The sequence below is a fragment of the Pagrus major genome, chromosome 16 (genome assembly GCF_040436345.1).
Source record: "Pagrus major chromosome 16, Pma_NU_1.0".
NCBI classification, from domain to species: Eukaryota; Metazoa; Chordata; class Actinopteri; order Spariformes; family Sparidae; genus Pagrus; species Pagrus major.
The window spans coordinates 26053982-26192317 of NC_133230.1; the positions used below are offsets into that span (position 1 = coordinate 26053982).

At 41.6% G+C, this 138336-nt stretch overlaps 2 protein-coding genes across 4 annotated transcripts; one reads left to right on the forward strand and one right to left on the reverse strand.

Annotated features, from left to right (window-relative positions):
• Positions 1–20324: 20324 nt before the first annotated feature.
• ralgapa2 (Ral GTPase activating protein catalytic subunit alpha 2) lies at positions 20325–114885 on the forward strand. Of its 3 annotated transcripts, XM_073482746.1 has the most exons (41): positions 20325–20585; positions 35250–35360; positions 35699–35748; positions 45192–45249; positions 46918–46961; positions 47069–47249; positions 47459–47574; positions 48124–48262; positions 49195–49403; positions 49996–50235; positions 50479–50658; positions 50874–51008; positions 51161–51309; positions 51457–51568; positions 52080–52317; positions 53991–54170; positions 59709–59831; positions 60482–60567; positions 60667–60757; positions 61017–61190; positions 62091–62270; positions 63009–63202; positions 63294–63392; positions 64366–64521; positions 68389–68517; positions 69901–70029; positions 70324–70382; positions 70672–70780; positions 72408–72518; positions 72773–72841; positions 73138–73275; positions 75747–75924; positions 77305–78139; positions 78814–78885; positions 79682–79805; positions 79908–80063; positions 82930–83088; positions 85268–85395; positions 105977–106098; positions 110011–110053; positions 112095–112176. In XM_073482746.1, the coding sequence occupies exons 1-40, from the start codon at positions 20480–20482 to the stop codon at positions 110013–110015; spliced, it is 5874 nt and encodes a 1957-aa protein (XP_073338847.1). In that variant the 5' UTR covers positions 20325–20479; the 3' UTR covers positions 110016–110053; positions 112095–112176. The 3 variants fall into 3 exon arrangements, with proteins under 3 accessions (XP_073338847.1, XP_073338846.1, XP_073338848.1); XM_073482745.1 differs by lacking the exon at positions 110011–110053 and having other exon boundaries at positions 112095–114885; XM_073482747.1 differs by lacking the exons at positions 62091–62270; positions 110011–110053 and having other exon boundaries at positions 112095–114885.
• Positions 114886–117712: 2827 nt separating this feature from the next.
• Positions 117713–119200, reverse strand: insm1b (insulinoma-associated 1b). Its single transcript, XM_073484404.1, has one exon. It carries the CDS (start codon positions 119198–119200, stop codon positions 117713–117715), a length of 1488 nt encoding a protein of 495 aa, XP_073340505.1.
• Between the last annotated feature and the right edge of the window lie 19136 nt (positions 119201–138336).

A 138336-nucleotide genomic window follows, 5' to 3' on the forward strand; every position in this document is an offset into this window, starting at 1 on the left:
GATGACCGCCCCTTCAAAAGATGGCCTGACCCTTCCAAAATCAAGCCTGATTACCCATCTCTAGGACACTAAGAAGCGCCCAACTTCAAAAGGAGCAGAGACAATCACGGGTGGGGTGGTATAGTAGTGTGTGTGTGGGGTGGGGTGTTCAGAAACCTCAGCCCTATGCTGTGGCGGTTTGGGCCAGACTGAACAGTCTCAGCCAGGGGGCCGGGGCTATTAAAAGATAAATGTATTTCTCTCTTCCATTATTCATGATGTGAGGAGGTGGGGAGGGAGCAGGGAGCCTGAGGCTTAGCACAGCAGTGGATCCCTTCTCGGCCTCGTCAGGGCCAAGGCCCCAACTGCACCCGCTGCACCCACACCCTGATGCAAGAGAGGGCGAGCAGGGCGGGGGAGTGCGGGAGACAGCTGTGAGGTGGGAGAGGGAGATAGGGAGATAATGCAACAGTATGTATTCCCCCACACACGTATTAAATGTCATAATTTTGCGATACATTATGGCTTGATCTAAAATTAATATCTTTATTAATATCTAAATTCGGATTAATTTGTGTGTTGTTTCATCAATTTCTGCTGTCGAATGGCTCATAAAAATGTTAACTTTCTTTCACATTCATCTCATGCATACACAGACACACACACACACAAACATATGTCATAAACCTCGAAGGAGCATCAGACTGTGCTGGTGAATAACCTCTCAGCCACTGATTAAGAAAAGGGTTTGGGTAAATACTTTGCAGACATCTTGGACCTCTACAGCAGAGTGAATGGGAAAGTGAGCTTTTGTCCAGCTCATCTCTGATCTGCAAGAAAAGCAGATTAGGATGACCCCAGTGTCACTCATTTGGAGATGAGTCACCAAACCCACTGGAGTGAATGTCAAACAGCAGAAGCAGCTAAGCTTCCTCTATTGCTGCTTTTTTTTTGCCTTGAAATAATTCATTTTTTTCCTCTTACATAACCAAAACTCTACTTTCTATTCTTATTGTGGATAATTTAGATTGCTCTCACTGAGGCAAGACAATATATAGGAAAGCAGTTGCTCATTCGTCTGTATTACTTAAAGGTGCACTATGTAGTTTTGGGGAAGATATTTTAATCAGAAGAGAAAGATCTTCATTGACTGATTTTTTTTTTAATGCATAAACAAACTCAATATGCAAACTCTCATTGTTTTCATGACTGAATAAACTGAGTAAACAAACTGACCTAAAGGACAACACAGTTTCATAATGTTTTCCTTTGTTTATATTTGTCGGAACTTGCTACCTTTCTAGCTTCAATCAGTGTTCTGGGCTCCTTCTTTTCCTCTGAGAACAGCTTATTTATTCAGTTTTGGAAAAAATAAATACTGAATTTGTATTATTACCTCATTTAAATTGTAAATATCAATATTCTGTGTTTGAATTTCTTCTCTAAAACTACATAGTGCCCCTTTAATATTGAATATATTTCAACATGATGTTATTTTTCCAATACGATATTGTCACCAACTATATTTTTAGGAGTGCAGGGATAAAAACAATGATTACATTGTGTTCAACAAAAACATTTATCTCACATACCTCATGATGGGAGAAACTACCTGTTCATGTTTTAATCAAATGCTTTCCAAATTGTTTCATAATTACCTATAATTGAAGGCACATCGCGCAGTTTCATGCCAGTGTCTGTTTTCTGCAGTTGCTAAAATCATGCTGGCATTGTGTTTGTCTCAACAATCACTCTTATCCCTGGTGGTATTCATTTTCGAACACACTTCCGCAAATTATTTTCTGGACAAGAAAACATTTTAAATGTATTTACAGAAATGTATTTCAAAAATGCGAACTGTCACTGACCACAAACTAGTTAATTAAAATTCCATTGGTTCAACTGAAGCATTCTAACAATATAGATCAATGTAGTTCTCGTGTCCATTAAAAAGTGCTTTCCCCAGGACACAATCGGCCCATTGCTTGTATTTACAAATTTGAGATGCATTATACCGGCATAAAATGCACACAGATGCCTGGGAGAAAAGACGAGCTCTGTGACAGAGAGGAGGGTGGTCTGAACACATCAGTACTCATGACTCCACGCTGGGATCATTTGTTTCCAGACAAGAGGGCACAAGGGTGGGAAAAAAAGAATATGTGGGGGGGGGATGGGGGGGTGGTATGAAATGTTTGTGTATGTGTGCACTTGGACACATGAGTGTGTTTTATCTGTCTCTGTGTACTGTGTTAATGTGGATCACTATTCTTGCTTTGCCACTTTTACGCATTCTGGCTTGAATTAGACACAAGAGACAAAAGGCTTCATATTTGTGCTTGCGTGTCAAGGATTACTTGTTCCATTGAATGTGTCCCCCTATTATCTGCTTATCACTCTCTGTGCTCTTTAATCTCTTTCTTGTCTCTGCTCAATGGCTTCCTCTCACTGTCTCCCCATCACAAATGTAGCCTTTCTCCTGTTCTATTTTTTAACACTTACAAAACTGAAAAGGCCTGGCCTGGTCTGGGCCACCTGGAAGCGCCACTGAAGCTTTCTCCCAGGCCTGGCTCCCTGCCACTAGCCAGCTGTAGCATTGTGAGTGGCCCATCTCAATTAATTCCATGCATTGCAATTGTTGCTGGGCACTGTTTACAGCCACCTCCTACTCCGCCTGGGTAGCCTCTCCGATTGTCCCGGGGCCTCCCTTGTTTAATACTGTTTTGCAAGTTATTAAGCCCTGGAAGTCCATTAATCACAGTTCACGGGCTGTGTAAGCCCACACAAGGCAGGCAGAGGTGGGGGATGGGGAGGCACACTCGCTGTCCTCAATGGGCTTAGACGGTGGTCCATTCAGATCCCTAACGAGATCATTACCACTAACTAAATACAAACCTGACCCCACGACCCGCTGGGAAATTACGTAGGAGCTCCCTGGTGCAAGACATTAATATACACCCCCCCCCCCCCCCCCTCCCCATTTCCACCCCTCCCGTTTTCCTGCAACAGTGCGTAAATGCCCACCCCCAAAGTCTCGCAATGCAACCCAAACCCGCTCCCCTACCCCTCCCTCTTGTCCATTCTCACTTTCTTGCCAATGGACAGAAAACTAAACCTGTCATCAAAAGGGGCCTAATCACTGCTGTGGTTGTGGTAAACCAAGCCTGACAGACATTTCACTGAGGCCCCAATGGCCACATCAGTGCCACCTCCCTAGCCAGCCAACCCCCCCCTTCTTTTTCTCGCTTTCTCTCAGTCCCTCGCTCTCTCTTTTTACCAGGCCTCTGGCCAATGAGCAACAAACACCCTGGGGCTTTTCAGATTACTTGACACACTGTGTCCACTTTTGGGAGGGAGACCACCTGGTAAGCTCATTTTAATACAAAACCAGTTCAGTCTCCTCTCCCTTTTTCCCTACTCCGCTAATTCCGCCTCTCAAGCCAAGCTACCACCATGAATTCTGTCTAATCCAGTGACCCCCACAGAACATTCCTGGTTTTACACTCCTCGGAAGAGGCTGGATTTGGGCGGATTACATGCTTCCAGTTCTGTTTGGAGGCACCTGTGACTGGAAGTGGAAGGGAGGACCAACGATCACAGTGAAATGTAGAAAGCAAGGAGACGGAAAGAGAGATCCCTCCTTTCTACTTAACTTTTTCACCTTTTATTTTCAGTTTTTGAATCTCATCCCTGCTCTCCACCGGCAACTTATGCACATGGAAGGCAAGTTGGATGTCCAAGCAGCCTCAGAGTGGGGTTGGGAGGGGTTGGTGTATGAAGGATGACAGAGTAGGGGTGAAAGATGTGGGTGTAAAAGAGAGGTTGGTTGGGGGTTCGCACTGACTTTCACTTTAGCCCCTCAGCTTATGTTAAGATGTTGTCACTTTCACCATCTCAAGTGTTGCCACTTCAGATGCCGGAGCTTAGCGTTTGCAATGGGCTCCAGGGGGGTGGAGGGAGGGAGCGAGGGCAAGAGGGAGGAAGTCTGGGAAGATTTCCATTTTAAACAAGCACAACTTTGTCACACTGTCACCTGACTACCAAGGCAGCCCCTTTGCATGTTTCCCAACTTCCTGTGTCCTCTTTGCTCCTTTTCGTTTCCCCTTCTCTTCAGCTGCCTCCCTTCATCTTTCTCAAGAACTCTTTAAGGCAGCATTTCCGCCCTGAATTGCTCTGCCAATTTGATGAATTGTATCTCACAGCCTTTTGAGTTTTGTGCATAAGGTGCTTAATTGTTTCGCTTTTTTTTTTTTTCTCTCCACAGTATCATGGCGGATGATGCTTAAGCTGTGCGTGCAGTTGTAGATGTGCATATTTTAAATTAGGTGTAATATCCCCCACTTTAATCCATGATAAGATCTCAATTGTTCCATGATGTGAAATGGAGATGCAGCGACAACCAGGGCTGAATTAAATCGAAATCTTAATTTACTTGGATATTATCCTCCAGTGAAATATAATCACTGACTGAATAACTGGGCACACCAGCAAATTCTTAATTGGTTCTTAATGAGTGTCATGGAACATGTGCTTCAGTGTAGATGCAGAGATTAAGAAAAGGCAGTTCAGTAGGCATTATAGAAAGAAAAAAAAATATGAGCCAAAACATGAGCATAGCCACATACAAACATACACACATAAATGCACTTGTGTTTTGAAATTATCCACTCTGGAAAACACAACTATAAATACAAAATTACACCCAGAATCTCACAGCATAGACTGGTTGTAGAGTGCCTACCTGGCGCTGCGTTGATTGTTCCTCAACACTGACCAATTGTAAGCTCATAATGATGATCTCTGGCATGACAAGTGATTTTAACCTGCCTGTGGGCCGCCCCCGCACCCAGTCACAGATCAGCTGCCCCACGTAAACAAAAACATTAGGAGAGCGTTCCACATTTAAGAGCATGCTAATTACAGTCATTCCCATCTGAAGTACTTTCTGCTGCAATTTGCTCAGATCACCAAACCTCCCAATCCCTCTCATGTAAACAAATAAACTCTCACGCAACAAAGAGATAAAGCAAATAATAAAATAGACACTGGCGCTATCGTAACTCACTGGGGGCACTGTGTTTGAAGTAGGCTTCAAATAGTATCATACTACTCTACAGCTTCGAGTCCTAGTGTTGTGCACATCCCCAGTGAGGAATAATTACAAGGGTTGTTGTTGATGCGCTCAGGAAAACAAATCATTTACTTTGTAATGGCAGAATGGAGGTGAATGCAATCCAAATGCAGGGAAGTAAAGAAGTGATTTTTTTTTTTTTTGAGAATAAATTTCAAAAACAAAATTAGATTCATATTTATGATTCTGTCTTGTGTTGAAATAAAAAGAAAAAGCATTTCAGATAATTGATCTAAACCCAACAGGTGTCAAACAATTCAGCTCTTACAAACGATGACTTCATTTCCAGCTCCTCTGCAGCATCCCTGCATTCCTATTTGGTCTCAACTTCTCACCTTGGCCCATAGGCACCAGGGCTGATCCACAGCAACAGATAGGGGGGGTGAATGTCACCGCAGCCCTCTCAAGCTCTCCAGGTGAGTGTGTTTCACCAACGGCGGGGGAAATGAAGCAAAAATGATGGAGTGTTTGTTTTCTGACATTTTGTCTCTCCGCGGCCTCATCAGGGCTGAGCCTCGCAGACGTCAAGTGTTAATTTAGGGTTCCTGCCGAGCGTGAGCCTGTCAGCGGCGAGGCTTGGAGGAGGGAGGTGAGCTCTTGCAGAAAATGACCCTTCTGGTCTGATTGTCTTCTGGCCCGCAGACTGGCACTGAGAGGAAAAACAAAGACACAGGGAGAGAGAGAGGGAGAGAGAGGGAGAGAGGTGGCTGAGTGCTAATGCACCTCGCAGCAATTAGAGAAGCTTACCTGACTGCGAGCACAGCACGCAAACACGCACACACACACAGAACAGGTACACTCGATAAAGTGCACCCCCCTCCTCAAAAAAGCACGTACTGCACAGTCAGGTAAATATATACACGCCAGCTGAGGTCAGCACACACACCAACAAAATGAAACACTGACTCCTTTCGAAAGAACTTATTCGCTCAACCACACACATACACAAACAGACACTCACTTTCACCATGGGCCATTCCCAGTGGATGGCTTCCCGCCACCTTTTAGTGCAGTGATTAATTGGCCTGGGCGTACGATAGTCCAAGCCTTTATTCTGTGAAACTTAAACAAAAAAGACAAGCCTCTCTAAAGATTACAGCAGCACATTAACCACAGAGTGAACCATGAAATTGCTTTTTCCCCTCCTGCAGTGTTGTGACTCTATAGTGGTCACTGCCAGTCACAGGGAAGTTGCACGGCATTAGTGTTACATCACTGATGGACAACAAAACACAACATCCCGGTGGAGCTTAGCCAGCCGATGCGGATCAGCTGACCAACTCGGACCAATGGTGGAACAGACACAGGTGTGGCGGCGATAATAGGTAATACTGTTTTTTTTTTTTTTTGACAAAAGAGTCAAGTTTTTTCCGAAAGAGTCCAATACATCAAATTCAGTGTGATAAAGAGGGTTTAGAGGGCTGTCACATTGGAAGGAAAGGTTAATTCCGTAATTATTCCAGTGTGAAAAATAAATAATGTACCCTTTGCTGTCTCCGACTTTCCCTAATTCGCTTGGAAATTCATTTTCTTTTCTGTTTTTTCAATCCACCCAGCCCAATTCAATCACTCGAGTTCATCTGTCTGTGTTATGCAAATCTGAGCGGCTGAGATTGAACCCATTTGAATACCTGGTTCAACTCATGAGCGGAGGGGGCTGATAGAAAAAGATGAATTCTTCCGTTTCAGTGTGCCTCCCTTTTTGCACCCAGTCGCGCGGTATCAAGGCTACCTTTTTACATGGTGCTCTCATTTATTTTAGCCCATTGCACAATGCTGCTCGGGCAGTCAAATGTATGAATAAGGAGAAGGAGTCACTCTCTTTATCTTTATCTGGCTGTCTCTCTCAGAGATGCAAGCTCTGTATCTAAGATCATGGACACTAGCAGAGGAGACCAGAGATTATTTTTGGGGATGTAAGAGCTAAGAATGCCAAAATACCCTCCAACTTGCAATTTTTCTTCTTTAAAACAATCTATTTTTAACTGGTCTAAATAGTGTTATAAGTGGTTTGCTGGACTTCCCACCCTGTCTAACTGGTCAGGTCTGGTTTTGATTGACAGACAAGGCTAAGGCCAGTGTCTTGGAGGCATGCAGACATAACACTATTATTCCAACTTATCCCTAGGAATACATCCAGGCAGCCAGGGGCACAGCAGGAGGCTAATAGACTAGCACAGAGGAGCCCCCCTGACGCTTGATGCATTGTGTCAGGGCCTTGTCTACTTCACGCACATTAAGGATCACATGCCACAATTTCACAGTACAGCAGGGGCACTGGCCCCCATCCCAGCTCCTGTTTGGCCAGTGATGGATGGTGTTGACAGTTACAAGCCGAGTACCAAGTGGAGCAACACAAAGGTCAAGGTTGAAGCTGCCAGTGTGGTCTGGTTAACAATGGAAGGTCTCCATAGTAGGAAAATGCTGTTTATACTAAACACTAACTATGCAGTGAGTTATATGGACACAAAGGGCTTTAGTCATTTGAAGCCGTGGCTTTTGTTAAACAGCCAGCCTGGCTTAGCCCCGTATTTAGCATTCAGGTACTGGGCTGCTTAAAATGCCCATGTAAAAAACACAATGATCATTAAAGCAAACCAAACTGCCCCGGAATGGACATTTGCATGGAAACCACCTCTGACAGATAGCAGTTGCCGCTCTGTGCCACATCACTCTGAGAAAAGGGGAATAAAACAGTCGTTCCCACCGCAGTGTCCTGCAGGAGTGAATTTTTTCAATATAGCACTTCAGGTTGAAGACATTTCTCCGGTCATTTTCCTCCACTACTTCAGTGTAATTCTTTTTTTCTCTCCCCTCCATTTTTTCCCCGGCGACTGCAGTATGTGGCAGTCTGAATTGTGTGTTATTACCCAGCAGGAGACAATATCATTACCACATATTTGCTGTCAAGGGTCTGCAAAGAATGGTGCTGTCTTGGGCCTCAGTGATCTAACAACCTCACACAGGGCTCCAGAATTACCCACTCCTGGCTGGGGGAAGTCAAACACTACCAGTTAGAGAGGGGAGTGAACAAAGGAGAGGTACTCTCTCTCTCTCTCTCTCTCTCTCTCTCTCTCTCTCTCTCTCTCTCTCTTCCCCCCCTCTTTCTCTCTCCCTCTCTCGTGAAGATAGAAGGGGACACACCTCCTCTGCGCCAAACGGAGGATGCTATTCTCCCGCGCCTTGGTGGAAATATATGTTTGGTTCAAGTGCTAGATGATATAAGACTGCAAGGAAGATGTGGACGAGCTGCATGCATGACAGTCTGTCATTTCAGATAAAGAGAGAAATTGTAATCTCTGAGATGTACTATTAGTATTGGACGAGTGTCTCATAATTACCACCAAGTTTTTGCCAGAAATAAGTTTTGTCAGAAATAACGCAGGTGTATGTCTCCAAAATATGTCAAGTTCCTTCCCTGCTTTCCTCTTAACATATCACATTGTGACAGGGGTTTCAGCATTTTAAAGGGTTCATGGGGATATGTCATATAATGTCTGACGAAAATAACTTCAGAATGGACAAACAATCCCTTTCATGAAAACCGCTATTCAGACTTTGTAACAATGTCTTTCTCATAAGACAAATAGAATTGCTATCATTTCCGTTGACAGCGTACAACAAACAGACCAACAGTTTATGCATACTGAGTGACAAAGCCATCTATTTTCTTTCCGGAAAAACAGGCAATACACACTCTGGCAATTGAACCACAAATGAGGAGTGAAAAATTCAAACTTCCTCTCCCATCCACCGTCATTTATACAAGACATAGAAATATTTGATTGCTCTTGCATATCTCCTCACGCTTAAGGAGACAGCCAACCAATGCGCAGCCCGCGTAAACAAAGTCTGGGACTCTGTATGAGCCTATCATTTAAGAATCCAAGCGAATCAAGCTGGCAGACAATCAGGGGGGAGAGGAAAAGAAACTCGGAGAGAGCTTCTTTTTCCACTGCTTTGAAGGTGTAAACAGAGACCCTTATTTAAGGTAAGATGCGGCTGTGCATCCTTGATACACCTCTGTGCTGAAATAAGGCAAGAGTCCTTGATTTCTTCCACAACAATAGGGGCCAGCTCTTGAGGAAGACATTCATATTCATGAATTCAGGATCTATAGTGGTAAATTATGAGCATGCAGATCCAGCGCTCTTCACGAGGGGTGAAACATTTGAAACTCGCAAAACATTTTAATAACCTAATCATTCAGAGCATTCATGTTAGTTACTAGAAAGAATATATATTATATTGTGCCTTTCTAGAGTGTACACTTTGAGTTGGAATTTCTTATTAAGTACATTTTATATAACGTAGCCCTCATAGAAAGATGTAAAATAGAGAGATGTGAATATTAAGAAGAAAAGAAAAAAAAAAAACACAGGGCATATAAGGTCAGGCTCAGAGCTGAATGCTAAACACATGTAACAATATGGAAGCAAGGATTGTTGTTGTCAGTACAGAAACATTCGCTTTATTCAAAGGTCATTCAAACCGCATAGCAAACTTATTACAATTGAGACTTTAATTAAAGTGGTCTTCCTGCATTCACCATTCTGCAAGTGATATCGAAGATCATGCATCAGTCAGATACGGTATCTGACATGATATTAAATTTGAACGTTTACACCTCACAAACAGAGAGCACTCAAAGACATCAGCTGATAGGATGACATGATAACGTTTTGAAATTGGTGCCACTAAATTAACCTGATTCTAATAGGATTTGAGGTAGATAACATGGAAAATTACTGTTTTCTTTTCAAGGCAATACACAAAATGGAAGCGCTACAAATTGATTTCTATTTCCTCCCTAGATGCCCTCCCCCCCACCCATCCACACATTTTCATAATTTGAGATGAGGCGATATGCCATTAATATTCCCTATCTTATCTTGTCACATCCTGAAATTGTTGGAGAGGATATGATTAGCTGAACAATAGCATGAGAAATGCACTTTATGAAGGCTATCCAGGTTTTTTATGACAAAGCGAGTGGAGAGGTGGGGAACTGGCCAGGAAGCAGACACGGTGGCAGTCAAATGCCCTCGTTTTCTGGATCTTGATTTGTCACAGCAGGCATTCAGAAGAGCCTAGGGCTCGACGATACATGCATGCCCACCGGTGTTGGCCATTCACACATGATTAGCATTTTATTATTGTTTATAGGCCATTTAGGAAGCAGGAAGACAGGCCCGAGCCAATGGTGCAAGGAGCGCTCCAAAACACAGTGTTTTGGACTGGTTAAATGCACCATTAAGCCTTTTAAAATGAGCTCCACCCGTCAGAGACTAAAAACAAACGTGGCTTTCTGGCTATCAATGGGCACCACTTAGAGGAAACAATGCCCTGTTGAGGCCCACCAGTTTCCTCATCAATGAACATCAAAGATGAATGAGCCCTGGCTGACAGCTTTGTTTTGACTCTGATACCCACAAAGCCCTGCTCAATATCATCCTGGTCTTGCTCCTCTGGGCTGCCCTAACAGGTGCGACCCCTCTTCTCAATGCACCATTTGACAAGACCGCGGACGGGCTAGGGGTGGTGGGGGGCTTTGGTCCACATCCGCCTTAATCCATCCTACCATAAAAACACTTTGAAAAACAAACGTTTGTTTGGCCAAAGTCAAAGCCCTGGAGCCTGGGGCTCATCCGTCTGTCTGCCCAGGCTTTCTCCCCTTTATTCCTGCCCGTTTTTTTTTTTTTCTGTCAGGGCCTCAACTCTTCCCCGCTCATTTGGACAGGACATTAAACAAGACCCAAGAGGATCTGATTCCCAGCCATTTCCCACAAGAGGAATACATACAGTTACAACAGCCAATTGTTTGGATTATGATAACAGTGCCTGAAGAAGAAGAAAGAGTGGAAAAGGGGTGGGAGGAGAAGGGGAGAAAAGTCAGAAATCTCACGGAGCAACAACATTCTGTAAAAGGAAAAACAACCAGCGGCATCAAAAGACGCAGACCGAGGATCAAACCCGATTATCATTCAAGTTACTCTTTAGATGGGAAGCGTTTTTAAGCCGGTTAATTTCTGAGCTCCCCCTTATTCTGCAGTGAGAACTGTGCGTTTTTCTGCCAGTGATAGGCTCCCACTACTTCATGGGGAGATTAGAGCTCCTCCACTCAGGGATATAGAAAGGCCTTCAGCCTGGCAGAGAGTAGGAGAGAGAGAGACGGGGGGTAGGCAATGTTGAGCATTTTAATCTAGAGTCACAAAGATAAGATGCAATAGCAGATCAATATGTGCTCTATGGTGGCAGCTCCCTGAGAACTTGTCTCTCTGGCTGTGCAGTGAGAAGCCTTTTACCCTGTGTGTCCCATGGCTTCATTTCTCCACAGACCAGCTATCTTGTAGTAACTGTCTTTCTGTGACATCCCACACCGGGGCATGTTTAAGCCCAGGCGCCACGCAAAACAGACAGTAGTGAATATCTAAATGGGATCGCCTGTGAAATTTGCCATGATAAATCTCTCCAGGAATCACCCAGTTTGAATATTTGATATCGCATCTGTCCTTGGCTACCTCAGGGGGCGAGGCAGGTACGATAAGGGATATTCAAAGGTGTGATTAGATAAAAAGAAAGCTAAATTCTTTTTTTGATTGCAGAAGATGCATAGCAATGGTATTTGCACTCTGCCATGTCTGCGTGACTGAAGTAAAGTGTGTAGGCAGCATTCAGGATGTCAGCTTTACTTAATTTGCTCTCCTTTGCATCAGTGCGGCATTCCATCATTCCAGCATCATCAGATGCACCGTCAGTGTTGAGAATTCATGATAGAAAAAGATGAAAAATGAAAATTCTTCTGTGCTTTTGAGAATCTTCACGCTGAGTGAGACACCTTGAACTCCTTTAATTTTCAGCCAGATAAACTGCTCCCACGGCATGTCATTATGTTTTAAGTAGACACAAAACTCATTCGCACACACTCGTACAGACATCGTTAGCACACACAAGTGGGCTTCGACTCCTCTCTTTCATGTCGGCTTCCAGCAGCCCACATAGTTTCCTTGTTTACTCCCATCCTTCACATTTCAGCATCCAGCCTCCGATGATGCTTTTGACATTACTGTGTCCTAAACAGAAACAGATCATTAAAGGGAAAAAAAATGCAAAGTATTGACATGTTTGTTTGTTTTCATCCTGGGCAACAGTTCAGATACAGCAAGGGCTCAGAGCCAAACTCGGCTTTGACAAAACAGCATAAAAAATAAATTTAAAAAAAAGGAAAGTGCTGAACCAAATCTGCATTTGTGAGCACAATACATGTACTGTAAAAGACAACTGCAGTGCTTTGGGTAAAGGGTGGATGCTGCAAGTTGTTTTTGCGTGCACGCAGATGCACGCGCATGTGTGAGTGTTTGTATGTTGTGTGACAGCAGACCTCGCTGAGGAGGACTAGCAATCACTCCATTCAGCATCTGCTGCCACACAGCTCATATTGTCATTCCCCAGTTTAAAGGAACCTTGAGCGGCTTCAAAGATCTTTTCAAAGCCTTAATCCTAATAGGTCGCGGTTTGTTCTGTCACATCAAAAGGGGGAGAGAGGAGGTAGGGGGAATAATGCATCGGGGCTGGCAGAGATTCTTAAGGGCGGAAGATTGGCAGAGGATTTGCAGTGCGGGGAGGACTGAAATCTGAAATATCGGACACAGAATGCCTGCTGTAATAGATATGAAATAGGTCTTCTCAAAAGCATGAAAGGCTGACATTTCCAGAAAGTTTGTCATGAGAAGGCCCTTTTATTCGTCTTCGTCTATCTGCGTTTGTACTGCCACCTTGTCCATAGTGGAAATTCGCAAGTGTCACTCTAACAGGTTATAGAATAAGATTGGACATTTTAGATTTTTTTTTTTTTACCCTCCTCTTCCCTTTTTTATTGAATGTTTAGAATTTGCTGTGAGAGACCAATTGAGTTCTGCCGTCTGCATGGCACTCAACTTAAAATTCTATATTCAGCACTTGTTTCCTGACTGTATGTTAAAGCCAACTGACTGAAAGCTCAGCCCTAGACCCCTGTCATATACAGTGTATATATATGTTTATAAATATATATATTACAAACATTTATCAAGATAAGAAAGCTTCCTTGATAAGAATATATTGCCCTCAGTTCAAATGAAGTCTGCTAAAGCATATAGTGGGTGTGAGACATGCTACACCGTAAGTGTCACTTACGTGTTTACTCCTCACCTCTCTGACACTTTATCAGCTCTGAAGGTGTCTTTCATGCATTTTTACCTGATCAACTTGGCAGACAAAGAGATCCAGCCCGTGTCTCAACAGTGCACAAGTGTCCAGCTAATTAGGTGCTCATGGGAAACCGAGCATTGATTTCCTGTCAGCACGTCCGCCCCCCCAAAAGAAACTGAGCTGTTTGTCTTTTTCTAATGATGCACCGTGTGCCATTGATAACAGCGATAAAACAGACCAGAGGTGTAGCATAAGCAAACCTGGACACACTATACCCGTGGGAACCCATATATAATGTTGCCCCTTTAATTGCACGGTGTTTTAGGAAATAGGTAGGCAGTGACTAGTGGGAAGTAAACAAAGTTTGTCTGGGATGGAAATGGACTGAGTTGTCTGACAAAAACATACCTTTTCAGCTCTGTAAAGGCGTGAAATCCCTCTTGTGCTTGTTATTTCACACTCCTGTGGCTCCAGCTTGGGCCAGCAGTGGCATGGTAAACAAACAAACACATATGAATTCACACACACACACACACACACACACACACACACACACACACACACACACACACACAAACACAGTGTATTAAAGAGAGGGGATTTTGGCAGAGAAGTTACTAATGACCTATCATTTTCTGGATCCTCACTCATGCAAAATATGAATCCCAGAATCACAGAAAATTATTCCAATACATATTTGGCATAAATAGAGGCATGATCTATTTTTCTAGAATTATGAAACAACCAAGGATGTGGTTTACACTCCATGCATTCTCCCTGAGGTTGGAAACATGGCTTTGCTGAGCACACAGAGATGTTATGTATAAATAATGGTTTCAGTATCACACTGGACAGTGTGCCAGCCACCTGCTGATCCAACCACACACAGGTAGAGCCAGCTGGGGTGACACAGGGCTGTAGACATGGGCATTCAATCTGCCAGCAAACTAATCAGTGAAAAGGATGAACTCCAAGCTTATCAGAGGGGGTCATGGATGTAGGTGGAGGAGGCAGGGATGTTTTGCGCAGCCACAGCAGGGTGACACCGGGGCCCCAGAATGGGAAAATTCACAAATCTCAATGTAGGAGGTTGGGAGAGCGCAACCCTCAAGGAGGTGAAGGAAGCTTTGCTGCCTTCCACCCACACATTACCTGATCATGTCAGAGTCTGATGCTAACACCTTCAGCTTAACTATGATATCATGAATGCCTGGTTGACTTGGCTTGCAATGGATATCTGTCACCCATGGTATTATTGGTAATGGGCATTTGTGCGTCTTAATACAGTATCATGATAAAGAGCAAGTTTGATAAAGAAAGAATAGTTAGAAAATGGCTTGAATCGCATGTCTGGTGTAACAGGAGCATTCTGAAGTATTGCATTGTCTCTCAAGAACTCCCCTGTTAAAAACAACAATTCATTTCACAAGATAAATGTCTGTCTTTGAAATGCAAGGCCCCAGGTTGAACAGTTTGTCTTTAAATTCAAGAATGTTCCTTTGCCTCGGCACAGTGATGTGCCGCTGAATGGAGGCATTATTTCAGCTCCTTAACTGATCACCGCTGGAAACCATTCTGTATCAGCATTTAAAGGTACAAGACTGTAATTCAGGAGGTAATTTCACATCTTAACAGAATCCAATTAAAAGCATGGACATTTCAATTAAACGTCCCCTGGCTTGTCGCTATGGTGTCACACCATAAGTGAAATTGGAATCAGATTACGGTGAGAAGCTGAAGAAGTATTTTTTCAGTGCAATAAGGATCCCGCGTTTCAGATAGAGACCCCTGTCATGCACACTGCAGAAAAAAAAATAGCCTTTCTTTGCCAACATTAGTCATTTAATTCTCCCTCCTTATTAATTTCACAGCAGATTACCTGAGAAGATACAAAATGCTGTCAGCAAAGAGTTTTAATTAAGTATGGGGTATGTTGCTCTGAGTACCTTATGTGAAACTGCTGCCTTATAATGCTCTTGTTTTAATTACTTCAGAGTGCCCCCTCATTAACCTCCATGGAGATGTGCTCCAAACTACAGTGTGCATTACAAACACTAGAATCGGGAATTGCTTATATCCATATACAGAGCTTCATGTTTGTAGTGTGTAAAAATTAAAGACATGAAGAATTCTTTCCTCATTTTGTGGTCAAGAGAAAGGTCCATGTTTTTTTAGGATTAGAATTTTTTTTATAATTATAATTATTGTGCTTTGAAGTTGTCAATTGTGAGATAACCTTGTGTTTAAGGGCACCATGACGACCCCTGGTGGGAGCTGTAATCTCAAATTACAAACTTGTGTTTGTGCCTTATTTGTAGAACCTGCTGTTAAAGAGGATTAAGATTTTCAATGCAATACTTTTATACTATAATGTTTTATAACAGTGAGCCCAAAATGTATTTATTTGGTGTAGTTGAAAGCATTTTACCAATCAAATTTTCATGATTACTCTTCACAAAGAATCATAATCTGCTTTATAAAAATAAAAACGGTGTACAAAAAACTAAAATCCGAAAGGTTTTAACATGCGTCTGTGAGCCTGGTTGAGTCAAACACAGATTGGTTTTGTTTCATCATTTCGTTTCTCCACAGCTCATCTGTGTCAAGCAGCTGTGGGTGGTCTCACAGCCAGAAAATCAGCAGCCCTGTAGATGTTTCCCTTTTGATCCTTTTCATCCCCAAGTTTCTGAATGGTGTAATATAGATTTCAAAAAAATGCTCCCAAAGTGGGCTCCTATTCACAATATGTGGCTGGATAACTGTGCCACTGTCCACCCCAACACCTTAATGTGGTTTAACAGGATACATTAGCTTTTAATGGCACTTAATTGTACAAAAAGGAAATCCATAACCACATAAGGAGAAAAGTCAAGTATTTCCAAGCTCTTTATAAGAACAATTTAGAGCAGACAAGTGCTTTTCAAACCTTGGATTGGAATCAGTCCGACAGCCTGGCCATGAGAAGGCGCCTCCTCATTTGTGGGGCTACAGTGCCACCATTTGGTCACGATGAGGTCTTCATTTCCCTGCCAGGCCCTGGCAATTGTCAATTCTAGGCCTGTGTGAAAAAGAATAAATTATGATGGTTGTACTCTGGAAATCCCATTTTGAAATAAATGATCTCATTCAAAAATAATGTCACAGTTGGCATGGTAATTGTCTAATTCTGCGCTGAACTATCTTTGAGAAAGTGGTGTGGGGCTCTACAGGAGACTATAAAGTTGAATTGTTCTACCTTACGGTATATCATTTGAGAAATGAGCTGGACCCAAAATACTTCCAGGTGCAGGATTAGAGAGGGAAGAAAACATCCAGTCCTGTTATTGTTGATAGATTATTGTAGGTCCATGCCATCTTAGATAATGAGCAATAACCTGCACTTCAAGAACAGAGGAGGTTTGCCAAGAAGGAATGGTGATTACAATCAATTAAGATTGGTGACAAAGCACCAACAATAACCCTTTTGTATGTGTGTGTGTGTGTGTGTGTGTGTGTAAGCTTGTGTTTTATTCACGCCTCTTCCCAAACTACCCTGTTTTGTGTAATCAACATCTGTTGTGACAGGCAACCTCCTCCTTTCTCAGAATGGCCCACTTCAGATAATGAGTGTCATACCAAACTGCAGGGCAGAGGCTGATTTTACTCTTCTTTTTTTACTCCTCCTCTATGGCCTCCGCTCTTGCTTCCCTCTGTTCCGTCTCCTATTATTCAAGACATCCACCTTTAAAAAAAGAGACAAATACTCTCACAACATGCCATGCTCAATTGGTGGGGGGGCAGTAGATGAAAAAATACTATCTTGTCTTGTTTATACAGAGTGCAGAATCCTTTAGACAGTGACATTGTTGTAAGTATTTCTTATTTTACTTTAAGAATTGAGTAATTCGATCATAACTTACTCCTTTTTGAGACTTTTGTTACATTAACGTTGGCTATGGTTTGTCCACATGAATGCCATATGAATTGATTTTCTCACTTTCAATAATACCACTGTTTTTGCAGGCCCTTATTTTTAATCATGAAAATGAAACTCAGTTATATGTGTTGCTTGTATTGGTATGTTTTATATGCCTCAGATCAACAATGGTTTAGGCGCCATCTCCTGGTGAGATCCCAGCACCTTACAGTGAGTCTACTTGGAGTTTTTGCAAGTACAATAGATAGAAAGTATATCTATTCTTTTATATAAGTTGACTTTTTCTTAAATACCAGTTCCTTAAGTGTCAAGGGGACTGGGGGCAGCTGTGACAAGGGGTACTTGTAACAGCTCAAATTGCACCAATCAGGAACAGAACCAGTCTGACATGGCACCTCTCTGCCTGCCAATGGACAAACTGATCTCATACCTTTTTAGTTTTTACATTTGCATAATAATGTAATAACTTATACTGTTTTAATTAGTTTTGTATGGAGGCATTAGGCTACATGTACTTTTTATCACAATGTCCCCCAATATGTTGTTACAATTGCCCCTGCACATGGGGACAAATGTAACATTTGACTTCTAGACTTGTAATCAATATTCTGTGTCTAGAATTGCTTGTAAAATCATTTGATGATTGCTAAAAAGTAACACACAGAGACAAGTTACCTAAATAAAAACTGTAGCCACATAGTTTAAGAGGATTTTGATTAATGATATAAAACCAAAAGATGTTACAATTGCTCCCAATCTCCCCTAGAAAGGGGAGACATTGAAACAGTTATGAATATGTCTATTATTTTATATTAGTAGACTTTATTTTATAATACTTAGTTTTAAAAAACACATATCGTACATTGTGATATGTAATAGGGGCAACAGTGGTAGAGTTAAAGATGTATGTCTGTTCTTTTATATTAATAGACTTTATTTTATAATTCGAAGTCTTTAAAAATTGTATTGTATAATGCGATATGTAATAGGGGCAACAGCGGCACAGTTATAAATATATGTCTCTTTTTCTTCATATTAGTAGACTTTATCTAATACTAAGTCGGAAAAGAAGTCTCAGCCACAAACTTGAACTCCATCTTGACTCTGCAGGCTAAGCTCCGTCTTCAATGAGATGTGTCTAAAATGTGTAAATAAAATCATTTTCCCAGCTTAGCCTCAAAATTAATTGCCTCCAAAATAAGACAGATAGGTTCAGACAAGCGAAAGTGTGAGATTGCACCGAGTGTCAGTTTATTGGGGCTGATTAACGGACACATCCAATTTCATCAAACTTAAGATTCATCTCAGAACGTAAACACTTGTTTTTTTTGTTTTGTTTATTTCATTTCCAAGATGGAATTTGTTGTGTGCACAACCATGTAGAACAAATTATTTTGAAAATCCATTAAAGCCATAAGCACACTGAACTCTGTGCAATTTAGCGTAACCCTAAGTTTACTTTTGACTGCAGGAGAGCTCTTCTATTTAAAGATGTCCTTGTATTCTTATTCTCATTTATCAAAATCTCCAGTTTTAAGTGTCAAGTGGTAGCAGCTTGTGCGCAGTGAAGTTGTTATTCCCTTTTTTCTCCTCATGACTGTCAGCATATCAGAGTGTGAACATCAAAAGATACAGGTCTCTTTCATCTGGACGTTAGGTTCCCTGGTTCAGTCATATCTGGATTGTAACAATTGCTGCATTTAGCTAGGAAGATTAATAGGGAGACATGTTTTTTTCTGAGGTTTCTGAGCTGGGCATTGGTACGCAATTATATAGTATACTATATACAATTATAATATAGGTAATTACACAAGTTTATTACAAAAATTAATAGACCTTTTTTACAGCAGACCCATGCACTCTGTTCAAAACGTCTCATGGTAGGTAAAGGCACATATAAAATCAATAATATCAACAATAACTCGTTTCCATTGTAGCCAATACCCAATAAGCAATGTCAGTGAGCCACATGCACTATACCAGAGCCATGGAGCTGAACAACGAAATGGTATGCAGTCATCGTTAATATTATTCAAAACTGTCTAGCTAGGTTCTTGTAATGACGACAGTTAATCAAAGGAGCACACATTTTGTCACAATAATATACTAATGAATTAATGACAAACATTGAAACCTCTACAATGTGGTTATCCAATTCATTTTAATATCAGGCCTGCATGCCAAATCCATCCAAATTGCACTGCATGCACTGAAATATACAGAACATTCTTCTACAGTCCAAGTGTGTTAAACTATGCTTTATAATTTGATTATAGGATGCTACAGTGTGTCCTTATTTGCATCATTTGATTATTTGCTAAAATTAACCCTTACACTTCTTGGTGTGATTGGCTTTGCATTTATCAAAACTGTTGGAGTCACTTTTAGGCAAAAATGCCAACAAACATCCTATCTCCTCAAATATGAGAATCAGAATCACTTTATTGATTCCGGGGGGAAATTGGTACATTACAGTTGGTCCTTGTAGAAAAGAATGATCACACTATCGAGAGATTTGTGCAGATTAATCAAACTGCAGATTAATCAGTAATGAAAATGATCTTTGGTTGCAGCTACAATCATACAAATGTATTTCCATTCAAGACAGTCATCCTGGGAAGCCTCACACTCTTGTTCCTCCCAGTGCACTGCTGATCAAATGAAGCATGATAAAGATGGATTCTCATCTCCTCTGCTGTAGTGTTGAACTAGTTCAACCACCAGAGGGCGCTTGGGAGCTATGAGAGCAACCATACCCCATCCTCATCTTATCAAACCTCTATTGTATGAAAGAAAGTAATATCGATCAGTCCCTTTCTTGGGGGATAAGAAAGCAGCATAAGTTTACTGCAGGATGCATTCAAGCTTGTCTGGAGTTTTTTTTAAAAAGAGGTTGGAAGTTGAACGAGAGGAAACACTTCGCTGCACAATGTAATACCTCGGCCCTAAACAAAAAAAACAAATCCAAGTGTCTTGAAAGGTGAAATAATTCATTTAAATGGACAAAAAAACAAACACTTGAAGTGCAAGGTGGATCGGTTATAAACAAGGAGGCGTACACAAGTAATATGACCACTCCTCCCTGTCAGGCTGCTTCCGTGTTTACACACCCACAAAAAAAAAACAGGACACCAGCGGCCATCGGACGAATGTTTACCGAGCAGGCATAGCGTGGTGGTGAGGAAAGTGACAGTCACACTGGAGGCTTGGTGTATGGTGAAACACAGGTGATTTCAGCTTCCACGGTTGCATTTTACAGCGGAATGTTCACTCGAAGGGGGCATGGAGACGTCAAGAAATCTACACAGAAAGTTCTGGACCCAAAGAAGGATGTACTGACCCGGCTGAAACACCTTCGGTCACTGTTAGGTGAGTGAAATGTCACCGGGCTTTTGATGCTGCATCGCCGAGGCTTAGCTAGTCGAGCTAGCTAGCTAGCTAGCTGGCAACAGCTAACGTCAAACAAGGCGTCAGGTTAGCTGGCTGGCTGGCTGGCTGGCTGTCACTGCGGTGACTAATGCAAGCAAGCTGACAGGTAGCATAAACTCGCACAATGCCAAAAAACTAAATTTGCAATTTAAAGTGTATGCCAATCACCATATGTTTCCATTTAATTTTTTTACGTGCTCATAAAAGACAAGTCACTGTGATAAGGCATGGATGCTAGCTAATGTGAGCTAGCTCCCCTTGTGGCTAACTAGCCAGCCAATGCTAGCCGAAGCTACCTTGTCAGGGCATCAGTCGTGGAGAAGCAGATGCCCACAACAATCTCTGTTGTCATTTAGTCCTGTGTCATCCTGTCTGTATTAAAAACGTAGTAAATGCAAGTCTCTAGCTCAACACTGAATGGGACAAACATAGGTCTCCAGTGATATACTTTAAAGAGAATAGAGCTTTCCAATAGCTGGTGGCCAGGTTGAGCTGCTATCAAGTTACTCTACCCCAGAGATATTTGATTGGAAAATAATGAAAAATGTAAATGTGTCGTGCTGAAGGAGTGCTTTGTTTCTCTCACTGGACAAGGAAGTGCAGGATTTACGATAGTCATAAAACTGTTGTGTAGCTGATTTTTCAACCCTGTCTTGCTTCACTGTGAAAGCTGAAAGAGACATGCATTTGCTCTGTTGTAGCCTGACTTGTGCTGCACATCAGAGTTTTGTATTACACATAATGGAGCCTATTTCCAATCCACTTTCAGTTAGCATTATTTACTAAAGCGTTTCTAGAAGGTCTAGATGCCAAATCCACTTTACAAAAACATGCAAATAGGAGGCAGATGACATGCAGGTTACATAGTTTCTCTCAGAGTCTAGGTCTGCACAATATGGAAAAAAATATTGTAATTATTTTGATCAATAATGCTATTACTATGTGAGTCACGGTTACAAGAATGATATTATTTGCATTGCAATTTTAATTTTCACAGAAAAAACAATTGCAAAATCATGATGATGGGACATTTGTTTTAATACAGCTGGAGAACAGAGGTTGTAAGCCAGGGCATCTCTGCAGTACTTCATTATAAAGCTGTTTTTTTGCACATTTTACCTTAAACACCTGGAAGCTGCTGCGATGAGAGTAGTGCACTTACCACTATAGCAATTTTGCAAATATTTCCATCGATGATGCAGCCCTGACTGACTTATTCTTATAAAACCAAGATGCTTTTCATAGTATTGGGTACTGTAGCACGTGTACGTATACAGTACTATTATATTTCTCATCGCATCACAGCCAAACAGGGGCAGTGGGCACTTTGGGAAAGTGTGGAGTGGAGGAAAGTTGTCAAGTGGGAATTGCGAGATATGTAGGAAAACTGCAACGGATTCATCACAAGTGCAATGTGCTGTATGATGTGCTTTCCCTCTAGGATTTCAGTGGAAGTAGGCCACTTATGCTCAGGTAGCCACATAATTTGTCTCTCATAAGAAAGTATAGGTAATGCAATTTAAAGGTAGTAATCAACTCTTATTTGTACTTACATAATAATGCAATGGGGGCTGCACAATATGCTTAAAAAATCAGACTTGGATTATTTTGCCTGATTGAAATATGATTCACAATTAGTGGAAATGATTCTTTGCTGCACAATTTTCATTTTGTCCTTTGTTGGGGTCTATAGCAAACATGCGCTTTTACATGTGGAGAACGAGATTTGTAGGCCGGAGCATCTCGGCAGAACTACAGTACTTAATTTTAACTCGTTTTGTCCCACAGTTTTACCTTTTTTGCAATCTTGCAAGCATCTGTTGATATGTTTTGATATTTTCCACAATTTAACACAACACTGACAGATATATAAAGATATATCGGGTGTAGCAGTCGAAGTCATGGGAAAGGAAGTGCCGCTCTGGGGACAAAGTTCTTTTGAGATTTTTATGGTTTGGATCATGTGTTTAAATACTTGCCTGTAATCTTTTCATAGTCATGTGTTTGCTGTGTTATTGATCAACAGCACAGGTGCACCGCACAGCTTACTGGTTTTCAGAGGCTTGAGCAAAACTGTTAAACTGTTAGCTGGGAGTTAAAATGGTTAGTTGTTTTTGCTATCATAGCACACCTTCAATGTCAAGACTAGTACAACCAAAGTGGAGGTCAACACAGAGCTCTGCATGTTCTCTGTGTTTCTCTTTCCCTCATGTGCAGTTCAAGATAAGGCTGGTCTGTTTGTCCAGCAGCTGATGGTAGGGCCTACATGTTGATGCCCCCCCAACCTCTCTGATTTCACTGTGCTTTCAGCTAAGGAAGGATTTCTTCCTGGTGCTGCTGGTTTCCTGTGTGGACAGGAAGCAGTGGTGAGAGATGGGGTGCTGTGTAGGACAGGACAGGGACTTGAGGGAATATAACAAGCCTTGTTTCCCTTCTGACAGCGTTTTGTATTTTTGTAAATCATACTGTTCATTATATTTGCAAGTATAGCACTCAATGAATAGAGCGTCTGTCTAGCTTAACTCCCTCATGTGATGATTGTAAAAAACAGTTACAGTGTATTTCAATAACAGTAAAGCATTTTTTAGAACTGCATCGTAAAAGTTAATTTAACCTTGTTAATCTTGTCCAAACTCATTGTCCACTAACCTATATGAAAAAGTAGTGTCCCATCATCTCTGTGCCTTTTGTAGTACCAGGACTAGAAATCTGTTAGACTAATTTGTTGAATCAAGTTGTAGTTATCAGTTGTTTTGGAGTTGAAAGGACGATTTGTGGTCTGGGCTATTTTCAGAGTGGCCCTGTATTGGTTTTCTGCTCACTGAGCAGATCTGTGGGATAGAGTGTGAAAGCTGCTGCATGTTAATTTGCTGGTCATGCCTGGCTGGATTTGGCTGAGGTTGTTAATTACAGGAGCCCAGCTAAACCACCTGATCGCTCACTGCTTCTCTCAGTGGAGGCACAAATGCTGTTCCCCTTAGTCTTTACTGCTCAGAGTCATTGTCAAGCTCAGTCTCAACTCATTCTGTGTTTGCTGTTGCCTACCACTGACCTATTTCCTCTGAAATGATCACAAAATGCTCACAATAGTGTAGGAAATGTATCACTGATTTGAGTGTAGGCTACTCAGGAGTGTTTGTCTGGAGTTAGCATCGATTCCTGAAGAAGATATTTCATTTTTCACTCCCTCCACGCTGAAGTCAGAGTGTCAGGTCAGCTGTAGACCAGTGCTGCTGGAGCTAGTAGTGATTCAGTGTCAAGAAGGGATGCTCCTAATGGCGAATTTCTTTGAATTATAAATGGAAGTATAAACTTAGACTAGAAAGCATAGTCAAAATTAAGCACACTTTAATCTATAAGGTGAAAAATTGCCCCCCAAAAATATTAAACATATGACATCTCAGATGCCACAGTTATCCGCTGTTGCTAACATTAGTAACGGTTGCTCGTTTATTTATAAAGCAACATTTGACTTGGAAGTATTGACATTTCAGCACAAATTATGTCAATATGTAATTTAAATGTGTAAAATAATAGTAATACATTTAGCTGACTAGTATTTCTGGTGTCATCTAGTGAGGGTAGCAACATTTAACTGACTAATTATTGAGTTATTTTCATTATTGATTAATCTGCTGTTTATTTTCACCACTAATCAATTTAATTGTGTAGTCTATAAAGTGTCAACATTATTTGGAAAATGCTCATTACAGTTACCAACAGTACAACATTTTCAGACTCTTCACTCTCATAAATGACAAAAAAAAGCAGCAAATCCTGACATTGAATCAGCAGGTGTTTGACATTTTCGCTTGAAAAATAACTGAATTGATTAAGCAATTAACAAAATAGTCTGCAGTTAATTTTCTTTCAATCAAGTAATCATTGCAGCTCTTGTGTCTAGTTCAGATTTGCCTTAACATCATGAGGGCTGTAGCATGGGTCCTCTGTTTTAAGGACATCACCCAGTCAGCTGAGTAGAACAAGCTAAAGATTATCTAAAGTGGATAATATTTGTTTCCTTTTGTTCTCTTTAGCTGATGTAAACAAGCTAATTTCAAACCTGTCACTGAACTGCATGGGAACAACAGTGAATGTTTGCAAGTGTTTTTAGTGATAACAGTCAGGTGTGCTTGTTTGTGGGTTTAGGTGTGTGAGTTTGCAGCCACAGGTAATGCTTTTTTTATTTTTAAGGAAGCTCTGCAGTGCTCTTTAGAAGAAATGAACACCTTACTTTCCTCCATGTGCATGCTCTAAGTGTTGCTGGAGTCAGGGTCAACTGAAAGCGCTGCTGTTATAAGAGGAAATCACAAGGTGAAGCACCCGAGGAAACAATGAGAGCAACACTGGAAGGGCTCTCAAAAAGGTCTTCTGTGTGGCTCAAGTAAAGGCTGAGATCACTCGACTTCTGATTTATCCCCTTTTGTAAAACACTCGGCTTAGACTTGTAAATAACTTCAACCTCTTATCATCTTTTATCCCACACTATGTGGGCATGATATCGACTCTTGAGGGGTTTTCTCCAACTGTAGTTCAGTATAACCACCAGAGTAAGCAATCATAAAAGGTTTTATTAACTTTTTAGGGTCCTGGGGAGCTTGTTGACATCTTATTTTCCTTACAAGCTAGCACACTGAAGTTGAGTCTGTATACTGTTGTGAGAAAGGATACAAATCCACATGTCTCTGTGCTTCAACAGATGTGCATTATCATCATCATTACAGTTTTTAGTTTTTGCAGTGTTCTGTTTTTTTCACAATGAAAATGCAGGGCCTGTAAATCATAGTGGATTAATGAAGTTTTTGACACTGATTGCTACAAATGGACTCTTCATGTCAAATTGAAAATACATTTGTACAAATTGATTTAAACTACACCACTGCCAAAATATAAGACAGCCCTGATGATTAAATGACAGCATTTGACGCATTAAGCGACTTTCTTTCATAAGTAGAAGGCAAAAAAAAATTTTTTGTGCATTTGTTAGTGACACTGTTGACAGCTACTTGAGAAAGATTGTCTGCTGCTGAGGTAAGGTGACACTAGGCGGCCATTAGCAGGTCTTTGTCTGGCGCTATTATGATAACAGCTTCTGTCATTATGGTCCTGGCATCTAGCATGAGATCTGCAGTGATGCTTGAGAGGGAGATTTAAACGAAGAAAGGAGGAATGAGCCACAGAATCATCCGCTGTTCTAAATATTTAAATCATGAAGTAATGTGAGGTAGAGAAATTTTAGCTTGGATTGTAAATGGCTAGCTAATCGCTACCCCAAAAAGAGTCCGATTGATTTTAGTAATTGTTACAGTGAAATTACATTTTTCTGACCAAATTCACCAACCAGTCTCAAGCCATTTATGCCGAAAATGGTGTCTGTTATAAGCCGGTAATACTGGACTGCCCATGTCAGTCAACTCTAGTTGAGATAAGGAATGTAAGTTGGCCTGCATCTAAAATGTTAATCTGTTGGAAGGAAAAATGACCAAATGCATTACAAGTAGAGAGCCGAAGTGCTGCCCCCCGTCCTGGAGAGAAAAATATGAAATGAACGAACCCTTTATGAGAAAAGTTACAATGATACATATAGTGGAACAAAGGCTAGCTAGAAAAAGGAGCCAGACCTCTGGAAATGGGTGCAAGTGTCATGAATAAATGGAATTTACCTCTGTTATTTATAAATCTATTTCCTTGCCACTCTTATTCCTGCTATTAGGGTGGCATGTGTGTGGCTTACCTCTAAACTGGCGGCAGTGTCAAGATAAGCATTTGGCAGTATAAAGAAGTCCTGTGCTACAGTCATTAGAATTGCAAACTATGTAATGATAAAAAAGTCTAGTTTTAGACTTCTGCCACTAAATGCCACTAAACTATTACTGCTATTACTATTCTTTCTAACTAACTAGTATCTGGTTAGAGATTAGTTTTTATGAAGCTACATATATATATACATGAACTTTTTTGACGCTTTATACTTCTTAACTTCACAGACAACTTTGGCGCTGTTCTTTGCCTTGTTTTTCTCTTTTCAGTCTGTGGCATAACTGTCATGTGTTTCAGCACATCCTGAAAACCCAAAATTCAAATATGATATAAATCACATGGTGTTGAATGAAAGGCTTTTTTCTTTTAGCTGCTAGCCTGCCAGAGAGTTAGAGATAGGAAATAACCAGTGCTCTGTGCTCTGTCTCTGCCGTGGATGATATCTGTGTGACTTTACCCAGCACATGAAAAACCAGTTTGTCTAGTTGCAACGTTTACCTATCCTGCTTTTATAATGGGCAAACCTAGCCCAGGACCTGCAGTTGACTGTGACACCACTTGTTATCAAGATTTGAACTCAAAGTAGAGTGGATCTGCATTGTACGTTGCCTTTCTGAGTGGCCAAGCTCCTGCTAATCTGCTGTGGATTTCCAGGTTTAAAATCAAAGGAAAATAAACACTTGGCTTTGGCTTACAATGCCAGCAGATTGCTACTCAGAGCTGATAAAGAGCAAATTTCAGGAGAAATAATGTGTGATGAAAAGAGGAAAAACAGATATTTAGAAACAGTAATAAATATCTATTTGTTTTATGAAGTGAGGGATCAGCTGGAGTTGAAGTTGAATCTCAAACAACACAACTAAGTGTTGCTATAACTTTTTGTTTAATTTAAATGTATAACAAGGTGTTTTTAACTGCTTATGAAACAGTCTCAATTTCATACTGATGCTTCTATGTCACCTATTTAAGCAAACAAGACCATCAGCGAGAAGATAAGCTATTTCTATATAGATAGTCTAGCTATTCTTAAAGGTGCAAGGTGTAAGACATTTTGGAAAACATTCAAAATGTCACAATGTGCAGAATGTATAGTTTTGATGTTATGACATCTATGTACTCTATTGCAGAAATATCCACCAAAGTAATCATGCTCGAAGCCTTAGAAAAGAAGCTGCCCTGTAGTCTGGTGGTATGCTACAGAACTAAAACAAAAGTTTACTTTGTTTCATCATCATCATATTACAGTTATTTATCTTACAAAGCCACAAATAGAGTTGTCATTGCCATGTATCATGCATCTGGATGAAACATTAACGACTGAAAAAGTTAATAGAAGTCAGTGGAACTACTTTGTTATTTATTTTGGTTTCCCGAGAAACAACCTTTGTTTTCCTTATTACATTAATTAGGACTGATGTAGTAAAAATGAAATGCTTCAGGCCTGCTCTTCTGCTGCTTTGACAACCTGTTTGCTTTAAGCCAAAAATAGACGAGCAGATTTTTTTGGAATTAAAGATAAAAATAATAATAGGTAGAGTTCCTCCTTTGCCAGTGTGCGCATGACTTTTCATTGTGTGCCTGCGTATAAATTACCTTTGCTATAAGGGAAGAAAAATTAAGGAACAAGAAGGATATTTCAAAACACATTGGTTGGTGTACAGTCTTTAATCTGGCATGTATTTGCCCTCCATTTGTGAAAGGCAGTGTCCAGAAGGAATAATTATACAGGGAAACAATTGTAGCCCCTGTGTTGATTAAGGTAAGGATTTTTCAAGCTACTTGAAGAGGAAGAGTGAAAGTTCCCAGTTTAGCGGCTCTTCAGTGCTAAGCTGCCGAGATAAGCCACTCTCTAATGTGCGAGCTCAGACTGGGATAAGGTCAGGCTTTGCCAGTTCTACCATGACTCTTTCACACTGTGCTCTGCGTAGACTCATAGGCCCCAATCTGTTGCACAGCTAGACACTGACTGCGAGTCAAGAGGCATTCACGCTGTGTTTGGCACAGTGGCATCGTAATGAAATTATATGCACCAGAAGTGTTGTGATGTAGGAAAGACCCTTTTCATAATGATTACATTTGTTTCTAATGCAGCTGCAGTTTGTGATGCACACTGAATAATAAGCCATATGACACTCTGCTGTAACATTTATCCTGTGCCTCTCAACACTTCTGAGCCAGTAGAAGCCTGTTGACATTTCAAAGGTTTAGTTTTTACAGACTGGCATACCTTACATGAATTGTAGCTCCTGCTGTGCATCTGTCAGTGTAAATAGAGCTGCATGTTTTGCTCCATTGCTTAAGCCTGGCAGTATGTTAATCATTATCTGACTATATTGCACACAGAGGATTATACATTGCATGGGCAGGCCAGTTATTAATGTGTCCTTCTGACTAGCTATAGACACTCAAAATTGGCCAGCCCACTGTAGGCTTTCATGGCTGTTACAGTCCACAATAGTGCCATGCTGCAACGGAAAGTGCTATAAGCTAAACCCATCCATACGCGAGTGTTCTGTCAATACTTATAGAGAAAACTAGGTGAATTGGCTCCAATCGACCCCCTGATAAGGAACATCAATTTGACCCAGTGAGCACTGAATTATGATTGACATCTCCAGACTGGCGCAGCTTGTAGCACATTCAACACTATTAGAAGCAGATGTTTGTTATCAAGACCTCAAATGAGGTTCATACAACCTGTTAGCTATTGTAACTCTGTAAAATCACATGAGAGACCTCAGCTGGTTTCATCAGATTTATGATTAAACTCCTTTTACGACGGTCAAATGTCAACCTCCTCGGCCAGCCATGGGTGACACAGCATTGTCTGCAGCTCATCTCTTCTTTCTTTCTTTGGCCACAAAGAAGACAGAGAAAGATTGACACCAGACAGAGTACAACATAGCATTTAAATCTGTCATACATGGAAAAAAGAATTTGATCTTTGTGTTTCTTACTGTTTTAAGTAATGTGTAAAAATGTTTTTTTTTTCGCATAAGCAAAGCTTCTAAAATGTCTTTTGTAGCTCTCTTTCTCCCAAAAAGTTGAGATTATTTATTTTATTTTTTTATATTATTTCAGCAGCACCTGACTTCTAACTTGAGGCGTTCTGTATTAATATTGAAAACTGTAGTTGATGAAAGGCATCATTTTGGAACTGATTAAAGTACTGTGTCTGTGGGTTTTGGGTTTTCTTATGCCAAAAATCACAAATGAAAACACCTCTCTAATCTTTCAAATGGCTATCTTATCAGTCTCTTTATTTTTTCTCATGCCTCTTTGTTTGTAGAAAACCATGTAGGAAGGGAAGCGCCATTTATGGTGCATCCATCGTGCATCCACATTAGCTACCACCCCCGTGTCTCTCCTACTTTGTGTTGGCGCCCTCAAGGCATCCCTCTGCTGGGGACCTTAAAGAGTCCTCTGTGTCTGATCTAAGCACACTGCCAAAGAAACATATCAGTCTTTTCTCCTTCCTTGTCTCCTTTCTGGCAAGAATCTAGTGCACCTGCAGTGTTAGCCAGCCCAGATCTAATGCAAATGAGTGTATGTCTGATCAAAGGCCTGATTAGACTGCTTTTTGAGTATGACATGGCATATTAATGATTCTGCTTCAGGTGGTATAAACAGCATACATTGTAAGTTGTCCAGAGGGTTAAGAAAATTAAATGTGAGGACTTATTATGCATGTGTTGTGTGCTGATTAAGTTTGAACAGGGAGCTGTAGCCACAGTAGTCAGGCGTTTGGTTTTGACTGTGTAAATATACAATAGGCTTCAACTGACTAGATGACCTTCACCCGTTTGGCTAACAAGCCCTATGTGCACAGTGCTGTGTGCACTCTCTTTAGTGCTTGCTGGGCAAACCCAGTTTAACACCAGTTCATTAGAATAGCAAGCAACAGAAAGGGACACTAATTATTCAGCTGGAGCCTAAAATTATGCTGCATTGCCCCCCAGATGGATTGTGTCCTTTTTTCCATGATTACCTTATGAAGTTGTTATGCACCAAAGGCATGCCATAGGGATATATAATACTGTGTGGGACTCAATAGTTCAATCACCCTTGGCCCTAGAAGTCAGGGTAATAAACAGGGAGACCTTTAATGACGTGATGACATCTGAAATATCTGTTTATCCAGCCAAAGGTCAGAAAATAACCACATCAACTTTGCTTTGACATTTGTGTGGGAAGAGTTTTTATGGAAATGACAGTGAGTTTATGATATCTGCTTCCATAGAAGTTTGAGATGATGCTGTGTTTTTCTGCCCTCCAAAATATTAGATTTTGGCCCTCACCTCTGGCTGCACGTTACTATTTTCCAGCTGGTCCTCTCACACAGGGTTGGAACATCTGCTCTTCCCTGACAGTTAACAGGAAACATATCACAATAGAGAATAGTGTCATCCAACCCAAACCTGCCATGGCTTGTCTGTTTGGCATGTTTTTATTAATTGTAGAGAAGATTACAGGTCTCTGCGTCATTAAGTTGTCACTGTCCACAGTATCTACCTCTTTGTTCATACAGTTTTTATTCAGTTAACACTATGGCTGACTTAATGATCCCCTTGCAGAATAGTCAGTTAATTGTGATTTAGGCAGCTGATAGGCAATAGCTGAGTATTTAGCTTCAGTCAATAGGATGCAGAATTACTAGGTTAGTATTTAGAGGAACAATTGACCCCCTGGTTTGTTTTGCTACTGAACTTGGCTTGGTTTTCTTAGCAGCCCTCAATCCCTTCTCTTTTCCCCTTTATTAGTTTGTCAGCACTCTCCCTTCTACAAGAAGAGGTATTATGTGTGAATCACATCACCGACGGTTGGCATTAAATCTGCTTCCTCAAACAGAGGCGTTCTGAAAACAAGAGAGCCAAGCTATCAGCTCATTCAGCTGCAGTTGCCAGTGTTAAGACACAGAATTTCCTCTCACCATAACAGCCCTGTTTGACCACAGCTCTCTACAGCTGCTGTTCATCCAGCACTGTTTTCCTGTCTGTGACATGAGAGCCTTGCAGACTGAGGGGTGTCAATTGAAGGACACAGTTATCTTGTTGGACTCAGAGGATACAATGTCATCCCCTGCATTCCCAGGGCCAGAGAACAAGTTCTGTCTCTTTCTGTCCGCTCATTGTTACCCGAGAAGTCCGTGAAGCCCATTGAGTGAAGAGTCTCGCTGGATATTGCAGTTCACAATGCTGATAACCGTTGTACAACTTCATCCTTTCAGCCAAGCAGTAAGACCTAAACCAGAGAACAGGAAAACAAAGAGGAGAACAATCAGCCTGTAGATCATTACTCAAACAACATGTCGTTACTAACAGAAAGTTTATCTAGAAGTCTGCCTTTAATTGTCACTGGTTTTAATTTATAAACTTTGTTGTGGTTGTCACTTCACATAACATTTTACTAGTACACTTTCCTCATGTTAATCAGAAGTACTGACTAAAGAGACAAACTTATTCAGCTTGACAGTGTTGGTCTAATTGAGCAAAAGGATGGGTTTTGTCACTTTTATGTAATATCTGGCATTCACAAATCAAATAAGAATTCAGAAATATACTTACTGCCTTTTGGCTAATAATACAAACCTGTTTCTTAATGTTGTTCTTTTTGGTACATGTTGTATGTATAAACATACAGTTAAGCCATCTGGCCAAAAAATATCACAATCTACTGTATTTAATCACAAACATGATCCATGATCTAAATTTTTCTCAAGTTGATATGCCCTGTTTGAATTGATTTGCACTAGTAGTTTAGAAATAGAAGTAAGAGGGCATTAAATACTCTCTGAATCTCTATGATTAACCTGAAAAATAGATAAATCACAATCTTAAATTGTCAAATCGTCCACCTATAATGCAAACATTTAGTAAACAGATGTCTTTGCTCATGCAATGCAGAGTCTGACTGTCTTTGTTTGAATTTACCTACTGAGGGGAGGCTTATCAGTGTCTTCTCAGCCTTTTCCAAGATGGTTGGCGTCCGCCTGACATTCTTGCTCGCTGTCAGAAGGCTTGTGATCTTCTTTTTATACATTTTTCTTTTCTCCCCTTACGGCCTCTCCCTCCATCTGTCATGCTCCACTGGCCATGGGGCTATTTGAGCAGATGGGGAGCAGTGAGACTGAAGGCTGGAGAGCACAAGATGATAGCCCTTTGACATGCTGCTTGACATATGAAATTGACCCAACCCCCATCAACTCCTCATGCACCCAACAATATTCAAATTCGAGTTGAAAAAAAATTATACAGACTTCCTCTGTGGTCTTTCTTTATTTTGGTAGTGTACACAGCTACACCATCTGCAATGATCATACCTGTTTGATATTCATTTTTTGATTGTTTATCAGACATTTTAATGATCTTTATTGATATTAGGTGTGACAAGAGATGGTCCTTAATACTGGTGTAATTACAGAACACAGGCTTAAGCTGGTCTTTGTTGTCTGAGGGATTTTGGTGAACCAGCATTTAGGAAACCCTCCCAACAGAATGAACTGTGTTAAAGACTTGAAGCAAAGTCTATCTTAAATGTGACATTTAGCCAATCTTCTTGTGTTTTTTTCTTCTTTGAGAGGTGAATGTCTGGGCAAAAGCTCCAGTCCATTGTCCACAGTTCACTGCACATTTCCCGTATAATGGCCTGTGGGATTTTCAGGCAGGAGTGTTTTTGTTTTGTTACAGCAGAGCAGTTTATCAGTCCAGCTACCTATACTGAAGACAAGACCGCTAACCTGATCCTGTCAGCTCAGAGAGGAACCCAAAGAAACCAATGCCAATAACAATAACTAAACACCATATAAAGGGTTGATGCATTGCATATTTGTCTGGTGAAGTAGAATTATATGCCACAACAGTGGTGTTACTTCACCACTGACTTATGACTTTGCCTACATCCACAGCCTCTGGTGGTGGCTGTTGCAGCTCGTACACTTTTTGCAGGCTATAAGACTCACTGCATGGACAATCATTACTCCTACCATTAAAGTTTTCCTTAAGGTCCACTGTGAGGGTGTGCACTCTCACATGTCATTGTGCTGTAATGTGAATTGAGCAGATGTGATTAGCTTAATGCCAGGAGCAAGGGGCATTTAATGAAGTGCTGCCTTCTGTGAGAGACCGAGTACGAGCATTGGATGTGTTCTTTTGTGTCAGGCAACTGAAAAATGTATAGTTCTGATTCTTACAGTTTTCAGTGTAGAATTGGTGTCTGGCTACCTGCTAGTGTGACAGTATATCTTCAGATTTTGTTTACGGCTTTTATGGCACATCTGGATCCAGCTTCTAGTTTCATTATGGTCCTCCTGTCTTTCAAAGTGGCACTGGACTACCCTAGATACTCAGATGATATCTAACTGGTTTTTACTACGTTAAGGCTGAAAACTAAAGGCAGTGGTGGATTTTATTTGATCTTCCCATCAATTGTCTTCACTATCTTTGCTTTAATCTCAGGGCAAAGATAAGTCATCTGAGTATACTACATAATTCCAGCACTCCCATGAACTGGACTGCTTCTGGGAGTTGTCCAATTTGCCATGTGGTAGAGGCAGAATTGCAACAGAAGGTGAACCTTAATTGCTGTTATTGTGCCAGGACTCCTCCTGGCCTACATTTGATTATTCAGACCAGGCCTATGTCATTACCACAGTTGTATAAGTATGGCAAATGATAGGGGTTCATTACAGGAAGAATTTTGAATTTTGTCAGCGCCAGTCTGTTTGTGACTGTACACATGTACCACCTATTTCCCTCATTAACTGTTGCAGCCTGAGCTCATGTGGCCATGAACGCACCACAGCCTGGCCTTGATCCAGACCACAGATAATCCCCAAACTCATCCAAGCTGAGATGAGAAACTATTTATTCTAAATGGTGACTGAACACCTTTTTGAGGAAACTGCAAATTGTCCTGCAGGCTGGAACACCAGCATGTATAAATACATGCTGGTATTCCAGCCTGCAGGACAAAAGTCGAAGAATGACTAAAAATGCATGTCAGTAAATTTACTGACATGCATTTTGTCAGTAAATTTACTGACATGCATTTTTAGTCATTCTTCGACTTTTGCTGAAAGTGTGTAGAAAATGTTGGCAGTGTATCACACCCCTCTTTTCAACGGCAATCAACATATTGTGGAGCTGTGTACAGATAAGCAGCACAGAGCTGAATAATCTCAATGCGAGATTGGAACATAGGTGCAGTAGCACATTAATATGAGTTCCCATTCAAAGACACATCTTTGTACATGATGTCTTAAATTAAGCCTCTTTCTAGCTCAAACGGTATACATTAAAGAGGAATCGTTTGTACTGTGTCACATCATCAACAAGGAAGGGATGTTTTAGAAATATCTGTACTTACTCAGGGATTGTGAAATGATCAGATTTGGAGGCAAAGTTGTTTCTCAACCCCTCCAAAAAGCCTGTCATCATTCCACTAATGATTGCAGGTGACGGGTGAGTGAAGTCACACAGGGTAAGGAAGTGAAGCAATTTGCATTAATGTTAAACTGATCTGCAACATGGGAAACAAGTTGAAATTCATCTGTGCAACAGTGAAGTTAAACACTTGCACTTTTGATTAAATAAACAGCAAGTCAGGTAGCATCTTAAATAGACAAAAAAAAAGACACACAGGTCTGCTCAGAAGCATTCAGGTATCTCAAAATAGGTTGGTGGAAGATTTTTAGTGGCTGTTCTGTCCAACTTTCTGCATAATATAAAATCTGTTCTCATTTCACGATACATACAAGTTATTTCCCAGATCTAGATTTAAGGAGAATCTTAACAACAAAGATTAATGACCTATCTTCACTGACAGCATTTCCCTTTTTTTCCACAGATTTCATCGACAAGAGTGAATTGAAGGCGTTCTTTGAGAGCAACTGTTCTCAGATTTATTTTATCTTCTATGAAAATTTCATTACACTGGAAAGCAACTTAAAACAAAAAGGTAAGTTTTTTCCATGAACTGCACACTCACTAGTTAACCACCACCCTCGTTGGTGGTTCAATAATAAACCCTCTACCTGCTCATTATGCTATGCCCCACATTAACAGAGCAATGCGCATACACTCGTAGAGAAGTACTTTGTGGATATGTCCACTATAATTCTGTGTAGAGCCCGACATTAATTCCCATCGGGAGTATGCTCTCATTCAAGGAACACAAGTTCCTTTGAATAAGTGTTCACGAAATGTTCTTTATTATTGTTACATTATTGATGAGGCTAATGCAGTACAGCTCCCGGTTATGTGTTTAAAAACCAAAGTACTTTCCTTGTGTTTCAGGGAACAAATCTCAAAGGGAGGAGCTGGACTCTATCCTCTTTATTTTTGAAGTAAGTCATCCCTCTTTTTCTCTGTTGCTGTCTCCATTTCCACTGATAGCTGCTACAGCCACAACCTGTTTACTGCTGAACTCTTGGGTGGGACCATAGTTTCCATGGTATCATTCTGCAACTCTGGCTACTTCCTGAGATTGCCTCAAATAGCCAAGAAATTAATTGGAGAATGTGCAGAAAAAACAAATTTTCTCAATCATTTTCCAGCCTTCAACAGGCTTTAGGAGAGCTTTCAGTTCATTTCCTTTTTTAAAGCCTAGGTGTGCATGCAAATCAGAGGAGGGAAGTCTCTCTGTGTCTATGTGTGTAATGCATCGTTGCCTCTTTGGCACCTCCCTCTGTTTTTCTGAATGCTCTAATGTTGCACATGCAGGCTAAAGTCCCTTACCTTGTTTTCCCACCTGACTGCAAAGGCAGCTCCAGTTTCCAATACAAACAGTCAGCTCTCCAGTTACATTTGCTCAGGGCAGGGCTGTGAGGATGGCAGCAGATCAAAAAAATGGGGGGCAGTCTGTCTTTCCCTCTTTGTACAGTATGTCTTGTCCTAGTTTTTCTTCTCACCTGGGAGCCTTGTGTGGGAGTGTGTCTTGCTTTATGTCTAACATAGAGTAAGTCATTATTAGCAGGATAATGTTTAACTTTATATTCAGGCCCACTGACCAATTAATTTGTTTATCACAGTAGCATCAGGCCAGACACTGCTGTTGTCTGTCTTTAGCTATGGATTCCTAATCTTAATATGGATTCCTGCTAATGAGGCGTATCTTGTACAACTTGAACTCTATTTTCATGTTATCACGTTACACCTTTTTGTCGTTCTGTCTGAGTGATGCATTATGTACTTAGTAATACATTTTAGTGCTTGCATTATTTTTATTTTTTTATTGTCTGCTGATGTTCATTCAGTTTTTTTCCTATCAGATTGGAGCTGCAGTGATTAGTCGATGAATCAATCGAAAGAAAATTAGTCGATAAGCCCACTATTTTGATAATTAATTAATCGTTTCAAGCAAAAATGTTGAACATTTGCTGGTTCCAGCTTCTTAAATGTAAGGATTCACTTCTTTTCTTTGTCATTTGTGATAGTAAATGAAGAGTTTTAGGTTTTTTGACTGTTGGTTGGACAAAAGATACAATTTGAAGTTACTTTGGGCAAAAATTGAGATGACGATTTTTCACAGTTTTCGTTTACATTTTATTGACTAAACAAATGATTGATAATGAAAATAATCGTTAGTTGCAGTTGACTATTCAGTTTAATCGCACCTTAATTACTAGACCAACAGTAGATAGGTTGACTAAACCATTAATCAATTAGTCGTGCTTTCCATCTGTTTCAGAAAACTCACTAGATTTCCCTCAATTTTTTCCACTCCATCCCCGCCTGTCCGCGCACATCCAGCCACCTAACCTGTAAATAAAGCCTGGATTCATGCCTCCTACATATTTATGGAGTCATCTTTTGAAAAAGAACTAACATTGAAAGCAGCTTAACCCTCATTTGTCCCCTTTTAGCCCCTGCCTGTGACGACGTGTGCTTTTACCCGTGCACTGAGAAGATAAGCTCACTTTGAGTGGTGTGTACAGGACAGATACAGGGTCGCTTTGATCCCGAGCTCTCCTACACTCTGCGGACTTTCTCTTTACGCCATATTAGATTAGGCATGTTGGACCATATGTGGCTGTGAATATATCAATGGATACGCTTCTTGCTCACAAACACGCACTACTAATATTCATCATTTTATCCCAGAGGTCATATTATGTAACACAGGGACATAGCAAATGCGGTAAAAGATTAATACGATACTTTGAGGTTTGTGGATTATGCATTCTAATCATTTTCTTTTCTGAAACAAGCACAGTCATGCATAGCTTATGTCATTTTTAGCCAAAACCTAATTGCTTAGGGCAGGATGTTACCTTTTTTTAAAATGTGTATCATTTGTCTTAGTCACAGAAATCAACCAACCAAAACATAAGCCCCAGTAGCCTTTGTCCAGAAAGCCTCAGAGGGGTGTGGAGAGTAGACTATGAATGTGTGGGACAAAAGCCATTTTGTGCTTTACAACACACTTAAATGCAAAATGACAGGTGAAGAAGAACACATGGCGAAACATCCCATTGCCAGTTACTGTATGTCCTCATCTCTCCAGGCACATGGGAAATAAAGTCCCTCTTACTTTCCATCACCTGAGTCCCTCTTTGCATTCAAATCTGACTGACCTATACAGTACACATCTCCAGTGTGTGTTTGCTTTGAGCTGGCTATGTGGGGATTACTTTGCTGTCATGATGAGGTATGTGACCCCTTTTTTCCTGGGTTGCTGTGGGGGAGTATGATGCCCAATGCTTAGCCTGTTTGAGTAATGGATATCTGGAGGGGGTAATCTTTTGTCCCTCCCCCCTAAACTCTGCTGGAACACCCCACCCCCACCGCCACCAGCAGCCAGGGCCATTCCCTTCCAGGATCTCTTTGTGTCTGCTGCCACGAAGGCATCCACCATGGCAGCTTGTGATGCTGCCCCAGAACTGACAGAGGAGAGATTTGATCTCTGTGAGAATGCATCAGTACTGAAGATGCTGGAGAGAAAATTTCATTGTAATCGTCTACATCACCTTTTGTGTTTATATTGTTTTCTGTATACTTAGTTTTTTTAACACATAAAAAATCTATTGGTATCATCACACCAAAAGGTCCATGTTCATTTTTTAAATGAGAAGATTTGTCTTATTGACCCAATGTAGAAATACTGCTTTACTTTATTATCTCCCCTCTGCTATGACACACCTAAATCATCTCTGGTGCTTCCTAATTGTTTTTAGAAGTTGCATAACGAGTTCAGTGAAGACCTGTGTGTGTGTGTGTGTGTGTGTGTGTGTGTGTGTGTGTGTCCGAGGTGTGACATGTGATTGCACGTTAAATACACTTGTTTAAGGAACTGCTTATTAGTCAATCCCCTGGCACTAGCTAGCTCATACAGACAAATGAACATTCAAACAAATTCTGCAACAAGGCCAGTATAAAGAATATGAAAACGTTTTCAAGGTGCTGCATATTCCTCACACTATGATAGAAAATACTTATAGAAAATGGAAATATTATACAACAGTAAATGTGCTGAGAACAAGCCATCCTTGGAAACTCAGTGTCAATGTGAGATAATCAGAAGTAAGAGGAGGTGAACTCGAGGTCTATGGTGGTTCTGAGGGAGCTACAGGGGTCTATGACTGATGTGGGAGATGCTGTGCATGCAACAGCAATTTCCTGGCCAAGAGGAAGCCATGGATAAGGAAATGTCAGACTAGAGACATGTAGACTAGAGTTTGCTAGAATGCACTTTGGTGACTCAAAGTGAATAAAGGTTCTTTGGTCTTATGAGACCAACACTGAGTCTTTTTAACTATCATCCTAAGTGCTCTGTTTATTAGAAGCCAAGCGTGACACATGACAGAAACACACCATCCGCACCGCAACACAGCATGATGGCGACAGCATCATGCTGTGGGGATGCTTCACTGCATCAGGGTCCGGGAAGGTTTGTGAAGGTAGTGAGTTAAATGACACAGAACTCCTGGTGGGACATGCATGCAAATTAAAAAGACCCCAAATGTAAAGCCAAAGCTTTCTATCAAACCTCAACCCTTGAAAATGAAGAATACTCATGCAGTCAACTTATTTTGATGCCATATTTTGACTTAATTTAGGTATTTTTTTGGGGATACACGATATTCAATTTTTGCCATTATTCCAATATTTAAATTTTTTCCATCTCATTTTGGCCAATTGCCAATGCTGATTTAAGCCCGAGAAATGCTGATAGAGATGCAAGAGAGTAAAAGATTCCAATATCAATATATCAGCTGATATTCTTAAAAATATAAAAGTATACCGTATATCCTTTTAAAGGTGATCTCTTAAATAAAACACTTATGTCAAAGATATGCAATGGAGGCAGGATATTTTACAGTTTAACAATAAACTGTATTGTTGAAAATAACATCAGTGCACTGACATTATACACTTCACTATGGATTTAATAAATAAGAAATACACCAAGCCTTTTTTTCTGCATAATGTTTAGTAAAAAATAATCACTTTCACAACATATACACCAGTACCATTATATCTGTGATAGGCCAATGTCAGACGAAAAATTGGCCAACCAAAACATCAATCGGGCTCAAATGCCAATACATTCACTTACATTTTTTCACCTAATGGCAGAGAACATCAAGCCTCTCCTTGAATGAAATTATCATATTAGTATGCCCACTATTATTGTGGTGGCGCACTGGCAGAGGCAGACGCATAATGGTCTTCAAATTGTACACATTCTCTGGGCAAAATAAGAAAACTACTTAAACTACTACTACTACTCGGGTTGCACATAATTTAGTGTCATCTTATCAGCCTGTCATATTGTCAGAACTGTTCATTTCAAGCTGATTTCATTTTAAAGATGGTCGATGCTGAGGACATGCTGATATTATTGTGCATAGTATATTTGTAGATATTTGTTTTCACAATGATTTATTGAGTCTTTCTGTTAATCAGTATCAAGAGACCTCAATTAAAACACTGTGATTAAATTATAGAATATGAGAAAGTTGAAGGGGGAATGCATATAATTTTATCTGCGCCATACCAGTGCAAGTAGTTTATGGCAAATGTAAGTATGTAGTGAAAAAGGTACTGAAAAGCTGTTGTTGATGAATGTGTAGGTGTAATTCTAGCAATGAAACCAGATGAGAGTACTGTATCTGTAAAAGAAAACTGTTCTCTGCTGTCGCAAGACCAGATTGAGCTTCTCAGGCCTTACGGGACTCCGGTTTGTTTACGCTCCCGTATGACCGTACGTGACCTCTTACTGTCTGAAAGCAGTTCGATCCTGGTGCCACTGAGGTTGTGGGACAGGTTAAGGGACAGCTCTGGGAGCAACAGAACTCAGAGGAAAATCTGGACATATCCACTTTCTCTCCAGGATGTGACCTCACCATGACCTGTAGTCTGTCATCCGGACCTGACTCAGCACTATGAATTTCCCTTGTAATTCTCTCTGTAAAAGACCCTCATCTAGATCTGACTTTACTGAGTAGTCTTGTTGGGGTAATTTTGTTTATGACATCTAATTCATCTTAGTTTAATGGATAATGCTAAATTGTACGTGGTTCAGGGCTTTTTACTAGATTACATTTATTTAACCAGGAATGGTTTTGCATTTGAGAACATAATCTTAGGGCTATCCAGGTCAAAATGATAGTACAACTATCCTCAGAAAACCAAAACACAACATACACACACCGCACACAAATACAAAAAAGGGAAAAAAGAAGGCCTTTCAAAAGTGCATTTGCCCAGTTAAGCCAGAAACGTAACATTCACAAACTAATTAAGGGAGGAATGAGGTACATTATTATCCACCTGCTGTAGCTCACAACAAACAGATGATTGATTATGACTCGTTCACCCTAAATTCCACGCAAGTATGTAATTAATAACACAGTGTCACTCTGCATTATGAACACCCATCAACAGTCTTATCTGTCCGGTGTAATGGCATCGAATTCGTCTTTTTTGAATCACTCAAACTCTCCTCTACATGTTGACCAATGTGTTGCTGATAAATGAACCCAGGGCCATTTAGCTAAGTTTTTTTTTTTTCCCTCCCTCTTTCCTCTTTATTCAGTCCAAGTTATGACTGACGGTCTGCCAGCAGAGGGTTATTAGTTAATGCATAAGTGCCAAAATGTACTTCAAACCTGAACAGCTTTAGAGTTCTATAGTTATAGATAACTATTTATGTCACTGGCAAGAGTGCTTATTTGTCATTGAACATTTTCTGGATGCTTTTTTTCAATGTATAGCATTGTTGACATGCAATTTAGCTTTCTACCTTTGTCCAAAACAATATTCATGCCTAATCCTGAAAATAATTTCAAAATGGTCCTAGCAGCTTGAAAGCAGCTTGGCTTTCACACAGCAGAGGAAAACCTGACAGCTGAGCTGCCAGTTGGACACCTGAGAAGGAGTTTGATTGCACTCTACTGCTGCCACCCACTGGCCACATAGGGGAATGAAAACATCTTAGTATTTTTGTTCATAGGTGAAGATTGGTAATTCATTGTAAATTAAAACTAGAAAGAGAGCTTTAGCCTTTGAACTTTATAATATTTTAGGCTCATATAAGATATGCAATGTCATCTTAAATTTACATTTACCAACAAATAATAAGGGTGAGCTAAGAAATTTGGTTAGCATGTAAATGAGCAGTCTTGTTTCACCTGCTCTTACAAAGCATTTTAAACAAAACAGGTGTGTAACTGACGTTATCTCTCACACTGTACGTGAGGCATACAAGTCTTCTTTCCTTTGTAGGCCAGAATTTTTTTTTTATTCCCTAATAGAAAGATAATACTTACAATACACTATTTATTGTATTTTAAGATGTACGTATTGCCTAAGTGTTATGTGATTGACACACTGGTTGTATTCTGATTACTACATGTAGCGTTAGTAGGTTAGTGCTTTGTGTCTCCAGTGTCTTTGTTTCTCTCTGGAGATTTCTTTGTCCTTAGATGGTATAATAATCTCTGAACAATAGGTGAGTGACGACATTTCTCCTGAGAGTGCTGCATGTCTGTTGCTGTCGCCCTTGCAGACCACCTCTTGGAGATGTGTATTCTGTGTCATGTTCAGGCCCTGCGACTGGAAACCTAAGTGCGGATCATGTAAATGTGTTAAGGCTGTAGTTGTACAACAGTAATGCCCCCATCTTTATGCTGGAGTATGGCTGCAGATTAGAGTAACTCCACCAACCCTCCGTCCGGCAGAGTCTGCATTCGCCTCATATCAGCCAGTAAATTCCTCATTGTTGCAGCCGCCATTCCAGCTCCGCAGGGAGTCTTTCTGAGCTAGCTTCTCCATCTCATTCCCACTCTGCCATCCTGGTGCTCTGTAAGGAGAGAGAATGACATTGTTATTGTGTCTGCTCACACTCACGCACACATACACACAGGGAAAGGCTTAAGCAGGCTACCCTGCTGTGTTACCGCCTAGCATAATGTGTCTGCTGCCCCAAGGAGACCGAGTGAAGGAGGCCAGTATAGAGCCTGCACAGAGATGTAATAATCCCATGTGGGATCAATAGCAAGGTGCAGCCACACGCCTGTACATGCCAACCATCACGTCTGTGGATCAGAGAGTATTTGAACAGCACAGATAGTCATCCAACACCCCCTTTAAGTGATGTATGTCTTTCAATAACTCGCCTGTCACTGATAATGACAGGGATTTAGTCTCAGAGGACAAGAAGGGAAAGTTAAAGATGGAGGATGACAAGGGAAGGAGGAAGTTGTTGACAAACTGAGACACTCAAACATGAGATGACTTCTGGACCACCACAGCACTTAGAATAACATGGCATAGCACAGGGTGAAATATTATGATATTCCATCTTTCAGAGCAATTCTGTTGTGGTAATATGGAGATTTTACAACACAATGTGATCATTTGGTTGTCTGAAACATTTACATTTTAAATATTTAAATGTAAAAATTACATAGTAACAAGTTTCTTTTTAGAAGTTACCTTTACAGTTATATTCGCTCACAGTATGAATGTCAGTTTCTGATTTAACTGGCAATAGACACTTTTTGCTAAGTATCATTATAAGGTAAATGTTGATTGCATAATGTAATGACGATAGAATAATTACCCCATCAGTGTAAAATTGGTTCCCTATAACCTTTGCTTTTACAATGCAATTTTATCTTCCACTGGGCACGAAAATCACCCGGGACTTGCGATCCAGTCACGCTGGCAGCATTTCTATCTTCTTTCACGTCTCCATTATAGACTAAATGACTGAATATACTCACTTTTTCTCCTGTGTTGTTGGTAGTTGCTGCACTCAGGAAAAGGGAAAGCAATCCCGTTGTCTTTGCAACATCTGCGTCAACAATAATATCACTTGGAAATGGTAGGGGGGGGGGAGTTGTCTGCTTCCACTTTAAAAAATTATATCTACATAAGCCTCATTGTTTTACCAACAAAGAAAAAAATCCCTGAGATTATAAAAGCTGTCACTTGGCAGTGTCATTTTTCTCCCATACCATAAAATGATAAATAATGCGCTATAGACCTTGAAGCTTTCTCTCCTGTTCTTCTAGACTTTTTTTGTTTTTTTTACTTTGCATCTGTGGCTGTAGAGGACTTAATCTTTTTAGTTAGGGTTATGCACATTTTTTGTCATGCTCTGTATCCTCCTCTTCCTCTGCAGGGCAGATGAGCTTTTTATCATGCCGGCCAGGGTTGGTGTCTGGTTGAATAGGTCAGAGCTGCATACGTAAAGCAGTAAAGGACGGACTTGACCTCTACATTGCAATCATGAAGTCTTATTGGGTCAGTGATTAGGATTTGATGAGAAGTGAGCCATTGGGGCATCAGTTCCTCACAGTGCGCTGACTATTAACTAGCCATGCGTGCACACGCTCACACATCTGCCATCCCCCAAACCTTTTTTTCATCTCTCCAGAGGGACCCAGTTAACCTGTCGCTGCATTCAAGAATAATGATAGGCTGCTGAAAGGTTAGAGCGCTCTAATTGAGTTGTAAAGCGGTTGTTGGGGAGGTGATGACATTTCTCAGTGCTGTCCTGTGTCACTGGGATCTGCAGACATGCTAGACCAAGTGGAGGGAAAGGGCACGCACGCTGCATTCCTTAAGTGTATAATGCTTTTTCATAATAGTGCCTCTTACCAAAACAAAGTCGGCTGGTGTTTCCTCTTTCCCCTTTTTTTTAGTAACAAATACAGAACATATGGCTGCAATTATCAATTGTTTCCATTACTGTTTAACTTACTGATTATTTTCTTGATTAATCAATTCATTGGTCGGTCTTTCACATATCAGCCAATTGTGAAAAAATGTCCTAAGTTCCCAGAACCCAAGGTGATGTCCTCAAATGTCCAGTTTTGTCTCACCAACAGTCCAAAACTCTTAAGATTTTCAATTTACTATCATATAAGACAAAGAAAAACAGTGTTTCAGATGTAAGCGAAAATGTATCCTTCAAAGTACAGCCTGGAGCTGCTCAGTACTTTGGTGAAGGAAATAGGCCCCACTGTGGAACCTAACGCAACTATTGTGTTATTGTTACTGCTGAAATGTGTCTGACTCTAAATTATATTTCTTATGGGCTCTGTTGTTTGTTGTTTAATGTTAAGAGTTATTTCACTTGTTGTCTTATCTTCTTGTTTAATTTATATTCAATTTTTTTCTAATAATACTATGTCATTTTAATTTGTATTTCTTTGCTTTGTTTTGTTTACAAAGACCCCAGGAACATTAGCAACTACTTTGTGGAAGCTAATAGGGTTCTTAATAAAGAACTTCTCTCTTACTGAACCTAATCCAAACGTTTTTCTTTTTTCATCAGAAAATTCTACAACATCTCCCTGAGAAAATCTACAACCGATGGCAGTTTCACAGTATAGGTATGTATTGCAAATCTATTCAACTTATGAAATACTTTTTGAATGTTGTCTCTTCATTACACCTGATAGGTAGTTATATACTGTGTCTTCCTTATGTGTCTGAAACCTGTAAGATAGAAAAATTCACCACAGCCATGCCTAAGCCTTCCATAATGAAGAGAAAATAATTAGTCTTAGAAGGGGATGTAAATGGAAAAATGCAAATGAGCACTTCATCTGAAATGCAAATAAGTAATTGAATTATGCTGGCATGATTTCAGTCCCACACACACAAAAAAGGAAATCCTTGCAAGAAGCGATAACCCCAATTATAACTGTTGTTTGTCAGCCGTTGGCAGCAACAGTCGAGGTTTAGATCACTGTTGTAGATTGGTCTTCCCCTCAGGCTTGTAATTCCAAATATCGAGACTCATCTGGGGTTGGGTGCTCCACACAAATTCACCTGTTTTCCTCAAAGGTTTAAGTCTGTATCTTGGCCTTTTCCTGAGCTCGCATGGAATTTTCTTCAGCGCTCATCAGTTCTTGTGTCACTGGTCAAGATGGTGTGCTGTGACCATGTGCTTCTGCTTTGAAGAACATGTGGTGTTGGCTCTATAGCTCCTTGCCATACCTGAGTTTTAATTGAATTCTTAAGATAACTTTTTCTTTGACATTTTTTTTATTTAATTCTATCTCCAGTTTCATTGGTAAGATTGTTTTGATTCTCTGGGGGAAAAAAATCCTTGTGGTGGGTAGGTAGGGTGCATCAGGAGTGACATTAATAATTTGTAGTGGTTTTTATCCTTGTAGCTTCAAGCTCAGCAATTTGTCACAGATCATTAAAATCTGAAGAAAATCTTTCTATCATTCTCTGTCTGCTTACCTCTTATTCTTCCTGTCCTCAGCCCAAAAACTGAAAGAATTTCTTGAGACCTTTATGTGTTAAACATAGAAATATTATTGATCTAACCTGATGAGAGGGGAATAACAAAAGAACCAGTGGAGGATACTTAAAAGAACTCACTGGGTGATACTGGGTTGTATCGCTCAGTTAATGATCTTCTTGATCAGAAATTTCGGTTGTTTTCACACATGTGCTCCTTGGTGGTCTTGGTCAAACAAAGGGGGAAATGCACCAAGTTTACAATCTCATCAACTGATTCGGACTGGAGCGAACAAGCTATATGTGTGAAAACGGCCTTAAACACACCTCTGAAGTAACTTTTGCTCCCACAAAATCCCAACTTTAATCCTTATCCTTAACTTAAAATCGAAAGAACTAGCCAAAATTTCTTCACAGCCCACATGAAAGCAGTGCTGTCTGCAGGCTGCCAAGAGTATGTCCTAACACACACACACAACACGCACACAGACCTCTCCCGCCCAAGGTATTTAGCAATCAGAGCAATGTCTCATTTGATTACAGCGGAACCAGATTGCCTTCATGAATGCATGTCGCTGCCAACTGATGTTAATTTTCATCAGGAAAATGTGAAGCCTCGCCACTCTCCCCACTAGTTTGTCACAACCGCCCATCAAGGTCAATTTGCCTCAGTGGAGATGACAAGCAGGTCCCTCCCTGTCAGCTTTGTGCCGTCTGTTGTGTCTGTGCTCGTGTTGTAAAGACCTCTTTTGAATATTTGGACTGCAAAAGTCTTTGACAATTTGGTTTTTTCGCCTTTCTTCCAGGTTCTATTCTGAAAAAGCTTCTACACACTGGAAATTCTTTCAAGGTAATGTATGAATATAAAAAATCTTCAAAATGTGGCTACGCATGTCTGTATTCTTGATTATTTAAGTTTGTGTATCCATTAATATGTCCCCTCTTCCTCCTGTGTAGATCCGCTGTGAGGGGATCCGTCTCTTCCTGCTGTGGCTGCAGGCCCTGAGGGACAACTGTGCTGAGGAGCAGTTCCTTATCTTTGCCTGTCTGGTGCCAGGATTCCCTGCTGTGCCCTCCACCAGAGGGCCCTGCACCCTCGACACCATCATTTACAACCCCTTCTCCAACCCCCCTGATGGTGAATATGAATGCTTCTACACATGTGAATTGATAAATACAAATCTTACAAAGCCTGTGAAGTAATCAGGACGGTTATTGAGGTCATCTGAAACATATTACACTGATGTTGGATTGTGTAGGTTTTCTTTTTTTTTTTTTTTTTTTTTTGCGAGAACTCTTGTCTCCTGCACTTAACTTAAAGATCTCTATATCTATCAATCTGTGCAGCCAAGGTGGTGCCTGAGGAGATTACCCCACTGGTCCCAGCTGTGGTAGGAGAAAAGGTAGCAGATGACCAGACATGCTACATCCTCGAAACCCTGCTCAAGTACATGGTCATCCAGGTAATACTGAAATATGCTAGGAAAAGACTATTTGCCAGATTTTGCAGTGGCTGCAATGAGATTATCATAACTTAATATCAAGTTTGAACTCCCTTGTTCCCTTGTAGGTACTGGGTGACTGCAGTAATACAGGTTATATTGCAATACAGGGTTGCTTGTAAGATGGAGGGACAACATTTTGTGGGTCAATGGTTATGTTAGGTATAGTCTTGATGCATATTCTGCCATTTTTTTTGTGTTTAAACTGCCTTTAGAGACTTTATTCTCCTTTTATGTATATTTTGTTTACAGTGTATGTTATGTAATCCTTGTCTTGTACCACAGTAGGATATAAAACGAAATACAATATCAGTTGTTAAATGTGTAAAGTTGGAGTCTGTTAATCTTCAGTGCATCTAACCCAAACCATTTTCCCACTATAGATGTCTTGTTAGAACAACCTTCAAACTATTGTGTTGCAAACAATATACTCTCACTGTCTGAGTGATGCTGGAACCGTCTCTGCTGCCTGTCACCTGACCTTGTATGCCTTTGTGCTCCATCTGCCAGGCATCCAGTTTAGAATGGAAGAACAAAGAGAACCAGGATACAGGCTTCAGGTTTCTCTTCAGTCTTTTCAAGAAGTACTACCTTCCACATCTATTCCCCTCCTTCACCAAGCTTACAAATCTCTACAAGCCTTTATTAGGTAAGCTGACTTACAGTGTATATATAGTATTTGCCTTTGTCCTACATAGTGAGTATTCTGTTACTGCAAAGGCACACACACTGTACACACACTGTACAGTAGATGCCAGAGCTGCTATTTGGGTGATAAAATCACCTATATATACCTATACATACAGTACTGTATGTGTTACTGTTCATCGTTAGAATTGTACCATTTACCATTTTGATATTAGAATATTGCATGCAGAAATACAGCTTAAACAATATTTTATTCACAATATTTTACAATATTCACTCTAAAACACACACAACCTACACAGACAGGGCTGTGTGCTAAATAAATGAGTGAGTTGTCTTTGCAAAAGGGGAGACAGAAAAGTTAGTAAGCTTTATATTCTACAACTAGGAGCTTGAGAAGTAAGATGACTTTGATATTTGAAACCCATAGTTAAACCTTGAGTTCCTTTGCAAACCCTATAATGTCATTTCAGGGTATATCCCTCAGCTAAATAAATCGAGTGCTGACGCATTAACCATTTAAGGTAAACTACACAAACAAATGTTTTCGTTTACAAGAGAGAATGATATGTGATATGGGACTCTAAAACAACAGAAGAAACACATTTGTAACAACCCAACAATGTAACAATTTAATGGATAAATAATAAATAATTACATTATATTATATTATATTATATTATATTATATTATATTATATTATATTATAATATAATAAATAATAATAAATAATATGCTGTTTGTTCTGTTCCTGAGGTTTTATGGTTGAGTGATCAACTTTTGATTCAGCATGAAAACGCTGAACAAGTTTACAGCAAGACACCAGAAACTGACATTTAATCTCTTTGTCTTTCTCTCTTGCTCTTTTCCTTTTCTCCTTTTTTCCCCTTCCTCTTTCACCATCCTTAACTGTTGATCCCACTGGTCAATTAGACCTACCCCACCACAGACCAAAACCCCTGTATGTGCCAGTGACGCGGAACAATGAGAGCACCTTCTGCACCAGGGACCAGTACCTGGCACCCCGTGTGGCCTTCATCACCTGGCTAGTCACCTTCTTCCTGGAGAAGAAGTATGTCAGCAGTGCTGCCGTGGCGCAGAGCGCCAAGAACGGCACTGAGGTCATTCCCAAACTCATCCAGGTGAGCATGACAGTACCATTCTGTTGTATTCTCACACTATTGTGAAGGTATTTTTGCAGCAAAACCCATGAGCGCATGAATCTGTGGAAAGACACAAAAGAGAAAATATTCACACCGATTTATTAATAATTAATCCTTTAAAATACTACAGTATACATGACAATTGGCAGTGGAATGTGGCGCAAAACTTGGAAATCAAATTACTACATTTAAACATCACTGGCTAAAAACCCCTGAAGTCCTGAAAAATCGGGGGCAAACAAGACTCCCTCAGCATTAGAAATGTATCATTTATCATTATATATAGGTGTTTAAGATAATATAGAGAGATTTATATGCATTGCAGTAGATTTCTGGTTTGAACAAAGTTACAGTAATCAGGGGGAGAAAATAGTATTGTGATTACATGGAGGTGAGATTCATTTTCAGTAATAACCAATACAGTATCTCATTCCCCATAACAATGACTATGAAAGACGCTAATCAACTAAGTAATTTCTAATCACAGAAACTGTAGTAACCAATTATTTAACTGTGCAGAGGCAGCCCTATAGCATACTAAGGGACTCTCATTTGTCTCTGTGGTACCCAGACTGTCACTGCAGGCAGTAGCAGCCAGGAGAAGGATAAGACATCAGATGGTGATACGAACGGGCCAGGAGGGGAGCCTGAGAAGAGCCACTCCAACAGCAGCACGCTGTCAGATCGACGGCCCAGCGATTCCAGTTTGTGTAGCATTGAGGAGGAGCATCGCTATGTTTATGACATGGTGCACGCCATCCTGCTGTCCACCAGGGACAATGTGAATTTTGTCAACGAGGTCTTCCACCAGGTACAGTCGGGTCACCAAGAATAATTTCTTAATTTGACATTGTTCAGTTAAAATAGTTCAGTTTTCAATTTTGGTCATGTGTAGAAAACAGGCTGGTGACCTCTTATAACATGTACTATGCTGCCCTCTCCTGGCCATTTTTCAACATAACATGAAGGTCTTTCCTACTACCAGACTACCTTCTTAAAACCATTCATAATACTGTAACAGTTCAAATTAAAAGTCCATGTTCTACCTCCTCAGGCCTTCCTGCTACCGTCCTGCGAGGCATCGGCAACCAGGAAGGTGATCAAAGTGTACAGGAAGTGGATCCTGCAGGAGAAGCCTGGCTTCATGACAGAGCCGGACACAACTACCCAGGGAGATGAAGTGGATGACTCTGAACAGACACTCAGCACAGAGACTAACAGCATGCACGCACAGGTGAAACCTCTGACCTACACAGCAAATTAAAATAGATTTTTCTAGCATAGACATGACATTCACCTATAAATCACGTCATAAGCTAAAACGCATACACTATGCTTACACTTAAAACAGCATAGATAAGCAGGCATGTATACTATATATAGTATGAGTATAATATTTGTCATATTGGTATACTGACCAATCGACTGCCCTGCCTTGTCTTCTACCAGACGTTACAGAGTCATGGCCACAGACGGTCGTCCAGCTGGGGGAGGACATACTCATTCAGTAGCGCCATCAATCGGGGCTTTCTCACTGAAGAGCAGAACAGGGACGTTAAGGCTGGTATCCAGTCCACACTACAGGTCTGTGTCTAGGATTTATCCTGATATCACAGCATTTTGTGCTTAGATTCAGCAGTACTTATGGTTTGAACTTTGTCTGTCATTATTGTTTTCTTATTTCGTCTTTTTGTTTTGCTGTTTTTTTCATCTTGACTCCGTTTTCATGTGTGTAGGTGTTCCTGACCAACTCATCCAATGTGTTCCTGTTGGAGCCATGCCAGGATGTACCTAAACTCCTAGATAACCAGGTTGAGGTGTGCAAGGGTGTTCTCAGCATTTACAGGCACATGATCATGGAGCACACGATGAATACGCAGACATGGTCAGTGAGATAGTCAGATAACACATGCAAGATTTTTCCAGTCATTCCTTCATGGCTCTAACATGTCATCTGATTTTATGATGATTATTTATCCCTTTACCCTTTGTTTTTGGTTGACACTTCTTATTTGCTGTCTGTGTTATGCAGGGAGCAGATGCTACAGGTACTGCTGAGGATCACAGAGGCAGTGATGAAGAGGCCACAGGAAAACCAAAGAAAAGACAGCTTTGCTGAAAGTTTAGCATCTATACTCTTTAGGGTAGGTCTCCAGGTGCTTAGTTTCACATTAACTGATATACAAGGTATTTAATTTATGAGGAAAAACGATGAGGGAGTGAGTGTGAATATGCCATCATACTTACTCTCAGTTCTCTTCAGCTATAGTACACTATAATTACAGAACATTTAATGTGAATAATTATATGTCCTTCATGAGTAACAACCACAGTTTGTTGCTCAGGAACCTATATGTACTGTGTGTGTGTGTGTGTGTTTGTGTGTGTGTGTGTGTGTGTGTGTGTGTGTGTGTGTGTGTGTGTGTGTGTGTGTGTGTGTGTGTGTGTGTGTGTGTGTGTGTGTGTGTGTGTGTGTGTGTGTCTTGAATGTATTGAATGTATTGGTTGTTGACAAAAAGTCAAAGAGCCACTATACCAAATTCTATGTATCCGTGTGAGAACTCTGCTGTCACATCTGATCAGGGGCTGGAATTCCTAGCCACAACTGTGTCTGTCAATGCTATTTCATCCTTGCCCGTCTCATCTTGCATTCAGACCATCATCGTGGCATGGGTGCGAGCCAACCTGTGCGTATTTATCTCCCGGGAGCTATGGGACGAGCTGCTGGCAGTGCTGTCCTCTCTTACCTGCTGGGAGGAGCTGGTGACAGAGTGGGCCAGCATCATGGACTCGCTAACGGCTGTGCTGGCACGCTCTGTCTATGGCCTGGACATGTCCAACCTGCCTCTGGACAAACTCAGCGAACAGAAGGAGAAGAAGCAGAGAGGACGTGGTGAGAGTGAAAAACAAGGGGCGGGGGGGTAAATTTAGATTTGGAGTAAAAAAAAATAATAAAAGGTTTGAGATGGATTTAATTCTGGATTTGGTAACTGTTCAGGTCAGTGTACTGTACAAACGTGCTGGAGATAGCAAGGAAATTTCTTCAAATTTAGCACAAATATCCACTTGGACTCAAGGATGAACTGATTAGATTTTGGTGGTCAGAGGTCAAGGGTCAAGGTCAGTCTGACCACATGGTATCCCATTTTTGTGGACACAATATCTCACGAACCCTTTGAGGGAATTTCTTAAAATTTGGTACAAACATCCACTTGGACCACTTGGATCCACTAGACGGTTTAGATTTTGGTTGTCAGGGGTCAAGGTCACTGTGACCTCACACGACACTTTTTTGGCTATTGCTCAACAATTCATATGATAATTATGTATACAACATTTTACACAAACAGAAGAGCACGATGGATATGCAATTTTCAGGGTCGACACCGATATGAGGAAGGAAAAAATTCCAATATTAATTTATTGGTTATAAAAACACATTTTTCACCGTGATCCCTCAAACACTTGTGACAAAGATATGTAATGCAGGCAGGATAATTTGCAGATTAACAAAACTTTATTTTTCTTAAAAGACACCAGTGCACTGAAACAGTAAACAGGAAATTTGAATATAATAAATTGTCTCAAGCATCTTTTTCTGCATTGTGTTTTTTCAACCCAAAAGTTTTCTGTCATATGCCAATATCGGACTATTGCTTGAAAGTGTCCCTGCCATTATTCGCAACACCATAGCTCAGGAATAGCAACTTGACTGGTGCGCAGAGGCATATAACCGCAATACAGTAATTCTAGTATACCTTATTTGACTCAAGTTCTAGGCACTATTTATTATATATATTCAAATGTCTGACTTGATAGATTCTGCTCCAGTTTGTGGACATAGATCTACATATGTGTAACAGATTTTCTGAATGGATGTCAAGTAATTTCTACATCATGACCTCTTGCTCAAATGGATGTAGACTCTTAAACACATGTTTAGTACTGCAATTAGTCAATTGATTGATTAGTCTACCACCAGAAAATTTATCAACAACAATTTAATAATCAGTTACTTGATTCAGTCTGTGAGTCTGTTGGGGAAAAAAGCAGTGCATTCTCTTTTTCCAGCTTTTAAAATGTGAATTTTTGTCTTCAATGTTTCATTGTAAATTGAATACCTTTTGGATAATTTACTGCTGGCTAAATATTACAGCAGTGACAAATATATACTGGCCAACATCCATCCATCAGTGTGTCCTGCTGCCTACCTGCGAAAGACAAAAATGTTCACATTTTACATATCTGAGCTTTAAGTGTGCACTTGACCACAAGCTCACGCTAGTTCAGATATTACCCATGCTGCACATGCATGTTAAGAGAAATGGGCAATCAGACAGTGATGTTAAAAGCCACTTAAAGCAGTATGTGGAGTGTTATATTCAAATGACCTTTTTAAAACTAAAACATCATAACCTTAATAATCCTTTAAGGCACTCTGCATTGCTTAAAGTCACAGTGAAGTATCTTGTTTGTCAGGTGAGATCCAAATATATAGCTGATTGATAATAATAACTTGTACACTGACACCTAAATAATCATCAAGTGTTGTTCTCTGCATGTCAGGAGTGATCCAGGACTCCCAGAAGGCGGCAGCAGTGGCACGTTCCTTCTCACTGAGCTGGAGGAACCAAGGGGAGCAGGGTGGGCCAGGAGTTCAGGAGCCCATGAGGATACGCTCTGCCACTACATCAGGAGCTCCTGGTGTAGAGAAAGCCCGTAACAACGTCCGACAGAAGGCCTCCGGTAAGTACCTTTAATATCAGTGATAACAGTCACTATACCATCAAAGACCATAAATAAAATACAAAGGGACAGCTTTTATAAGAGCCTCTGCCTGTATGTACTAGTCTGTATCCATGCTGTGTTAATCTTCTTGCTTTGTGTGAGCCAACAACACAGCACTGATAAGCTTGTGGCTCACAGCTTCAGCTCACATGGTTTATCGGACTTATTGACTGCCTGTGTAAGCCTTCAGACAGGTCCATGTGTACGCCAGTCCAGGTGTCGTTGAAAGGCCTAACGCAAAAGACAAAGAGGCCAGCAGATGGCCCCCATTGTTCCCCTCATATGTCACTGGCCAATGTCAACATGTTACTATGTCAGTTCGATTGCAGGCATATACAGCGCAATCCCCCCCGACGGCATGTCAAAGGCCAGCTTTGGACACTCGTCATTGGCTCGATTCAGTCGCCGCAAACAGCCCTTATCGGATGGGAATGTGGCAGGCTAATTATAAGTTGAGCTGGAAGGCAGTAGAGTTAGTAACTAGCTGCAGTGCCTGTCTTGCTCGACTTAATTTAGTCTAGACAGAATCTTAATGTAGAGGATAAAAGACAGAGACGATCCCTTTTTCTTCCCTGGCCTTCCACCCCTCTAATTACCACCAACGGACTAAAATGATGAGCTTGTTGAGCTAGGAGCAGATGTATTTGTGCCTGAAGGATGAAGTCTTAGAAGAGGTGTGTGATTGTGTGTGTGTCTTGTGTGCATGTTAATGCACCTATTCTGTTAGTCTGTTTGTTTGTATCTGCATGCAAGCAAAGATGGACATTAAACACTACCGCTTCAAATTCCCTTCCCTTTCTTTGGCCTAATTGGATTTCTCCCACATTGATCTTCAAAGGGCTGACAGCCCTCCTCCCTACTCCTCAAGAGAAGACCCACACACATCAATTGCACGGCAGTTTTTGATAGTTTCATTAAGAGTGTAATTAATGCTCATTAATATGCATAAATGTGAAGCAGTGGTGGGCTGTAGAGAGACGATGTATCTCTCTCTCACTGAAAGGCATAATTAAAGTGTGCTGAAAGCAGAGAATAGAACTGTCCTCTTTCATTGCTCTCTTTGAGATTAAGCCTGAAGTGCCATCCACACACAATGGCAATGCCTCATTTTGACAACTGTCAAAACTTGGCTGCACTTGCACATGCAAATACAAACTAATATTGTTGTGAGATCTTGTCTTGATAATGGAGAAAAAACTGGATATTTCATTATGGTACTCATTAAGCTTCTCCAACTACAGAGACCCATTTGAACCAGCTCTCACTCTGTCATTGCTAGGATGGTTATCAGTTATACCTTTACTAATTGGTGTCTGAATAATAATACCATGAGATTATATCATTTAGACAGAAATCAGATGCAATGTTGTAGGTTTGGCCTGTACACAGTTAATTCTTTTAATGTGTTTAGTTGCACCATTTAGATAAAGCATCCTAAAGAACAGGTCACCCCATTCTCCTTTGTCCTGAATAAATAACAATTAAATACACAACTTTAAGAAACATAAGTAATACACAGCATATAGCTTAGCATAAGGCACAGAGTTTATGGTTAATTCATTTAAAAAGAATTGTAAATTTAACACCAGAGCAGCCTGCTAAGTCACAAAAATGTGTTTAGTTTAAGCGCTATATCATATATGTAATTTTTTATTTTTATCACTATCGTGTCAACCAACATGGTCATAGAAAGCAGTACCAGTCTAAACTTTAGCCTGACCAATAAATCAAATGACAAAATGTACAAAACAGTATCATATGTTGCCATATATGTTGTGCGATAAGCAGCAAGGATGTGCACTAGGCGTGTCACGATCTTGATTGTAAGTCGGATATCGATCAAAATGACATCACGATCTAGACCTTCAAAATCAAAGGTGGAATCGAGGATTTAGCCACGCCCCCAGCCCACATCCGGGAGGCGTGCCAAGAGGAAAAAAATCACACACAGCATGTCGTAGCACGGTGAATGGATTTATACTGGATCAGGCGTTGCGCGAAAACGCATGTTTTCCCATTCATTTTGATGAGGGTAGTCCGTGTTGGCTGCGGCGGTGCGTGCCGAAAAAGTTGAGACTGAGACTCTGCTTATGATCTTAAGCAGAGTAGAACGGGTCAGTAGCAGGGCATGCTATTTAGCATGAATATACACTGATCAGCCACAACATTGAAACCACTGACAGGTGACGTGAATAACATTGATCATCTCATCACAATGCGATGTTCTGCTGGGAAACCTTGGGTGCTGGCATTCATGTGAATGCCACTTAACACGCACCACCCATCCAAACACTGTTGTGGACCAAGTACACCCCCTCATCACAACAACACTACCCGATGGCAGTGGCCCACCAGCAGGACAATGTGCCCTGACACACTGCAAATACTGCTCAGGAACAGCTCGATCCCAATCTGATCGAGCATCTGTAAGACGTGCTGGAGCAGGTCTGATCCATGGAGGCCCCACCCCCCAACATACAGGACCCAGAGGATCCACTATAAGACGCCGTGGTGCCAGACACCACAGGACACCCTCAGAGGTCTTAAGTCCATGTCTTTACAGGTCAGAGCTGTTTTGGCTGCACAAGGGGAACCTTCACAATGTTAGGCAGGTGGTCATAGTGTTATGCCTGATTGGTGTATACTACAGAGGGAACACAACAGACATTTCTCAGTGTAGCCTAAAGTTTCACTTTCACTTTGGTTTGGTTTTGTGCCTTAGTTTAAAATACACCGTAATGACTTCACTGTTATGTTTAATCCGTCAATGAGGACAAACAATCACTAGTAGGTCAGCATGCTAGTAGCACAACAACATAGCAACTTCGCCTTTCGGCAAACTAATCAGCGTGGGGTTCCCAACACGTCACACACATGGACCATGGAGTGACACTCCAACACCGCCACACAGCCTGCGCGTTTCATCACACCACCATCTGCTTGCTATGCACGTGTAGCATGCGCGTCCACAGGCAACACAACAAATATGGTAGGACATCTCCCAGGCATCATGAATAAGTAGACTTAACTGAGAAAAAAACACCACATATTATATATATATATATATGTCACCACATATTGGATGTTTTGATGTAAACTTGAGTGACCTCTGCTGTGAAGAGTGTACACTGCAGTTACAAAAAAGGGTCACTGGATGGCAGGTACCCTCTATGACTTCTCTTCTGTTGTTTACAGTTAGTTTCCAATTGATCAGTGAAACAAGTTATTGTTACATTTATATTGTTAATAAATTATTAAAATTTGACAATAAGGCCTTAGTGCGGTACATTGCAAACGAATAATGGAGATTATATCACTCATGACACCATGTAGACCATCCTTTGAAATAAGAATTAAGAAATTAAAGACATCCTAAAAGACAGAGAATCGAATCGAATTGTGACCTTAAAATCAAAAATCAAATCGAATTGAGGATTTGGAGAATTGTGACACCGCTGCAGAAATGCCACAGATACCGTGTGTTTGAGGTTGTTTAGTAACAGTGTCTCTATTATAAAGCGTGTCCACCAGAGACCTCTGAATATTCTATTTTCACCTGTAAAACAATTAAAAATGTTGTCTTAGTTCAAATTTCCAACTTTTTTCTTTTCACTAATTAATGTTAACCTGTTTTTTTTCCTGTTTTTAAACTTATTTTTCACCTAAATGTGGTGCTGATTTGTATTAATTCTAGGATTACTATGTAAAGCACTTGAAAACGTTGTTTCAGAAGGTGCTGTATAAATAAAGTTATTAAAATATTATTTTCAACCTTTCAAATATCAATATTAGCATTCAGTATCAGTCAGGCTCTAGTCTGAGAAAAAGTCAGTAAGATGCTGCATCTTACACAAATATTCAGTATTAAGGGTCTAATAATTCTGAAGTTCGAAGCTGCAATACAAACATCCACAGTCCCAACCCATCCATCCATCCACCCACCAACCCGCTGCCACCACTGCATAACCGTCAGTCCAGTCCCCAGAAGGACAAAACCTGCGTAAAAATGCATTATATCCTCGACCCGTACCGTTTCAAATTTCTTTTGTCTTTTGTCTGACTGTGAGCCCGCAGTAAACTGCTGCCTGCTTCTGTTGACTGACCGCGCTCTACATGGTGCATTTAGTGGCTGCTTGCGAATTATAGACATTGTGACACATCCACCGTTCATGTGTAGACTTGTCTCACTGTTTTCTATTTATTTATTTTGTTTACTTCGCTAATTTATGGAATTAATTTATAAAGTTAATCTACCTTCATAGTGTTCTTTAGTGTTCATTCAGAATTGTAGCCTAGCTGATGTAATGTAATGATAATCGTTACACCCCTATCCAGTGCATGCATCCATCAATGCATGCAACAAATTTGTTTCAGTGACTTAAATCTGAGTTTGGTTGAAGGCTGGAAAATATATAGATATTATATTGTTATCATAATTTGAGACTATATATTTTAGGTTTTCAACATTGCTATATGGTGATATGGCATAAGTGTTGTTTTTTTTTCCTGGTTTTAAAGGCTGCATTACAGTAAACTTGCCAGACTGTTGTTTTAATACTTACCTTCACCCAATGAGTCATTATATTCACATTACTGATGATTATTTATCAAAAATGTCAATATAGCCTAAAAAAAAAAGCAGCATTATTTTTGGGCCATATTGCCCAGTCCTCATTTTGTTTTAATAATGTTTTTTCTTCTGGTAAGAATCTTATTTACAATTCTTTAATCAGAGCTTCAGCTGTCTTTTTTCTGAAATTATTTTCTCATATTCAGGTCAAACTCTGGTCTGCTCTGCTTTATTGTACCTGCTGTTAATACTGTCTTCTTCCCTCTACCTCTATTCTGTTTCTACCCTCTTTCTTCTTCCTCCTCTTCTTTTTCCCTGATGGAAGCTAAGCGAAGCCAGTCCATCAGCAACTGTGTTCATCTATACGAGGCTTTGCCCACTACTAAAAGCGTTCCTATGCTGCTCCACACTGTGAGCTCTTTCTTGCCTGGTATCTCTTCTGGTAACTCTGCTTGCTCTCACAGACTCTCAGGTAAAGTGTGTTCTGAGAGCTGCATGTGTTTGTGTGTTTGTGACCTCTGCCCTGCCTTTCCATTCATCAATCACTATCTGTCATACACCACCGGTTTCTGTGTCTGTTGTGACAGTATTTGGATCAGAGAGGTTTATGAATTAACAGGAACTTAAGACTGTCTTGGGCTTACTTATTAAAAAAAACTCTTATGGCAGCCTGGCAATGTGTAGAAATAGATTGTACAGCAAGAGTATGACTGCGTCACCACTGCATGTGTGCATGTTCTAATTTCTCACCGATGATGTAATTAATACGTTAAAACTTCATCTTTATTGTGTCTTCAAATCCCTAAAAATAACAAATGACTATCTTGGTGTGTTGACATTTAAAGGTTCGTGTAACAGTTTTCGTTTGGTGTTGTACTGTAGCTCTGTCTAACTATGTTATTTCTTTTCTTTTTCTTGTCTGTCAGATGTGGAGGAGTGTCAGCTGTCAGAATGTGGGGGGGAGGAGGAGCTGGGCGGAGGGGAGAGCCCTCTGCCACGTAGCAGCAGCGCCTCAGACATCACCCAACAACTGTCTGAAGCTTTACCAGGTACAGTGTATACAAATGCAAACTTGATTTTAATTCCCTACATTTCTCTAGGGAAATAACATCCCTCACAATGAGTTGTATTAAGAAAAGGTACATGTAAGCCATCGGGTGATGGGTGACATTCGGTGAAAACGGAAAAACTAATTTGCCAGTTGCCTTTGTTGACACTGAGTTGGATGTTATAGGTGTCTAGGCCATAGTTAGAATAGTATTGGGCCATGGTCTACAATTTGAGGCAATCCTTTTATGGATACCTACCAATACTGTGAATTTTGAAAGCAGACTCGGTTTTATACATAAAGTTAAAGTTTGGAGATTGTTTTTATTCAGGGATTAAGTTCACCACATATAAAGAGCATATGGGAATACCAGGCAACCAGGGTGTATTCTTATATGTGACATATTATTATTTTATTTATCTGTTGTATTACAAACCCAACATAAATAAAACAGAATGTGATAATTTGCTAATCCTTTTTGGCATATACCCTTTTGAAAACATTACTATAGAAGACTATATTTAATACTACTAATCAATTCTCACTAGCACAATATTAGAAATGTTTGCCAGTCCAATATAATTCAAGGACATAAAGGTAGTAGTAGAAAGATCCCTCTGCCTTTTTCTAATATCCCCTATTGCTCTTCAGCCCAGAAGAGAGAGTACTCCCCTACTTCCTGTGGCTCTGACAGCAGGACATCTGAGGGGAGGAGAGAGAGCAGCGAGCCACCAGTGGTAAGAAGACCTTGTACTATAATATTATGTCAAAGTAAGAAAATAAGATTTGCCCTTTTTCAAATGTCTCTCATTTAATGGTTCTTTCTGTATTCCTAGATACTTATCCGGCGGAGCAGCAGTCCAGCTGAGACAGAGTGCAACACTGAGGGACAGACGAACTACACAAGACCCAAGCTCAGAGAGAAAAGTTAGAGATAGCATCACCAATTTTTTTTTTTTTAAATGATAATCAATGGACTTTCCATGTAGCTGTGTTTTTATTTTCTTACACATGAAGAATCTCTGTTTTTAATTTTAAAAATTCATCAGATAAATCAAACACTAAAGTATCAAGTGTACTCTTTGCATGGTTTAATAGTTAATAGTTGTGTATCCTTCCACAGCCTCTTTTACTCTTCTCACACTATTTATGTCCTTCACCTACCTCATTTATCCGCCCTCCCTAGGTGAGAGTATAAGCAGTGAGACGTCCAATGGCTGCCTCAATGAAGGCGAGGTTACCTGGCAGGCCTTTGACGAGGAGGCTGATACTCAGTCCACACAGTCAGCCCACATGGACGTGACAGCTGACCCCCAGAGCCAGGGGAGTCTGCTGCTCAGCCACAATGAAGCTCTAGCAGGTACTGGAACTGATAAAAACTCACCCTGAGCACCAGAAACAGATTTCTACTTTATTGTATTATTCAAGATGTATTTCCATCCATAAATGAATTATAACAGAATAACACTAGATAAGACCTTAGCCTCGCACAGTTGATGAGCAGACCGAGAGGATATAATGAAGAAGCTACTGAGGGTCAGTTAGAGAGAAATGCACAATGTGGTAAATTTAGGTAATGTCTTTTCTATGGCTTTTTAACTTTTTGGTTCAGTGTAACTTAAATAATTCTATTCAGCAAAGACAGCAGATATTGTCTTATTTATGTGAAAAACAATTTTACCTAGCAGTCCTTTGTAAACATTCAGCACAGAGTCAAAATGAGTTGAAAGGATTCAATAGTTTTTGGTGTCTCCTGTAACCTTGATGGATTAGTACTTGCCAGGTAGTGTGTCCCATTAAGGAAACTTAACCAGCATGTCGGTATCTGCTACAGTACCTCTCTGGTTAAACCATTTAATCTTTTAATCCAGCTGACAGCTTGTGTGTTGGTGCATTTTGAATTTTGTTAAGGGAAAATGACCTGTGGTGTACAATTTGATTTAGTCAGAACTGTGGTATCTGTTGGTCACAGATATATTTATTTTGATAGGAAAATAATTATCTGCTTTATACCCTTCAGGTTTTAAAAGTTATCTTTATTTAAGGAGCACTTTCAAAGGTTTACCCGCTCCTCTCCTCCTTCCTCCATCATAATTATAGATGGAGAGATTGTCGTTGCCACTCTGCCCCCCCCCCCCCCCGTATGTGAATTTGTCTGTTTTGCCCCACATCGTGATCATCATGAAGTTATCACTCTTCCTTTATCCCCTTGCTCCCTTCCTCAAACCCGGTTTTATCCCTTTCCCATTGTTGTTTATAGGTCCTGAGTGTGCCCACCCTCCCCACTCTGCACCCCCGTCCCACCACCACCACAACCACTACCACTACCCCCAGAACCCGCCCGCCTCACCAGCCCTGCTGGTGCACACAGAGTGCCCACGGGACTGCCCCCTGGACGACACCATGCATCAGTCTGTCTTACACATGCCTCACCACTTGGGTACTGCTCCCCAGCTGCTACTCATCATAGACCATAGAGTCCTCATTTACCATTGACTATCCATGCTCTATATTTTCCTCCTTGACTTCCTTTACTAACATTACACTTCCCTCCATCCATGTTTCTTTACATTCTCCCAGATGGCAGATCCTGTTCAATTACTCAGTTTGAACCAAACATACTGTACTTACTCTATATCTAATTTTATTTGTATACAACAATCAAAGAGCAGAAAAATCCTTCCTATAATAATCACCTCACATCTGCTACACTATCCACAGTTTCCACATCTGTGTCTTTTCCGGGCCTGAACTACTCCCCATTATTCTTGTTTTGCCCACTAGGTGGCACTGTCCACTTACAGTTCAGTTGATTTGGCTGTTGCATGTGACTTGTGCTTGTTTCCCCAAAAATGTTTCAGCGCTTTGAACTGTTTCACTAGACAAAGATCGTAGTGATTTAATGCATTTGGGAAAATGCACAGGGAGGCTTGGGATTTGGTCAACAACTGCTCTAACAGTAACAGGATGGCTTTGAGGGTTTTTCAAACTTAAATGTATTACAGAGAAGTCATTGAAATGCTTTTAGAAAAGATATGCATTTGTTGACTGAATCCAATGTCCTCTATGAACTTAAAAGTGGTTCACTTTGTATAAGGTATCGGCAACTACAAATAAATGTACTAAATGACTTATTCTCTAACCCAAACCACCCCAAACTCTCTCTCTGACCATGCAGACAGTAGTGAGTGTCTAGCTGATGATGTCAGCATCATTGCGGGTGGGACCCTGACTGGTTGGCATGCTGATTCAGCCTTCGTCCTGTGGAGGAGGATTTTAGGTATCCTGGGAGATGTCAACAACATCCGTTGCCCCAAAATCCACGCCAAGGTCTTTTCCTATCTTTATGAGCTCTGGCACAAGCTCTGCAAGGTGAGGTGGAGGGGCAAAAACAACCACCACATGAAGCTTTTGTTTCCCTTGATGTTGTTTTTATTTATAGAAAGTGAACATATGCTTTCAGATCCGGGACAATCTAGGGATCAGTGTTGACAACCAGTCCTCTCCTCCCCAGCCAGCCTTCATCCCTCCAATTCGAATGCTGGCCTCCTGGCTCTTTCGGGTATCAACAACACAACAGACAACATTTAAAAAACAACACTCACAATGATTGAATACTTTTAACTTGAAAAATGTGCAAAATGCTACCAAGGAACTAAGGTTGGATGTGAAGTGTTTAGTAGGTATACAGCATGCAGAATGACTAATCATTTCTGTCAAATTCTACAGCATGGTGTATGTAGCATTAGAGCTGCAACAATTTATCGACTAGTTGTCAACTAATAAATTAATTGCCAACTATTTTATAATTGATTAAGTTGTTTGAGTAGTTTTTTTAAGAATAAACTGTAAAACATTCTCTGATTCCAGCTTAATTGTGAATATTTTCTTGTTTCTTTGCTCCTCTGTGACAGCAAACTAAATGACTTTGGTTTGTGGACTAAACAAAACATTTGAGGACGTCATCTTCAGGCTTTAGGGAACACCATTCGAGATTTTTCACCATTTTCTAACAGTTTATAGACCAAACATGTAATCGATTAATCGAGAAAATAATTGACAAATTGATTTACAATGAAAATAATCATTAGCTGCAGATCACTAAAATGTTTAGCTGTTGTAAACATGTGTTAGGTGTTTCCCAGAGAGAATCCTCTATTGCTCAAGAAGCAATTTGATTACATCCCAGCAGCATCAACAAGTAATAAACCAGACTGGATGGTTAGCTTTTGCGGTGCTAGTGCTGTGACTAAGCACACACTTAAATTAGCAGTATCTAATCGTTTTGTTTCAGCAGATTTATAAAACCAAAAATGTTGCACATTTAAGTCAAACTCAAAATTTGTAATTTGCCTCTCTGATTGAGAGAAGCAACTGTGGTCACATTTAACACACATTGACTGAAAGTGAATCCAAGGGTTTTCACCGAAACATTTGATAACTTACTTGCACTACCCCTGTAACAAAATAGATGCTTAACAAGTCTACAGTTCCCCATAACAATACTGACCTCAGCCCATCACTCTCTTCCACAGGCCACCATGCTATCCGCTGAGTACAAGGCTGGCAAGCTGCAGGCCTACAAGCTGATCTGTGAGATGATGACCAGGCACCAGGATGTGCTTCCCAACCGTGAATTCATGGTGCACCTCTACCACATCATGCATAAGGGCATTACCAGTAACGACCAGGTACAGCCAGCAGGTGGCACCTACAGTAAGGCTGCCAGTTGTTTTATTTTTCACCAACAGATGGCGCACCAGTCAAACTCATGCGATGTACATGTATACTGTTTAAAAACTGGAAAAAGATGGTTTGTAGTTGCCAAATTGCCATCTACTTTTTCCTGTGTGATGTGAGTCAGTGATTCTTATTCACCTGTTAGTTCTTGATGTAATTCAGGTAAACCTTAAGTTTATTATCTACACCAAGTTCCAGTTCTTATTCCAGGTATTTTAAATGAGACAGGTCATACAGGTGCTCTGCCAATCTAAGATTGTTGAGACTTCATTTCAGCTGGTAATGTTGAAAACTGCATGCCAACCAGTGGTGATGAAGAATGTTTTGGTGTTTTGGCATCTTCCTCATCATTTAGCCACACCCTACCTCATTTTTAAATCTGGCCTCGCTCCATTCCATCCAGACGAAGCTGAGTGGAGATGAATGGAGTCCCCCAAAACAAAGGACAGGGATAAAAGTGCGAGGGGGGTGTTTTGGATGCACGCGGGTGTGTGTGTGTGTGTATATGTATGCCCTCCTGGCTGGGTTTCTATTGCGCCTTGGCAGTGCGACAAGCTTATTAGAATGTTTTCCATGTCGTTAAATAATGTTTTGAGCACCCGCCGCGTATACGTGATTAATTAAGGATTGACGTCTGTCGCGCTCCGTTAGACTGACACGTCGGCCAGGGGCCCAGAGTAGGCTGGCCTGCTTGCCTGCCTGCCTGCCTGCCTGCCTGCCTGTGTGTATGCAAGTGTGTGAAGGAGCGGGAGGGGAGTCTGGGGAACGTAGTGTAGAGTAGAGCAATGAGGGGGGCACAGAGAGGGACTGAGGCAACATTCTCCAGCTTTTGTTGTGGCTCTGTATAATGCGTCGGGGGGCCAGAGCCAGGCTGGCCACTGAAGCATGCTCAAATTGGCCAGAGAAAAGAGTCCTCACGCCACACAATAGAGGACAGCCGCACGCCTGCTTAACATAAGAAAGTGGCTCTTACTCTCCCCCTCCTTCTTCCTCTCTGCCTTCACCCACAACCCCCACCCCACCCCAAAAAGGAAAAGACATATACTTTTCCAAATAAGCCATACATTAATGTATTTTTTTTATGTCCGTCTTTTATTTCATACACATTTTTTTCAATTAGCTTACATGATCAAAGTAGTCATCAGTAGAGGCTGGTCTGCAAATCATAAAATCTGATTGTGAATGTGCAGTTAGTTAGTTAAACATATGGTTTGTGTTTTTGGTTTTTACACATAGTTTGAATTGTACATTTAAAATACTCTAGATTACAGGTTAAGCATTTTGTTTAGACTGCCTGTTTATCAATAAAATAAAACAAAATCTGACCAGCCATGTTTAATAGACAACAAGGGAATCCCAGTGTTAATCCTCGGCATTAATTCAACGATTAGTCCAAAAATCAATTAATCAATCAATAGATAGATGGATGATCAATCACAAACTATTTTGATAATTTTTTTAAATCCCTTCTCAAGCAAAAATATCAAACATTCTTAAATGTCAGGATTTGCTGCTTTTCTTTGTCACTTATGACAGTAAATTAGGAGTCTTTGCATTTTGGACTGTTAGTTGGACAAAAGAAGCATTTTGAAGATGTTACTTTGTGAAAAAAAGCTTATCAAAATGTCGCATGACCCAATTTGACATTATATAGACAATCAATTCATTGTGAAAATGATCATGAGATTATTTGGTTTTGAAAATAATCATTAGTTGTGGCCCTAAAGCTTCGAGGAAAATGACAGTTCCCTTGGAGGAAATCTCCTTCCAACTGACAGAGTGCCATGGTCAGGGCTATTGTCCATCCCCTGGTCACTGGTCTGACAAAGGCATGACCAGAGCACAATAGCAGTAATGTATCTAATAGGTCTATGTCTGGACTGTGCACACAAATACATTTTTTAATTTGCACCTAGTCATTGTGCATAGGTGAAAGAAAACATCTATCAGCTATGCATATACACTTAAACACCAGAATTTCAGAGCAAAACTAGTTCAATTTTAACCTCTTTAATCTTAAAGAGAGGTCTTGTATGATTTATATCTTGCCAGATTAAAATGTGACAGTTGACCCCCTAAGCCACAACTGTTGATTAAACCTCATAGTCATGCAGATGGGTAATATCCCTTCTTAACAGCTTGTGAAGGGAAAACCCCAGATATTCACAGTGATGATAGTGGTGTTGACAGGTAATCTGCCTGTAATAAACTTGAAATGTCCATGTTTAGTAAATGAGACAAACATTTTCAGATGTTGTGTGTAGTGATGTAATACCAGCCTGAACCCTGTCACCCCAGAGGGCCAGCAGGTGGACAGTGTGTGCTTTCCTGGAGATGAGGCCAAATAAAAAAGGCCTGAGGTGGCTCTATTCAAAGTTACATTAATGCACCTTTTGTTGACGCAGGGGCCAGTCCGACTGCCAGCACAGAGCCACATGCGGGACTCATTTCCCATTTCTATACACACACCTCAAATCAGGTTCCCTCTACTTACACATACAATAAAAAACACTTTGCATTCTGCATTTGTGCCCTCCTCTAAAATGCTCATTTCAGGCAATCAAGCAACAGTTTGTTGCATGCTAATTACCTCTGACTGCACCACACATTATGCTTCAGAGGTCAATTACGAACAAAATGAGGGTAAAATGGGCCCTCAATCCTAAAGCTCTTCCCACCAATTTTCCACATGCGGTGCATCATGTTGCTTTTGACTTACTACTTACTGCCTCTGCGTGTTTATTCTATTCTCCTTTTGTTCACCTGCATTCCCTGTTTACCAAAGCTTCAGGTGATTAATGTCATTGCGAGAGACAGAGAGAGCGAAATTGTGTGCATGTGTGTTTGCTAAGGTGCCCCTCGGCTCAGCTCGAAAACAGGCTGATGTTTGAACTGTCTGATTTACACAAGTTTATGGCCAAGAAGGCAGGTGTTTCTAGCCTGGACCTTGACTTTGTACACAAATGCACACGCGAATGTCTCAGATAAGAGAGAACAATCACTCTGCCTCAGTGGGATGCTACATTCTCATACAAATATATATATATATTTTTCTAAAATAAGAATATTGCTGCTGTCAACAAAGAACAAATAAATCAACCTCTTTTCTGCTGCTTCACCTTCTAAATATAGCATGGAAAACCTGTCAGCTGCTTTTCATGCTCTTTTCTTGCATGGTATGACACTGTACATACTTGAGCAGTTTGTGCAGAACCCTCTGCAGTACAGCATATGTCAATGTTGAAAGAGCACCCATCTGCCGCTGAGCCGCCTGTACCTCAGCAAAACAATACCTTGTCTCCGGCTTTAATTACAGGTTCGCTTGTGTGTGTGGATACACATAACTCACGAAAGTTGAGGTCTTTTGTTCTCGCTCTTATCCTCTGTGAACAATCCATCTGCTGCCTCTCTCTCTCTTTCTCTCTTTCTCTCCTCTTCCTTTCCCACTCTATTTTTTTATTCTGTCCTTTAGTGACATGTACAGTTGAGTGCCTGCTCAACATACTTAAAATGCTTAGCCTACCTGTTGGAGGAAAAAGCTTTCTCCATGCCATGGCTCTCACATGGTGGCCCATTTACAAAGTGTTACTGCTCCACTCCACCTACACTAATAAGACCCTGTGCTCATACCAACTACTAAAATCCCATCTAACTGTGTACATATTGTAGAAGATACTCAGTTGTGGTTCTGATGGATGATAGCTTTTTATTCCTGTATCATGTCAAGTCAGTTGTTGATGACTAATGACATAATTATCAATGTGAAAATCATGGTTTGAATCCTGTTAACATTTTTGTGTGTTTGTGTGTGATATTAGGATGTTTTGAACACCATCATCCGTTCCTGCTCCCCACGTTTCTTCTTCCTCGGCCTGCCGGGCTTCACCATGCTCATTGGAGATTTCATCACTGCTGCTGCCTGCGTTCTCAGCTCGGTCTCCTCAGAGGTACACACAAACATTTTTAACATTGATTCTTTAAGTGTGTCAAGCTGGAATCACAAAAGTTATTAAATATTACATATTTATGTTCTGGATTGAAGTGTTCTAGAATGTCACTGAAAGTGTTTCATTACTTGTTGTGGAACAAAGACTTAAGGAAACTTCAACCGAATGTAATCATAATTCCTCCTCATACATGCTGATCTTCACTGTTCATCATTCATTCACCTTCTCATGACTGATGGTTCTGTCAATTACAGATTTGTCCCCGTAATAAGTGTCTTAAATTTCGCAGCTCTCTGACATTGAATATCAAATTGTTTTGTGAATTCCAGTAGTTATGACATAAAATCTGAGGGACAAAATAACTCACATGTTTGAAACTTATTTTATTTGTTTGGTTCACAAGAAAATAAAGAATGCAGTCTTCAAGTGTGGAAAATGTAATGCACTTTGATATAGGACTGTATAACTGTGGCAGAAATTAGAACCACAAAGTATTTTTAGGGATTCACAATTTTTTAGGATTTTTTTTTTCAGTCAATACCAATGACCAATGATGTCCTGCTTCTCATGGCCAATACTGATGAATGATAATTTTGCATTTTGTATTTTCATAAGAAGTTCCCAACATGTAGTTTATGCACACCTGTGGGAAAGAAAGGCTAAGATGTAATGAGTAAAGTTGGATTATTTAATATTCCATAGCCCTAATAAGATTTTTTGTGTTTAAACTTTAGACTTTTTCCAGCCTCTCTTGTGGAACATGTACTGCCAATATGCACAGCAACACATTTCATTAAATACATAAAAGAATCACATTCAAAGTGTCAAACACTGAGCCATAAAACATGTTGAAGAAGGTGATTGTTGCAAGTCCTCTGCACAATCTTTTGGAATTGTGTGCTGATTTACATGAACACCGGCTTGTAGTGCAAACATTTCACATGACTGTGGCTAGATTGGGACCAATTCATAACCACTTTGTTTACAGACCATTAAGAAGACCACTCCCTATTAACACGACCATGTGTCCTTTCCTACAGTTTTGATTGTCAGATAATTTCTCCCAGCATGAATGTATTATCTGTTTTGAGGGTAATAGCAGCTCAACAGGTGCAACAGGATGTACAGTCTGCTTTAGACCTGCATCCCTTGTGCATTTAATCAGTCATTTTGTTGCCCAGCGCCTACCATGTGTCAAGAGATTCTGTTGAACATAAGCAGAATCATGAATAAAGAGCCACTTAATTCTGTTGGATCCCTCCAATCCTTTTCCTCCAGATAGCAACCTTCCTGTTTCCTGGAACTGGGTTGTTTTCATGTAGCATTAGGAAATTAATGATAGCATGATTTTTTATTTATTTTTTATTTTTTTATCTCTGCCAGGCTCCAAGGATGGAGGCTCAGACAATGCTGGGCTCCCTTGTGTGTTTGCCCAACCTTTACGTCCAGATTCCCGTACTGCAGCGAGTCTCTGGCTCTGATGACATCATTGTAAGCAATGAGGATATCAAAGTAAGTGGTCAACATGTGCCATACTGAATATTTTCAGTAAAGACATTTAGAAACAAAAACTGCTCACTGTATTGTGGATTAATCACATGTAGTATGATGAAAGGTACTTTATTATGAGCATTTTGCATATTTTTTCCCAAAATGTGAACATGAGGATCTTAAGAATAATTCAGTCTGACTCCAAAGTCTAATGTTACAACAAAAGGTATCAGATTTTTTCAAATATTATGTAAAGTGAGTTGCCTTGTAATTTGAGATCACAAAGTAAACCTAGCAAACCTCTTTGCTGTTCAGGATTATCTGGTCAACATCCTGCTAGAAACGGCAACAAAGGAACACTGTGAAGGGGCCAGGTATGATTGGCAATATTGGTGTTGCTTATTTTTATTATGTTACATTGTCTATGTTTTGTATTAGTTTGAAGTAAATGTGTTTGACATATGCTTGCATGATAAAAATGTAAACCCTACTAGATTCAGAGTATTTACTAACCATCATAATAATTTGGTGTGATGCTTTAAAGACTATTTACCAACAAACTAGTGTTTTAGTTTTATCATTAAATATTTTTCTGAATGCATTTTTTACAGTTTGCATTCTGTTTAATTTTGAAACGTAAGAAAAATAACTTCCCTCTTTCAGGTGCATTGCTGTGTGCAGTCTGGGTCTGTGGGTGTGCGAGGAGCTGATGCAAAAGAACATCCACCACCAGGTTAAGGACGCTATCAATGTTCTGGGTGTAACACTAAAGGTCAGTGACCCTCCGAGGCAAGGAAGCTTCATCGTGTCATAAATGCATTTACATCTAATTTAAAGTGCAACTGTATTGCTGCAAAAATTCTGAATCAAATAAATCACAGTATCTTTTATCGTATTCATGCAGCAAGCCTGGATTTCATCACAGTCAGTTTTTTGTTTGGTTTTGTTTTTTGTTTTACCCTCACAAGCCCAACATAGTTTTGCTCAAATAAAAAATGATAGTTGATCACAGAACAATTTCAACATAGCAAGAAGAGAAAAAGTGTGAGAATAAAACATGTCCAGTGACGTGACTCATGGGTATATTTTGGAAGAGCCCTCTTTTCTACCTGAGTGAAGAGATGCAGAGAACCAGTGGAGGCTGCTGTTTTTTGTTTTTTTCATGGAAAAGGGTTTGGGGTGGTGGCGTAATTTCCAGGCTGCTCACTCTCAGTAGATGTGGGCCAATTTAAGCAGCTACATCTCCGAGCTTCCTGCTCGAGCAAACCCCCCCTTCTCTAATGGAGCAGTAATCACTCCCCTGCACAACTTGACACACAGACTCAGCCAGCCCCAAAATAGAGGGTATAGGCTGGGTGGGGGATCTAGGGGGAAGAGTGGCACTGAGAGTCTCTTTTCTAAAAGCAGGTGCTGAACTCTCAGGGCCCCTTTTTGTGTTTGGCCATTTCTGCACTCCCCACATTGTCTGCCCTTGTTACATGTTGAGAGGCATTCAGCTGGAAGAAATGGGAAATTCTATTTCTCCACAAAGAATTTCAAATCACTGAAGAAATCCACATTTGAAAGAAAATTGTCAACAGCTCAATTCTCTCCTCCAGTGAGTCTGGAGAAAATGAGCCATGGTTTGAAGTGGAAATGAAATTATGCTGATTATATGCACAGTAAGTGAAAAGCTAAATTTAAGGGAAATTACTCAAAATTCTATCATAGTCAGTGCCTGAACTTTTTCTCCTATCTTGTATTAGTATTTTGGTGACACAAATCCAACAAGGGAATGTGTAGAATAAATGATCCTCCTAAATGAGCAACTATTAAATGATCTACCTCAAGAACACACATCACAGTCAAGACACACATATTGACGTAATATGATGTTTTAGTTTATGTGCATTTATGAAATTGTGTCCAGTTTTGGAATATGTCATAATATGTTGTCCTGGCTGTAAAGAAATTCATGTTATACAATACATACATTCTTTATCATTTTAATCATTTATTCAAATGCCTTTAAATGTCTTTTGTCACATTGTTTAGAGTGAAAATGAGTGGCCAGTTCACACGAATGTAGTTGCACAGAAATAGAAAAAAAAAACTACAGCCCTCATCCACATGTTGATGAACAATTTCACAAGGAGATCTTTGGATAAAATTACATTATTAGTGAAGCAGGCAAGCAAGAACATCTAAAAAGTTGAGCCAAGGATGTTTTCACTCAGCCAGCCAGCATGAGTGCATTTCCTATGAATTGTTAGTTTGCTTGCAGAGTGGATGCCCTAAGAAATGTGAAACAATACCTGTTTACTGTCAAAATTGTTCTTCTGTTGATGCTGCTTATTGTGACAGGTGCCAGATCTTTCGCATCATTGGTCAATTAGTGTCTTGTCCTCTTGTTTGTACAGTTTGGGAACAAAGCAGTGGCTCAAGCAGCCTGTGATGTGTTTCAGCTGCTTATCTCCCATTGGGAACATCTCCAGAGGTTGGAGCCCACTCAGCCTAAGAAAATCATTGAGGTAACACACACACACACACACACACACACACACACACACACACACACACACACACTTAAATTACCACTTAACATTAGGGGCCTGTGAGAGCATATTGTAAGTGAGATGAGAAAGTCTTACATTACTTATTACTCACGCATATGCATACTCTACATCTTGGGCATCACATCCATTTTACACACACAGCCTTGACTCAGCTGATGAATAGGTCCGTGTCATCCAATTATCTTTCTCCTCATTTCGTCCCAACACAGATCTTTGTGGCCACAATAGCGTTTTTGTTGCCGAGCGCAGAGCACTCAACAGAGGAAGCAGACAAAAAGGTACATGTAGGAAAGGAGTGACGTGAAATGGCTGAGATCTAAAGGCCCTTGATCTATCCTGTTGGAATGGTGCTGTTGCAGAGGAATGTTTCTACTGTCTTGACTACTCTCTCTCTCTCTCTCTTTCTCTCTCTCTCTCTCTCTCTCTCTCTCTCTCTCCTTCTCATCTATTACCTGTTTTTTCTCTGAAATTGGAGCGGGGATTTTTCGTGCTCTATCAGTACTACATTTATTTGTTTTAATGTTGGATTACTGAACTGCTAAAGGAACTTGTCTCTTCTTTCTCACTTGGTCAGTTGATGGTATCGCTGCTGCTCTGCCTGTTGGACTGGTGCATGGCTGTTCCCCTGAGTTTGCTGCTGGAACCCATCACCATGCCTTTGCTGGAGGACTGCACATCCCACAGGGCCCCGCTGCTGGACTACATCTACAGGGTGGGTAGCCTCACTGGCAGTTGGGGGGGTGGGAAAAGCTGGTTGGAGTTGTGGTTACAACAAACATGCCTGCCTTCCAATATCCTCTGAAAAATACATAGTCTTTGCCCGCAGACACAATAACTTTAGATTTGACACCCCCATCCCCACCCCACCAAATGGGCTAGCCACTTTAATTACACTCACCTCCACCGTGACCTCATGATAATGCCTCATTTAACATTATAGTGTAGTATATTATTGAGGCACCGACCATAGCTGATGCATACAGTTGGCATTTATCATATGCAGGAAACTCTTGAAACTTGCTTTATCGTAGCATGAAGTTTAAAGCAGACAAAAATGTCCAGTATTCAATCTATTTCTATGTATTTGTCCCTCAAACCCTTTATTTTATGGCCTGACCTTGAGCATGAGGGCCAAGCTTCAGGCACAAATGAATGAGGTATTATTCATTCCCTCCTGTCTGGGCAGATGCGGTCAACGGCAGATCTTTGTAAGGATGTCACCCCTGATAAGAAATGGTCCAATTATTCAAACAGGACCCTTTGTCCACTTGATAAGCTCAGGCTATAAACGCTTGTCCTGGAGATTTGAATGGAATATGTCTTAATATGAGAGCGACTGCAGCTGCTATGAAAGCAAAGACAATTAGGCATGATTGGTTGTCTATCAGCACACAAAAGACGTGGCCCCTCTGGGTTTCATTGGAAATAATATATTAAGCAAGGCATCTCAAGGTGTGACAACATTAATGCGATATCAAGACTGAAATCTATGTTTCTACAGTTGCATTGACTGCTAATTATTCTCTATAGCAAGCAGAGAATAGCTTCCCTAATAGAAAACATTTCCCTTTTATCCCATCACTGGGAAGTGTCACTGACATTATAGCTGGGAGTGTCCATTCATTTGTTCATGCTTCACCTTCCTTTAACTGCAGTTTTATATTTAAATAAAGCTTCAGTCTGATCTAACCCAAGCTATCAAACACAAGCACAATACATGGACCCAGCTAATGAATAGGCTGTCATGCAAGAGAAAAGTGAGAAAAGTTATTTTTGGTGACCAGCACCATGGCCATCGCTGTAGAAAGTAACACTACACTAGACCTAATTGGTTCTCTGGAGTTCTGTTCAAGCTTTTCCACCTGCTCTCTCAGTCTGCCTAAGCAGCCAGCTTTACCTCCCCTATGTACATACATATATATATATATATATGTGTGTGTATGTATGTATGTGAATGTATACGTATGTATGTATGTGTATGTATACATATGTGTATATATGTATATATATGTATGTATGTATGTGTATATATGCATGTATATGTGTGTGTGTGTGTGTGTGTGTGTGTGTGTGTGTGTGTGTGTGTGTGTGAGCTAGGATAGGTACATTTGTGCATGTGTATCTGCACCTGTGTATCTCTGTTTGCATTTTTATTATTTGATTTGTGTGCGTGTTTGTGTGCTCATGTATCCATACAATATGTGCCCCTCTCACTACAGTGTGCCTGTTTCACTGTGCATTACCTTCCAGGAACTGTTGCTATGCGGAGTGCAGTCACTTAGTTGTCAAGCACAGCTGTGGGTTTTCCCCCTCCCATTCTGTCTCTCTACCTCTCCACAGAGGAACCTCTTTGGAGCTTTGGCGTAGCAGCTGTTTGCTTCAGGTCTTTTCAGCATCAAGCCTCCAACCCCTCCCCCGTTGCACCCAGAGGTCTGCTCAGTAGAATCATCCACATACTGTCTACATTGCCCCACACAATACTGTTTCAGATGGCAGGGCCAGCCTGCCTCTCTGAGCGTCTCGCAGCCAAGTTCGAGCGTATGTGTGCACTGAATGGGATTATTAGCCTTTGCATGGCTTTACCCAAGTTGCTCTGCTCTGAATTAGAGGCCCCCCTCATTTACATACATTAAGCATATGTTTTGCCCACTCATATGCAGCACCTAACCTCCACTCAGATTATACAATATACAGGTGTGTTTTGTGAGTGTGTGCTTGTTTGTTGTGGGAGCTGAGCACAAGGATAAAGTCTTAATTAAATCAAACAGTGTAAACCTGTCCAATGGCTGTAATCAACTGCCCCAGTGCGCCTTATCTAGCCCTGCCAACGGATGCTCTGCCATCTGTTATGTAGATCGATACACTCACACATCACAGGAGAAATGGATTAGTGGCAATAAAGACCCTCTTTTCTCCCCTTCTCTCCCTCCCTCTCACCCTCCCTCTAATGCCTTATGATGTAAATGTACCGTATATTCCCCTTTCATATGCTTCTGGATCATGTCAGTCTAGAGCAGGCCTGCAGGGGTGTCACTGTGCATCATCTCACCAGACACGGCCTTATCTAACAAGACAGTGTTTTCAGTCATCAAAGTGCCCAAAACTGCCATAATGTAGAAAAAACACCCTCTTCTTTATCTGAATACAATCACAAAGTCTTACCCTTTTTCTTTTGTTCTTCAGGTGCTGCACTGCTGTGTGTCTGGCTCCACCCTGCACACCCAACAGAGCCACTACCTCCTCAGTCTGTCAGACTTGTCCACTGACTATGACCTCATGTTGGGTCAGGTTAAGAGCTTTGAGCCGCCACCCTCCCAGACGACCACCACTGACTTCGGCAACTTGCTCACTGTAGCCGAGGGTAAGGTCATGAAGCCATCCTGATGCCACTTTTTACAAACTGCTGTGTGTGAGATTTCACTGGCCTGGCAGATAAAATAATGATGTTGGATTCAATGGGTGCATGTGTCTGAATGTAAGAATTTGCATGTGTGAGAGAGTAAAAACTAACGCAGATTGGTGGCTGTCAGCCAATACATCACAGCTTATTCCCAGATGATGTCTCTGATCTGTTACTTCTTTTCAGCTCCATACTTTACTTCTAACAGACCACGGAGATGTATATTCCTTCCCCCCAAAATATAAAAAGAAATATATTTCAGGGAAAAGCAAACTCTAAGTAGCCCATTCATTTGGAGTCTCTCCATTAAATGTCAATATCTTATTAAAATCATGAAAAGGAAATCAACTATCACAGGGACTGGAATGTTCACATTAGTACTCAGCCCTGGATAGAAGACCCATTACGGGGTTTAGATAAAAATGTGATTTTTTTTTTCTTCTTCTTCTTTTTTGCGACCTTGTGATTCCATTAGGCAATATATTCCTCTCTCTCGCTCCTGACCTCAACTTCTGAAAAGTCCTTAGAGCCCAAATACGAGGTGCATATACTGAAACAATGTGAGAGATTTGAACAGTAGCTTTTGCCTGGAAAATGTCACCACACGTCTGCTTTTTGGTGCACAGCTGCACAGAGTTTTAGAAGAAATAACAAAACACTATCAAAAGGGCAAACCAAAAGAGTGCCGGCCTAGTTATATTCATGCCCCCACCTCGTATTGATCAAGTCACATCAAAGGCCCAGCGCATCTCTAATGCAGCTTGGCCTGCTTTCTAAAGAGCTTTCTCCACTTTGATGGGGGATGATGGTATTGATAGCACTGTCACAATGCAGGAGTGCATCTTCTTGTTTTTTCGCGCATCACTGTAGAATAAAGCATCGCATGCCTTTCACTTGGGAGTAAAAACCTGTGCATTTACATAAATGCAATTCACTAAGTAGAGTCCTATTAGGCTGCCTGTAAAGATGGTGGTTCTCATTAGCACTCAGCCAGTCTCAACGCTTGTCCATTGTAAGAAGACTCAATGGGCTTTTCAAAGTTGTCTCTCATGATTAGATGCTACCTACTTAGGGATGTGCTGGCCAAGCTATTGTGAGAAATGAATAAAGTACCCCTATTAGTAATCATAAATGAGATTTGGCTTTGTATCAAAAGAGCTAACAGAGATGATAGCATGTCTACACACAAATGTAGGGCCTTTGAAATATGGCTCTGCATTTCACGTATTATAAAAGATAGCCCCATGTGCTTCTTTATTCTAAACCCATCAGTTAGATTTACTGTTGATCACTGTTACACTTCCTCAGTGTTTTGTCTTCCTGCTCTCATTCTTCCACCAGAAAAGCGACGTCGGAACATGGAGCTGATTCCCCTGACAGCACGCATGGTCATGACACACCTGGTGAACCATCTGGGCCACCATCCACTGAGCGGTGGCCCTGCCCTTCTCCACAGCCTAGTGAGTGAAAACCACGATAACCCGTACGTGGAATCATCAGAGCTGTCCTCTGAGGTCTTCAAAAGCCCCAACCTGCAGCTGTTTGTCTTTAATGACAGCACGCTGGTGTCCTACCTGCAGATCCCGGCTGAGACCCCCACTGTCGGACAGCCCCCTCAGCCTTCCTCTCAAGTGCGTGTCATTGTCCGCGACATCTCGGGCAAATACTCATGGGATGGCGCAATCCTCTACTGCACCACCCAGGAAGACTCTGTTCATGCGGGAGTTTTTAATGCAGTTGATCGCTCTCTTTCTACTACCACTACTGTTGCTCACAGCAGAAACCAGGCCAACTCTCCAACAAAGGGACCATATAAAAATCATTGTTCAGTCTTGGACTCCCCCTCTGACTGCTGTGAGGAGGAAGAGGTAGATATTCTGGATAAGCTTTTGGAAGACCTGGGTCAGTGCAGCCCAGAATGCCTGCCCCAGCCACAACTCAGGCTCAACCAGCCAGCCCCCTCACCCCACGGCATGAACCTAGAGCAAGAGAGCGCCATCCTGGAGGCCATTCAGCGTCAGACTGAGCAGGAGGAGGAGCAAGTAAGGAGGTGGGATGCTGATGTAAGCTTTCGGGCCGCCTGCCAGAGGGAACCCTCCCACAAGGAACCAAAAGCTCCTTTCTACTTCTGCCGGCTGCTGCTTAATGACCTTGGCATGAACTCTTGGGACCGCAGGTACATTATCAACTGAAGTTGGCTACAATAACTGGTCTGGTTAGCACGATACTAGAGGAAGACAGAGACAAATGAAGGGAAGTGGGGATGTCTGTTGCTTATTTATTAACCAGTCTGCAAACTGCATCTCAAATTTAGCCAGTTTGAGAGAAGAAAATAAAATTGTGTTATAACCTCTGCAGTCTAATACTATTTTAAACCAAAGTTACTTCTTTCATCCTCAAAGTAACTCAGCTGTGGGCTTGTTAGTCAAAGAGAGAAAGAACAAAGTTAAAAGCACTCTGGAGTCTGGAGTGTCTTAATCTCCTCTCCACAGGCTAAAAGTGCCATGCTGTTTTCACTAAGGTCCACCTTGCCAATCCCCATCTTTGCAGTGCTTCCCTGTAAATTAAAAGCTAACACCTCTTAATGGCAATGGTGCAAAGTGCGCAGAGCTAGTTGAAGATTGCCGTTTGCACCTGTGCCTTTTTTGCCTTTGTTGACGTTGACTGCAAAACAAAACTTATCTTGAAAACTGTTTGTTGGACAGTGGATTATACATTTTCAAATGACTGTTCATTGTTGCCAGCAAAGCATGGTTTCCTAAATTGTGTTTGTTATGCACAGAAGTGAAAATATCTTGTCTAATGAACACTTTTTGTAATTTGCTATTTGTAATTTTGCTAATTTAACAGGAAAAGTTTCCATTTGTTGAAGAAAAACTCCAAACTCTTAAGGGAACTGAAGAACTTGGATTCCAGGCAGTGGTAAAGCTTTTATTAGTTCTATCTGCAAATTTTTAGTATCTTGTGTCTTGTAGAATTTAGGTTTGTCTGAGATACCAATGAACACAGTAACAGAACATAGTAAACCTGACTCTACATAAGTGAAATTAGCACTGGTTACAAGTCACTCAGTTGCTCGTAGCAGCATCATATTGCCCCGACCCTCATCTCCTCTGCCATGATTTTTCTAATGTGTGCTATCTCTTGCTGATCACAGCCCTGGAAGTTTCCCACTATCACTCTTGCTGTCCTTCTCTCACTCTCTCTGTCTCTTAGTCCAATCAATAAGTACTCCACATATTACTAATAACAGGAGCTTTATTAGAGTATTCCCTCAGGATTGGACTACTTTCTCCCAGATGGCCAGACTTGCTTGGGCAACCTGTGCACAAGCATGCAAAGTGCCCTAAATCTACCCCAGCATTATGTAGTGCCATGGCAACAGGGAAAGTAGAGGGGGGAGCTTTTTTTGCTGCTGTTCCATATTTAAAATCATGTCAGAACTGGAGAGATAATGGACACATTTTGCAGACAAACTTGTTTTTTCTCTCACATTCTGCTCATCTGGTTTTATTCAACTACTAAATTAACACTTACTCAATTTACCTTGATAAGAGAAGTGTAGTGTTGTTGCGTAATTGCATTCACATTTCAAAGCATTTTCATCTGAAGTGGCTAAAGTCGTGCAAGGCTTTTCAAGATCTGCTGCGTTTAGAAAATTGGCCGCTCTTTGGTTGTTGTTCTTTTAATGCTGTCTACTATATGTTTTGTTCTGTAGCCGAGAGACACACAAGATTGCGGTGTTCTACATTGGAGAGGGCCAAGAGGACAAGTGCTCCATTTTGTCTAATAATGCAGGCAGCCAGGCCTATGAAGACTTTGTGTCTGGACTGGGATGGGAGGTGCAGACAACCACACCCTCAATATCCACAGATAAAATCTAAATTTGAACACAGATGTACAGGCATACTGAGAACACACTAAATTGTACATGTATCCCTCAGGTGGACCTGGCCACACATTGCGGCTTCATGGGTGGCCTCCAGAGAAATGGCAGCACGGGTCTAACAGCTCCTTACTATGCTACCTCCACCGTGGAAGCCATCTTCCACGTCTCCACTCGTATGCCATCTGATTCTGATGACAGCCTCACCAAAAAGGTAAAAAGTCCTGTTTGTGTTCATGATTGTTTTTAACCTGTTTTGTCTGTGACATTTAGATTATGGTAATATGTATTGTATTAATTGCATACTTCAAGTCCAAGGTATGTCTGGAAAAAAGACAAAATGCTACTTTGCCTTTTTGATGCAGTGAAATGGCTACACAGTCCTGCCCGGCCCATAGCAATATGTTGTTGTAGCCTTCAGCTCTGTGTTAAGCTGTGATCAGGAGGTGTGACTCCAGAGTGCGGGCATTGATTAGTGACCCCAGCCAGGCAGGCCTGAGGAGTAGAAAGTCGCAGGCGCGTGAGTGAAGAGAGGGCATGTGCCGCAGCGGTAATGACTATGATTCTGCTAGCCCATGCCCCCCTCCCCGTGTGCTGTGACCAGGGCCTGGATTCAGCCATTAGCTCTCCCTGCTAGGGCAGGCGCCGGCCGGATGCCGGCAGGATCCTTTTATCCAATTCCTGCTGCCGCCACAGGAGCGATCGATTGGGTTCTGCAGTGGGATTCTGAGCTGTAGTGCACCAGTAGCAGTTAGCACAAAGAAATGAGCCGCAAGGCCCCTACCAGTGCTGCCAATCTTCTCATACAGTACCCTGCTGAGAAGGGAAATTCATCAGACTCTCCTCATATCCAACCCCCCCTCCAGTCCTCCACAGATCTCCCCCTCTCTATTTCACAAATAACCCCCTACTCATTCCAAACCTATCTTGAGCCTGTGCTTATAGTGACTTCAGAAATTAGTTAGACAGAGTAAAGATTTTGACTTTGGTTGGCCAGAGTGAGGCGCTGGAGGGGCGACCGTGCCCAGAAAGGAGTGTGCTGCCACTCCACTTCCATTCATTTCGCTGGGAACTTCTGTAATTGCTGTTGCTCACCTCGCACAGATCTCCACATCAGCCACAGGCCGAACAGAACAGAAATTTGGCAGGCTGGTTACATGCACGGATGCTTCAGAAACAAAAGAGGGGGGGTGGAAGAGAAAGTGGTATGAAGAATTGGAATGAAAAACGGGCTTCGTCTGTGTCCTACCCACTTTACTGCCTGTAACCATAGAGGCATACTGTGGGGGAACGGCTCATGTGGGAGCTCTCACTGGGCAGATTGCCTGTTTGAAGACGATGGAGGGGGAAAAATGGCTAAACCAAAAAGAAAAGAGGGAAAACCATGAATTCCTCAATCCAATTGTGGGTTTTAGGGCAGTGCAGGCTGCAGCAGTAGCAGCTGGCTTCAGTAATGCGTTTATAGAAGCGACCTGCAGGGTTGGGGTCAGGCCATGTAGACCGCGTGTGTGTGTGTGTATGTGTGTCTGTAAAAGAGAGGGAGATAGACGGGTGCCTAGGCTATCACATTCACCCTTAGGCACTACAGCTTAACTAGGCTGCTGCAGGTTGTTTTTCTAAGGAGCCTCTTATGTACTTAGGTCCTCTGGTCGGCTGTCTCCATGTGTGTGAAGCCCATTTGCTGGGTGGGAGGTCAAAGAGGGCTAATTAGACAGGCGTCTTTGACTTGAATCACATTTTATTAAAGAAGTTTCAAACATTTGGATGTGATTAACAAGGGAGTAAATAGATCGGTGCAGAGGACGATTGACTAGAGCATAAGCATCCTCATTAAACTTGTGATTAAGCTCATCCAAATGCTAATACCTTAACCCAAATTAACATCCCAGTGTTGATTGTCTACTGCAAATGCATATTCAACATTTTCTCTGAAATTGTCCCAGTGACTGACCTGGTTGGTACCTGCTGATCCTTGGACAGACAGACTGAACTGGCAAGCTCCAGTAATCAGCATGCCGTGGATTTGTTTAAGATTACCGTATTACCATAATTAAGGGTTTATAATAGAATGTGCTAATTGCATTTTTGGTGGCGAGGGCATGTTTCTTAATGGCTCATTAGGCCCACAGTACATTGGCAGATGTTTTCTTCTGAGTAGAGGCTCACTTTTCAGTGTCCATGATACCCCAGAAAACATCACTGGACTAGCAGCTAATAAGTGATCTCCACTTGTCAGAGAATATTATGTAGCAGTGTCCATCTATTTTACCTTGGAAAGGGGAAAGCTGTTTACCTATTTCAAACTAGCCTCAGTCAATTTCCTGTCATTTAAGTGTGTCTTCTTGCCCTGCCCAGTTTCATTTGTGTTTGTGAATAGAGTGGAAATGGGAAGCAATTTAATCTCTTATGGGGAAAGTTAATTGGATTTGAATTATTTGGTCTTAAAATGCTCAATTTTGTGCATTTTGTGTTTGCAATTTGAATTTGTAATGAAAAAAGCTTTAAAAAAAGAGTCAAAGCCGGAGCCCTAACCCCTTATTTAAACAATTGTTTTCAAACAAAGTTTGTGATTGAACTGTAAGAAGTCACCTTGCTTTTGCACCTGCTGCATTTCTGTTTTATCTTTAGGATACGCAACATTGCTTATACTGGAATAAAACATTAAATAAAATATTTGATATATGCAATGATAAAAGCCAGTTTCATTATTTATAGAACCCGATCCATCAGCATAGTGCTGGTTGATATAGCCTTAGATTAGTATTGCAATAGTTTAAGGCTATATCCAATACACAATATATGACCAAATACCTGAATATCAATATTGGTTAAATATTAACGATATAATACAGCTATATTGCCCGACCCTGTGTCAGCAGTAAATCCTGTTTTATTATCAGTCACCCCCTTTTACATACCTCACATACCGCAGTTCACCTCTCAGCTGTCTTGCGTGGTCTAAGTTACATACTGGATAAAAGCGGAGACATGCCATAATTTTGCTAAATTTATGTTCCTGTCATCAAAAATTAGCTGCACTAGCTGAGCCCTTGATTAGACTGATTTTGTTTGTTTGGCAGCTGCGTCACCTGGGAAATGACGAGGTGCACATAGTGTGGTCAGAGCACACCAGGGACTACCGACGTGGCATCATCCCAACTGACTTTGGAGACGTGCTAATCATCATCTACCCAATGAAGAACCACATGTATTTCATCCAGATCATGAAGAAACCACAGGTAAACCACTGCCGTCAGTGGATTTTGTTAAGATTGCCGTCAATTATTCGCATACAACAAGTGGGAATTCACTTTAATTACATGTGTTTTATTTAATTAGCTTCCTTTTTTACTACGATTACAAAGTGTGTTATTTTCCCAGTACAGTAGACAAGAAAACCACGCAGGCTGTCTTCAGCACTGCGCTAATGTCCAGTTTCTGTTCACAAATTAAAGCAGTCCCTTCTTCTTGCTTTCTACTCAGACTTTGCTGTGAGTTTTATAGGTTCTTTCTCCTGTTGTGGTTTCTGTCTGAAGGCTCTCAAATTCCCCCTTCTCCAGCAGTGCATTATTACCCACACTGTGGGTATGTGCTCTCAGAGATGGTTACTATCCTTTCTTGGCTAGCTTTCATCTTGGCTACTCTGTACTGCACTCGATGTGTGGCCTTCCAGAGGAGAGTGTAATGTCTTTGTCTGAGAATGGCTGGCCTTAGATGTTTAGATAGATCCACAATACCTCCTATGTGACCTTATTCAGAGGAAAAAATGTTTCCACAACTTTATGTTTTGTATCTCTCATTGTTAAGATCTTGATTATCTTTTTTTTTTTAATCTTCAATCACGTCATTTTGGAGAGATGACTGAGAAATGCATAATATAATGCAAGAAACTAAGAGTCTCAGCTTAACTTTATTAAGACCATCAGAAGTATACGGCCCTAGAGCACCTTCCAATTCTGTGGAGCTATTACTATAGTGTTTCTGTTAGAACTGAACAATATGCTAATCTAATCTTCTAATCTGGAGACTATGATTTGTAGGTTGGTGCATCTTCATATACATTGGCATGTTTTGACACAACTTACCTATATCAGAAAAATGCAGCTCCTCCAATATTTGATTAACTGTTAAGCCCTTGTTCCTATAGTCCTTCCCATTTTTATAATCAATTCTTTGTTCGCCCACCTGTATTGATATTGTAGCAAAACTGCAAATGTTACTTCAATGTTGAATCCTTTTCGATAGTCATAGACAAGCCCTATGGTCGATTCGCTCTCATATACTTTAATAATGGGTTGAATTTCTTTCACATGGTCTAATTATATGACAGACTTTCCTTCTCACTTATTTCTCAGTTATTTACTCTTTTACAAATAATATTTCTACAAGTATAAATGATCATAATAACAATTTATTGCCATATCTGTTTGGCTCAAAATGATTCCACTCATAGTGTTATGCAAACGGCATTCATTAAGACCCTTTGAGAAACTATTTGGATTTTTTATGTTGGACAACTAAACAGTTAAGCATTTCTTTCGGAGGAATATGACAATCAAAGAGTAGTATCGGGTGCAATAAGTTTAATTACTTCAATGGTTGCAGATGGTTCACAAATGAGCGCATATAGCATATTGTAGCCTCAACCAAGAAGAGGGTTTTTATAGCCAAAGCACAGTTGGGAGAGGGGCCGAGTCTGCCACTCTTCAGCCCTCCCCCCCAAGCAAACCCCACCCTGTGAAAGTCAATCTTTACAATATTTTAACTCCAATAACCTGTCACACTATCTACTAAATTTCTGGTTTTAGTTTACACAATGTCAACCGAGTTTTCTGGCACATGATTAAGTTAATTTGTTTTTATCATCTCTGGTTAAAATTCATTTATTTTATAATTTGACTGGTTATTATATAAGCTGAACTTGCAAGTTGAAGACAGCAGGACCTTTGGGAGAGACTTTGACATTCACGTCAACTTCCAGGTCAACGACCATTGAGCTCCAGTGATTAAGGGCCCCCTTCCAATATGCATGAACAGACGTGTGTACCCACATACACTCGCAGGCTGCCGCTGAAATGCATATTGCTCCTTTGTATTTGTTCGGTAGCTCAATATGAGGGCATTGTTTAGTATTGATTGTCATTTTAATTTCATTTACCTAACATTGATTTGCATTAGATATGTGTGGTTGTCATGCAAAGTTAGGTAAAAAATCCAATTTCAACTTGAACCTTTGCCCTAAAACAGATGGAGAAACGGTTAAAGAACAAAAAGATTTTTAATCAACCTTTTCTAATTTTTGGGCACTTGTGTATAGAATGAAGGGACACTGACTAAATTAGCTTGGGATCAGTGTTGAAGGTTTGATGCTTCATGTTCTGATTCCTTTTTTTCATGCTCTAATCTTAACTTCTCCAGGTTCCTTTCTTTGGGCCTCTGTTTAATGGCGCCATCATCACTGGGACGCTGCTGCCAAGCTTGGTGCGGGCCACCTGTATCAATGCCAGCAGAGCTGTCAAGTCACGGCTGACTCTCTACCAGAGCTTGTATCCTTTACTCCTCAAGCATTCTGCTTCACTGACTGTTCACTATCACATACGGGGATGACTCCTCAGAGGAATGCAACAATTTAAAAAAAAATCAACCCTTGACACCGTTAAGGTAATGAGCTTACATTTAGTGATATTTTTAGAATGATTTCATCAAATGTGTAACACAACTGAGCTAAAAGTTTAAGCACCACCAGTGGCCCATTTGGCTAAATTCATTGAGACATGTGGCGTGCTTGTCACGTCAGCTAACGTACACAGCTGAGTGCTGACACTGATCTTTATGGGCTGGCTGATTTACATACAGCTATTAGGCCAGGCCTGTTTCACAGCCTGGAGCATCATGGGAGGTTGCGTTTGGCTGTTTTGGGCAGGAACACAGATAACGTGTCATCATCTGTCACTACAGTTTTATGTAGCACAAGGAGAGCCGAAACAGGAGCACCCTCAACAAATGCATACAAGTGCATACAGACACAAGCGCACACACACTCACGCACACACTCACTCTCATCCCTCCACCCATCCATCCAACAGTGTGCCGTTAAGAGCCTGACTCCAGCTGTAGTTGTCAGTTGGTTTAAAGGGAGTGTAATCACCAATGGAGATAAATTAGCATGTGAATGCCAGCAGCACAGAGTTGGGGGGTGAAAGGGGGGGCAGAGTCGGAATGGCCCCTGGAGGGCGAAACCTGATCTCCCTTAACGCCCCGCTCCTCCTCGGACAGCATGTACTGCACCGCCTCACCAGAACCACGCTGCCTCTCTGGCGGTTGCTATAGAAACCTCCCCCAAGGTGGAAGACTAGTATCTATTGTTTGTTAGACACTGACATTTTTTTAAAAAGTTGTTGTTCTAAAATGATCATGTCCTTGTATCATAGTCTTTTACAACAAAGGCTTCTGGTCTCTAATTACATGACAGCACACGTCGTGTGTATGTTGTTTACAGTTGGGTATGTGTCAGTATTTGTCTGCCTGTATGTGTTTCACAGTGCATCACATCCCCAGGCCCCCCACCTCTATATCAGGCCTTGTCTGTGTGTCCCCGGGGGCATCCTGAGTGACAGATGTCTGTTACCCAACGCCAAGTGAATTAGCCCAGTGTGACTCTCAGTGCCAGAAGGGGGGGTCACAGCCACAGGCCTGCCTGCCTCTGTGAGCCTCAGGGGGTGGGTGGGTGGGACAGTACCGGGCCTGTGCTGGGCCACAAAAGCCTTACCTGGCATTCCTTAGCAGAGGAGCAGACAGCACAAAGGCATGATCTATGGGAGGAGATAAGCGCTGCCTCTGGAGTTCTGGCACTGATAGGCTGCCAGGCCTCACACACTCCAAGAGAGGAGATGAATGAATGTGCCAGGCAAAGCACACTGCCAGCATGAGTATCTGTATGTCTGTTTTTTTCTGCTGTTTGTCTGCCGAGCTCGAGAGCTTGTGAGGACAGAGGCAAAATGTTACGCTTGGTGTGTGCAATGTGAAAGTCACTATAAAGTTTTTAGATTTAAGAGAATTGGGATCGCAGGATATCATGACTGACGACACAAAGTCATGAGTGGCAGGTGGAGTTAGTCCTTTGTATGCTTCCATCATTGGATTTGCTGTATTACACCAGCCCTTTGCACTTTCCCTCTCCAGACATCATTCTTTCATCTTCTCAGGTTATGCAGTTCTTTCACAGTTCATAACATGGACCCTACCTTTTTTGTCTGGGATGTGTGTTTTTTGTGCAAAACACAAATCCTCATCCTTAGTTTACCCCTTCAAAATGCCTTAACAATCCACAGTGCACTCTCTGCCTGTGAGGCCACTCTCCAAGGTAATTAGTTGAATATTTCTTCAAAGAGAAGCTATATGACCCCCGTGTGTCCAGATAAAAGGCCAGTATGGCACTGCGGCCCCCTCTCTTGCTCCGTCCCAAGGCTTGAGAGGACTCCAGCAGTCTGCTGCAACACTCACAGGATCTCTCAGGCTAATAGGATTTGATATTGAAAAATGACCACCAGCAACATTTTTTTGAAAATACATACACACATGGATAGGCTAGAGGAGTGTTTTTCAGATAGATGCTCCCTCCTTGCTGTTTTCCTATCCATCCTCAGTCTCTCCCTCTCTGCTTTTCCTCCATCTCTGATTTGTGAAATCTGTGTAGCTGCATTTGTTTCCTCATAGTGTCCAGCTCTCATTGTCAGTTAGAATTTCTTCCGTCAAGACACGACCACGGCCTCATAGACATCATATCACAAGCCTCTCGCAAACAACTCATAATGTATCATCTATTATTTATATGCCTGATGGAAAATGCAGCTGGTCTAGCTTTGTGTGTTCTAAGTGTATTGTCTGCAACTAGTCTACCCTTCACAGCTGCACTTGGAATAACTGTGACCACAAAGTGTTCACACACAACTGGAGTTTTTATTAATGCACCGTTCTTTTTATTGATTCACCAAAGTAGAATAAGTGAATATAAAGTTGTCCGTCTATTAATGGGGCTTTGCAATTCATGCACACAGTGTATGATAAATTGGCTTGAAGAAGACAATGAGTTTGTTTGTGTCACCTGAACCCAGCCTTTCACTGGATGGCTTTGCTGTCTGCTGCCATTTACTATACGATGAAGAACCTTCATACTGTCACTGTAGAATAATGTCTTCATCCAGACACTGGGATTCATTTCTCTCTTCAACAAGCACTTGGGTTTGATGTGCTGTCCATCACTCTTTGTGATGGGGGTATTGTTAAGGGTAAAAACTGTCCGCATGTGTGTGTGTTGGGGAGACGGCGAGTTTGTAATAGGTGAGACGGTGCGGAACTGACCTTGATTCAGAGACATAGCCTCCCTATTGGACGGAATCAATAGTTTTTGCACACTGCCCTCAGTCCCCATCCTCTGTTCTGACACACACATAAACACACGCACACACAGATCCATCTCCAGGCAGCGATCAATAACCATAATCTGTTTCTGCCCATCGCCAGTCATGCGAGCCAGGCTTTTAGATGGTGTGTGTGTGTGTGTGTCTGTGTGCAGTAGCAAAAAGAAGAGAGGACGGGGCTTGATCCTTTCAGTGGAACCCAGAAAGCTGCTGAAGTCTGTCATGTTCCTTCGCAGGCTCATGTGAGCATATCTACAGTCCCCCAGCTCCACCAAATGCAAAAACGACATGTACACAATTTCAATGGATGTATACTGAAAATATAATGGATATGATATCCTTTATGCACTCCTTTGTGTGCTGTTGCAGCCCCCCCTCCAAGACGCCATCATAATTATTACAGTCAGTGCATTGACAGTGACATATTCTCACACCCCTTCTGAGCAAGTTATTGTCCCACTCTCACTGTGTCTTTGTCCGACAGCAGCGCGTTCTTTTGTACACTGTACGATTCCTCACCTAGCGAAGATGAAAGTGCGCCTGTATGCATGATAGGATGTCATGAATAGGATCTGCCATGTTAGTGTTGTCTCACATGAATTATTTAGCATCGTTGATAGGTCTAATTTGCCAGCTGTTGTGCCATAACTGTCGGCAGCCTCATAGATAATACTCAGCAGTCTATATCAGTGTGGAACACAGTGCTTGACTGGGCACAGTGAGACGCCAGGCTAGTCATTATATGCTGGATTCGTGTAATGGTCTGGGCTGATGCGAGTATAACTAGCCAACTTCCTGTTTATGGAAAACAGGACTGACCAATAAAATGGGTCTTATAAAAATGCCCCAAGTTACTCTTAAAAGGAGACTTAAGAAATCACTGTATATTAAGTATCTAGTGGTGTTTCCTTATTACTGGATTAGTTGGAGGCAGTAAGATGTTGTTGGGTGAGTAGGCAGGTAGTTGGGGGATGGGTTAGGGGCCCTTTCTGAGTTCAAGAGTCCCTGCTTGGACTTGGCCAGAGTGGTTTGGGTGGAGGCTGGCATTGGCTTTGATAGAGCGGTTGAGAGTTTATGCAGTATTTGGGGGGCTACACAGAGAGGAGGGGTCTCTCTCTCCCCCACTGAATGTTTTAACCTAATCCCATTATCAGTGTAGCGCACTGCCTCCCATCTCTTCCCCCCTCCTTATCCCCATCCCCCTCCCACCCTTCTCTCCAGCTGACCAGCTGTTCCTGCCGGGACTCACGACAATGTCCGATGTGTTCAGATCACTGAGTACCACCCCCCACCACCACCCCTCCAACGCACACACAAATACACAGTGCGCAGTCCATGCACAACCAAAGCAATTGCCTAGCCCATTGCTGGAGCCTAGGAAGGCCTAGAGGGAGGAGGGTGTTAGTTAGGGGAGAAGGGGGTAGCTTTGGGGGTGATGGGGGGGCAAGCACAGGCCTGTCAAACCAAGAGCCCTGACTCAGGAGGCAGCCCAGCTCGGATGGCATATGGCGTCTAGCTTCATACAACATGCAAAAGTATTCTCTCCCTTCACTCCCCCCTCATCCACCACCACCCCCACCGCCCACCCCACCCCACCCCACCCCTGGTCTCCCTCCCATCCTGCTAATGCAGAATGACTCATAGCATTACTCATTTTTTTTTCTCCCTCCCTCCACCAACCCCACATCAGATCCTCCTCCTCTTGCCACCCAGCCCGTAACAAAAGGCGTCCGCTGCATGGCACCCACACCCTGAAAGCCCTTGGGGCCTGGCCCAGCCCAGCCTGTACTCTGAGGTCTGAGCTTCATGGGGGCCGCCCCCTTTAAACACAGGTAGAGCAGGCGTGGAACCAGACGGCCAACAGCAGGGACCCAGAGCCCCGCCTGGGGTAGCGTACACACACTGCTGGTGTCAAACTGTTGTGCCTGTCAGTGCATTTGTGTTTGTGTTTCTGTGTATACAGAAGCTGCTTTTATTTTGTTGTCCCTCTGGTATTACAAGCCAGAATACTTTGTGCGCTAGGGTGTGTTTGTGTGCACCATGCATCCTGTGTGTGTCTTACTGCAACCTTTATGACAAATAAGGCCAAATTAATTGAGGTGCTCCTTTACAAGTAATTTCAGTCCACCTGAGTTAATTCAACTTTTTCCACATTTTGTTTCATTTTCTTACCAATTCTGTTTGTATACATTGCAAAAAATAATAAGAAAGCATGTACAACTTCTAAGCCTAGTGTAACCCAAAGAATGTCATGCTCTGTGTATTTTTAAACTTGAACACCCACCCTCACACCCCTCCCCTTCTCTCTCCGTCTGTTTGGCATTCAATGTCTGACATCTGTGTGTTTGTGAGCGGCAAAGTGAAAGCCAGCAAGACTGCCAGTTCTTCTCTGTCCCAACTCAGGCTTTGCATGTCAGGTAGAATAACAGGAGCATCTCCATTGGCCTTGGTCAACTTTAGGGCATATCAGTATTTTCTGTATTAGGATACATTTATGTAGATTGATGAATTCTTAAAGAATTTTCACTTTAATCAAATAGAACTCAAAATTCAAAACTGTTTTGTTTAAAAAAGAAAAAATCCTTTAAGTACATAGACAAACCAAATATAGGTTTTGTTAGGTACTTTCTCTGCTGGTTTCTAAAGGCCATTACATTTGAAATGAAAAACATGACATCAGATATAGAAACCTAAGAGGAGTGCATAATTCAAAATAACATACAGAAAGCAATGTTACAAACAAACAACTGGGTATTAATTTTGGTTGTGATATATTGAACTGCAAATAACCATTATTTTTAAATTGAAGATTAATCTGTTGATTTTCTTTCTTGATTTATTCATCTGTTGTCTGTAAAATGTCAGAAAATGGTGGAAAATGTCAATGAAGCCCAAGATGATGCGCTCAGATAACTTGTTTTGTCCACAACCCAAAAATATTAAGTTTACTGTGCAGAGGAGTAGAAAGAAACCAAAAAATATTGACATTGAAGTAGCTGGAATTTTAACTTTTCCTAAAAACTTACTCAAATCGATTAACTGATTAATTTGCAATTAATTTGATAGTTGAAATTTGATAATGAAATAATAGCTGTCATACATTTCTAATACATTTCAATAATATGTAAAGGAATGAGTGACTGTGTTGGTTTGGATGTCAACACTCATCAAGACCATACCCTTGGAAAGACCTAACCCTAACCCTGTCCAAAAACACTACACGTGTCCTCCCTAAATATTACCAACAAATGAAATTGCTATAATGACTTTCTTGCTAATAGGTCATCGGTCTCTGTCCATCAGCCAGCCAGAACACCCTGACCCCAGCGTCACCACTGGACTAGTACCGACTGCATTGGCATTAAGAAGACGTGTTCACTGTGATTGATGTGTAGTTGCGCTGCTTCTAGTGTGGGTGTTAAAACCTGTCTGTCTGCTTTAAGTGATAAACATCCAGCTAGCCATTCCATCTGTTCCCCCTAGCCCTGTTTAATTAATGAACTTTCTTTCTCTGCCCCGTAGCCAGCCAGCGCAACACTAAAGCAAAAGCTGTTAGCCCTCTCAGGTTATCCAAATGGATGCATGTTCTTGCCCCCCCCCCCCAATCCCACCATCCTCAATGGGTGCGTTCTCATTGATTAGTTATGTTTTGTTTTCCCCTCTTTTGTCTCTGGGTTCTTGAAGGGAGGGTTAATGAGCTTTCCTGGCAAGCTGTAGCGCTTGGAATCTGGGGATAAATGGGAATAATTTTGTTGTTTTTTTTTTGTTTTTTGTTTTTTTTGTGATGGATTTGGCATAGATGTGAAGCCTCGTGCCACCATGTGTGTTTGTGTGTGCGAGTGTGTATGTGAATGGAAATGTGTGTTTGTTTGGATGTGTATGAATGGCTTTGAGGCGGGGTATATAGCATTTCATCCCTGCTGGTCCATTATTCCTCTTCAGAAGCAGGGAATCTGGAACACTATTTAACAGTTGGCTCTGTCACTATTCATCTTCCAGCCATCTCAGCAAAACTCTTGTCCTGTCCTCCTTTTTACCACCAAGTACTCTCTCCCTTCCTTTATGTCCTCTCTTCCGTGTCTCTTGTTACAAGGCAGTGGACAGCCCTTTGTCCGGCTAAAGCTGCCCTCTTTTGTTTGTGCGGCCTTTTTTATCCTCGTGCTAATCGCCATGGTCGTGTGCCTGAGTTGGACCCCATATTTCACGCTCAGCTCTCCTTTGTTTGACACACCGCCCCTGATAAGAATCCCAATTCTAGAGCCTCTCTGATATTGAAATCCAACAGCGGCGCAGAAAGAGCCTTCAATCATCCATTATCTGTGCTCCAGTGATTACCATTCAATCTCCCAGGGTCCATGCTCCTCATCACCCAGCCCCAGAGCTGAGGCCATCCCCTGAAAGAACCCACATCCCTTAACGCCTGTGTCACATGCAAGCATATCCATAGATATTTCTGATGCCGTCTTGAGACAGCCCCGCGTTGAATGCTGCTGGGAAATGTCAGTGAAATGTCACTCATCGTTCTCCGCTGGAATCTCTTGGTCTCTGATGTGGCCCTGGGTTTACTGGGACTCTTGTGAAGACACCTTGTGACATTATTGGGTGTCTTTGTCCCTAAATGGCCATTGAATTTACAATTCTCTCTTTTTTTTTTGTTCGGAGACGGGGATTGCTCTTTTTCTTTTTTTTTCTTCCTTGCTTTTAATGTCACAGACTTAATTGGCTGTTTTAAGAAGGAATTAGTTGATTATTTATAAGTTGCACATTAATGCCTCTTTAAATGGTTCAAAGGCAGTGTCTGCTCCTCGGCTGGCCTGTGGCCATTGTTCTCTTTTAGAGGATGTCCTTGTGCCTTGCAGCATTTGCATTTTTGCACTAAATGAAATTTTCTGCATTGACAGACAAGGCAAGGCAAACAAAGCAACAACAAAAACAAAAACATTTAAGTATGCATCGCTGTGCATTGTCTGCCTTTGATGTGTTAATAGTAATACTCTGTGTTTTATTGTCAAGTGGCTGAAAGAGAAGCACTGAGAAATATCGGCCAAATCTTCCTGTGTCTCTCCACTGCAACAGGCCTTAATGATTCAGAGTTTGATGTCAGACAAGGGGGAAAGTATTGTTGGTTGCAGACACAACACATTCAAGTAATGGGACCTTTTTATAAAAAAAAAAAAAAAAAACTTGATAGCCTTACATTAGAATTCATATTGATACAACAGATGATTATCATTTCTGTTTTCATCCTGCTCATTCTTATTGTTTTGGTTGAAATGTAAGAACAGTTTTGTGCTGCAGACATCCACTTATCCAACACTCTATGTTTAGATACACAACAGCTCTCGGTACCTTTGTTTAATGTAGTGTACACATCTTCATTAGTTATGTATAGCCTCTAATTACTATTGATGAGACTCTAGCTCATTTGGGTACAAATCTATAGCTTTTGTTATTCTAATGAGTGTTATTTACCCTCAGATCTCCAAGCCAGGGGGCTTTGGAATGGGGCTTTGTGCAGGCAGATATAGCCGGGCCGCTCTAGCTACACCCACTTGTTTTTGTATCTGCCGACTTTGACAAAATCCAGTTTGCCTCCCCCCACATCATCACCCGTCTGCATGGATGTATAGCACTTCCCGCTCCTCCATCTGTTTTTGTCCGCCCATGAAAAGGTCCATTATAATCTGCAGGATGCACAGTTGACGTGCCGCTAGCTACGCTTGAGCCAATCAAGGCAGCACACTGAACTTAACCCACGAATCCAAGAGGCCCAAACCCCTCCCCCAAGTTAATTTAGATTATCTGGGCTCTCTGTCTGAGATCTTCAGTTGAACAAGTTTTTATAACAACATTGTCTCCATCATCCCTCTCCCCCCCATAAAAGCTTCCAGTCTGAAAGGGCCTCTATGCATGCCCACTGGATGATGGCAGGCTCCTGATTAACCCTGGAGTGACTAGCTAATGTCATTGAAGGAGGGCCACCTGGCTGTGAGACTGTACAGTCAGCTGCCACTGAAGGGCCAGAATAGGAGACGACCAGGTGTTGGGCTCCAGCCCCCCTAATTGTTGCCATGTAATAGCCTGCTTGACTGCACAATATAGCCCAGGGGCGAGGATTAGGAAAAAGCTGTTGCCAACACAGAAGTCCATTTTCTTTTTTGCCTAAGGTTTTGTGTGTGGGTTTCTCTGTGTGTGCATGCTTATGTGTGTATACATAGTATATACATCTCCTTTTGCCATCTTCCCGATCCATTACAGTTATAGCAGGTACACGGCTGGGCCTCTTTTCTTGGCTGTGCCCCAGCTCCTTACCCACCCTGCACATTAATGTCAGATGTACACCACTATATGCCTGCTTTCAGATTGAGAAGACTGAATGGTCAAATGTAATAAGGATTTCGGTAACACTTTGTAATAACCATCATTAATAAATGGTAAATTCATACTTAATTAAGCTTTAGTTTATAGTTATTTCACTTTTAAACCATGTATTAAACAATTGTTCAATGAATGGTTTATAAAGCATTTCATTGTTAACAGAAAAATAACTATTAACTAAAGTAAAACTAACTAATTAACCCTTAAAGACTTAGACAGCCACCAGCAGCTTTAAATAGCTATTGTTCTAAAATGTTTAATTACATTTGAACTGCTTACCTTATCCATTTGCTTTAAAACTCATGTAAAGTAGAGTTTCTCAGCTTTCCAGTAAAATCTTGTTTGGGGCTCCAGAGTGAATGTGATTACGCCATCATGTTCTGCAGCTTTAATTCGTCAAGGAAACCCATGTAGTTTCTTCCTCTGGGCCAATGGGCAACAGTTGTAGTCATGCTACTTTTGTTGTTCATGTTCAATGAATAATATATTACTCAGGGGAAATGTCACTTTTGCTTCAATGTCCTTTCTGTTTACTCTCTGAACTTTTTTGGACACACCTACACTGTCAGAAAATGAAATATAGGACTACACCCGTTTTTCACTGAATATTATTGGATAATATTATTATAAATGGCTGTAACTTGCTTAGGAAGGGTCAAATGTTGGCAATAATTAATATAGAATGCTAAAACATCCAGGTACATATTTTTGATAGACAGAACCCAGGGAAGTGTAGTTTATTTGTCTTATTGAGTTCACAGCAAATGTAAAATTGGGTCTCTAAACTCTACGGACTGAAACTTAAGGTACTCCTGAATTAAATGATGTATGGCACTGGATGCCGATTGCAAGAACAGGGATACAAGAAAATCAGGCACCCCCAAAAATGTTGTAGGTCTTTGAGGGTTATTGATGGTTACTATAAAGTGTTACCGGATGTTAGACATACTATACAGTATACAGCTTTCCACTTAAAAGTACCTTACACATTTCTTTTCACTGTACGGATTGCCTTAATTGCCTTGCAACACAAGCCTTTTTATCATATCCTTGGCTCTTCAACAACAACATAGTCATCCTTCATTATTAACATTTTAGCAAAATGATCTGAGCAAATTCGTCCAGTGTCTGCATATGTAATTCTTAAATAAGAGTTTTTATGTCATTGTTACCACAACGGCTTTAATTGAAATATGTCCAAAATTTAAATAAGAGGGCAAATGGAATCACTCTTGCCCTCAGTAACTAACCCTCGCTGCTCTGTGCATTCACCACAGCTGTGATCATATGTAACCTAGCGCTAATCATTATCATTCCCGCTAAATGCCTGTCATTTTGCATAAGGCCAGGCCACCTAATTGGCCCGATGAACCTTTCACAGAGGGGGCAATGGAGGAACAAGAGACTTGAGTGTGTCTTGGCGGGGAAGCAGACAGAGATGCTTGGCATTGCGGCATCACAGTTATTCTGTTGCACATGCCACAAGCATCATTAAAATTGCAGAAGCCTGCGTTCATTTTGTTTTAATATTTCATCATTGCTTGTCTGAGCAGTGTCATCATATGGCTAAAATCAGAGCCATTTGGCATGACCCAGAGATGACTTTCCTCTCCTTGTACAATTTCACTGTTTTTCTTATGTCAAATAGATTATAGGACATTGCTTGCTGCTATGCTCAAAGTGTGTTCAGGTGGGCTGAACCACAGTTTGAGTCTGCAGCCTGGTGATAATTATCAAGCTATAAATTTCATCATGAGAGTTGGAAGAAGGACAAGGTGATCAGATGGATTTCAATCAGTCTAGCTCCAGTGTGCCCTTCTCGGTTTCATCTTTGACTTTTTATTAAAAGTTCAAATTGAGATCAGATAGATGCTGCTGTCCCCTGTCTCGATTCTGAACAATTCAAATATCAGGAACTGAAGGAAAAATATGACGCACATTCACCGTCAGATAGCTCATAAGATGCACACCTTTGTCCTGACCTAATAATGTTTCCAGAAGGCGGAGGCATTCATGTCACTCTGGCTATCGTCACTGACAAAGGGGACCTTCAGAGAGAACTCTCACCCAGAACTGTATCTGTTAATCTTCATCCCTATGAGCCTTTTTGCTCATCTTATTATGACTTTCTGTTAATGCACAGTGGAGGCCTGTGTGACTGTCTGGCTATAATGGGCCTGTGTTTGATTAATCATGTCGACCCATTGTGTTTCACATCTAAGGCTGCTGCGTTAGGACTCATCAATGGAGAACAGAGTCCTTTGAAAAGGAGATTGGTTACAGACTCGGCTCATCTGAATACACAGGCCCGGTAGGCTTTGATGGCAGTGATGTTGTGTCGAAAAAAATCATGCTACAACAAATTATGATGTCACCCGGTATCCTCCGGTGTCCTTTGTCTCTGTGTTGTGAGGATGACTTGTTGCTTCATCATTTATATTCTGTGAATCCCCAACAATCAGTAGGACCTAAGATAGTTTAGAGGTCAACATTGACTTTGTTGTAGGTACTCATCTTATGATTTGTTGCGGAGCAGAAATCGATTTTTAGTGTCCCCCAGAGGAATGGTGGGCTGCCAGAGACTTGAGAAAATGGGTGATTACTTCCTCCCGTCAGCTCATAAATAACCTGGTCATGCCAGCTCACAGACATCAGATTTTGTCTGCAGCTGTGGCAAACCTGTGTGAAATCACTGATGGGCAGTGATGATGTCACAGGTTAGGAGTGATGTCACAGCCATAACTTCCCATCCCGCTGTCTGAATGCCAGATGGACGGTAGAGAGGTGTGGAGGTTGGAGCTTAGAAAGCTCTTGCTGTGGGAAACTCACCCCTCAGGAGGTATCATTAACCTGGGCTTACTGTTTGGCCCGACTCCTCTGGGACCTGTGAGCTGCAGTTTCCCGTTCCCGCTCCTAATTAGGCTACTTGTTGAATCTCTCTGAAAACCAGCTATTCCTCTAGAGCATCTGATGTTGTGTATGTCTATGCACACCCAGAAAATGGGCACACAAACACCTCCACTCATCATAATGCATCTGTGACACGTTCAGACATTTTCTGTCCTGCTGCTGTGTCTACAGCAAAAAGCTGTTTAATGAGACACCAAGGTTTGAGTAGCTGCCATATAAAATGGGAGTGGACACACACACACACACAAACACACACACACACACACACACACACTAAACAATCACCCTGCTGGCTAGTTTCTGTCATACACGCTCTCACTTTATCCACCTCAATCTGTTGTTCCTTCCCACTCTGCCATTATTCCAGCAGCCAGCTTTATTGCCACATTCACTCTCTCTGTCCCTATCTCCCTTCCTCTCAGTGTCTCTCCATCTAAATGTCTCTGTCTTCCTCCGCGTTTTTCCCATAATCACCTCACACCTCTAAGGGCCTCTGCTGAGACGAGCTTCACACCTCAGCCCTCGCTGTGACAACAGGTACCGCTGGCACTCACCGCCTGGCCTCTCTCCAATCAACACCTGCTCGGTTTTATCCCTCTTTCTTCCCCTCCTCTTTTCCATCTTCCATCCTCCCTCTTCTCCATCTCCGCCTTCTTTCTCCATAGTTCCATCCTGTGTTTTTCTGTCTCCACCAATCCTTATCCCTGTGCATCCTCTCTGTACATTTCCCAGCCTCTCTGCCATGTTTCTGTCTCTTATCTCTTTTTCCATAACAAGTGACAGCTCATCCATATGCAGTCCAATCACTTTCTCCATACCAATGCCTCCTGGAGTTGCCACTGTGATGTTGATATAGACATGTTTATGCTACACCAGTCTGCTTACATAACTTCCTATGGTAGCCGGTGTAAAGACTGGGAACAGCAGCCTGGATGCAAGTCATTTGAAGATGTCTCCAGCCACACCTTTGCCACCAGTAATTGTTCAAATCTGACACTTTTTCTTCTTTTTCACCACAGAAGCAGGGTACAAGAACCCACATGGGTGGACAATATTTCTGTAATACAGTGCATATTGTACGAGGACGAGAGGCACTATGCCTTTCAACAGAAAGATAATGACCACATCTGTTTTTTTTACCATGCTTACTATGGCTACCCGGCACAACCAAGCCCCCCCCCCCTCCTCTTAACAGGCCAATTATGTGACTGCTGGGAGTCAATGGCACTGTGTGCTACTCCTGAGCTCCTCTCCTCACCAAGGTCAAGCTGATTGGCCAAGGTTAATGGGCAGATGTGGGGCTAAGAGAGTAAGGGGGGTCAAGCACCTAGAGGCACCCTCCACCTCATCTCTAAACTGTCCCTCTTCACTACAAGAGCCCCTTTTACCACCAGCGCTTCTACAAACAGGATTAACCTTGGCTGCTGCTGTGGAGGCCTGAGGAGCATAGGAGTGGTTCCTCCCAATGCATGGCAAAGTTTTTTTTTTAAGCAGCCATTAGGGCGGGTTTTTGGGGTACTTGTGAAGTGAAACTCCCAGAATCATTAGTTGTCATGGTCTGCCATGTGTCTGCTCTGAGGGTTATGTTAACATACAGTACATCATGATTGTGTCTCATTTGATTAAGATGGGGTTTTTTTTAAATTACTACAAGTGTGTCTTCAAATCTACCTCACAGATAGACGTTCTCAAGGTAGTAGCCTACACGACGCAACTCTCAGAAATATGCTTCTCAGATGTTTACTGTTATCTTGCTTGTCATGTAATATCATAGGTTCAGAATTGATGGCTTGTCCTGGCTCACTTGACTGCAGCAACAGGCCTCTGTTGAAATGGTACAAGTGTCTTAAACACAGCCCCTTCTAGTCTCCTTGATGCAGTTGCACCTCTTTCTACCAAAACTACACATGCAAAGAGGTCTACCCCCCCGGTTTACTGAAGAAATGCATGCTCTTTAGCAGGACTATAGGAGATTGGAACGCAAATGGTGTGAATCAAAACTGTGGAAAAAATGCACCTCTCATGTGAATGTGTATTGAATTACAAACATGCTCCTTCTGCTAAAGCAGGATGTTTCTCTCACCTACATAATTGGTGTCTCTGGCCTGGTTCCCGGACGGTTAGTCTTGGATATCTTAGAGAAAACAGTGTATTTCCTAAAGTAATGCTACATCAAATAATTTCTGATGCGAAATATGGAGTACGTCAGGTGTCCATTCTTTGCCCTCTGCTCTTCTCTCATTATATTTCACCTCTTGATCAAAATTTTACACAGTCAGAGGATTCCCTGCTATTCTGATCCCCTGATCCTACCCACTTATGTGATCAGCACATTGAAGAAATCACTTCACCTACTCAGAATACACCACTCTCTCTCTCCTGGTTGTCAGTGCCTCAATACATATGTTTTGGATCTGGATCTTCACCCAGTTTAATCCTCTCTTCTTGTGTCTCCTCTCTCCACTTTTCTCCCTTTATGTGTTCCTTTCTCCTACCTGTATTAATGGCGTGTTTGAGCCTCTTATGAGTCAATGTAGTCTGTCCTCTTTCCAAGTCTCCATAGTAGAGGGGAGGTCATGTGACTGAGTTGTTATCTATTTGGTGGCACCTGAAGTTGCTTAACAACCACATTCTTCACATATTTTTATAATAAACTTTTAAATAAACTTTTATTCATATAGCACCTTTAAAAACAAAGTGTACAAAGTGCTTTGACAATCAAGCAAAAGCAGGACATTGCCAAACATATTACTATCTCTCTTATGATTTTGTCATCCTGATTGTGTGCTACTTTTACTATGTTTGTCTTTACACACAACATCTCTTGCATGTCTTTTTGTTGTGGAAATGGTATCCCTCCTCTGTCGATCTTCCCGATGTTTCCTCCATCTGTTTTTTATTCCAGGGAATTTTTCCTGAATCAAGAGTCTAAGGACAGAGGGCATCATTTGCTGTACACATGACAAAGCCCCTTATGGCCAGTTGTGACATTGCCCTACATATTTGACTATGAAAACTTAGCATAAAGGCACTGCACTAAAAATAAATAGGGGCATCTTTGGCACAAGCAGAGGGGGCAGGAACCCTGCACCCGTCATCTGACTTCTGTGACTTAGAAGTGGATAGTAGTAGCTTAAGTAGTGAAATCAGTGTGGGGCGTCTTAAGACCCCTACTAATGCTTCTTTGCTTAATCTGGACCTTCACCCCTGGCCCCGTCTTATCAACAGATTACTGTGTGAGTGACAGTCTTTATCTCTACGTCTCTTAATAATGCAGAACGTTAGACAACTAACAAAAAAAAAACTCCTTGCACAATGATTTTTTTTTTTTTTTACAAGTAAAGTGCAAAACAGGGTTCTATTTGAGAATTTTGGTAGAGTCTCCCACTGACACCTGAACCCACTCTAGTCTTGACCAGTGTCCTAGCCCCTGATAACTATGCCTATAGCATGATGCTTCACTAATACAGTTCACTGTTGGGATGGTATTCTTGAGGCGTTGAGCGTTATCTTGTCTTCCCCAGATATGGCACTGGTGTTCACTTGGCATTTAGGCCAAGTATTTTTTTTTATCCCATCATGCTCTCAGTATCCCTGAACTTCCTTCACATTGGTTTCATTGTCGTCTCCTGACTAAAACCCTTATGAGATTCATTGGGTTTTGCCACATGGTAAACTGTAGATTGTGTTTCACAGTGATGGAGCTCTCTTGTCTCCTGGGAACCTTCAGTTTTTAAACAATTTTGACAATACATTTTCCACAATCTCTGTCTTAACGCAGTTCTGTGTCATAGATCTGCCTGAAGCTCTTAGAATTTGTGGGTACCTGAATTGACAGGTATGTGGCAATTATTTTAACTGGACATAGGTGGACTTGAATGATATTTAAATTAATCACAGTGTAGCTAATATCAGTTTTTATTATTGTAGCCAAAGCAAGTAGTCCTGGATCAAACATAGGTAAATGAGGTATTTGAAGTAACTTCTTTGCCATATCAGTTGAGTTTTGCAGTTCTGTTTTGTTTGTATCTCTGCCCTTTTAGCATAAGCACAAAACACATATTTGGCCATTATAATGCAGCTGAAGAGATAAACATTCCTGCTGATGGTTCTGTTTTATCTTTGATTGACAGATGGTGGCAGGTATTAAAAGGAACCACATTTAAAATCCAATCTTTTATGAGAGGTAAATACATTCACATGTTTGTTTGGTGGTGAGAAATGCTGAGAAAACACTGAGTTTAAACTGTTTACATTCAGAGTATCTTCAAGTAAAGGAGCCATGATGTATAAACGGGACGTTTATGCATGTGTGTGTTCAAAAGATGTTGAGTGTGTGTGTCAGAGGCAAGTGGTGGCTTGAGGCTTTTTGTCAGCAGGAGGACTGAGGAACACAAAGACGGAGGCTGGATGGTCAGGATGCTTCTCTCCAGAGAGACACCAGTTCAGAGGTCAATATAGGCACTTTTAGGGAATAGTGTGTGTGTGGGTGGGTGGAGGGTGTTAGTGTGAGTGTGTGTGTTGTGCCTACTTAATGCACAAACGCCTATGTTTCAAGCATGTGAACGTGTCTGTGTGCCCTGGGCGGGGCCACACACTGCACAAAATGGATCCCAGTGGACAGGCATTTTCAGGACAGGTCCCTGTGAACGGAGAGTGTAAGAAGGGAGGGAGATGATGATGAGGAGGGTTGGTGACTGTTGGCCAACGGGGTCCAGCAGGGACGGAACAGCCTGCTAATGAAGAGCCATCTGAGGCCTCCATTCACCTTGAACATGGGCCACTGCAGCTGCCCTGACCTTGGCTTTGATCCACAAAGATGCTTGACCCCCACCATTCCCCCAGAGCCCCCGTCCCAACCATCTGGACAGCAGGCATGCATATGTATACATATGTGCACACACCCACAGATACATATGCATGTACACGTAGGCTGAAGCATATATACATGCACATATGCTTTCACATCTTTGTCGCTGGATTCTGGCTCTGGTGGTGTTTGTTCAGCCACATACAGAATTTATTTTTTGGCATGTGTGTGCATTATCGACCTGTGTATTTTTTTCGGATACACACCTACATTCAGCCACCACATGCCAAACACAAGTCACTTCCTTTGTCTTCACTAGTGGCAAAGGAAGTAGAGGGCAAGCAGGGGACACATTATCCCAAATGTGTAAAATGTTGTCGTTAGTAGAATGGATTTGGGTTTTTCTCTTTCCCACTATCATACCTCCTTAACTACAACCTTCATGTCTCTAGATATCAGTCCTCTACCTTGTTGTTTTACATTACATTTTTCTCATTACTATCCCAATAGTTGCCACGCTCCATAGACGTTACATTGGTTTCCCTCTCTTGTCCCTAATAGGAATGCAGCCACTTGGAACGTAGGGGTTCCTTGGAAATTCCCAAAGTGGTGCAACACACTCCCCTCCTACACACCGGCCTGTCTTGCTTGTCCGCCCAGTTCTGCTTTAAATGACAGTTATGTCACGGGTGACTTAAGTTGCAGTCCATCTGTGGAAATGTAGACCTGTCTGCATTTTCATTTTTATACATTTCATTGTACAGCATAAAATGTAGTGGAGATTGGAGATTTTCATAACATTTTATATTTTGGGATTCAGCCTTTTCAGAGAAGTTTTGTCACAAACATGAAGCGTCGCCCAGCACGCAACAGCAGTAGCTGTAGCTTATTTTTTCTACAAAAGTAGGTCAGTGTCAGTGGGTTTGGTGTGCATGACATGGGCATAGCCTCTGCGTCACTGTTCTGGACGTGTCCCTTGATTAAGTTACTGCATGGAGGCAGCAGCATCTGTGCATATGCAGGGGGAACAAGCTGTGCCCATGGCTTAGTAATTAGAGCCAAGCAGAAAGATGAGGGAGAGCGAGAGAAGGCAAGATTACCTCTCACTGTGCATCAGGTATGAATTCTGTGCAGCAATTTTTTTTACCCACAGATAGCGTCGTACATTTACTTAAGTGAGCTGATTATGGCTCTCGTTTTCACTCATCTCCAAAATACCTTTTATTAGTCTCCCTCCCTCGCCCCCTTTCTTTCTCTCCGGGCAGCCTGTCATATATTTCTCTTGTCTCTTGATAGTTCTACACTATCTCCCTTCATTTTAGTCTTTGAAGGCTTTTTTCTCACCCACTATAATCCATTTGTCTAACTTGGATAGAGAGCAACGGAAGGAAGTAGTGGAGGAGAGGCGTGTGTCAGAGTCAGAGAGAGCGTCTGCTCCAGCTGGAGTCAATATTTGCTTTAGGAATCTCAATAACAGGCCTCCAGTCATCTGCATCTCTGATAATGGACAGCCATATGGCTCTGTTGACCCATGCTGTGCCGAGCTTCTCTTCCTCTCCCCTCGTCCTTCCTTGTCTTCTGTTTGTCAGCTTCCTTCTAACTTCTCTCATTTCTTTTCATTAAGTCCTTTCTTCTACTATATTTTGTCTTACCTATCTGGGCACATTTTGTTCTTTTACAAACATCCTTCCTCTCTGTCTGTCATCCATAAAAGCCTGGATATGACCCACCACACAGAGCTGTGACCCAAGTTACCATGGCAGCAGAGACTGGGATGCCCACTCTTTGTCCAATACTGTTTCCAGCAAGTGACAGAAAACAGTGACGTTGCCTGTCTGGCTATGACTGGAGGACAGATATAGAGCTCAAGAGGGAAGTGCTTTTACATGCTGCTCTGCACGTCTTAAATGGAGACATTGGCCCTGTAGAGAATGGAGATACAGTACATTAGTTGACAGGTCTTATAACCTACTTTCCATTTCAATTTTTCAATTTGAGCTAGGAAATCTGAGCTTTTACTATAATTAATTTCTTGGTGTTGTGTCCTGACAAGTGTCCGATCTTATGTGTTTACCCAAAAATTTGATTTTCCCACAAAATGCCAGAAAGACTTACCTATTTTCCCAGATATTTCAGTTTTTTTTAACATACAATTACTTGTATTTTTCTCTAACTTTCCTTCCATGTCAAAATAATGCTGTTTGTTTTTGCTGTTTAAAAGACATATTACACTTAAAAGACTAATAATTTGCTCCATGGGGTGTGAGGAACCAAACACCTCTAACATTTCAAGGGGTATACAAAAACCCATCCTGCTCCTATTGTCCTCTGTTACCCTATCCTTTGTCTGCCCTTTGTCCATCTCTGTCTGTCCCTATGAGCAGCTTGGCCGTGGAACCCTCTGGTGCCTCCCGGCTCAGGTGCCCGTCACCCCCGCTTTGCCACGCTTCTCTCAAAGCCATTGGTCATGGCTGCCTTGGCCCCTGCTGTGGCGGCATGTGCCCACAGCGGGCGTCCTGCCCAGTCACTGTCTCGTCCTATCTATCTAACCCAGACCAGAGCCTCTCGGCCCAGTCCAGCCTATCTCAGCTCAGCCTGGTTCAGCCTTGGCGGCAGCCCAATGCCACTCCACGCTGGCAGTCGTGATGAGATGAGGGGGAGGGGGCTCTCTGAGTGGAGAGAGTGGAGTTGGTGAGAGTGAGAATGCATGTGTTTGTTGAGCAATTTGTTAGGTGTCGTCTATCAAGGAAATTGGCCACAACAGACAGCCGTGAGAATAATCAGACTCATTGTCAAACATGCACACACACAGTTAAATCTGAAAAGTGCTTACTATCATTACGCCATCAGATAGAACTTTTTACTCCGATAGTTCCCCGCTGCATATTTCATCCAGCACTTGCTTCCATTCCACAACAGAGACAGCACAATATATCTATGATAATGATATGATAATGGCCATCAGAATGTTTTCTACCCTCACCCGGCAGCCATTTTGCCAGCCTATTTATTTATTTATTAATCTGAGCTTTTCCCATTTCGAATCCGGCCATCCATCCTGCATGCTGGCTGCCCAGGCTCCAGTCACTGCTTGTCACTCTGAATTTCAAATGGCTCCAATTTTCCCCCTGATGGCACGGAGAAGTGGCAGGCAGCACGTCGGGGAGGGTGGTCCTAGACATGGTGCCTGCAGCAGGGGTTCTATTAGAGAGAAGAGAGGGAGTAGAGGAGAGGTTTGGAGCATCACGCCACTAGTGATGTATTCTTTCTTTTTTTATGATTATTTTGGAGACTGCTTTCTCATTCAGGGATGTGTGGCAAGGCTGATTGTTCCATCTCTGCTTCTGGCTGGGTTGCTGATGGTGGAGCTACCCTGCCCTATGGAGCTCTCCCAGCTCACTCTGACACTACACGTATATGCAGTGCGGCAGGGAAAAGATGGGATTTATGACTGTTACAATGACTTGTTCCTGACTGATAAATTGTGCTATGGACAGATAAATGTTTTGATTTTGACATGTGATTGTTTTAAGTTTAACTATATTATGCTGCCTTGTTTTTTTTTCTCCAACATGCCTTTATGTATTGTTCCTTAACGAGAGCTAACAGCTATGAGGAGCGGGCACTGTACCTGGAGGCCATTGTTCAGAACCACAAAGAGGTCATGACCTTTGAGGACTTTGCCTCGCAGGTCTTCTCCCCCTCTCCTGGCTATCCAATGAGTGGGACAGGTGAGAAATGAACCACACTACACCTCTGTCCTCCTTCATGTTCTTTCCACTCCATCTCTTTTGCCCCCATTTTTCTGTCTCTCCATCACACTGTTGCTTCATCACATTTTTGCATTTCCTTTTCTTCATTGTCTCTTCTTCTTGACCCTGTTTCCTTTCTCCTCCGCACCTGTTTGCCCCCATCTCCTCCTCCCTCATCCTCTGCACTCTCCTTCTACGCCTACGCTCGCTGATGAATATCAAACGACGGGCCTGGCTCTTCACGCCATCCGACCGACTTCAAACACTCTGCTTTCTCCACTTCCTCAAGCCTCACTCACGCTACTTTGTTCATCTATTCTTGTTTCAAACTGCATCTTTCCGTGCAATTACTTTCCTATGAATATAAGCAGCCTTGTTAAATGGCGGTTGCAGAGTGCATGCGTGTGTGTGCGTGTGTGCGTGCATGCATGCATGCGTCTTCATGAGCTCATTCACCAACACTTAAGAGATCTGACCGCCAAACAGCAGCTCACGGATGTCAGCACAGCACTCTTATCAGCCTGTGATGAATAGAATGGAAAACGTGTCTTATCTTGTTCTTCCTACTTGTAGCAGCTCCGATCGATCTGCAACAGCCCCGAAATCAATACAGAATTGCACTTTTCCACTCTATTGGATCTCGACACACGTTCTGTTTTGACAAGGAAAGCACCTGGCAATACCATCTTGTCATTTTCAAATCTGTCAGCGCTCATACGTTTTAACGTGTATGTAATATTTTTATCCGGTACGTTGGCATGTGAGAATTAAATGTCTGAAATTTTTAGGCTCTGTGTGTGTTTGTGTGTGTGTGTGTGTGTGTGTGTGTGTGTGTGTGTGTGTGTGTGTGTGTGTGTGTGTGTGTGTGTGTGTGTGTGTGTGTGTGTAGGACTTCAGCTTCTGAGACAGCAGGTGTATATTCAGGCGGACAAGAGTCGGTCAGCCACATTACCATACTGTTTGCCCATCTCTCCTCTGGAGGTGAAAAATCTCCCCAGACTGGCCTCTACTCACGTACTGTCATCCCCAGCACCAAACCAACTTAAAGGGAAGGACTGAGGGGAAAAATACAGAGGAGGGGGTGTTTGGGAGAGTAAAAGAAACAGGAAGAAAATCTGATACTGAAGACCATTTCAACCATTTGTTAATTTTTGGCTGGACAGAGGTTAGAGAGGCTAGCCAGGCTTGAGAATTCACAGCATGGGGCGTATGCTGTTGCTAATGTGAGAGTCCATAACATAATGACGGCTGTTGTGTCGCCCTCACTGCTGCGGAAACCTGTTCTGAACGGCAATTCATAATTCGCCGGAATCTCTGCATGTAAATAGATTAATATAAGGGTGTGTGTGTGTGTGTGTGTGTGTGTGTGTGTGTGTGTGTATGTCTATGTATGTGTGTGTGTGTGTCCGTCCATCCATCCATCTGTATTTGGTCCAGGACTCACTCACTCTATACAGGACTGTTACACAGTGACTTTCTTGTAGGTTAACCATTATAACAGTGCTATGGATTAATTTAACAAATCGCTTTTGTTTGGAAATTGCCTGAAGAAGGGGATACTGCCAGGTATATTGGTTAAATCCCACAGAGCGGTATTCTGGTTTAACTAACGATTCTTTTCATTAAGGCTGCACAAGTAATTGAAATATAATAATGCAATATCCAAATCTCAAGAAGCTGCAATGTTTTAAAAAAAGGCAAAATCTGTGATAATGCAGCATTATAACAAAGTACTGTAGTGATGCCCTTGCCTACAAATCTTGTTCTCCAGATGTAAGAAAAAATGTTTGTTTTATACAGATCCCAAAAAATGTCACATCATCAATTGTCTTTTTAGTGGATACAAAGATTGTTATGCAATAATGATCATTCCCACTAATTGTGAAATCATATTCCAATCATAGCTGCACAAATAATCACAATATGCTTTGTTTTTTGATGTCGCGCATCTTGATAAATCAATTAGCTGTATATAAAATGTCAGAAAATGGTGAAAAATGACATTGTATTCACATTGTAGAAGTTGGAATCTGTGAATTTTGACTTTTTAACCATTTTATGGCTGACAATAAATTGAATAGTTGACATCTAATTGATGAATTGTTGCAGCTCTACTGTATTTTTAAGTCGAGTTTTCGAAGTTAGCTCTTTTAGGCTTTAAAATGTTGATAATGCAAGTTACCCTCTGCTCCACCTGGCTCATTTTTTTACTGAGGTACTGGAAGCATCAGTGTCCCTCGGAAGATGTAAGTGTGTGGAAATCTCTTCTGTCAGTCTTAAAATTGTTTAAAAAAAAAATTATGGCCATCATTATTTTCCAAATTATCCCAAAATGATATATTCAAACAGTCGAAGGTTTTCTGTTTACATATACAATTCCCATTTGATAAACTACAACCAGTACATATTCACAGTTATTAGTAAACGATTACTGGATGGTCAAAAATGTTTCATATTCATTTTATATCATCACTTAGTTGATTAACTGTGGAAACTACTCAAAGCCTGCCACAGTTAATGAGTAATTTGTGTCTTCATGTATTCTTATTTGTAAATTGAAGGCTGCTCTGTAGCTCAAACACAGTTTTGACTTTTTTATTTCAAAACCTCAGTTGTATCTAATGCTTTAGGCCAAATATTTAACCACATACACAATGCTATATTCTGTCATGCCTGATTGTCTTCGTCCCATCGAGCATATAGCTTCAAAGTAGCAGTGATGGCTGGCTGACACTGCTCCTCATTCTCACCCTTCTGAAATGTGTTACTCCTTTCCATCCCATGCCTTTGTGTGTGTGAGTGTATGTGCGATTGTATGAGAGTTTGTCAATCCATATGTCTGTCCGCTTCATCCTGCTCTGGCTCCCATTGCTGCCACTAACATGTCATCCATGCTCCATGACAGCGTGCAGGCGTTGGCCGGGGATGGTTTGGGACATGGAGTACCCCTGGGCCAAACATGACTGTAAGACTCTGCCTGCTTCCTCCACACTAGGCATGACGCCCAGCCCCAGCCCCAGCCCACCAACATCCATCCATTCTTTCATTTAGGTCCCTGTGAACAGCATCATCAAATTAACTGGGGGCTGCGCTTGATTTAGCCCCAAAGCAGGTCTCGAATTCAACTGCAGATTCTGCGTGCTGATGGCTAAATGAAGCGCTCCTGCAGTGACTCACTAGTATTGCTGTAAGACATTTAACCCTCGGCCCACCCCTGCCTATCACCCATCTCCTAACCTTTTTGGCTCCACAGCCTTGTCCTCCATGTTTCTGATTGCAACCTCACCCTCAGTCCAGTCAGTCGTCGCTTCTGCATGAGTTCGTCCATCTGTCACACAAGACTCCATCCACAGTGCTTTGCCCTTACTGTGTTACACCTGCACTGCTTGCTCAGTTGTGATTGTTTTGTTGTTTTCTGTTCATCCTCTAAACTTTTTTCAAAATGAGTAACCACACGAGAAGGCGGTACTCTCTAGTGGATAAAACCACTTAAAAGCTCCCATGACCCTCTGAGGTGCCCCTGCATCTTTTACTTTTCTCCCCCTTTAACCCTCTCTCGTAGTAACACTGCTGGTAAATGTTTCTCAGCCTGCTGTTGCCATGTAAACTGCCCACAATTCATACTTTGGATTTCAAAAATGTTACTTTTGATATCCATGAATTGGACAGATTTGTGAGGTACCATCAGACATCACGGCCTCTAGGTTTCTTCAGAAAAATGGCACTCAGTTCAACATGTCTGACTTTTAAACCCTCCAGTGATGACTAACCTCGACTCCACACAAGCTGTCAGAACTTTTCCGCAGCATTGTGTTGTGTCCTGCTGCAGTGTGGTATGGTGTTTGTCCACTGCTCTCTCACATGATGCTCTATTCTGTTTTTCCTTTTTAGATTAAAAAATATCTTAAAGGTCCAAATACTGTAAAGGGTGAAGGTAAGCCCCGAGTCGGACCGGAAGCTTTGTTTGCGTCCAGCGGACTACCTACTCTTCGCTCGTCCTGGCTGTTTACCCCCCCCCCCCCCTTTTCCATCCACTACTAACCACGCTTTATTTACCGAGCGCTCTGACAAAAGGGAGCGGGACAGAGAAACCAGGCTGTTTATTTGGGGGGTGTCCTACTGTTTAGGACAGTCTGGTAATTGAAAGTGATGCACGGTGGGGACAATTAGCACCTGACTAAGTACCAGCATGAACAATACGGCTACACTTCTGGCCCTCGCTTCTGCATGTGGCGCGCCTTTATCTCTTCCCCCAGCAAACACTTTTCTCTTTTCTCTCCCCCCCCCCCCCAATCCCTCCACCCCCCTCATTTCCTCCTGTTGGAGTGTGCCTGTTTGCCTGGGGCAGAGTCTGAGACTAACACCTGCCGCACTGGAAGACGTCTTTGTCATCTAAAGCCTTGTTTAAACTGCTGCAGAGGGGACCAATGGGATAGCAGGGCCATTTAAAGACTTTTTTTTGTTTTCTTTCTCTCTCGCTCTCTCCCTTCTTCTTTTCCATCTGAAATTAACCTCACCATAAGGAGGTTCCGGCTGAGTAAGGAGCAGAAATGCTGGGCTGTAATAGTAATTATAATAATGACGCATTAACTTCTTCTGGATTATTTTTGCACTCAGTAACACACTATAAAAATATATTCTTACATAAGACCATACAGTGGAGAACATAATTTAGAGTCAGTCATTTAGCGCCACAATGGGAATGAGGACTGCTTAGCGCAGCATGTTTTAATGGCTGCTAAACAAAAAGGGAAGTCTGCTGAGTATGTGGTTAACACTATTCTCTGTGTATGTTAGCTTTAATAGGTGGTTGCCTTCCTCCTGTCCATCATATGACTTTACAGTACATGCAGCTGGAGTTTAGTTTAGGAAAGTGTTTACTGTAGGAATGACTGGAAGAAGAATACGGGAATGCTGGATTTGTTCTGTCCATAAGGCCAGCCCACATTTTGAGCAAAGCCCACCCTTTTTTATATTCATATGCAGATTTGAGAATGCATGTTCAGACCCCCCCCCCCCAGCCCTTCACAATACACACACACACACACACACACACACACACCCTATGTTTCATCCAAAGCCCAGCCCTCCTCTCCCAGTGAGCCGCGGCCCTGGATGCTGCTGGTGTCCACTGTGCTGCCGAGTGTCTGTTACTCCAGCCATCTGCCGTTCCTTTTAGCCGCTGCAACTTGAGATGCCTCTGAAAAAATGGCAGGAAATAAAAGGATAGGAAAGAAAATAGGCAAGCAGATGCCATCTTGACAAAGCAGAAAAGTTGTTTAAACTCGAGGCATGGGGCAGAGGCGGTTGAGGAGGGTTGGGTGGGGGTTTGGTCAGGGGGCACACTGAGGAAGTCAGGGCGCCGTTCACAATACTCAATTGTCCTCAGCAGCATTTGATGTCCACCTCCCAGCTTATTACTATTTGCCATCCCGTAATCATGGATGTGAAGTTTTTTGGACAAAGGACAATGTTTGACAATGGGAAGGCTCCGCATGTTCACAACAAGAGCATAATGTGTAATTTTATTTTCATTCAGAGCATTCTGCTTTCATACTGCGAATTGAATACATTTTTATTTATTTATTTTTTTTGCCTTTAGCTACAAAGCTCACCTCTCGTTTTTTTATATCCTATAAGCATCTGGAAAAACTGTATTGGGAAGAAAGGCAGCTTCTCTTTTAACAAGCTTTGCTTATCTTCAGCATGTGAAAAAGGCATGTGATTTCTGAAATATTTTATTCTCTCTCTCAAATCTTTATTCTAATGAGTTAAAGGGAAGAACAAACTCAAACAGTTTGCTTTGAAAGTTCTGTGAATGTTGGTGAAAATCCAATGAACTGGGTAATCTTGGTTGTGGGAGCAGCCACGTGCATGACAAAGCATGCTGGGATAAACAGTAATCACACAAAGCCCAACGAGCCCCTGCCATCTCTGTCTGTATACAAACTCTGCCTCCATCTCTCCCCCCTTAGGCTCCTTCACTGGCAGCGCGAGCACCGATGCCGGAAACACCACAGGAGCAACGACGGACTCTGTCGACCAGGTTTCTCCCACAATGCCCCGTGCCACAAAGAACAGAGTTTCCGGAAAACTCCGCCGATCAGCCAGCGCTATAAGCAAATCCTCCAACTGAGCTCTTCAACCCCGTCCCACTTTTTTCCCCTCACGAGTGCCGCCTTTAATCTTTTCTCGAAGAACCTCACACACCCAGCCGTGACTGCAAGAGAATTTCTTTATTGTTTTTTGGCGTGTATTGTTTTTCTTTGTTTTTTATTTTGTGTCTACAAACATGTCACTGGAGCATATTGCAATTTTTAATTTAAGTGGCAATCGTTGATTTCGTTGATACATTTCCATTTGTCGTGGTGTTTAACTGCTTAATCGAGGTGGATATGTGACTAAGCTATTTATGTTCATCCTGGTGTTTTCAGCTTAACAATCAGTAACATAGGAAGACTTGACTGAGAAGTCTTAAAGCAGCCTCTTATAAAAATGTCATTTTTATTCTCACTTTCTAATGCAGACATGATGCACTAGAGGAAAACAAGTTCTTACTATAGTAAGGGAATGGGAGACTGCTTTACCCTGTTTCTACATCTCATCTATCTCAACACTTAACGTGGCGAAGCACTGAATGACACAGCTGTAAATGCTAAAACTGCACAAGCGATTGGTATCCATTTACACGTGTCTGCCTTTTTACCTCCTGCTGCACCTGTGTCAAAGATACCACTTCAGTTTGGACCCTGTTGGTGGACCATCTCCCTGTTGTAAGAAGGAGTAAAGACTGATGCATGGGGAACACCTCCCCACAGTGATTTGGACTCACTGCACCTCTTCACAGATTCCCTGTAGTAGGTGAAGTCAGAGGCTTTTTATTGGACAATCAATGACGTGTTTCTAACTTGAGCTGAATATAAATTTGTTTCTTTTTTTAATCACTCTAATTTTCGTTTTTAAATGAATTCCAATGGATTGTGTCACAGTTTGATTTATGCAACTCTGCTGGAATGAGAAAAGACTGCGTTTGTAATTGTTTTCTGACGTTGTTAACATGGGCTCATGTCCGGTAATTGAATAAGTTCCTCCTGTCTCTTTCCTCTGCTATCAGTTTCCCTTGTCCCACAAAGCTGAGACATCGACATTCCAACGTTCCTGACCAACATTTTTTGTTTGGTTTTTTTTGCAATCACTGTCATTGATTAACTCGCATTGAATGTGTATCTTCTGTTCCTGGATGTAAATTGCTTTAAGTTTTATTTGCTAGATGTATATAGAAAGGACTATTTGATGAATAATTTTGCTGTCGTGTTGTGTTATGTATTCATGTGCTGTTTAGAGGAAAAATACCGCCAGAGCCTCAGGTGAATCTTATGAATTTTAACTCCATGCACTTGCGTGTGTGTGTGTCTGTGTGTGTGTGTGTGTGTGTGTGTGTGTGTGTGTGTGTGTGTGTGTGTGTGTGTGTGTGTGTGTGTGTGTGTGTCTGTGTGTCTGTGTCTGTGTGTCTGTATGTGTGAGTTTCTGAGGGAGCTTCTCACAGTGCCTGTGTATTGTCTGTCCCCTGAGATGCTGTCCCACATCCACCCCGACTCCCAGTAATCAGATTTTAGTTTCTCTTTTTCATCGTCTTGAGACAAACCATGGAAACCCTGCATCACATCTCCTCGTTAATGGTCTCGAACAAAGTGTTTTCCTCCCCTCGCCTCTAAAGGACTGTCACTGTGCTTCCCACAATAAAAACAACAACAACAACAGATGGATTTTGGAATCGCAGGGTTCTCTGTTTAGTCTTTATTATAGGTGGTGTGCTGCTCCGTCTGTGAATCTGTGAATGGAATCGAGTGGCACCTCCTTTTTCCCATGATCCTGCTCTCCATGTCGCCTCCTGGCTGAGGCCACACGAGGAGATGGGTTTTGGTGGCATGCCAGAGCTGAACTCTAACAGTCCTCCTAGCAACAGCCAGGCGGGCCAACCTGCCCTGCTCTAGTTGTCATGGTAGCCAGGTGTCGTCGTCCCCCCACCCCACCCCAACACACACATACACACATATTATACACTCACACCCTCTGAGGGCTCCACCCAAGCTGCAACACTATCCCCATCTGTTGCACTACTACTATGCCTTACTTTCTCCCCATGCTGTCCTGTCATTCTCACATCTCGCCTCCTCCCTTTTTGTTTGTTCATTCCCCGGAGCAGAAAATGGGGAATCCAAACAGTGGGGTCCATTTTTGTGCGTTTCTTTTGAAGAATGTATAGCTATATAGGCCCGGATCAACATCTATGGTTTTTATTTCCCCCCCTCCCCAAAGCCACTTGAAGGAACCACCCAGGATGCTGATCTAAAGATTGTAGGTTATAGATGATGTCTGTTTAAGGGGTCTGTGCTCCCCCTTTGGTGGCTTAGTTTGCTGGAGATGTTAGTGTGGACCAAGATAAGGATTGTGTGTCTTATATACGTGAAGAAAATGAGCTAGTGTTAGTCCTAGTACCTTTTTTTTTTTTTTTTTTTGCTTTTCTTCTCGTTTTAGAAAAATCCTTGTACATTGTGTCAAATTTGAGGGCTTGGTCGCCCTCTGAATATAAATATATTAATGCCTGTAATATAATCTTTGTATAAGAGAAAGAGGAAAAAAAAAAAAGCTTGAAGATTTCATCATTACTTGTCAACATATCAAACTGTTTTTAACGACCGAAGTCCTGCTACCTTTATTAGAAATGTGAAAATTGAGACATTTCATTAAATCAATTTGAAATTCTGTGTATCTTTGTCCGTTTTTTTTCCCCCTCATCACATAGTTGTGTGTGTGCTGACATGATGGTGCTGTTCCTGACCCTGGCCCTGCAGTGCTAGCAGCAGCAGCAGGGGTAACCTGACCCTCCTCCCATCTGTCTCCCCTGCTGCTCTCCCCTACCAGCATAATGGAACCTCACCAGGAGGTGCAGGTGCAACGGTTGCAGCACCTACTGGGTGCCCTGCCTTAGCTGGGTCACATAGAGACGCAAGAAAAGCACTTGACCGTAATTGGATCCCTAAAACTGTGTGTGAGAAAGGGTGAGAAAAGAAGCCTAATGTTGGCTCATTTTCGCCTGGCTCTGCGCTGTCATCATTGACTCTGAGGTAGTTTACAACAGAACAGGCAGGGGCTGTTTGTCCCAGCCCCTGTGAGGCTGACATGCTCTGTCATTACCAGCAGATTGTATTATTTCATGCGCTACACTGCTGGCTGTAGCCTAATCTCACACTTCACATATCTCTCTGTCTTGATGTAGTGTCAGTAAAACCCTTTACACTAATTTTAAAAAGTTAGTGGTATTCTTTTTGGTCTTGGACATTCACGAGCTGGAACAAAAAAAAAGAGACTTGGAAGTTACATTTCCAAATACACCATCAGTGATCATTTTTTTAACTCCATGCTGACGGTCTCTAAGTCTGAGGTGACACAGTTGGAGGCCGCCTGCTAAATTACAGCTGACTTAATGCTTTACATGTTCTTGAGGTCACATATGAAGCCAGTGCGTCCTAAATCACCACAAAACCAGCAACAAATCGAGCTGCATGAGTCGGCCAAAGCAGACCGATATTTTACTGTTGCAGAGGTGAGCTGTGATGCACCAGCACCAACTCTTTGTCCTCCTGTCGTGTCCTGACATGGTATTAAGGAGGGAATTTATGATTAGGCCCTAAGTGCTTCTCTATGGCAGCGAAACGGCGTCTATTGAGCCACTGCAGCGATGATTTACTGCGAATCAGACTGATGAACGGGGAAGGTATGGGCCAAGGTGCATCTGAGGTTTCCTTTTCCTGTTGTGGAGGAAGTTCGCACCGTTTTAGAGGGTGAGAAGTGGGGTGCAGGCGTTTGAATGCTGACTTTGTTCAAACTTTTATGGTGTAAAATTTGATTAACATCGGGAGAGCCGACTTATGAAACCATTTTTAAACCACCTCATTCAATAAAAGGAGAGTTAAAACCGCTTTCACCTTTGAAAATCTCGATGTGGTTTAGACAGAAACTGTCTCCGTTTTTTATGAAATAAGCTCCTAAATTTATACGATAGCCTACTTTAACGAATAAACTCATGAATTGAGTGAATGTAAAGATTTGTTAAAGTAAGCTAAAGAATCTTTTGGGGTTTTAATGTGCGCACAGGGTGGCATAAATGTTTCATTTTGAAGACAATAAAATCAGAGGGCTTTAGAAACATCTTATAAGTCCAAATCATATTTTTAAGTACATTTTCCCGACATGTATTCAGGCATATGTCCTCTTGGCATGTACTAATTATTTACTATTAGCCAAAGACTTCCAAAAACCTCTTGGATAATCAAGACTAAGATCAACAAGCGTTTTCTTTCAGAACTTGTGTCCGCAATACAAAACTCCCTTTAGAAATGTGGTGATTTTCGTTGAGAAAGTTCATCAGCGCCTTTACTTTCTTTGTCACTCTGCTGCTTCTGAAAAAGTGAAACCACCTCCAGACACACGTGTCCTTTTGAAAATATTTTTATTTCGATAGACAACAACGATATACACATACAATCAAAGCGCTATAAAAGCCAACATTTAAGAAAAATAACTTGTCCTTAAAAAAGATTGCATCTAAGGTAAGAGCTTTACGTTTCTTTTTGTCTTTTTTTTTTTTACAAGAGCTGTGGAGACTGAAGATTAAAACCCGACCCACGACAAATATCACAACTCATACAGTCAATTTGACAAAATCAAACAAAGTAAACAAAAAAACAAGAACAAAAAAAACATTTTGGCTGTACGACATGTAAACTGCCAGAACGATTCACAGGAAAAAATCACAACAAACACAACAATAAGTTACATAAAATAATTAGAATAAATAAATAAATAAACATGATGAAAAATATTGCAACAATCTTCAATAATAATAATAATAATAATAATAATAATAATAAAATATGTGCCAGCATCTTAAATCAAATCAGTCTATGTTGACTTCTTTTAAGGCAGTTATACAGCGGGATTTGGATGTGTATGTAGTCTATGTCGGACTAGGCTTATTCTTATACTAAAGGCATTTGTGGTCCTACTACGCAGGGAATGCTTCACTCACTCTTTTTTCTCCCCCGCCAATACAAAGTTGATAAGTTCTGTCATTCACAAACTAGCGTAAAGCTACAGTGATAGAGCAATCACGGTCGGTGAATTGAAAAAGGCTCTGATGAGAGAAGGATTTCTGAGAATCTTTAAGACATTTCTTAGGTCTAGAAGCTATCATTGAACACATGTGCTGTCCTAGAAAAATACCCTTTAACAGTCAAACTAACGCTTTGTATTTTTTTTTTGTTTACTTGATAAACTAATTTGAGACGAGAAAATCTCAAAATAGGCCTATATGTAATTCAAATATAGAGAGAAGCATTCAACAATCACTGATTGGCATGGAAAAGACACCTCATTAAACACCACTTAAACATCAAACCGCCCTGCCTTTCATTGGCCTAAAGTTATGGCAGTGAGCATGACAACTTTTTTTTTTTTTTTTTGTACCCCAAAGCCACTTTTTTTTGTTTCTCTTCTTTTTTTTTTAAAGGCACGAGTTTTGCGTTGTCTTTCAGCAGGCGGGGCGCACGGGCATTTGGAGCAGGATCACCTGCCTGTTCTCCGAGGGGTGGCACTTGTTTATGTGCCTGGTGAGCCCCGGCGAGCTGTAGAGAGTGGCGGGGCAGTATTTGCACGGGTAAATCTGGGAGGAGTGCATGAGGCGCAGGTGTCTCTCCTGGCCGGCCCTGCTGGTGAAACTCTCCCCGCACACCGGGCACAGCAGGCAGTCCACCGGGCTCAGATTGAGAGGGCTTTGGTTTGAGGCTTCCTCTGAGGATGATGATGATGATGATGATGTTGATGATGATGATGATGGAGGTGGTGGTGGTGGTGGTGGTGCTGAGGAGGATGAGACCGGAACCTGCTCTGCGGCGCGGTCGCTGGTTTGAAACCCGTGCTCCTCCAGCACTTTCTTTTGCAAGGCCTGGTGTCCCATGATGTGTTTTCTTAGGTATGCCTGTCGCTTGAACCTCTTCCCGCAGAACTGGCAGTCGTATGAGCCATCTTCAGAGCCTGACTCGGACAGACCTGGACTCGGGGTGTCTCTGTCACTCATGTCTTTGGCTTCGTCGGAGACTGACTTGACACCCAGAGGTGGCATTTTGGCCATTTCGGGTTTGATGCCCGGTGCCGGTGACATCGCAGGTACGCCGGTGGTCCGCGGTTTGTGCCAGCGGCGGTGAGAGGCGAGGTTGGCGGGGCAGCTGAACATCTTATCGCACTCGGGACACCGGTACTCGACCCTGACGATGCGGGAGCACTTGTGCTGAGCGAGGGAGAAGGGATCCGCGTACGCCTCCTTGCACAGCTGACACACAAACTCCCCCAAAGGCTTGTTTCCTCCAGAGGACTGCGACCTCGGCTTCATCTCCACCGGCCCCTCTTTGATTTTGAGACCAAGCACGGGAGAAGTCGTCACCTCGTCTTCAAAGTTGAGTTTTCTAATGGCTTTGGGTTTCTTGGAGGCGGGTTTGGGTTTGCGCTCTGCGCCGTCAGCTGCGGGTCTTTTGGTACCGACCCGGTTGCTCGGTGCCGGGAGGCTGCTGCTGGTGGTGCCGCTGCGGCTGCTGTTGCTGGTGCCGATTTTCAGGTCGACGGGTGCGTACATGAGATGGTCCAGGCCGGAGAGGGAGGCAGGTGTCGGGAATGACTCGGCAGAAATAGGCGAGCCTAAATTGAAACTTCTCTCAAAATATTCCCTGTCGTGTTCCTTGCTGATGGGCCGGGTGGGGCTGTAGAGGGCTTGGCACACTGCCTCTGGGTTGCCGAACTGTGCCGGCTTCTCCAGTCTTGGCACCGGCGCCTCAGCTGCTCTGAAATCCGGCGATGCTGCGGCGCGGTCCGGACTGGACGCCACGGACATCGGCGGGGAGGGGTCCGCCTGATACGGCAAGGCAGCTGGGGTGGGCGGCTCGTGGAGGTCATCATCGTCTGACCGAGTCCTGTAGGAAACATGTGCAGATTTCTTGTTTCTTTTTACCAGGAATCCTTTGGGCATCTTGGCGAGTAACAGCGGAAAGGCACTTCGGGGAGGTGGGTGAAGTCTCGAGTATCCAGGTTTGTTAAAAATATGGCAACACTAGAAGCTTATGGGACTTTATCTCCCCAGTATATCGATCCTTCTGTTGCTGAAATGTTTTCGTCTCCAAGGCATAGCTCCACTCTTTTTATGCCGGAATGATGCTATTGTTCTCGCCCCCCCCCTTTGCAGCATCCCCGACCAATCGGATGCAACCAAGATCCCAGTGGATTTGATTGTGGGAGGGCTCAGAGCCTGGGTTTGGTGGATTTCGTTGGAGGATGTGCAGATAGCTTAGCAGATGTACTGGCGGTTTATTACATTAATGTGTGCGCTCAGCCCCTCCCCGACAGAGGCACACGCCGGGACCCTCCTCTTTTTACGGTCTGATGGGCCCCTATACAACTGCACACGTGCCACGGCTTTGTGGCTCTCCTTTGGGGGCCCCGGAGCTGCCAAAAGGAAATGTCCATCACTGCCACAATCATCACAATTTAGAATTAAGACGGGGGATGAGACAAGCTTTGTTAAATACAACCCAAAAGCTCTTCTCCTTTCCATTTCTGCCGTGACACAATTTTAAGAACAGACTCCTTCAATTCAGCCTTCAGGTTATTTTTGTTTACCTCAACACGGTTGTTTATTTTCTCTGTCCATGCTCCAGCCTCTTTTACGCACGACCTTTACGCAAATTGCTTAAGCCACCCAACAAACCAAATGAGGCGCTTTTTTTTTAACAGACCTTTATTTTATTATGTCTTAAATAAACACCACAGAGGGAGTGTTTCTTTATTTTAGGGCACGTGTCTGTCTCGGTAGTTTAACTCGACATATAAATCAGACATCTCGCTGCATACATAAGTAATAAGAAGGCCCTCTGGTCTTTGTGCACAATAGCCACGTCTGCCCGTGCTTGGATATCCCTGTGTTTTTTTTCTTTTTTTTTTCGTTTGAAAGGCAAATTGACCTCTTAACTGTGAAACGGGACTCACGGCCAATCTGGCCCACAGCTAGACGCGTGCTGGGCGGAATCAGTGCTCCAGACAAAGAAGGCCGCAGCCGAGGCTTGTGGTGGAGAAAGAGAAAAAAAACGCTGCACAGATATCCAGAGAAGCTGCTGCTGTTGCTGGAGACAGTCTGGAAGTGTTGTTTGTACAGATATGTGCTGTTTTCAGGATGTTAATTGTAGATTTTCTGGCCTTTTTTTCTGCTGGAAGAAGCTTATAAGATTCAAGTTTTAAGTTTTTAAACAAGTAAAGATGTCGCATGATTCGTTATACATTCGTAGTTTATTAAAAGGAAAGCAAAACAAATAAATAAAAGCCTCCCATCTGCATAACAAAAACAACTTTTTTACGACTAATTCATGTGGCCTATATTCTTTACCAGCTCCCCTATGGTTTTCGCGCATACCTCGTATATTGTTTGTCCCTTTTTTTTCCGTTTTAATGGCTAAATGTAGGCTGCAGTGCGCCACTTGGCAGAGAGCGCATTCTTCTTCCTTTCAGTCGGCAGACCAGGGAGGAATTAATCTCCATCGTCGTACATTGTTCCTCTCATTTGCATAAAGCTGCAGTATGACCAAGTCAAATAATTACACAATCGGAGCTGAGCCGCAGGCCTGCGCCTTTCCTTTCAATGGGCCCCTGTGTCACCGTGCCTTCTCACCTGCCTGGAAGCACACCGTTATTTTGCTCTGCTACGGTGAAATGACACATTTGATGAAACTTTGAAAAGATTCTTTTAAATCGTTGAAAAATAGACCGAAACTTTCCAACACTTTAATTTAGTGACTCAGTTCGGAGATTTGATCATTAGTATTCACGGATAATCATATTTTTCTGTAAACTTTGAACGCGTGAACGTCACCTAATCTTGTTTGTGCTCTAAATGACAGCTGTTATAAAAAAACAACTTGCTTCCGCGTCAGCCTCCTCGGCTCTGTTACTTGTTGTTCTGTCAGTCCGCATCTATTAGTCGTGGTTTGTTGGGACTACACGCTTTGATGGCATTTTAACGAGTTCCTCTTTTCCCCCGTGATAATTTCTGTGGGGCGCGTGGGCCGGTGTGCCGCTCCGTGGCTGTACCGACGCATGCGCGTGTTTGATCAGTGGCGCGTGCTGCCCTGGCGGACGGGAAGCATAGGCGCCTAATTAGCATACAGCTGCAGCCAGCTCAGCTACACCCTCCTCAGCCTTATCACATGCTATAGGACTTTAAATGTTGCTCTCGTTGTAACTCTTGTCTATAGGCGATGCTGTCAGTGTAATTACTTAGATTATAAGATGGAAGTTGAAAATATATGAACGAGTAATGTTTTCAAATGTTTTTTGAATCATGCTTCTTGACAGTAGGTCTTCCTTTCTCCAATTTTCCGCAAATACTCACTTTAAAGGTGCATTGTGGAGTTTTGGGGAAGGAATTGTAATCAGAAAAGATTGTTTAAGCGTAAACAAACTACAGAAACAAACTCTCTTTTGGTTTTCATGATCAACTGAATAAACAAACTGACCTACCGGGACAACACAATTTCATACTGTTTTACTTTGTTTATATTTGGCAGACCCTGCCACCTTTCTAGCTTCAAACAGTGTTCTGGGGACCTAATTTTTAATTTTCTTCTGAGAACAGCTTGTTTATTCAGTTATGGAAAAAAATTCCCTATTTCTGAGTTTGCATTATTATCTAATTAGTATTGTAAGTATTAAAATTCGAGTCAAAGAGTTTGAATTTCTTCTCCAAAACTACATAGCGCCCCTTTAAAATAAACTCTGAGCTGTAGGCTTGACTGTTCATGACTCAACTGTATAACTAGAAGTTTGAGTTGAGGATGAACACATTTAGGCCTTAGAGCCTAGTTCTTACTTCATTGCACCACCTACAGGATGAAGAATTAATGCTGAGAACAGACAGACAGTTTACCTCCAGTATCCAAAGCACCGCACTCAAATCTATTTGCAGGCATCTCACCATGATGCTTCTGTCAATCATTTACCGAGATGCCAAGGGAGCCGTGGAGCAGCGTGGTTGTTTTAACAGAGATTAGATTACCCTTATTCTCACCGCACATGTACAGAAAACCTGCACTTCCCACATGAATGATTGGCTCTGTGTGCTTTCCCAAATCCAAGCCAATTTGAAAGTGCAATAGGACATGACTGTAATTGGTGCTCACAACATGGCCACCTTCAATGCATTGTCAATCAATTATTGTAATGGATTAGCTGAGGTCCTATTCTGGCTGCTTGTAATCTGATAGAGGGCTCTTTCAGCACCATGGAGAGAGCCAGCGAGGGACCCAGATTTAATCAGGCTGGCTGTGGACACAGCACAGCCTCGGCTTTAGCCTTTGTCCCCGAAACTGAGAGCAGGCAGGCACCGACAAGAGGACAATGACGTGGTAGAACAAAAGTGCCAGAGTTTAATGAAGTGATTGGTTTTTAACTATAGTTCTATATATAAACATATATTACTATACTACTATTTATATAGAGGGAAGGCAACTCAGTCCTTCCTTATTCTTCTATTGTTTTAGTAGCTTTGTTGTAGTTTTGGTCATTAATCTACCTGTTTGTTAGTTTGTATACTCTTATATCTGAATTAATATGCATACTCATATTACTTAGTTTTGTCCACTGTGGTTAAAGGGGCACTATGTAGTTCTGGAGAAGAAATGCACACTCAGAAATATACATTTTTTCCATAACTGAATAAACAAGTTGTTCTCAGAGGAAAATAAGGTCCCCAGAACACTGTTGTTTGTTTGTTTGTTTATTCAGTTTATTAAGTCATGAAAACGAAGAGTTTGTTTATTTTGTTTGTTGAGGCATACAACAAATCAGTCAATGAAGATCTTTGTCTTCTGATAAAAATGTCTTCCCCAAAACTATACAGTGCACCTTTAACTATAATATATCTGTTGTCCTTTTCCCCTCTGTTGCTAGATGTTGACCTGCTGTTTTTAGGACAAGGGTTGTTACTAATTAGGGTGTTAATTGGCTTTGACAAATTTACACAACCAGCAGGATGTTCTGATACATTTGTTTTAATGTACATACATGTAATATAATGTTTAAATACATTTTCCTGTCATTTCCAAAGAAAGGAAAAGTTTCAGTACAGTTACAGGACTCTACCCTGACGAGAGTTTATGGAATCAGGAAGTTTTCTGCCTTTTAAAAAAATAATAATTTTACCTGTTGATTTCCAGTGACCGGTTTCTCATTGAAGACCTGGAAAACCATCTGTAATCTCAGGGGAGCCAGCATGTCACTTTGAAACAGCAAGTCAACCTGCACCAGTAAGAGGTTTCTGGGGGGAAAGTCAGACTGTAGTATCCAGAAGATCAATGAGGAAATTGCCTGTTTGGCCATGAGAGCAGCACGGAGGTCACTGTCTAGACTTTAAAGTGTACTTTAGAAGGATGCCCACGAGACCAGGTTGCTGTGAAAAGCACTGCAAAGTGGTACGGCTCTGAGCTTAATACTAATGGACCTCAGTGTTGACGTGGAATGCCCCTGATGTCATCTGTACTTTTGACAGTGATGCTGATGACTCTGTGAGGACAAGGACAGATTTTTGTGGGCTTTCAGGTTATTTCTGAAAATGGCTCTCTGAATATCATATATATTTTATCCTGCAGTGCATCTTTTGAGTGGGATTATTTTAAATCCACTTTAAAATAAGTATGAGGGAACATCCTTAGATGCTTTCTTTGGTTATATTTAATGTGTGTCTACAGATGTATGAACAAAGGCTTCAAAGGGACAACACCAGCTTTTCTTTTCCTCTTTTTCTGAGCCTCTTATTAAAAAAAGAGGTCTTCCTGCATATCACTCGCTGCAGTCCCAGGGGCATGTTTAGCTCTAATTTACTCATCAAAAACATCAGAGTGTCTCTCAATAATCTCCGCAGTCCATTGGTTGTTTGGGGTGGAGTCCCCTGTCAGAAAGCATGCCCTGGAATGTTAAACACTAATTCACCTCTGAGCTCCGGAGGTGGATAAAGTGATTGTTCTATCTGGGAGCTGATTAAAACAGCTCTGGCCCGATTCCCCCCTCTGCGTTCACCTCTGACGTGCGCCACATTCATTTCTGTATTCATGAGCGGATGGGAAAGTGCAGGCAGAGCGCCTGCCGTATTACAGATAATAAGGCCAGCGGGCTCCACATTCGCTGCCACAGGTTTCCCTCTGCCCCAGCTCATTCAATTACTTCACAAGAGTCCTCTGAGGCACAGCTGCACTATGGGGGTGAAGAGGAGTAAATTGAGGTACATTCATGTAGACACACACACACACACACACACACACGTACACATCTCGCAGATACAAAGAAGTGGAGGAGGCACACACGCTCTAGCAGGAGAAGCCAGCTTACTGACAGGCATTAAGCTTAGCCGGCAATGCATGCCTCATGCAAGTAGACAACAAAAATGGTCCACCCTCTGTTGCTCCCTGGCTCACTGCAGATTGTAATGATATTGATAATGACTCCATGTAAGAAAAATGAAATCAAGGCCATTGCTCATAGACTCCATATATGAGGTCACCATTATCTTGATGAAAGTGTAGACAGCAGCTGTATCATCTAGGAGCATGATAGATGGCCTCTGGCAGACCTAATGGGCCATATCCTTTATCTATTGACACACGGAGCTACACATTGGTTGCTCTCTCATAGCCCTGAACTGTTAGTCAGCTTATCTCACTTATTAATACATTAGACTCGTCTAGAAATCTCTGTTAACTACATAAATGTCCCATTACTTGAATTAATGTTCACAGTGTTGTATTTTAAACAATAGCTCTAAATGTGGAAGGTCTATAGAAGTTATCTCTCAAGAGAAGACTGGTTGCTGTCCACGGTACTGAACTTCTGAGCGCGAGATTACAGTGGCAGCTGCCTCTTAGTGCCCAAGGCTCTATAAAACACACACAGGGCCACTGGGAAATAAAAGTTAATGCCTATCTATCAGTGGCTTTAAGTGCCTGAGTGATGAGAGCCAACAAAATGAACATGAACAGTTTTATTCTTGCTTTCATATGAGTGCCAAAGATTGCTCTTCTATCTTCAATCTTGATATTTTTTATTTTTTTTAAAATGTTACTAATGTTTGATTTTAGTTTGAAAATGAAAAGGATAGTTCTACATTTGGTAGCACCTTATATTTAAGTTCTCCTAATAAGTGCTAGTTAATAGGTATTAAGGGTTATTAATAATCTTGATAAGGCATTCTGGTAGTATCTGGTAGGTGCAAAAAGCACAAGTAAAAGCACATAAACATGTTTATGATGCTACTATTGACACTTACATAGTCTTATTAATACATAATATTATTAATACGCATCTTATAAGGCCCTTATTACTTATTGACTAATGTTATTAGAAGGATTTTAAAGGTGCAATATGTAAAAAAAGAGTCCTGTCGAATTCATGCTCAAGACAAATAAAGGGCAGCATATCACCAGAATAACAGCTAACTTCTGCTAATTGTAGCTAATGTTAGCTTGCTATCTCAGTTAGCTGTGCAGCTAGCAGTCCAGACTGGGAGCTTCGAAGCACCGTGAAAGTGTTTGTCTTCACACCGCTAGCACAGGAGCTTTAGACTGGTATGGGACTGGCTAGCATGCTTATGTCAGTAGGTATCTGTGCAGCACAATACACTTGTAGGTCAAAATGTTATTTCTAAACATTCTGTGTATAATTTAGTTAATTTTTGAATGTTTTCAACTACAATCCTTACACATTGCACTTTTAATATAAAATGTTGCCAATCGTCACCACTCTCAAGTCAATTCAAAGTTTATTATAGCTGAATATCACAAAATATGCCTCAGAGGGCTGCACATATAAAACAAACAAAAAAAACACACAACACTAGCAAAACACACAAAAAATGTATAACATAGCATTAAAAGCAGAATATTTGTTACCTTCCATATGTCCAACAACACAGTAATGAGAAGCATTAGCAAAATAAACAAAAACGAAGTGAGATGACAGATATACAAGAACACATACTGTACTGTATACCAAAGAAGGTGTTACATACACAACATAGACGTAACCATGACCACTTAGAAACATTAAAATAAAAAGTTAAAGTTGCATAGCTGGAATTTAGTTGTAAGGGCAGACTATGTGAGGTTGAAGGCTGATCTAGACTGAGCTAGACTCTCAGATTTGGGTAGGAAGAAGATTCCAAAGAAGAAGGGCTTTCATGTCTGTAGCTATAGCAGGAGCTTAGCTTAGCTTAGCACAAAGCCTAGTAACAGTGCCTGGCTCTGTCAAAAGGTAGGCTAAGAAATATACCTCTAACAGATCCTCTAAAGCTCACAAATTGATACTTTATATCCCACTCTTTTAACCCTTACTTACCCTTACCTGAAGAATAAAAACTGCACACTGTGGTTCTACAGGGAGACACCCCATGAAGCTACATCAACCGGTCCAGAAATACACCTTAACTTCTTCTTTTTTTTTGCTCTTCAGTGTTTGGTCAGATTAAACAAACTAAATGAAATGGCTTAATTAGGGAGTTTTAGTGAAAGGAAAAGTTTGGTTGTTTTTACAGAGCCAGGCTAGCTGCTTCCTGTTTCCAGTACGTATGCTAAGCTAAGCTAACCAGCTGCTGGCTCCAGCTAGGCTAAATATTTACCATACAGACAAGGGAGTGGTATCGTTTTTCTCATCTCACTCTCAGCAAGAAGGCGACTAAGCATATTTCCCAAAATGTTGAACTATTTGTTAAATGTCAAGAGATTACTTAAGAGTCCCTTTAGCGTGTGACGAACCTGCTTTATGCGTCATCGATGCACATTTCCTATTCATGTCTTCCTGCTGATGGCTGTTTTCCATAGAGATCAGTCAGAGTCAGAGAAAAATATGGAAAATGTGTGTGTCAAGTATCTAAGTACATCATTAACATATGTACATTAAGAGAAAAACCTTTTGTTGATCTTTTACTTTGGAATGCCATATTTTCCAAACTAAGGATTCACAGAATTTGCACACTCTTCATTAAATGGCATAATTTGCATGCATTTGTAATTGTGCTGCTTCCTTGATTATTAAATGATCACCCTAATTAGGGAGCATAATGGGGTTAATCAGACTCTGCTCATCACACTTATTATTATTCCTGCAAAAAATGAAGGAAAAAGATACAGTACTTGATTAATTATATCAGCCTTTTCATCAGCTGGGCTACCATTCCCCCCTCTGAAATTAATATCATGTTGTAAATGGAAGGAAGGAGCTGGCCGGACATAGACAGATGAAAGATTTCACTCAAATTAATTAAGCACTAATTATGCGGTGGGAGTTGGGAGCAGTTTGCATAATGAGCTCTATCAAAAGAGATCAGTCATGGAGAGGAGCTGTAGAGTTTCTATACAGCCTTCAGATGATACACAGACACCACTGCACAGCATGAAGAGGGCTGCCAGAGAAGTGGGAAGAGGGTTAAAGCACTTCGAGGCTTGAGTCGTGAGGTTGAGGAGTGTTTTGTTTGGTTTGTCAACATGCTGCGAACCGGAAGCTTCCTCACTTGGCATGTTTTGTGCCACAAATGTAGATTGGTTCATTCTGACTTAAAGATATTACCTCTGTCCTGGGGCTGTGTGTGTCTTTTTTCCCCTCTTGGCTTAAGCATCAGATAATGAATTCCCTGCTCCAGCAAAAGGCAAAAAGAACAAAATGTCCCTTTAAATTTGAGCTAATCACAAACAACCTTCATCCACACTCCAGGGAGCTTTAAAGACCCTAATCACCTCTCACTCCAATTCTTGTGGTGTTCACTTATTGTTGATCAGGGACTATACTGTGGCTATCTATTTAGACAATGGGAATAAGGATTAAGCAGACAGAAGCTCGCTATATCTCAATCGCCTGTTTAATCACAGCCACTGTGTAGTGTATGGAGTTGAGTTACTTGAACTGATTTGTGCCACAGCAGCAGCAATCATGCATAGTCTAATCAGGGCGCACAGCCCGGTACTGCCCTTCAAGGTCTCCGAGTGGAATTACAAAGACTATGATTAGTTAATCAAATGAAGAACCCAATGTCCTTTCTTTATTTGTGTATACACCTTATCTAAATGGAAATTGTATAGCTGAGGCACTTCCAGAAGGACACATCTACATGTGAATGATCCTCCTTGAGCCTTTTGCAGTGAATACAGAATAAGATCTTTCACTCCCAATCATCGTGTTATGGCATTGTGGAGACTTTTACATGTCTGAATGATATTTGTTGTCAATGCTCATGTGAATGATGCAATCACTTCGACTGTTGTGAAGTAAATCAGGAAGCACTAGACACCAACTCTTCAAATACACATGATGATATGAGGCACAATGTCAAGATTTTGAGAGTGGAGAAAGAAGGAAAGCAGTAAGGCGTTGGGAGTAAGAAAGCTTTATAGTGAATAAATAAATACAATCCAATGTGCAGAAGGTCACTATACATGTATCAGATGTTTTTTCTTTGTGTGTCTCTAAGTGGCTCCATATTGAACATTTTCAGATCCTATATCTTGGCACATATGGCACCCCTATACACTTAGCTAATAAGCCTAGTTCACTGAGGATTATTATGTGAATTATAATTTAATCCTTATCAGTTTCCCCACATATACTTTGTCCAAATAACCTTAAAAAGAAGGTTCACCCCTAAATCAAAAATACACATATTTTTCCTCTTACCTGTAGATTGTTGTGGTGTGAGTTGCAGAGTTTTGGAGATATCCGCTGGAGAGATGTCTGCTATCTCTTGAATGTAATGGAATTAGATGTCACTTGGCTTGAGGTGCTCAACGCACCAAAAAATAAATAAATAAATAAATACATTTGAAAAACTCAACGCCAATGTCTCTTTCCAGAAATCATGACCCAGTTACTCAAAATAATCTACAGACCTTGTTGAGAGTTTCATGTGGGAAATATTTTCTATCTGTATCGCTGTGCAGCAGGAAGCGTGCAACTGCAAGAGTGCATGGACGAGAGGCCAGCTTACAAGGCTATTTAACTTTACAGGAAGAGGAGTGCGATGTTTACATATCACACTTTCACAAGCACAAGCCTGTCGTCCATGAGTAGATGCACACTTCCTTCTGCGTGTTAATACGATGTGGTTTAGAGAGAAAATAGTTCTTACAGGAAACTGCTCACAACAAGGTCTGTGGATTATCTTAAATAACTGGGTCAAGATTTCTGGAAAGAGACATTGCTGTTGAGCTGTCAAATGTATTTTTGCTGCTTTGAGCATCACAAGCCGAGTGCCCACTAGCTCCATTATATTCAAGACAAGGCAGACATCTGACACGTTGGGCATCATCTGATTCATGCACGTATCTAAAATTGAAATGCTCATGCTAAAGAAGCAGAATGGTTTAAGTGCAGAGATGTCTGATTTAAAAAAGAGTGCTGTCATCTTGGGTTAGCCAGAATTACATTATCACACAGCCTTGGCAAAGCTCTGCAAAATGGCTCTCCATTCCAGTAGACCATACACATAAAAGGTTCTATTTTCTGGACAAATCTATTTTGTGGCAGGAAGTTTCATTCATGGACGGATCATTATAAACTTTTGATGAGCAGCAGAAAACAACACAGAGATGCTCCATAAGGAACATTTTACATCAAGAAAATTCAAAATGTACATTTAGATAGATTGAAAATTTATTATAAAATCTTTTCTGTCGCATTAAAGCAAACCTGTCTCTACCACACGTCCTTCTGTCAGACATGCTGTTATACACTGTGACTGTTGTTCCTAAAGAGAAAAGAATTTCCCTCCATTGCATTGTGATAACTTCCTTCCAGGGGCGGCAGACTTGACCTGCTCACTCCTCCTAGAATCACCTCCATTATTTGTCAGTGACAGCAGCCCTTTGGAGGGGTGGGGGCCTCAGTGAAAGGTACAGGGTCGTGGATGTCCCAATCCATCTCTGTCTCTGAAGCGATTGATTGTGATTTAGTGCGTGGGGCAGGAGATGGTGGGGTTCCATTCTGATGAGCGATAGGTGGGAACCCTTTGACACCCAGCACATGGCAAGCAGAGGCAGGGCTATGAAGAGGGGTCAGAGGCAGCTGGTGGGGGTAACTGGGGTGTTGGATGGAGGAAATGGGGGAGTTGCATTGATCACAAGATAGAAGGTGTCAGAGATCCAGGACAAAGCCCCCCAACGAACCTCCCGAGTCTATCACTTAGCCCATCCATCACCCGTCCAGCTTTGTGGTTAGCATAACGGTTGCTAGCTAATCGTTTCATCATCAGGGATAATGGAGATGACAGTGAATACAGAGTAGCTATGCCATATAGAGCGGCTTAATGCCAGCTGGTTGAAATGAGTAGAGACTCCTGACTGAAATGTGAATGATGCTAATATCTCAAATGGAGCCTTGCATTAGAGGTTTAGCTCCAGGAGGTGCAGGCTAAGTGACGTTTGTTTGAACATCAGTTAATGGTTACACATGAGCGTACAATGGAGCTGGCTGGATGCTTTTATCAGCTTCCTTTATTTTTAATTCTGAATGAAACTAGCATGAATCTGAGGGGATTTCCCCCATATTGTGCTCTGAGAAACTCAGAGGAGATATCCGCCCTGATTAGGAAAATCAAAACTTGTCTAGTGTGAAGAAGATATGCTTGATTTCCTGTCAGCTGCTCTAATTTCCCAGTTCTCCTCTAAAAATCACAAGACTTCAGATATGAATAATAAACGATATCTGACTGGAAATCAGAGGCAAATGGCTTATAGTTAGAAAATAATGTAATCTTTAAATCTCAATACTCAGGAGCAAAGTTCAGAGAGAGTATTCTTCCCAGTTCAGGTCTGGTGTTAGGTGCAAGCTGTCCTTGGAAGGATGCTAAGCCTGCACTCAGCCTCGCATCAGTGGGCCGCTCGGGCAGCTTAACTCCATAATCAGCCTGCAAGGCCTCCTTTGGGCCAGATCTTGAAATTAGAAGACGAGTTGTATGTGGAATTTTGAGGAAATATGATGTGTAATGATGGATTTTTTTCACAATAAGAGCAGGTTTTGATTTGAAATCATACTAAACAAAGTCTGTCATGAATTCTACATGCAACATCACTATTGCGAGGGTTTGCAGTGACTAAAGGCTGGCATATTGTCAATCACAGGAAGTTGTGTCAGCCAGGTGAATGTGTAGGCAGTAACCTGATCTGTTGTTGACAGAACAGGGACAGGTGCTCCAGTCAAACTAATCCATACATGCATGCTAAAGTCTGGGTCATCCATTAAGGCAGATTGATTCAAAGCTTTAAAAGACCTCAACAATCCCAGGCCTGGCCTTACCTCCGCTGTTGCCATGATAATTGCAGTAATGCAAGATGGCCCGCATGTGAAAAGGAAAGGAATGTTCAATGTTTGCCCAGCTAATGCTGGAAACATTTTGTCACACAAGGGACAAGGGAACAGCTCTGGAAATGATGTCTGAACTTTATGAAGGGAAAATTAAATAGCTGGGCAGTTTGAAATCTGAAACTTTAGCCACACAAAAAAGATACTTTAATTAACTAAAAAGATATTCAGTATGTGGGGATCAGGGAGGTTTGATAGTAGTGGCTATTGAGAGGATATGTGTGGGGACATTTCACATTATAGCTTTGTGTAAAAACATATAAACTAGAATTCACCTTGATTCATTTATTATAAAATCCACTCCCACAAGGCCCCAAATGCCAAATAAAGGTTTACAGGCAGAGGCCAGACATCTGCTGCTCTCGGATTGGTTGACAAGCCAGCAGCAGTCTCACCTGTTATCCACAGCCCAGTGCATGGTAAACACCCTCAGTCAGAGCTGCGGGGAGAAGGAGCCCATCTGGCCAGCAGCATTAACAACCAGCTCTTTAACAATGGCTTCCAGGAAAAGGAGAAGGGCACAACAGGCTATATCAGCCAATAAAAACAGGCTATGCATGACATTTAGCGCCTGATGTGGGGCTTAGCTGCATACAGGTTACCTACTGTCCGCAGCAGCCCCTGGCAATAAAACAAAAGGCAATCTCACAGAGCGGAGGGGATACTGTGTGTAAAGCCGCCCTGTTTCAGTTCTTGATCTCATAATTTGTGTGTAAAGATGCAGACAGAGTATTAAGTTAGAGAGCATGTAGGGAGTCATCTTCAGGATGCTTTCATATAAACATGAAGCAAATAAATGGGCAATACCTTTAGTTATGCAAACACTATTATTCTGAACTCTTCACCCCAAGCAGGGAGCACAATGACAGCTAATTTTCTTTTGTGAAGATTAGCTTTTTTGTGAGGGATGTAAATAAGAGAAACGAGAGAGCAGTGTTCAAAGATGTAGCTGTCAAAGTAAAAGCACAGTCACTGGAGAGTGGTGCTTATTTGACCAAACAGTGCCATCTTGTGTTCAGTTGTATTGCTAAAAAAGCTGGAATATGGAAGAAAGAAAAACAAATAGTTACAATTCTCATCAAAATAACAACTTATCTGTTGTTAATTTCGAGGCTTTTGGCAGAATATTATTAACTATTTTATAAGTATCGTGCACTTGAGCCATTTTCTAACTATTTTCCTAATTTTGCTCACTTTTCACTGTTCTAATGAGGCTTTCTGTGGAGCAGTGCAGCCTTCATCCACAAATGGACTCTAGGTTCGAAACAGGGGTAACTCTGGCTTATTAGATATTTGATGGGGCTCTATTTTTACAACAGCATCCACTTAGAATGCAAAGGATGGAGACAAAGTCTCTAAATGAGATCTAGGGAATACAAAGAAGGATGTGAAGACAGAAAGGTTCGGAATGGAGTTAGAACAGCAAGCAATGGGCTCTCTACAGCTGCTGGCACTAATGAGGATAATTACCCCAGTAATAACATTAGCCTATCTGAGGGAATGGAGGGGAAGGACAAGTGGTTGTGTTTGTGTGTGTGGGTGGGTATGTGAGCGTGTGTGCGTGCATGTGGTTACTGCATGTGTGTGTGTGCATGCATGGCAGTGCGTGTGCCTTTCCTTCTATCTCACTTGCAGTCTCTCCCTCATTCCCTGAATCTCAATATCTCTTTGTTAGCCCACAATAATTGTATTTGGGCCTCATATCCGCCATATCAGATTCGAGTTTGTACAAGGTAATTAGCAGGGGAAGGGAAGCCTCCACACCAGGAGGACAAATGCCCCCATGACATCATTCTGGCTCCACTCAGGAGGGGAAGCTTTTTTTTTCTCTCTCTCTCTCTCTATCTCCTTCTTCCTCCTCTTCATCTTTCTTGTCATTCAGCTGTCAAAAAAGGAACACTGAATAGGGGCAAAAAATGTAGTGGCAAGCGAAAGTTGATGACATTGAAAAAGGAGGAGGGTTGGGATTAAGAAGATAAAGAAATGAAGAGAAGAAGGAGAGATAAAGGAGAGGAAGGGGTGGAAAGTGATTTGAGATGAGATGGAGGGCTGTGTTTTTCGCCGCAGGCCCGTAATCTCCAATCAGCTTTGACTAACAGACAGCAGGGGAAAGTTCCTTGCTGTTAATGCAGCTTGCCATTCAGAAGGAGCTGGTGTATCCAGCTGGGAGTCGGGGGATGAGGGGAGGATTAACTGGCACTCAGGTGGAGAGAGATGAAGAGAATCAGACGGGGACCCTGCGGATGGTCACACCCTCCTCTGCTCCATCCATCATTCAGTGAACAAATGTACAGTACTCTATGTTTTCTGGATGGAGTGATGAGAGCAGAAGAATGGGCTTGATCTCTTTACTTTAGGGGTGACTCGTATGTGTGTTTATAATTATAATTTGTGGCATTTATTTCAATTAAATGTTGTAAAGAGGGTCAACAGCTTCCCTTGTTATTGTTCTTTTGGTGGCTGTATGGTTTGTAATGTGCAGCCATGGCCAAGAAGAGGAATATACCAATGTCCAAGGGGTTATTGTTATTATTTAGTTAATATAATCATACAAATTTAGTAAACTCTACAATTACCAAGAGTGATTTATCTGTGTGCCATGGTCCAGTAAGAACGTAAACTAAAGCATATAATGTTTAATTATAATGAAACATTTACAACTGTTGTAATGTAAAACATGTTAGCCGATCCTTTATGTTAGTTTAAACGTATTTTTCCTTCCTTGTTGTCTGGTCATATAAACTGACTTAAATGAATCCAAGCTAATCTCCAGATGCCAGCTGTCCATCACTGCCTTCTTCCGGATGATCAAAGCGCTGCTTTTTCTGCTCAGCAAGGCCTCCCGTCTCCACTGGAGAACAGATAAGAAATGTTTTGTGTGAGAATATACAGTATCTTTCAGCAGACTGAAACTGTTGACTGAGGTGAGCAGTCAACTATATGGTGCTCAAAGACTCACCCTGTGTCAACACCGTGAGCTGTGCTGATGCAGATGTTTCTCCAAAGGAATTGTGGGAGATGCAAGAGTAGATCCCTGTGTCAGAGACCTGGAGGCCCTGTATCTGAAGCCAGGTGGAGACAGTGAAGCGCTGGGGACCGCCTCGAGCCTGAAAAAGAAAGAACGGATTAAACTTTATTATTAAACAGATTATTCAATTCTACTCAAAGGTAAGACACTTGTATAGGATGTATGAGAAAGCAATTTAGCAATATAAATCATTACATTATTGATACACTAGCACCAATATTGACACCCTGTATTTTGTAATATTATCAATTGAGGAATACACTCTTGAACTGTTTTGTTTCTTGCCAGTTGAGCATTTAGCCAGTGCATGACTGTCTACAAGTGAATGATGGCACAAGAACACATTGCTGTGTGGGTGTTTAAAAGGAAACTCATTTCCTTTTTGTTTACCCCTGTTTCATCTCTGTTGTGAATACGGATGTTAAAGAAGAATCACTTTGTTGGAAAGTGACTTAATAGATTATATTTTACTTTTTGAATGCTGTCATTCATAACACAGAACCCATTGTGATTCTCATCTAAAAATATCCACCATCTGAAATCTGAAAAGTTTAGGTGATTAAGTATTGCACTTGAAAGTCGGGGTTCTCACAAAAGACAGATTAAAAACAGAATGGTCAAAATTGGACCACCAGAGGCTGAGACTGATTTTTATTTCCATGTGTGCAGCTCCAAAAACACTGAATCCAACATTTCCCATAATACAACTTAGTATTGTCTTTTGTGAGATCATGAGGGTGTTTCTTTTACTTTGGAAAGCTAACTAACAGCCATAAAGGATGTTATACAACGATTTTCACAGGCTTAGTAGTACTCCTCATGATAAAAAAATTACTCAATTTGATGTGTAAAATCAGGGGAATGTCCCTTTAATCATAAACATCTCTTTCTATTGAGCTAACTGGGACAAAAGACCTACGAAAACAAAAAAAAACTAATTGACCCAAAACAACACAGTTTAATCAAAAGCATACACTATTAATGCAACTTTCAGTGATGCATAATAACTGAGACTCATATCAAACCTGGACAGAGATGTGAGGATCATCTCCTGGCAGGAGGTTGTTGCTCCCTGTCTTCCTCCAGCTGAGGTTTGGAAGAGGGTAGCCGGAGGCCTCACAGCTAAACACGATGTCATTCCCAGTGTAGTTGGACAGGTTTCTAGGAACTTGAACGATGTGGGGAGCTGCAGCAAAAGAAAAGGAGTACCCCAACGTTCAATACCAGATTCCCCCTTAAAATTGTTCCCTATATACACAAGCACTGAAATATTCAAAATATTAACTTTCCTAGGCTGATTATATGTAATAAAGGAGAGCAGTAACCAGAGTTGCAAGGTCCTCTTCCAGTGAGTTTGATGGTTGTGTTAATGCGGCTGCCAGCCTCTCTCATCTGGCAAACATTTTGGTAGGTCCACCCATCTGAGCCGCATACAGGGCCCTTTTCCTGACAAACACATGTAGGCTCTGGCTCTGCCTTGTGTCCCCCCTTTGGCATTTTCCTCTGACAGACCAGGCCCTCTCCACAATTGCCGTAGAACTTCTGTGCTCCATCTGGGTCACACTGCTGCCCCTCCACGTTAGCACACTGTTCACAGCATCCACAGTTGTCCTGCACCCGACCTGCAGGGCACTCGCCAGGGACTGGGGAGCAGAGGTGCTGGTTGCACTCCCTGCAGTCCTCGCCTTCTTCCCACAACCGCAGCCAACCACGGTGCTGGGGTGGCAACCCGAGGGAAGTGTAGAGCCATACACTGAATATACAGACACACAGGCAAAGCTGAGTCATGCTGCTGACCTGCATCGGTATACAAAGTTAGAAATAAAAGTCTTCCTGATGTAACAACTTGAAAGTACACAGTCACAAAATGAAACTGTAAAATGGTTACAAAGTGAATCAATTTTACAAGAGAGATGGTAGTCCTGGTTTTCTGCTGTTCTCTGACAGTCAAAAAGTCACATGCTGTTCCTCCTCTGAGATTTAAATGTTTCCTTCTGTCTCCCTTCCTCTGTCCTCTTCAGAACGGTCAGATTGGTTTTTCGTTATTATTACCATGTACCCCTGCTGAATTATTTTGCCATTTTGTTTCCCCTCTTGAGATTTCTTCATCAGCTCCAAGTCCTTTCTAACAAAGAGACGGCATTTGCAGAGAATGAAGTGGGCAAAACTTCTCTCATCTCCCTTCATCTCTAAGGTATCCAACAGCGTCTCATCTTTCTTTCCTCCCAATTCTGCTGCCTTTCTTCATGTGCCAGTGTCTCTGGGCAGGGCAGGAATGGCAAACAGGCTTCAGAAATGGCACAGGATATCAAAGAATCCTGCTAAATCTGCACATCATAGAATTGCAAGGGAAACCAACAACTGTTTATATGAACATTAATATCCCAGTATATATTTAACATGAATACTTTAGCATACAAGGATCTGAAAATAAAAGAAAATGCATGTCTGTTTTGGAAGCTCTCTATCTAGTGGAGTAGCGTGAAATTCCTGATGATTTCATGATGATTTCTGTTGTGAGCATGGAGTGTGGGAAAGGAAGGAAATCATTTTAAGACAAACTTAGGTATGGGGTCATTTTTTCTCCAAATTACAAATGAAGTTTTTGAGCTCTATGTTTGTCTGTGTGTGAGTGTGTGTTTCTTTCATTGTATTAACTCTATTCTTACCTCAGTCTCGGAGTACTGATACAGTCAGGGATCCTTTTTACACCATTTACTAATTATGTAATTTGTATTTATGTATCGAACAATAATGCTAATAGATTTCCATCTTAGATCTTACTTTCTGTGTACATGCCTCTCTAGATATTATTCACATTGAAAGTTGCATTGCTAGAATACTGTATATGGGTCTAGTCAGGAAACTTGTGAGGCTTGGACTTTACATGGCAGCTTCACTGATTAAGGAACTGAAATGATGGATTTTGCATTATCTGATTATTTTATATTTGTTTGTTCGTTTTTTTCCCATCAATCTTTCAAATTTGATTATAGTTTCAAGCTTTTATTTGTCACATAGGCCTACTCTACATTTCTCTCTATTGTGCAGCCAAATGTGTAATGATACAATGATAACATTTTATAAATATTGCAATTTGGATCTGGAACTTACTTTATATACATTGTGTACTCATAAAAGCACACATATACTGTTAACATGCTTTTGTGTGTATCCATGAAGTGTGTTGCCTGTGAGTCTGTTCACCTGTCACTGTGACAGTTGTTATAATTATAATATAACATTATAATATAGTATAGTTATAATAATTATTGATCTGAAGAGGGTTTGGGAAAGGTTTAGTGGTTTTAGCCTATCTGCTTTATAACATGCATCACAAATAAGATCACACTTCCTATTCAACTGGCTGAATTGGACCTGATGGTATACACAAACATGTTGTAAATGTCATGTAAGATAATATGTAAGTCAATTACTGATGGTTGAGTTGCTATTTTGGCAATTTATTATTTCGATTTAAGTATCTGTGGTTAGTTTGTTTGACTAAGCTGCACTTGCATCACTGTATAAAGCTTTACTGCCTGTATAAGCTCTGGATGTCCTTTTTCAGTAACGTGGCACTTTTCATTTGCCATCCGGTAAACTGTGAGTGAGACTACACAAAGGTGTATACACAGTACAGTCACCTCTCTGTTTGAATGGCCAAAGGCGTGGCTTTATTGGAGCGCTGGCTGACG

Bases quoted from the DNA above. Each gene is read 5' to 3' on its own strand.
- insm1b (XM_073484404.1), bottom strand. From the start codon at position 119,200: ATGCCCAAAGGATTCCTGGTAAAAAGAAACAAGAAATCTGCACATGTT.
- ralgapa2 (XM_073482745.1), top strand. From the start codon at position 20,480: ATGTTCACTCGAAGGGGGCATGGAGACGTCAAGAAATCTACACAGAAA. The intron at 60,568-60,666 runs GTAAGAAGACCT...CTGTATTCCTAG, and splicing joins AGAGCAGCGAGCCACCAGTG to ATACTTATCCGGCGGAGCAG. The intron at 75,925-77,304 runs GTAAGGTCATGA...TTCTTCCACCAG, and splicing joins CTTGCTCACTGTAGCCGAGG to AAAAGCGACGTCGGAACATG.